The 144179-nt window shown below is 36.1% G+C and overlaps 2 protein-coding genes across 4 annotated transcripts in view; both read right to left on the minus strand.

Annotated features, from left to right (window-relative positions):
* Positions 1-5727: 5727 nt before the first annotated feature.
* LOC145693311 (clavesin-1-like) lies at positions 5728-94616 on the minus strand. Of its 2 annotated transcripts, none has more exons than XM_081769182.1 (7): positions 94314-94616; positions 64671-64762; positions 38621-38771; positions 34065-34258; positions 26586-26696; positions 13280-13421; positions 5728-6342 (listed from the first exon to the last, which is right to left on the minus strand). In XM_081769182.1, the coding sequence occupies exons 1-7, from the start codon at positions 94330-94332 to the stop codon at positions 6254-6256; spliced, it is 798 nt and encodes a 265-aa protein (XP_081625308.1). In that variant the 5' UTR covers positions 94333-94616; the 3' UTR covers positions 5728-6253. The 2 variants fall into 2 exon arrangements, with proteins under 2 accessions (XP_081625308.1, XP_081625307.1); XM_081769181.1 differs by lacking the exon at positions 94314-94616 and adding an exon at positions 93709-94222.
* A 33953-nt stretch (positions 94617-128569) lies between these two features.
* The window catches only part of LOC145693312 (clavesin-1-like), a 208184-nt gene continuing 192574 nt past the window's right edge, over positions 128570-144179 (minus strand). For both annotated transcript variants that reach the window (XM_081769186.1, XM_081769183.1), the window contains exons 7-8: positions 135761-135905; positions 128570-131202 (exon numbers count right to left, since the gene is read on the minus strand). In XM_081769186.1, coding sequence (XP_081625312.1) covers positions 131171-131202; positions 135761-135905 — 177 coding nt within the window. In that variant the 3' untranslated portion in view covers positions 128570-131170. The remainder of the gene's footprint in view (positions 131203-135760; positions 135906-144179) is intronic.

Below are 144179 nucleotides of genomic sequence, written 5' to 3' on the forward strand. Positions count from 1 at the left end.
TCTCCTGAATTGCCCTTTGCTTGTTTTGTCTAAGCCTTAATTGAAAATTTTTCCTCAGTTGAAAGCTGGTCAATACTTTGTAAGTTATTTACAGAAGTCATGGTATACAATTCATTCAGAATTTGTAGGTTATTTACAGAATTAAAGCGCACACAATAAAATTACACCTAATAATTAAAAACCAAAACAGCTGATACAAAAGAGGTACTGGTATATGAATTCCGAATGTCACATATTCATACATCAACACACACACATGTGCGTAAAAGAAAAACTACATTCCAAGTCATCCGTCTTGGTTGTTACGCAATGCACGATGAACACAATATACTTCCACATGAGGCGAAACAACGCTTACCAATGTGATATGTTCTAGAAAGGAAACCTCGCAACCCGCCAGATGAAGGATCAACATGTAGCAGAAGCCCAAAAATCAAAGGACATCAAAACAACCAGCAATACCAGTTCTACACCCAGAAATGTTAACTGGGAGGGGTCCAAAGGATTTGAGGGAGATCCAATACGTCTACATAATATGGAACCTGTCTTATACTGCACCCGAAAAGACGATAAATAATTCTTACTTAGGCCTACTGTTACTTATATTTAAAAAAAATGATAGAACGATTATTTTTAAAAGAAAAGAAGAGTTCATGATGAGGCATAAAATAAAATATTTAGCCTACATCAATCGTTTCTCTGTTAAACAAGTATAGTTCGTTAAGGAAGTCTACAAATGTTAGTCAAGTTTCGAAATTTTTGGGAGGTCTGGACTCGGTGGACCCCCCTCGTGGCTACGCCCCTGAGCATTACAAACTAGTCCCAAATTCAATGTGGCGTTCCCCATCATACAGTTTTATGTGGAAATTATCAAGAGTATAAAATATACTTATTTTATAAAAGAAATATGTTTATACTAGAATACTATCCACAGAAGGGGTGGGGAGGGAAGCGATTCTACATACTGACTTATTAATATTTGATTCACAAATTACTATAGAAGAAGCCTTCATTATCAATGTAAGCTAACAATTAACTTTTAAATGCGGGTCTACTTTCATTTGTTTTCTCCTCTATTAGATATTTTCTTTTTTATTTTGTAACTCTGCAATCACTTTTTTTAATTGTCATTATATTGATTTGCTTCAGTATGGTCCCGTAATTTAAAAATATGAATGCATAAAAACAAATTCTGTTTGTTAATTGCTAGTGAAAGAAAATTCAAAAATCTTATTTAGCGCGAAAAACCTTGTTCACTGGAAACCGTACTGTGTTGCAGAAGCACTGCAATGACCAGTCCCTTTAACTTCTGAGATAGGGGAAAGGAGACTTAACATTTGCTCCAATTGCCGCGCTGAAGGAATCTGGTCGTTGCACGCTCGCTGCAACACAATATAAATTACAGACTCTGTGACGGATTATTTTTCGCTTTTTAAAACGGATTAACGGAACGGACAGTTAGAGAAGTAAAAAATATGTTATTTAAAGTGTATATATGCGAGTATTAAAAGTATTTTTTCTGTTCTTTACTACTATTGATAATATTTTTTGCTTGAAGTACTTTGGTCGTTGCGCAACGCTGCAACACTAACATTTGCCGCCACTGGTCATATTGATGCAGTGACTGCTATTCTGTATCAAGTGTGGGAAATATACAATGCATTATATGCACTGTTATTGATCCCAAAAACAAAGCTAATAGTCTTTCCCACAATATTAAGAGTTCTAAATTCATTTGCTGTCTCGTATTTTGGCATACTGTTCTATTCAGAATAATTGTTAGCAAAATGCTTCAAAAAGAAGAAATGGACATTCCAAAGCAGGGATGAATTTAGGAGGTAGCCCGGGGGAATCTTTCCCCGAAGAAAATTCATCTCCCCCGGAGAAACTCAAAATTTCAATCACAAAATGTAGAAATTACTTATTTGCTTTTCTTTCCGTCCACGTGCGGATAAAATCCGATCTCTCAATACACTTATAAATGACGCAGACCCATTCTACATAAATATTAAGCATGAAATTTTTTTAGTTTTACGTCCCACGGTTATGCCGGTTAGGCTAAAGGAGACTGTGATGATGAGGATGAATGAAATGGTGGAATGAAGAAAGTGGGAGGAAACGGGAAAACCCCGAGAAAACCCACGCACACGGTGTTAGTCCACCACAAAGTTCACTTGGCGGGAGCAGGGTTTGAACCCGGGACCCCAAGCACCAGAGGTGAACGCTCTACCACTGAGCCACCGCGGCCCCTAAATGTTAAGCATGTAACATCTAGGATAGAATACCAAATAGTCAATAGAACCTGTTTTTCTTAACACTATGAGCGAGTTTGGCACAGCATGAAATTGCCAACTGTTGATGAAAGCTTTGTATTTTAGTATATAATATACTCTCACCCTATTTTATATATTAGTAGGTAGCACTAGCATAGATTGAGATAGGAAAGAAAAGATAGGAAAGATCCTTTGACCATCCCATATGATCTCTGATGTCTGTAGGCTTCAGTTCTTGAAACGTTTAACAGTTCTTGCATTATATGAAATAGAGCGACCTAAATTCCATTTTTCGCATATGAAGAAACAGACGTAAGTGTGTTTTGCGATTGTGAAAGTAAATACACCTTTCTTTAACTAAATTAAAGTCAAAAGGTGGGATTGAGATGGCGTTATGTAGAGGGATCAGGAAGGAACAGTTGCCCCCCTGGATTTGAGATTTATATAGATTTTATCAGTGAAAGATTGATATTGATGGTGACGAAGACCCTATTAAAGATTTCGTGAACTAAGTTATTGAGGTATATATAACGAAGAAGCCAAGTCGAATATGCTTGATTTAGAATCAGAAGTGTGAGAAAGGATGAGAACGTTTTGTTATGTAGGTTTGTGTTGGGAAAATTAAAATATTTGAGTTAAGTAGTCTTTTACTACGGTTGCCATATTTCAAGAATGAAACTCCGAGACACTGCTAAATTACGAGAATTTTTGAAATGGTTAAAATGAAAATAAGCTATGCACTAATTTACTTTCTTCCATCAGAATTGTTCAAGCCGACTTACCCTAGTTAAGCAAACGTAAGAAAATGATTTACACTCTTCCCCCTGGTAAGCAATTCTTTTTTTCTTTAATTTCTCAGGATCTGTTATGGGATTACTGCTTATTGATTAAAACATTTCAGAAGCAAGATGCAGATTGAAACCGAGTACTAAAGATAACAATACGATTGAGCAGTAAAACCTTTTGTCCGTGGCCCAATAAAACGAATGTTTCGTTCAATGTCAAACTAGTTAAATCGCAAACTTAATTAAATTCATGTTTTACGTATTCAAGTTTTTTTAAACTTTCGAATCGCCACACACTGCAATACAGGGTGGCCCAAAAGTAGATATACAGTACCGTACTACATTTTATATCATTTCTTATTGTTATCCATCAGGCATAGTTTCTTTATTATTTGTTCTTAATATACTTTTACTTAAATCTTAAGCTTGGAAGAGCCGAAACATATAAACCCATAAACTGGAATGTTATACTTAATGAATGTAAGAGTGTTTAGCTACTTTTGGGCCACCCTGTATAATTCCAAGTCTTGTATGACAAATCCACCCTGGGCAACTATTATAATAAATAACTATGAATTTGTCGTGTGTCTAAATTATAGTAGTGTGGCTTTGATGTTGAAATCTTCGAGTGATACTGATTTTGACTATATAACCAACCAAATGACGAGAATAAACATTTAGTTTAATTAAACTGGATAATAGGAATTTAAGTGGCTTTAGAGACTGATATATGTATATATTCTACTAACTATTCAGACTGAATACATGTTAGTTTGAAATACTGTAAGTAAATAAGCATCTTAATATGTGTATGTTGAAAAACTATACCGCGTGCATGGACACCTAATGAGTGAAGTATGGATAAGCTAATAAATGATGCTACATAAAACTACGAAAGAACAGATTCGTTAACTGAAATTCTTTTCTTTCTAAAATTATAAATGAGTATCGATGTCATGTCACGAATTTTTAACTGGAGCAACCTTTTAATATTTTTTCATCATCTAAATATTGATAGATATGTTTTGACATTATATGTACGCTCATGTATGTATGTATATTTGGATGTAGCTAATATCTTTTCTTGTGTTCTTATTATTAGTGAATGTAATAAATGTTACGAAGCAGTAGTTAGGCTATAATTTCCTTAATATTTAATCCATTTACCTCTATCAATACACTGTCAAATAAGATATGAATGTGTGTGAGTGAACGGTAAGTAGTTTTAAGTAGTGATTTCTAAGGTTTAATGAAAATTTAATAATCTCTGTTATATGTACGTATATACTAATGGGAAATTTATTTATATGAGAGTCATCATCTAGGTCAGAAAGGTGACTAACCTCTAATTCAAATCGGCTCTGAAAGGCAAGTCGAAGCATCGGAATGAAACTAATGATGATAACAGTTTGTCCAAACTTCAAGAGCTGCAATTTATGGAAGATGTGTTTATCTCCTAGATTTTTTCTAACTCAACATGTGAGAGTCACTACGTAAGAGTCAGTAAATGGATGAAAATTATTTAGTGATCAGAAACAACAAATAAAATAATTTAGCACTTATCTGGGCTGGGTCAGGGTAACTCCAACTTGTGCAGTTACTTGGATCCAGATCGGAATTGTATGAGGGAACATGTGTCTTACCATGAACAGTTTAAACTCTATTCTCGAGCAATAAAATTGAGATATGAAGGACCTTTAGTACTTATTTGAATCTTTTACTGTATTTCGATAAGTCGCCGATTTTTTTCTGTTGTTTCTGTTTCTTCTTCTTCCTCTTATTTTCTTCTGTTTCACCATAGATCATCCGATATACCTATCCCATAAATATCCTTTTGTCCTCCACTATCTCTGAGATAATATAGTCCTATCAGAAGATTATCTGACCCCTCTTATTTCTCTTCTCTTCACTTTCCCTTTGACTTTCTCTATATCTTTTTCTCAGTCTTCCTCTATTTAAAATTAAAACTGAATGGAAGTCATGACTGGGAGTTGTCGCTATAGGTGTGGTCAATAAGTTTAATCAGTTTCCTCTTCCGAAGTCCGATATTGAATAATCATTAAAGAAATAGATGTAGAATATTAAATTTAATAATTGGCTTAGATTGTTTATCGAACTGACATATTCGATTGTTAAATATTCCGTTTCGAGGCTGCGACAACCTAGAGCGTTTTCCCAATCATGAAGTTTTTCAAACAGAGGAAAAAAGACCTGTCGAATCCAATGTAAATTTCATGTGTTCTTTATTTTTGGATACGGGAAATGTTACATTTCATAGACTCTTGTATTGTCTTCCTTTAACTTATAAATGTTAGTTATGACCTCTGTTACTACCGTATGATATTAAAAAAAATTCTCTAGCAGGATAAACATAGTTACAGAGCTGTGGATGAAAAATTAGAAAAATGAAAATGAAATATTGCTGCTAAAATTATTATTTAAAAATATAATTCTTAGTTCAAGGCGAAGATGATAGCAGGTTAAAGAACTGTACTATACAAAAATACCTGTTAGCCAAAAAAAAAAAAAAACGAAGTTAGTTTAATCAATTATGGCGAAAGTTATTTTATATAAAAAAAAATATTATTATAATTTTATCAAATTTCAAAACAATAATACAATTTAAATCTATAGTAATGTATAATATAAGGAAAGAATAAACACGCTACAAAAATATATTCTTTCTTTATTTGTCTTAGATATTAAGTGTAAGAGTTTACATTAATTATATGAAATTTCAGCGCGATTGAACATATTCATCATGTGATTTCTTGATGCCCGTAACAAAATATACACGTAACTGGCCACAAAAAGAACATCATTGTTTTACTGGAAACATGTTTAATGGCAAATATTCCGTATTTTTATTTCATTTTAACTTGTCATAATATGAGTATTTGGAAATATTTTGTTTTACTCTTTATTCTTAAATGAAAGTATTTTATTTACTTTAAAATGCATACTTTTTCAAAATATTAGAATATAAACTGGCTACTTACAGGCAAGGTTTCACATTACTTTTATATACACTAAAAGCATGATTTACAACGGTAACATTCTGATTTACGAAAAGAACAAATCCTGCAATTCAAAACAACTATATCTTGATTCAAATTGTTCAAATAATGTTTTTATTGTTATTAATTGATTTTGATGATATTTGATACGATGCCGATACGAAGAAATTACCTAATCTCAAATTGCCAGGTATAAATCATCATCATCACTTTCACTTTCTGGAGGAGGTTTAGGCGTTGCTTCAACATATCCAAGGCTAAGTAGCTCTGCAAATAATACATACATTAATAATTTCAAATATTTTCCCTCTAACTTATAAGATTAATTCAACTAAGATCATACAAATTTAACTTTTTCTCCTGTATATGATTTTCCTATTTCTTTGGTCCCCAAAGCAATGTGACATGTCACAGTCCATTTACGAACGTTATTAAATTTAAAGAATTTTCGAATACAGTTTCGTTATATTCTATCCAGCATTGCCTTATGTTTTAGTATTCTAGTAATACATGTTGACACTGACCATAATGATACAATTTACTCAATTAGTGTGTGAAATCTTTAGTTAAACGTTAAGTATATTGTAAGGTTCCGCATGTCCCCATAACATGCGATAACCATGTGTACTAACACGTGTTAATAGTAAACAAACATCGCAGATGACGGACCCGAAGAGAAGTCGCCCACATTCGCCAGCAGTCGGCAAGACGTAGATCACCGATGGCAGCCGACACTCCATAAAAAGAGAGCACCACGCATCTACGAGCATCAATCTGCCCAGGTTGATCGAACCAGCTGAAACCCCTCTCACGACGCTTGGTCACCGAAAGGTATCTATCCTTAAGCCCACGACGCTTGGTCACTGGGTTCCTTTCTTTATCTTACCCAAATACTGGTGGAACTGCTTATTGTATAACTTCTGTATTTAAGAAGACAATTTTATAATAAAAGATGATGGGCAAGTCCAAATTCCCGTGTACAGTAATTGCTCTACCTTATAGACTGAAAGAATTTTACATGGTAGATACATCGGCGTCTATTTACAGACATTAAAAGGACTTTCCTATGGGACGTTCCTTTTATTGCCGAAGAACGGACTTAGAAACTTCTAAAGTACAGAGTTTTAGTGTTAGTGTTACTAAAGCAGGATATATGAAAATAATATCCGTATTGTTATAGCACTCTCATTATTCTTAGCGGTAAATTGATTCGTTTAGGCTGGCAGGTATTTATGCCGACAACTAGATCTGGGAAAATACGTATAAAGGTGATAATATGGCAGAATCAGGCTCCCGTATACCTGTTAATATTCCTCATCTAACTAAATATTCTGGTCACAGTACGGACGACCCGGATCGATTTTTCATGTTATTCGATCATTTGGCGTTGCTACAGACATGGACCCTCGAAAAGAAAAAATCTTCCGTTGTATTTACAGGATGTAGCTCTCGATTTTGTCTTCCAATTACAAAATCAGAATCAATTTAACACCCTAAATTATGATAAACTTAAAACCAAATTAATCTCTGTCTCGTCCAAATTTATCAGCGTATAAGGCGAAATTAAAAATTTTCCGAATACAGCAAAACGAAAATGAGTCGGTCGATTCATATTTCTTAAGGAAATTAAGGGTAATTAGACAGCTAATGCCAGAGGCTTTGGAGGAACAGAAGATCCATTTTCTTTCATTGGGATTACAAAGAAATTTACTACAGAAGATAGCGTTGGAATCCTTTCAAACAGCCCAGCAGCCGCAGGATCGACTTTATGAATTGGAAAAGGCTCAGGACCTCATGCAGAAGAGGAATTATGTGGAGTTGTCACAGGCGATTCATTCTTCAATCGGCCAACCTAACCGCCCCTCAACATTTCCTTTGTACGACTTTCATAACCAAACGAATCATAATTCATATTTGCCAACCTATGTACAACAACCAACTTCTACTGTACATCACACCCAATATGCTCCTTGTTATTCAGAATCGTTACCTTCTGCACCTCCATCGCAGAATATCTCCCCTCCACAGTCAACTTCTACTCCACCTGAAGTTTCAAATCCGCACCCAATCCAAAGTCAAAACCTGCTCTCATACCCCCCCCCACACACGGATCTCACTAAACTAGCCAATCAAATAGACTAATTATTACTAATAGTGGCACAGAACGCCACGAAAACTAATTCCAGACGTAATAACGGGGGGAGACATCGTCAGAATACCAACAAAGGGAATAACGCTGGTAAGAAAAATAAAAATTTTGTAAAAGGTGATAAAGTATGTGTGTGTGTGCAATATGCTATAAGAAGAACCACGGTGCATCTACATGTTGGAATAATCCAAAACCTTCCAACCAGGGAAACGCGTAGATGGGCACGCAGGCCAAAGTCAAGCCTCGCGGGCCATTCCTGAAAAGTCGGCGCGGGCCACCCAGAAACCACCACAATTTAAAAAATAATCACACTCAAGAAGAGCAGGCTACAGCGGGAACTTTTAAGGAGACGGACGGCAATTTTTTCGCCCAGACGACTCACAACGATCACCGAGAACATGTTAACCTGGGGACAGAAAATAATAAACTACTACTTAATATTAGAGTGAATTCTAGCAGTCTACCAGTAATAATAAATACTGAATCTAGTCTTAGTTTATGGTCTAGACGAGACGTACCTCCAAATTGCAAATTGGTACCATTCCAAACCAGTCTCAAAAGGCATCGCTAACAAAGTTCTGGCTTTCAAGGAAATAGCTCTAATCAGATTTAAAATTGGCACCACAACTTTTTCATATTATTTTCGTATTATAGATGCGGACTTCAGTTCGATTTTTGGGAACGACATTCTCACTAGACTTTTTTCTCAAACAAATTTTCCCGTGTACAGTAATTGCTCTACCTTTATAGACAAAGAATTTTACAATATTTATTAAATGCTGTTGAAGGAGTTGCTTAATATTTTACACTCAACCTAAACTAGACAAATAAATATACTAAACGTAATTTATAGTATCATGTATCCGAAACTCAAGAAAACTTCACAAGATAAATACAACATACTAATACAGAATCAGTTGTCCACAATTTGTCAAAGTGAACAAATGATACAACTAGTACTAAGTAGTGCGAGATTGCAATAGATTGTTACCATCCATGAAGCCTTGATGTGTTAATAGGTGTGGGTAGTCTTTATGAATGTTACTTAAACCCCATATACAGCATTTTCAAAGATTTCTACCTCCTCAATCGTTATCTTACTTGACCAGATGACACATTAAATTCATTTGTTAACTAGAAGTATCTTCAAATAAAATGTATTTCATCTACCGTAATTAAATAAGCAATAACTGAACCCCAATTCTTCTACTCCATAAGTTCATCTTATTTTTGATTTTACATCGGTGAGTTACACAGACTGAACTCTGAGGTCTTAATTCAATCTCATAAGATTCCTGAATGAATCATCGATATACCCAAGACCACACACACTAATATTCTCCATTTTATACATAATTACATTCATAGTTTCTTTGTCCTGCAACGCGCGGCCGATATCTAATTATCAAAATGTGTATTAAATGGATAACAAAGATCCCTCTTCTTCCGAAGTACACTGCCTACTACACTATCTTCCCCAACAATAATATATTTTATTACAATTACTTTTGCACTGCTATTTTCTATTTATGACTTAAATTTTCTTGTATAAGTCTTCAATTGTTTGCACAGTGTTTGGCCCGTATGACAGTACCAAACCTTTTATCTTTACGACTACTATAACAAGACCTATTCTTATAATTCCTTATTTTGAGGCTCTCACCTTAAAATACATAATCATTACACTTCTGTCATTACTTAAGTAAAATAACCTTATCATTTGCTTTGTAATTCCCCATTAAATTCAAATCTAACTTCATAAACCTCTTACCAATGTTAGATTATTCAGTTACATTTGGATCTAGTTTCCCCTCTATGAATAAGGCTCCGAAAGTTTCAGACTAAAAATTTGGGACACCCTATGAAAATTTACAGTATGGGTATAGTTACGTACTTGGTATTTGTTAATAATAGGTTAACACTCACTAAAAAGGAGCTACAGAGAGACTATTCATATTTGTTGAGTATTGACGACTGATTAAAGTGACATTTTTTAAAAATATCTCACGAATGACATTTGCTTAAGTTTTGGAGTAAAACTGGGATATTTGGAGTCTTAAGCAATTTTTGAAAGGACGGATGACGTAAATTTGGTACTGTTTCGGATGAAATGCGACGACTGGGAGCCCTATGTATGTAATATAAGAAAATCCTAACAAAAACAAATGCAACAATCTCATAGGCTTCTTTCACATATGATTAGATTTTCTCTTGCGGTCTCGACATCCTGCTTTGGTATCAGTCTCAGCGCATAGAACAAACTGTATAAGCGTGGTAAGCAAACCTAAATAATTTATGCTCTCTGCTGGACCATCCTTTGCATTCTTCGTAATCTCAATTTATAAATGCATGTAATTTCACAGTAAACTTTAAAATTAAAGATTGTAATTCATATTTGTAGATAAACATTTACGTCGAACATTTTGATTATCTTACAACTATCCAATGATTTTTTTTTTAATTATTTGCACTCTTCTGCAAACATTTACAGTTAGTTTTACGTCGCATATGTATTCACATAAACCTTGCTAACGATCATTTTGTTGGTCTACCCGTCAGCCGTTAGAAGCTTATTAATAACTGTTGTATTTAAATATATAAAAACAGAAGTAATGACAACGACACCCTTTCAAGGAAGCTGACAGTAAAGTAATGAAACAGTCTTCACGCAAATTTAATTAAAATTTATATGCCATAAGATCTAACAATATCCTACGTGTTTCAATCAAACGGGTTTCTTTATGTTAAAGTAGTAACCATGTCTATTACTAGTGCCGGAACCTGAATGCAACCTTGGTGATAGTTTCTGTGACTCGAATTTTAAAGTAGATCCATGTTTAACATATTCTCTATACTAAAAAGAAAATCAAAAAAAGCTCTTAACGAGCAATTAGAGCACCATCGTGGAATTGCTATAGCGTATGCACCTTTGGCGCGAAAGACCCGGTTTTGATTCATGGCGAGGGCTCGTGTGGTTCAAATCTCTCAGTAAGCTGTATGTCTACATCTGATATGGTCTCGTTCTGGAACGGGACGCTAAACTCCAGTCAAACGAACAACCAACCGAAAACGTAAAAATGCTAATGTGTGTGGTTGCATTGAGGCCAAAAAGTAATTCAGAACATACGAAAAACAAATACAATTATGGACTTATTTGCAGGATAAATGTCCACGTAGTTTTAACTTTAATGCTTCTTCCGATACCAAAAAATGGTCTACTTTGAAATCCTGAATTAGTTTTCATACCGAATACCTTCCAGGTGTAAAATATGTTGTAATATATTTGCCCCCAGATGACAATCTTCAATGAACTTTATACGGAATTAGAAACATGAGCTGTCTTCTATATGCACGTAGGAACTCAGATTTCTTTTTGTACATTACTTAATATTAGCTTTTTAAAATTGAATTTATTGTCTTCACTATCTTAATTTACGTACATCGACTATATACGTATGTACATATATCGTATTTGAAACAGTATGGTCTTATTTGGAATAATTTAAGAAACAAATAATAGAAGCTAAAATATTTTAATGTTGAGTTATTGAATGTTGTAGTGGAATTGTTATTGAAACAGGCTACATGTTTTTAAAATTATAAACTATTTGTACTTATTATTGCTATCTGTGCCATTTTCTTCGTGTAAAGTTTTTGTAGTTATTTATAAGTATTACTATTTCTTTATCTTAATCCAACAGATAAACAAGCTTCATATCTTTCATTCTAGTTGAGTTTTGACAGATAATTAAGGTGGCAAATGAAATTAAATAGCAAGTAACGCAAAATCCGCTGTAACTCGGTCGTAATGGTAAGCACTAGAGAAATTAAATTTGTTAGCAGAAGTACTGGTTCTTTGCCACCTAATCTATATTTAATTTTTATTTTCTGTTGTTGCAGTAAACCAACATGGATGTTCAACGTGACACCGTACTACGCTAAGATACAATGGTCTAATTATTCTACAAATGCGGGGATAGCGCAACAACATCGAGTCACAGTAAGTTGTTATCAGTCTATGGTGACAACACAATGAATGTAAGTGATGTGTCACTGCCTTCAGACGTCTCAACGTGTTGACCTTCAAAGAACTCATCCAAAAATATAGATACTTTACTACGAGATAGATGCACATAGAAGCATTATGACAAAGTTGCCTGTGTTAACGCTAATCTAACGATTGAGAGAGAAAAACATTTGTGCTTGCTGGGTTTCACGGCTATTGACATAGGAAATGATGAAAAAGAATGTATGTAATCATCTTCAAAGCCTATCTGGGATTATCCAGAATGATTTTACTAATTCATCACGTTCTAACGCCATAGGGCTTCTATCTTTTCGAACGACTGAAGGCTCATCTGCGGGGAAAGCAGTTCGAAAGTGACAACGAGCTCGCTGTAGATGTAAAATATGGTATAATGAACAACCTCAAGAGTTTTACGTTCGTGCATTCGTTTCATGGTAATAAAGATTGCTACAGTGCAGTAAAGTAAGTGGATCATATATTGAGTAACTTCCCCAAAGTACCAATGCTTCTACCAACAAAATTTCATTTTTCTCGTACTTACTACTATCTCTCTCGAGCTACATCGGATTTGGGTTATTCTTTTTTCCGACCTTTGTATTTTGCTTTTTTCATAGACTAGCTAGAACTGTGCTACAATTATTCATTATTCATGTTGGTTGAAAAAGAATTCAGCGAATAATAATATTTTAATTTGTCGTCACAAACTTCAAAGTCTGTTGTAAGGTGTAATAGGGTGTGTCGTAAATATACCCTAATAATTATAACAGTCACTAGATGAGTACTAAATGTGCTTAAAATGCTGTTAAATCGTAGTTTGCTTTGCTACTTTGATTTAAAGAATAAAGATAATTAATGCTGATATACCTTCGGGGGCTTGTCACTGGGAAAGAATATTATTGTGATGCCTATAAATGCTTAGTTTGACTTTCATAACTTGTATTATTTGCTATATTTTAATATTAAGAAACGAAGCTTATAACGTAGTTATTTAACACAAGTAAGTATTGACGTCTATTGATTATACTCACCAGTTCTTACAATTTCTAAATCCATTATATCAATCCAAAGGGAATTGTTTTGTTCTGTAAATGTACCTCCATATTCTGGAGGAAGATATTCAGGCGGTATGTGTCCATGTAATGATTCCCAATCAGTTCCATGGAAAAATATCTGAAAACAGTGTAAACATTGTATGTGTCAGTTAAAATAAACTTATTTTTTAAAGCTGAGCCAAACTGTTCTTTTGTTAAAAGTTCAATAACTTATACTAAACATTATATTATATTATATGCTTCCATTTGTAAAGACAGTTGTTTGTTGTCCGCTTGCATAAAATATATGCATTCAATTTTAATAGGTTTAAACTTACTTCTAGTGTAAAATGTAATTTACTGTTATTTCCATTAACGCTATCTTCTAAAAAATATTTGGACTAACTTATTGTTGTTGCTAAGTAACTAAAATTAATTTTACATTTTCTGAACATCAATCCTATGCTGGTTTACCAAATAGTAACAAAGCAACAACAATGAAGTTTATGCCAGTAATAATATTTAGTTTCATTAAAGTAAAATTTAGGTACAAATTTAGTTAATCTCATGGAAAAGAACTTCATATTTGCATTAAAAATAACAATACTTCTACATTGCTGCAAAATGTTTTACAGAATATATTAATATTACATAATGACTAAATAGAGCATATTTTAAAATTATCCTACTCAGTTAATTCAGAGAATGAGCAATATTATGCCCAAGCATAGATTCCGAACATAGCTATGAGTCATCTCTCACCAAGCATAGATTCCGAACATAGCTATGAGTCATCTCTCACAATGATTTATATCATTCTTTAGTCACACATTTTCCTTATATTGCATTTCCTTATATTTTCGTTATATTTAGTCACACATTTTCCTTATCACAATAATTTTGTCAACATTTTAAGTATCACTTTCCGAAACTTTTAAAATAACTTGAACTTTGTATCCGATGGGGTGACATATAGGGGAAGTTCCTCAAGCAACGGACAGTGTGTACAAGCGAACAGCATCTATAACCTTACTTAATTTTCGAGGATTTTTCTTCCATTTAAGTCATTTGTACAAGAGTGATTTGCGTACCATCAAGTAATTGTATAGTGACCAAATAAGTTAGAAGAACGCAATTTCTGTTTGTGTGTATAAACATAATTTTGGTTTCAACATTTGCAACTATTGTTCTTGCTGCATTTAAGTGAGTAGAAATATCTCCAACATGATTTAGGTGCATCAAGGCACAAGGATTTAGGTGACAAGGGATGTAATCTTCACTATCCAGTTTTGAAGCCACAATCCCTTTGGTTCACATTCATTGTATGTTTGTTCAGCAAATGATCTAATAAAACTGCAATATTATTTGCTTTTATAAACATACCGTGTACCATGTTGTTAACGTTACTTTATAAAACAAATATTCCAATTCTAATGAGACAGAGGAAGCAGGTTATGATTTCTGTATACTGTACCTATTTTTATAGTTTATTTTGTAACAAATAAATTATTCAAGGAAAACAATCTATCATTAGATTAGAATACTGTCCCTAGGCATGAAAATATCTCCTGTAGTACATACACAGTATGTACCAAGAAACGAAGTGACCTAATCGGTAAAAACTATTCTGGTATTCTTCGAATTGCTACGATATTCTTCTAACTCTTACAAGTTGAAATATCTAGTAATCAGAAATTACTTTTCCGTTAGTCTTGCGCAAATACACGCATTTAAATAAAACAAAAAGTGTTCCTTGGCATATAATATATATAAAAAAAATCTCTTCTTCTCCACTCTCGTGAACATTAAAGTTTAAGAACATATAATGTAAACATGCAAAACTTTATATTACAATTAACACAAAGGAGAATATAAATCGTAGTCTGACTTTTATTAACTGACTTGTTGGATCAAAGATCCAAATTAAGCTATAAATAAACTTTTTATTAATTGTGTTTGTGCTATAGAAACTTAGTTCCTGTAAACACTATGAGGCTAATCATAGGTGTCTGTGTTTTCAAAAATAATTTAATATAAACTCTCCTACATATCAATGCTTAAGGACACTTCCATTCAGAAATTATTAATTCAGCATTTACCGAAAGTAATAGGTTTCCCTAGTTCAAACAAATTTAGGAGCAATTTCATCATCTGTTGAATTATGTTTATCACCTGACATCTTTCGTTACAACAGCACACAACATAAATGAAAATGTATCCTCCTCGGCTATTCGCTACTGCAAGAATGACAATATAATCGAGAACCTCTAAGTCCCTCATATAAATTAATTTGATCAAGTCCATAAGCACAAATTGCGAAGCTCATAGTATACCTTCATCACTATTATAACGTACCAACAACTTTTCCATGAGACGTTAACTGCTATACATAATTATTAAAACATATATAGGTATGGCTGCTATTTCAGATTAGACATAAAATATTTTACAATAAAAATAGCTCCATCGTTTATAATACGCATCTATAGAAATGCTTTCTAACTGTACCAAATGCGATATAGGAATATGAAGGGAATGGCATATTTTCAAATTGCCTTGCGAATTTAACCAACAAATAGGGTAAACATTCGTATGTTACGAGCGTAGATTCCAAATAGATATATAAAAGTATAGTCTACATAGGATCTATCCAATTATTTAGCCATATACATATTTTCTCATTTTATGTCAACAGGCTACATAACTCACACAGCAAATATATACATTTGTTGTTTATCAATCGGTTGTACTAAGTTTAAGAGTGTCATATCATTATTCTAGAATAGAAGTAAATGTACTAAAGTAAAAACTTATCAACTCAACAACATAAATTGTATCAACAAAATTGAATTTGTTCTCACTTCAAATTCTCAGTTAACTCAACCGTATCTAACTATAAACAAACTCCGGTTGGAAGCAGAAAACCACTTCATATAAACATTTAAAGCTACTTTCAGATAGTCTAAGAAGTAGTCATTTGGTTTGGGAGAGTCGTTTATCAATGGGATGTTTGTGTGTTCATTCCCTGAAAGAAGTGCTGTTTCAGTTTTAAATTAATATTTTCGCGGAAAAACTAGATTTGTAATCACAAACATTACGAATGTTTTACACGAACGTTAAATTCCGTACAAACACAAAATTACTTTTGAGTAGGAACTGTGGTTTCGTTAAGAAAGATAACTAACTATGGCCTAGAAACCCGGAGGTTCAATGCTGTGTTCACATTAACAAACTTGGTAATAATAATAATAATAATAATAATAATAATAATAATAATAATAATAATAATAATAATAATAATAATAATTACAACAATGCTATGCAGAAGTTTTGCTGAAATGTCAATTTGTATTATTATTATTATTATTATTGAAGATTTAATACTTCATTACTGCAAATGAAATTCAGAAAAGACCTGGCGAACGAGTGGCAAAGAGGGGACATGAAGTTTAAAGAGTTTACGAAAAAGGATCATAAGTAAGCAAGGTACCAAATTTCACAATAGTAAATCCCCACGTTAAGCGGGGTTTCATATCCAGGCTCCTAACTATGAAAACATTTACGCTCACTCCAACCTCAATCATTTCACGAATTCAATCTGTTTCACGTATGTTATTAGGACATAATATCGATTGTGATTTACTCTAAAAACACTTTTATACATTGCAAAAGCTGTAACGTCCAAATATTTACTGAGAACTCATAGTCGTATCGGAATAAACAAAAGCGAGTATGGAACAATAAACTGCTTTCACAAAAGTCAAAGGATGTGCAAAGGCATACAAAATGGTCGAGTGGTTTGGGTCGATACACTATCAATCACATGTTTGTGTGTTCAAACCCGGTAGCAAGTTGTTTCTTTTTTAAGTGCCTTCCTATTTTCATCCGGACGCTGAAAATATTTCTTTGAGTAACTCATTGAAAAATTCTTTTGTTTCAAATTCGATTAGAACGGAACATTATATGAATTGCAAATCTAAAATCCATAGCTGAAAAAAATGAAGTATACCCACTACTCCATTATTATCCTCTGATTTGTAACGAAGAAGTATTTATAAACAATGATGATTTCAGAAAATTATCCTCGGGGGGAATTTCAATATGCGGGTGGAGGGCAAACATTGGTAGTCACATTGAGCACGATCAAATATATGGTCCTGAAGGCAGAGATTTCTTAGCTCGAGACAGGTCTCAAATTCTCCCTCAGATCACGTCCTGAAAGCATCATTGCTTAAAAGCTTTTCGTAACAAATATAATATTACACTTGTTTCTCGTTCTACATTTTGAATTGGTAAAATCATAACTTATAGAGGATTATAATAAAAGCATAAAAATTACAATACTAATCGTGTATAAATTATTCTGTAAGTTACCAACTTTGGGTCAAATTAAAAATCAAATATTTTGGGTCAGATTAAAAATCAAATATTTGTTTTCGAATTGCACTTAGAAGTCCTCTCCATATAATCCTGATTGGAAAGCCATGTTTAACTAATTAATCAATATTTATACGAATATTTTTTATTTTACTATTTTTACTATTTAATATTATATACACTTCATTTCCAAAACCAAAATCTCGAAAATTTATATTGTACGAGTGCAGACTCGCAAATAAATGATTATTTATCATATATATTGGTCTCTATTCGAAATTCTATTTAATCGAATCCGACAAACACAAACATACATCGAGAACAGGTGAAAAAAAAGAGAAAAACGCTTGTACCCGGCGGGCACTCGAACTAAGTTCGAATGGTGCTTTATAAGCCGAACGCCTTAGACCACTCGGCTATGGTAACAACTAAGGATTGTAGCAAAGGCTTCGAGTAGCAGTTCTTATTACAGAATAAAATTTTTTATTGCCTAAAATTTAAACCTAATTTACTTTGATATAGTATATCTATTTGTTTCATGAACACGTTTTCGTTACTTTGATGAATGATGTATGTTGTTGATATAGATTCTATTACACGTTCTTTCATAAATATTATAGAAAGTATCAGGGTTATTTATGATCTTTCATGGAAATTGACTACCGCATGCGCAGTACACAGACAGTTCAATTGGAAGGCGAGGAAGGAAACTCTAACATACTGTTAGAATGTTTCCCTCGCAAGCAGTAGTTCCCAACCGAGGGACGGCGGGGCGCACTTCCTCCTCCTCCTGGAGTGGCGTGAAGGGCTTACGAAGTCCCTTCGTTTTGTTATATTTCTTAAATGATTATGCACAATATCCAGTCACATTTTCTACACGTTTGGAAGTGATAAATCATAGTATAAATTAACCGTCCTCCGCACACAGTGATTGTTGCTTTTTCAAGATTATAAACAAACACTTTTTATTTCAATAGAATATAAAAGTTTCAATGGGAGGGGTTACAACCCCTTCAACCTCCTGAGTCTTCGATATGTCACCGCCTAAACTGTAACTTTCAAGTTAGAATCGAAAAATGAACACGTGTGACCTACTAAATATATTTTTAGTTCATTATACATTTTCATAAATAAAATATCCACAATTACAATGACAGTAAATGCTAAGTAGTTTATTGTAAATCTTTGTACTTTCATTTCCCTCTTTCTTCTCAACTGAGATTGAAAAATGTAAAAATGGGAGGTTAAGAATTTCAAATATTAAGTATATTTTAGCGTATTACGAAATTATATTTAATAGAATCCGGGAGGATCACAAACAAACGTCAAGAAGAGGTAAAACCAAATTGTACTGTGGTGGGATTCGAACTACTCTTGAATGGTGTCTCAGAATCTCTAGCCAAATGCCTTAGTCCACTCGGCTAATGTGACAAGTTGAAAATATAGTAAGCGTGTTTCATGTTAAACCTTTCGTTACAGCATGAAATTTATTTTGTATTCTCTGAAGTTTAAGCCTATTTTGGCCTGATGTAATAGTCTGTTGAAATTGTTTTATGTTTACGGTATTCTTTACTTTGACGAATGATGTTAATATAGGTTCTATTACGTATTCGTTCATAAGTATTACAGCAATTGTTAGGATTATTTATGATCTTTCATGAAAGTTGACTGGTGCATGCGCAGTAGAAACAAAGATGCAATTTACCGACATTTGTCATACACGCCTGAACGCAAATTTCTAACAGGTTCTCAAAATGCCTCGCTCTAAAGGTTGTGGAGAACTGTCTGTTGCTCTGAGAGGAGAAATCATAGGCCGAGCAAAAATGGGACAAACTGTGCCTCAAATTGCTAGAGATTTGGGATGTGACAAGAAAACTGTCAAGAAATAGGTTCAGCGACATGAAGAAGGTGGTGAATGGTTCAGGTCTCGGTCAAGAAGTGGAAGGCCAAAAGTGACAACTGCAGCTCAAGATCAAGCTTTACTTACAGAAGTAATCATAGACCTCTACGCCACACGTCGATCCTCTTGAACAAAGCCAGAGAATATAATTGTTCTCACGAAACAATAATAAGAAGATTATTGGGGGCTGGTCTACACTGTTCAAGAACCACTAGAAAAACTCTCCTGACAAACTCACAAGGCCAGACGAATGGAATGGGCACAGAATAACATAACCCAACCTCAGTCACATTGGGACTTAGTCATCTGGACCGACAAGAAGGTTTTCAAGTCTAACCAACAAGGCAGAGTTATATTGTATAGACCGCGGGGAACCAGGTATGCTGAACAAAATACTATCAGAACTTCTGATATTCGTCCTGAACAAGAACACTTTTGGGGATACATGACGGCTGCTGGTCCTGGAGATTTGTTTGCGCTCCCTGAGAGAATGAACAGCAGTGTTTACATTAATATCCTCGAAAATACTTTGTTACCGTCCTTAGAAAGAAACTTCCCCGAACAGGAAGAATATATATTTATGCATGACAACAGTGCTGTTCACACTTCCCGGCAAACACGAAAGTGGCTAAGTGAACATCCAGAGTTAATTTGTATTGAGTCCCCCCCCCAGATTTGAACCCAATTGAACATCTGTGGGCCTACATGGTGCAAGAATGGGAAGAGACGTGAAGACAGAGACCAAACGTTTCTTCAAAATCATGTTATGGAACTGTGACAACATTTTCATGACACACCGTCGTATTGCTCGAGACTTGTATCTAGTATTCCCTCCAGACTTCAAGAAGTTATTGACTCTGGAGGTGACTACACGAAGTACTAGTGTTATTTTTTGTGTAAACATTTAAGTTTCATTTATTTATTATACTTTTTCAAAAGCAATACTTTCGTTCTTCATTCTTTTCCTCTGCTTGTTTACTTATTAGTTCGTTAAAACGTAAAGAAAGAGTAGTATATCTTCAAAAAGTATTTGTGAATTTACTTTGAACGTTTCTAAGAATACATTTACTTTTTTTTTCTTACTCTATATCATGCCCAATATTACTTTCATTTCAGTTAATTAATAACTTTATTTCACATCTCGGATAAAAGTATTATTGTCTTTTTAACGATGTTTTCCCTTTTGATTGTGTAATTTCTAGTTTCATTGAATTATCTCAATTCGAATGAATAAATCACACCCTTCCTTAGCTAAGTTCGAATTCGAGAACAATGTGGTGTAATTTACGTTCTTTATTCTTCCTATTGTGCACTAATGACAATATAATTTATTTTTCATAAGTCCAGTTGATTAGTGAGAACTTGAACAAACATTAACTTGGTGATTCTTTACGCAATGACAAGCGTAAAATACATTTTAGCTTTTCTTTATACTTCACAGCGATGAAACATTCTAACAGAGTGTCAGCGTTTCCTTACACACATTCCAATTGAACTGTCTGTACTGCGCATGCGGCAGTCAATTTCCATGAAAGATCATAAATAACCCTGATACTTTCTATAATATTTATGAAAGAACGTGTAATAGAATCTATATCAACAACATACATCATTCATCAAAGTAACGAAAACGTGTTCATGAAATAAATTAATAGATATACTATATCAAAGTAAATTAGGTTTAAATTTTATGCAATAAAAATGTTATTCTGTAATAAGAACTACTACTCGAAGCCTTTGCTACAATCACTAGTTGTTACCATAGCCGAGTGGTCTAAGGCATTCGGCTTATAAAGCACCATTCGAACTTAGTTCGAGTCCCCGCCGCACAGTGGGAGATTTCATCGATCTAGGGGAACTTGATTCAGTGTGTGATGCACATTTGAATGGTGCAGGTTTTGACGTTCTATTCGATTGAAATATGCGATTTCTTTAATAAAGAATGTTGTTTGTGTATTATTGAGTCGAGTTGATTTTGAGTTTAACGTCCCGTTCAACAGCGAGGCTATATGAGACGAGGACCTACTGATTAACGTGGAATCCGAACCACATATGCTCCTGCCGTTGTGTATTATTTACCAAAGAAGTAACACATGTGTGAGGAAGGTAAACACGGTTACACACAATTAGTGAAAGGACAATAATAGGATTAATGTGATCAGCTTATATCTAAATACCGGTACACGTTTAGTGATAATGAGTACATTACAGTAGGTAGTCAGGTCAATAAACAAGTCAGCGAGTACGCAAAACTGACGGCAAAAATAAGTTCATTAGTCTTAGTTACTGCTTTGTTCAGAATGATCAGAGGAATCATTCACATAAGGCGCTTTTAGCAATCGTAGTAGCTCGGACATTATGTCTGAACGTTTGGTTTTGGCAGGAGCACGTTTAACTAGCAATATGTGGATCAGAGGTGATCAGCAATTTATGAATTAAATCCGTGTTGGTATTCACTCTGGATAATTTTCTTGTGAAGAGTTCCCAATCTTTATTATTGTTATTTCGAGCCTCCTATGCTTCTTCGGAAACTTGGCCTATCAGTAAAATACTCGCGGCAATAATATTTCTCCCGTGAAATAGGACTTTTAGTACGCTTATAGACATATGATACAAAGAATACTCTTGTAAATACAGTTCTAAAGTGCAACGAGTGTACTCACTAAATTTGTTTGTATTAGTCGGAAAAACAATTTAAGTATTCTAAAATAAGACGAAATCGCTTAAGTCGACATTTGTCCCAGTTCTTTCGGACGGTTTTTCAGCATTCCGAAAAAACTTGCAATCGCCATTATTGGTATTTCGGTATATCTACCAATTCGAAATTTTGCTTGGACACGTTTTTGTTTATGTATGCATTTATTTATTCCATTTTCATCCGATTTTCTTTGCCTCGTGCATGCCATCTTTTAATATCTAGGCAGTAGGCAATATGGGGAATACATTCCATAAGACTTATCCAAGAATAAACCGGAGAGAGTGCAAAAGTCAAAAAGTTGTGATCTACAGTTTTATGAGAAAGAATACCAAAATTATTAACTTCTCTCGGTTTTCTCCACATAAATAACATGTCTGCGTAGACGCATGAAGATACAGAATTACACACATTTTCATCAATCATACAAAAAATCATCTTAGGCCAAACGATAAATTCCTTGTCACCTATAGTTATTATGATCGGAGTGAGTTTCTTGATTTGGTCTTCTACTTTCTGGACTTCGTTTTGTACAACCTGAACCGTTTCTTTTACAAAAACAAAACTTATGGGATGACAAGATCTGGTAGAGGATGGAGCGGGATTTGCCAAATGACACAGTTACGATTGTTAGTGACACTGTACAGTTGAATAGGGCCCATAGATACACCAAACAAATTCTCGTCAGTTGAACGGTCATCTAAAGATTGGCGATACATACTTTGTTGCGCACCAGCACAGTCTCCCTTAAAAACAATGTTAATGTTGCGAACATCGGACAAATTTCGAAACACACCTGCCTGTGTTTTACTGAATCTTCATGTGGTATCATCAGAAGGGATTGCACCAGTATGTCAACAGATGTTTCTGTGGTATTTATTTCATCTGGATAACAACTTTGCTTAGCATCTCTAACCTTATCGTAAGATGGATACATTTTACAGCTTACTTACTTTACCTCATTACGCACGACATTTTACTGGTTTTTCGAAAGATTCACATCAACTAGTAACGCCAAAGCTTCATCTTCTGATAATTTCGCCCGAACTGGAAGCGCAGCGCTTCGAGATTTCTTGATTTTCGTACCCTGGAGGGGAAGAACAGCAACACTCCTTGATGATCGGTGCCGAATCGCGTTTTCCTGCCCTCTTTAGTTTTAATTCAGTAGCCTTCAACAGTTCCTCGTTGCTGGTTGATTCTGTAAGTTTCGTGCTTTTTTGACCATGTTTCATTCATTTTAGGACAATTTGCTTTTGGAATTTAGAATCTCCATGTATATTCTACATTTGAGCTGAATTTCAGCCATCTCCCCAAATGTCTGTTCACATAATTGTATCACGATAGGCTCTTTGCTGTTATTCTCTTAAATGAGCAGTTCCTATAATATTTTGTTCGGCATACCTACTTCCACGTGGCCTATACAGTATAACTCTTGTTTATTAGGTATGAAAACCTTCTCGTCGGTCCAGATGACTAAGATTGGGTTACATTCTTCTGTGTGTATTCCACTCATCTGACCTTGTGATTTTCAATTAGAAAAGTCTTAGTAGCAAGTCTTGAACAATGTAGGCCAGCCACTAATAATATTTTCCTATTGTTTCATTAGAACAACCACATTGCTTGATTCGTCCAATAGGATAGATGTCGTGTAAAGGTTAATCCTTATTTCTTCAACTAGTGCTTGATCTTGAGCGGCAATTATTACTCCAGGTCTCACTCCGCGATCGAGATGTGAAGCATTAGCCACCTTCACATAATTTAATCCATGTCTTGAGATTTTGTCGCATCCCAGATCCTTATAGATCTGAGGAACGGTTTGTATCATTTTTATTCGACTTATGATTTCACTTCGAAGCAACTATTAGTTCTCCGCAACCTTGAGAACAGTGGGTCCGACCTCCTTTAACTGGTGCCCCTTTCGTAAATTCTGCATACTTCACGACCGCCCTTCGCGCTCATTGGTCTGCCATTTCTGCAATTTCAGTTGTAGCATTAAAATATTAAGTTTCAATAATATTAATAATACTAATCTCATCAATTTATATTTATTTCCAGCAAATCTGCATACCATATTAATGCAGAATTATTTTTTTAAAATCTGATTGCTCTTAATGAAACAAAGTTTCTACCCAATGGTTATTTTATGTTTGTACAACATTTAATTTGACTTTTTTAGCGTTTCTTGTACACCATTCGTAATATTTGTAATTATACGAATGTACTTTACTTCTGTCTCTAGCTTGCACCAACCTTGCTGGTTCATCACTCTTTAGGCTGCGTGCAACTAAGGAAGAGATGCTCGGTTAAGAGCGAGGCATTTTTACAGTCTGTTAGAACTTTGCGAGTATCAAAAACGTCAGTTAAATGGGCTCTTCCGTGCTTTCACTGTGCATAACCAGTGAATCTCAATAAGGACATCCTTAATAATCTTAATTTATATAGTACTGATGACCGAATACGCAATATAACAAGTGTAAATAACAAATATTAGTCCAAGCAACAAATACCATGAACATTAAAAATTATAGTATACTTATTATGCCAGGGCTAATTAGGTTTAAATCTGAGACAATACAGAAAGATACTTCATCTTGTAGCAAGAGTTGTTAATTCAACAAGTTTGGTGCAGCTGCTAGTCAGTGATTCTAGCTGAATGGTCTGACACACTTGGCAGTTAATCAAGATACACTTTTAGTCATTGATTCGATACCCACTTTAAAATATACAAGTTTTTAATTTTTTTTTTTTGTTTTTGTTTTTGAAGTTTGAGTTCCTGTCGGATTCGATTAACTAGAATTTGAAATTAATATAAATTAAGAATCAAAACGAAGCCCGAGTCCCGTTTGGTAGAACTTCTGAAATTAGAAAAGGTATTGTCATTTAAATTTGTTTTGTTCGACTATGAAGAAATCGTAATTGAATTGATGCAGCATTTATTTATATAGGCAAAATAATAATATATGTGCAAATTTGCACTCTTCGTATTGGCGAGATTTTAACTTTAGAAACGAAGTTTACATCGAATAGTAAAAATATTATAAATACTAGCTTAGGTATATTTACTGTAGTAGTTATATTTTGTTATATTTTTTCTATATTTCTATGAAAATGTAGTTATATTTTTTCTTCTTTACGACACACTGTATCATATTTGTAACAATGTTACGTTCATTGAACGACTAATTAGATTTTAACATTCCTTTCCAGAATCAATCTATAATAAAGTACTTACTTTACTTTAAAAATGTACATCAAAATGAAATATTCCATTTGTTAAGGAAAACTTGCTGAATAATTTTTGTTTCGAATCAAATAATAGTAAACTGAACACTTAATATTATGGTATTTTACATGTGCAATTCGAATTATATCCTCTCATATAGAATTTGGAAGAGAAGAGGTAGCAAAAGAATTATTTTTAATTCTTCCATCTCCGGATTAAGTTAAAAGCATACGAAAAAATAAATGAGAAAAAACTTGACTTCATGCAAGTTTGAACAGAAACATCGCATCGACAAACTACTCAGTCAAACCCTATTAAATAGCTATTTCTTATCCTATTTGAAATTTCTTTCAAACATGTTTATAAAATAATTTCCTACTTCCAACTAGCTTCTATTTACAGTAAAATACGGCAAATACAACAAATAATTGGCAGTAATTGCTCTTGCAATGTATGAATGTATTTTCCGTACATTTAACTTTACGTCATAGTAGCTTACATAAAATAGCTTAAATCCGTGAAACGATTCGTGAAATGATCGTAAATGTTTTCATGGTTAGGAGACTAGATATGCAAACTCGCTTAACGTATGAATTTGATTAAAATTGTGTACATAGAGTTAAAATGAAATAAAAATAACACATTTTTGAAAAAAATCAAAAATCAGTGTTTTAGAGAAACTTCAAGACATTTTCGGTAAATCAAGGAATTTTTATTTAAAAAAATCTTAGTTTTTTGTGTGAATTTAGTGTCACGATGGCACCCTTTCCGCACTATCAATCATCGAAAAAAGTTTCGTGATACACTCTAAATACAAAGACTAATTTAAACCCTCTAAAACGGGATTAATAATATGGACATAGTTTTTCCAATTGCATCTGACAATGAGTGTTAAGTTTGTGAAATAGATGTATTATTGTGGTTTCAAGTAGAATATTCTCTATTCCTTGTATTCAATGATAATAGATTAATAATATTCTGCAGCTACACACTGAAATGTTTATTCCAAAAATATTTTATATTCTTATATGCTTTACCTTTTATCACAACAATACTAGTTTTACATATAATTATTACAAAGGCACAAATATAATGAAATGTTACTTACTCTTTCTGTCATTTTATCGCTAAGGAATGTTTTAAAGATAGTATATGCCATAGCGCATATTAATGGTTCATTAACTATATGAATGGCATGAATTCTAACTGGAAAACTTTCCTGAAAAATAAATACAATTTTGGTATTATATGTCTGATGATATTCATCTAACAAAGTAGAATTAATAATGATTTAATGTAAACACTACTGAGTAATCGAATGGTTAGCGTATGTACTTCTAGTGTGTGTACTCTTACATTCCTGGTTGCTCACGCATCACGAAATAATTGAAACAACAAATAGCAAAGTTCCATTTTCGAGCATCAAAAAATATAATGTTGAGATCAGATGCATCAAGTATTGCACTTCGTACTTTATTTTACAACAAACGGAAAGTATAGAAACATTTAACAATGGTCGCTTGTAAGGCAAAACATAGTGCCGGAGATAAGTTAAAACATTCTCCATTCTAATTTGCAGATGTCGTCTTGAAAAGAGACTATTGGACGATAACAATAAAATTATAAATGTTAGCTCAAATTATGGTATGAAATTTAGAATAGGAACATGGAATATATATAGAATTTATACCATTTTATAGAGATAATTATTAGATTTGAAACAAGAATGTAATAGAACATCGAGATTGGAATATTGGAATATGTTAAGTTAGATAAGAATGTAGTTATTGGGCAAGAGGAAAATTTTTATTCCGGTAATGGTGAAAGCGTACATACCTAGGTAATTATGCGGGAGGAGAGATTCTAGGCATATTAAGGAATAAGGAAAGTATTTTTCCGGATTCTAGGCTTGTTCCGAAACAAAAACCTAAAACTCGATTTACGGACCGTGTTCAAAGATTTTGTGGGAACTGATCCACAAAGCTCAATATATTTCATACAATCAAGCATTTTCTTGTACGCCCCATATTTTGAGAACTACATATAGTGTAGCCAAACCAAAACTAACAATTTACTCACAAGGAAGGGTCACGCAGTGGCTCCGCTGAGATCCGAACGAGACAATTGTGTTTGCATTTGAAATGCTATAACTAGATGAATCTCAAAGTTATACGTGCCACCGGGTGGAATATCGTGAGTTACAACATATTTTGTAATGTAAGAACTACAAAAAAATTACCTGGCAGAATAGTTTGAACTGAGTCATTTGTTCGGAAACGGTTGGGTACGTGGAAAACTCGACCAACACGTATCCCATCATTTTCAACGACAAACTTTTTGGGGTAAAAAACTTTGTCCCAGGGTTCCACGCAGGGTCCCAGACGGGGTCCAACTCAAAATTTTCAAATGGCAAGGAGAATTAAGTGGCACATCATTTGAAAGCTGTTGTAAAATTAAAGAAAATGCAGCAAGTCTCGACTCTACAACAACCCTGTGCAAAATGACGGAGGGTCAAAATGTAAACAAAAACTTAATTGAAAAGTCCATGGTCACCCCCATAAATCGGAAATGGTGAGACAAATATGAAAATAGGAAGGGAGTCTGGCATTATTTTCAAAATGCAACAATTTAAGTGAAAACGTCTTGTCCCAGGGTGCCCACAGGGTCCCAGGTGGGGTCCAACTAAAAAGTTTCAAATGACAAGAGAGGTTAAGAAGCTCATCGTTTGCAAGATCTTGTTAAATGAAAGTAGATGGAGCAAGTCTTGACTTTCTACGACAACCCTGTCCAAAATTGTGGTGGGTCAAAATCTAAATACAAGCTTAATTGAAAAACTATGGCCACCTTGAATCCAAGATGGCCGCTTAAAACCTACGTCATTCATAACAATACAAATCTAAATCTCTATTTTTCTCTATTATGTATTTAGAAATAATAGGAAGACTAAAGAACAATTGAATGTCGATTCACTTCAACTATTATTTCATTCGGTAACAACACATATATGGTTTCTTCTTAATGCACGTTCGTCACTGTTCTCTCGACATTATTTACTTGAATATAACGAATATTTGCGACGAACACACAACTTTGTCTTCCTACTCATAGTGCAAAAAAAAAAAAAAAAAAAGTTGAATACCTTCGGGTATTTTTCTAATTTTGTCATACGTACTTCATATGACTTGCTGCACCAGTAAGTTGGGGGCTCTATTGTAACGTATTCGTGATGGTTACATTTGTATGTCTTTCGTTGGTTTGATCTCAATACTTCAAGCAATACCAAATATACAAAAAAAGAAAGAAAGAAAGAAAGAAAGAAAAAATCATTTGCAAGATTGGCAAGTAGTACCAAACATATGTAAGTCATTTCAGTATATCGAACTGCGTCAAACTTTGTTGGTTTGGTCACAGTATTCCAAGAAATACAAACTCATTTTTCACGCTGGCAGCCATATTGGATTAGATTATACTCTGATATTTTGTGGACTACTAACCATAAACGTTCGCTTCTCCAACACCAGTGGTGTGAGCTGGATATGCGTTCGATACATAGTGAGGCATTTTGAACTCAAGATGTCGCATTTTTGAACATTTTGCATATTTTAGTCACTTACTGATCAACATTAATACCAAATTTGTTTTCCTAGCTTCAGCAGTTTGGTATGCTTATCCTTTCGATATAGGTTTTAAGCGGCCATCTTGGATTGTTTTCCAATTTGTTTACATTTTGACCCACCGCAATTTTGGACAGGGTTGTCGTAGAAAGTCGAGACGTGCTCCATCTTCTTACACTTAACAAGAGCTTTCAAACGATGTCCTACCTCCCTTGCCATTTGAAATTTTTTAGTTGGACCCCACCTGGGACCATGTGGGGACCCTGGGACAAGACTTTTTCACTTAAATCGTTGTACTTTGAAAATAATACCACACATCCTTTCCTGTTTCCACATTTGTCTCACCATTTCCGATTTATGGGGGTGACCATGGACTTTTCAATTAAGTTTTTGTTTACATTTTGACCCTCCGTCATTTTGCACAGGGTTATTGTAGAGAGTCGAGACTTGCTGCATTTTCTTTCATTTTACAGCTTTCAAATGATGTGCCACTTAACCCCCCTTGCCATTTGAAAATTTTGAGTTGGACCCCGTCTGGGACCCTGCGGGGGACCCTGGGGCAAAGTTTTTTTTACCCCAAAAAGTTTGTCGTTGAAAATGATGGGATACGTGTTGGTCGAGCTTTCCACTTACCCAACCGTTTCCGAACAAATGACTCGGTTCAAACTATTCTGCCAGGTAATTTTTTTTGTAGTTCTTACATTACAAAATATGTTGTAACTCACGATATTCCGCCCGGTAGCACGTATAACTGAGATTCATCTAGTTATAGCATTTCAAATGCAAACACAATTGTCTCGTTCGGATCTCAGTGGAGCCACTGCATGACCCTTCCTTGTCAGTATGATATGTTTATTCCGTAGAAAATACGAGATCTCGATTTAGGGGCTTTCAAAAATTTTGTGGCTTCTGATCCAAAAGATCCAATGTTTCATTAAACATTTTCTTGTACGCCTTATATCCGGAGAACTACATATATTGTAGCCAAACCCAAACTATCTCTTAACTCATATGATGTGCTTATTCCGTAAAAACGAAAACTCGATTCCGAGTTCGTTCCAAACTTTGGTGGCCCCTGATCCAAAAACTAATTATTGGCCACGATCGCAATCTTTTGATGCATTTTTGGATCATTCCTAAAATTCTTGTTTATGGCGTCGTTGAGTTTATTCAAATAATGACTATGACTTGAGGAGGATAATTCTACATTCTAATAAGAGTTTGGTAGGAAGTATGGGAAGGAAGGAAAAGCCTACAACTAGTGGACTATATCAAGACAATTCTTACTGCGAAACAGATTAGCAGAATGTAGTACGTGAAAGCTGCTAACTTGTGGCAGTGGCTTGTCAGTAATAGAAGGATACCGGTACTAATGATGATAATTATAATAATATAATGAATTTATCATTACTGACTCGTCAATTACACTGTGCAACAATTTTAACACGAAACTGACAATAAAAATGTGCTCCGGGTTACTTTTAATTACATAATTTACATGTTACATATAACGCTATAATAATGAAATTGTAAAGGTAAAAGGCACCAAACTTTTAAATGATTACGTAATCAGAAATATCCGTCCCTTATAATTTTTTGGGCTCTGAACACGAAAAACACATATACGTGTTCCGAATTCAGATTTAGTACTAATTACACAATTCACATTTTGCATATAACATTATGATAATGAAACTGTAAAGGTAAAACTAACAAACATTAACATAATCACAGAAATAAAAATAGCTGTCTCTTATAAATGTTTGGACACTGCATATGGGTCCAAAAATATAACGTCCTCCTGGCACGGTGTAATAGCACTCTCAACAATTTGCATATAGCGCTACAGGACGAATTGTATTAGTAAAAGTTACCTAAAGTATCTGTTTTAAACACGCCGTCTCTTTGCTTGTTTCTTGTAAGGAACATCTGGAGCATCTCTTGGAACATCCAGCAGAAATCCGCAAACATGAAACTGACTACTTTCCTTTGTAATGTTGTTCCATCGCAAAAATGTCCTAGTGAAATCGCTCTCCTTGCTCGTCACTGACAGATCCATAATTCATTGCAAAGACATCAAGATGGGAATGAAGGAAGTACATTTTGAGTGACATTGCATCCAAGTTTCTCGCAGGCAGATAGCAATTCTTCTACTAATTCTTTGTAATTTTCGGTTCTGTGTTTGCCCAAGAATCTGGTACAAACATTGCGGAAATAATGCCACGCATGGAGCTCATCAGCACTGAGAATAGATTCAAACACCTCGTCTTGCAATAGCTTGCGTATTTGCGGGCCAATAAAGACTCCCTGCTTAATCTTTTCTGTACTTAGACGTGAAAACTTTTGACACAAGTATGCCAATGCAAGTTCATCCCTGTTCATGGCCTTCACAAATGCCTTCATGAGTCCAAGTTTGATGTGCAATGGTGGTAGCACAATGCTTGGTGGGTTCACAAGAGGTACACTTGAAATGTTTTTTCACCTGGCAACAAAGCTGTTCGTCGGGGCCATTCCTTTTGAGTGTAATGGACATTTTTTGCACGACTATTCCACTCACATATGTAACAACTATACTTTGTATAAACACCCTGTAGACCAAGCAAAATTGCGATCACCTTAAAATCATCACAAACTAACCATTTGTGTTCACGATATTTTATAAGATCCAGAACACGTTCCAACATGGGATAACTTTCTTTACCTAGGGGTGCATAAGCAACAGGGATTGATGCTGATATCTCCTTACTGTTGTGCTGGAGCACAGCCTTAAGGCTTGTTTCGGAGGCGCCTATAAACTGTCTCTAATCTTCTACTTTGTATGAATCTTCAGTTTCTGCATCAAACCTAGAACATCATTGCAAAACACTAACTCATGGGTCCAGCAGAAATATTTTGCAAGATCTTTTTGACGATCGCGTAGAGTTGATACCCTAACTGTATCCTCCAGAAGGTTCCACTGCTGTAACTTAGATGCTAAGAGCGCAACTTTATTCTTTGGCAGTTCCAAACCTCTAATCAGGTCATGAAACTCCACTTGGGTGAGTCTGTGATTCAGGATAGTTGGTTTTCGGCTCAAATGAAGGATCTGTGCCACTGGTATGTGCAGCAGGTTCACCTTCACTTCCATTCTGTATCACTTTGCGCCGGAATGATAGCCGGGGGGGGGGGGCAGGCAATCCTTCTCCATGAGCCAATGGACGAATGACAGATGGTATCACTAGGTATTCGATCTCCCTCTTCTTCGTATTTATACCTTTCTTCAAGCAGGGTAGCATGCAAAAGTAGCAGTCTGTAGTATGGTTTGTTAGTTCATGCCAAATGGCGTGCACAGCAAAGAGTATGGAAACGTTCTTCCCATGCATCCAGGCATTGAGAGTAGATGAACAACTCTTACAACCAAACGGGAGGAGCCAATGATTTATTCTGGTCTCCAACACGATACCCAAAGTATAGTAAATATGTTCTTCGCACTTAAGCAGTCAATGGCCGCTTCCTGGAATCACAAATCACGTCCGCACACACTGTGCATAGAATTTTTACAAACACGGGGTATTGCTGCACTTTCCTTGAATCACTGACACTTCGCAATAAAAACAATATGTGCAACAGCCATAATGCCCTTATTCACTACTTTCAAACTGCTGGTTCACAAGTAACACAGTCTGCCAAACTACTGCTTGAAGTACGCCACGAATACAATTAGAGATGTTAACTGGAGCTAGTTGCAACTTGCAATTATTGCCTCCCGTGACTCATGAGACACTGTCGCCAAGTCGAATATGCAGCAAATACTTAAGAACGACACTTTGTACCGTGTAAAACAATAATTTCAAATCATGTACTTATAATGTCCCACAGCGTTATATGCAAAATATAAAACGCCAAATTACTCAGAAACCTGAACCAGGAGAAAATTGTAAGTGCGATTTTCGCCTTCTGTGGCCAACAATCAATAAAAGACTGCTACGTTAGTTTCTGTAAAAAATAAAGTGAAAAGTGTTGAACAGTGTTATACTGTGTATTTTACTTGATAGACTACTATTTTTGCAGGATTGACATACCAAATAAATACGAATGATAGGGGCATTTCTGTCAGATTAAGAAAGCGCTATTTGGATCATACTAAAGAGAGCACCTGCACATTATTTAAAAAGTTATCATGTCCGCGTAAAATAGGAATATAGAACGAAAAAAGTGTTGGAAATAATGGGAGACAAAAAGGTATACTGAAGATTATTCCGAGAAGAGAAAGGACACACTACGAGACATGGAGAAATCTGGCTATTAGCCATGGAGGAAATCATCGAAGAAAAATTATTTAGAACAAGATCACGATTGAAACATGGTACATGAAAATAAAAATCTGGCTCAGGATATGGAAAAATGGAAAACTGCTGATCGGGAAGAAGAAAAGTTCCTCCAATATAGCCATATTGTTTTTAAAACAAATAATATTAAATAGTCAGAAAATACAGCTATTTAATGTTGCCCACCAACCCTTATGTTGAGAAGAGTAGAAGAACAAGAACACTTTTCTACGACAGCAAAATCACAATGTTTTGAGGAGTTGATGCGTCATTCATACAACTTTTCTTTTTATTATTTCTACCGAGAAAATATATTATACCTCAGTGATGAAACTAGGCATTCTTCGTCCTTGCCGCAGTTCTAAGCATTAAATCTCCAATTTCCTTTCTTACAACATCACCTCAATTATACTTCCGAATATGCGCCTCAAGATCTTATTGTCACTCAGTAATAACACGATGTATGGTCCATGCTCCTACCATTGAGTGATATCTTCCAAAATACTTTCTATTTCACTTCAAACTTCTATTGGAACGCAATTACTCTTTATAAAACAGTTGATTGAATCTTGAATGAAATTTAATTCAATTTAAAGGTTGTGTGTACTGATTCATCGAATAAGCATTATATAAAACTAATATATTAAAAAAATATTAAACACTCACTGCAAGAAGTTGAATCATACGTTTTGCAAATGCCGGAGTTACATTTCTAACATGTGAAAAACCAAATCCTTCCATATCAAATATGGCGACACCACCTGCAACTTGAGTTTTTGGTTCCATCAGACCGATCTCTATGCTCAACATTCCTGCATGTAGCATTTCGTCTGCAGTGATTTCTTCAGGATCCCACAAACCTTCACAAAAAGAAATTATATTAAGTAGCATGGAAGTAAATAGAAATTGACTTAGCAGTTTTGGTCAGTTACTTTTGATATTTTTTCTTTGTAAACCTGGCTCAGATCCCTAGAGGGGGGCTTATTGTAATATTAGTAGGTATAGAAATGGCATTTTCTTTTTCTGGTAACTTCTAATAGACATAGGCGTGCGCAACGTGGGTGCCATGGGTGCCTTGGCACCCCCATTAGACAAACTTTTTTTATGTAGAATTATTACAACTGAGAAGAGATTACGTGTAAATTATTTCCCGTCTGCATGTGTACCGTGCGTCGCCGACGCAGCGTCGGGTGCACTGACGCTATCTTTTCTTAGGGGAAAGGAAGGAGGACGACATTCCATATGGTGGTACTTTCGATCTGGCACCCACATTCCCAATGTCCTGCGCACGCTAGTGCTAATAGAAGTTTATATACTTTTGGTAACTTTTTATCAAAATATTGTTCGTTGTTGTTATGCAACAAGTATTTCCATTCCGATTCTTTCTTTGAAGATATTTTGATCCATAAAAATAATTACAGAATCTAGGTAATCAAAGTGTATAAAAAAATCTATGCTTAAACTTACAGCTTAATATTACTTCATATTAACACCCCACATATAAATAAGCTGTTGTATCAACTTAATATTATAGATGAATCGAAGGAAAAGTGAACAAAATTCACGTGTTTTAAAGGAATTGAAAAACAATTAGAGCGAAAAATTAGGTCTAAACACAAACTGTAAATAAATAAAATTAACAAAATTATTCACGAAAGCGAAGAGATCGGAAGAGTATATATATATATATATATATATATATATATATATATATATATATATATATATATATATATATATATATAAAATCAGAGAAACTCCAATAAAATATTCAAGAAGTTGAACAAACATGATGTAAGAGTATGTTAATATCTACAAAGCTGTATACCTGCCATAAATTTAAGTAATATATCTATGGACTAGAGAAAAAGAAGAAAGTACATATTCTATTACAACCCTAATATATTCTATAAATACACATGGAATGGTTCGGAATTGAGGTGATTCTTTCTCGGGCAATTTTCTGGAAACTAACTCAAACGATTGTGTTCATATTTCATAAATTTTATTAGCAGCCCTACAATATTGCATAGGGTATTTCTTATGAAAGTATTTAAAAGGATTAGATTTGCTCATGGGGATGAGTTTTCTTGGGACGAAATTTTCTGAATAACGTATATTATAATTTTTGTAAATATTTCAAATACAAATGATTCGGAATCATTGCAATACGATATGTCCTAGTTTAAGAAATAGGAGTAATAATTTCAGTGCGGTAGTCCGTACTTTATTATTAAATGTATTTTAAAATGTTTGTTTTAACTTAAATCAGGAATTGGTGTTTCGTTGGATTTTCTTTGCTTTTTCGTGAGTTTGTTGAAGATCCCATTCTTCTCTCTGGATGACCTTTTACCTTATTAGCATTGCGTTCTGAATGAAAAAGCTCAGATCTTATAAATAACGACATAAAGGAAAAATGTAGTCTGAAATTATTTTACACATACTGTATTGTCAATTTGACAATATTTTAAAGTAATTATGTATTTAATTTTGTAATTTGCGTGTGCATGTACTTCATTGCATTTTAATTAGAGCAGGGATGTAAATAAGCAACAAAATTTTACTAGCCCCAGAAAAAAGCTACTAGCCCACATCCCAAAATAGAAACTATTTACTTACTTTCAGTATTTTAATAGTAATATTAAAAACTCGCCCTCATCGATGAACCACTCGCACCGGGCGAGGGGTTATTTGCATCCATGAATTAGAGCCTTTCTATTTTAACTGTGCCCTTGCTGGCGCTGCTGTCGATTTGTGATTTCCCGTACCTCTCTTGAAAGAGAAGGGACAAGTTGCTGCGGCTGAGATCTTTCAATTGTTGGATGCGGAAGCGTTACCACAAGGAATTACTTCACGGACTTTACTCTGCTTTGTCATGTTAGCCATTCTAAGTAGACTACGATTTTTACTCGTCAAGAGCAAACGACTGAATGACAAATTGGCAACACATCTGAGGTCATTCACTTCTTTTCCCTAAGGAAAAGTGTTTTAATCCCCCAGAAGGTGGCAAGTGTGGGGCCAAATTATAGTTCGCATATTTTCCTTGGGCACAGGTGGAATAGACAGGCTCTAGTACAGTTAGTTAGTTACAATAGTGTTGTGTTGTATTTAGTATCTTAAATTTGATCGCAATCATATAGGATTTACAAAACTACAAACTATGTATTAGCAATTAATATATATATATATATATATATTGCTAATGGTTGCTATTATACCATATTTTATACTATATTTCAAACCATAATAGCTATAGGACAAATAAGCTATACATAAGTTTGTCTCTTATCTGCAGGTGCAATTGCGGTTAGAAATGACGTGGACATGCAGCCCTCGAGAGGTGTTTTGGAACGTGCTATTAAAGTAGATGCGATATTTTATGTCCTTGCAGACCTGTAGGTACAGTATTTCAATATTCTTTAGTATTTAACTTCATAGAATAATAATTTAAATATATATATAGACATATGTAGATTCTTAAAAGTATATTGCACTTCGTTAATAAACTGTTACCCAATTTTATACATAATTTAAACAAATAAAAATTATATTGGTTGAGCTTAAACGATAATATTGAATTTATGTTTACAATTAACTTACAACTTTTGTTTAGAATTTTCCTCGTGTTTAATTATACCACAGTTAGCAATTGTTCTCAATGGTTGTTTCTCTATTCTCTCTACTTTTAATTAGCTTCCTCAAAGAAGATAAACATACTAAACTTTCAGTATGTAAGTTATTGATAGCAAAATGTTACATGCTGTTTTAATAGATTTTTAATATGCAGTGTTTAATACATTTTCCTGTTTTTGAACCGAATCATGTTAAAAAGCAACGAACATAACTGTTGTGTAAAGATGGATAACATAATACAAAAGTTGTGTAGATATGAATAGCGAAAATTCTTTTATGAAACTTAACTTGAACGTAGGTCCTTATGCAAGAAACAGTATAGTTGATGTAAAATAATAAAAACATTACACTACAATGTACATCACTTGCCCTTTCTGGCAGCTTGTTGTGAACACGTGGTGCTCAGTGCTGTGTTGCCAGCTTTTGCATTGGATATTGAAACACGGAATTACTCACTGCAAGTAAATGTTAGTTTTATAAAATTAAATTACACAAAAGAGAACTGAAAAGAATGCTCTCAGTAACTAGCAGGTCACTATTCAAGTTGACATTCGACTAAAACAATGTCTATTTATTTATATTGAAATTGGCAACGTGTGGAAAGGGTGCCATGTTTACCATTGCAGAGCGGGAGAAATGAGCCACTATAATTGGCTGAACGTGCTGTTGCCATAGAAACTGTTCACTTGCCTGATAGTTAGGATCAGATGTAGGAAGGAAAAACCGGGGAAAGCAACTTCGGAAAGGGCAAGTTGTATCAAAACTTAAGTTCTGTATAATTTCCATGACTAAGGTAAAATAGAATATTTATAGAACATGAAGGATGCATATGCATACTCCTGATAATCCCTAGAATACAACTAGCAATCTTGTCTTTTTAGTAAACATGGAAAATCCAAAGTATAATTGATTTAATCTTTTAGTCTCTATATAAGGTAAGAACCGTTTTATAAACAAAATATAATTTCATCTCTTGCTTTTGCCTGCAAGAGCTTGAAATATACAAATATTGGTATTTTCACTCATATGTTGAATTTGTATACATTTGATAAAGGTTTTTAACCGTTTTCTTAATTTTCGTTTTCTTTCTCGTAATGTTTTTTATTATTATTTTCGATCAAGTTATATTAATACATATCTAGTGAATTTTTAATATGTTAATGTATTCTCGAAGATGCTAGCGAAAGAGTAGACGGGAACAATTGAAAACTCGCTGTAGAAAACAATGCAAGTGCCAAATACAAACTCAATAGTTACTGTAGAGACAAAAGATAGTAAATTGTGCCTAAGAGTTAAAAAAATAGAAAATACTATTGCTTGGAAATACAACCTAGCATATAACCAAGTATGAAAATCTAACTAAGGCATAAACGTATTTAAAATAAGTGAAACAATTTTAAGTTGGTACTTATATTGTTTTCTACAGCGACTCGTCAATTATAGATAAGAGTAAACACTAGATTCATTTAATGAAATATAAATTTCTTTACAAGAACTAAAACACTATAATAATTACATGGTCTTAAATATATGAGCAATGTTCGATTAATTTAATGTAAGAATAAGTAGAGATGCCCATTAATACGTACCTATCCTTTGTACTATAATACGCCTGCCCATATGGTCCCTATTCGTTACAACTTGAACTACTTCGCTCCGTACTATTTTCTTAATTTTTTCTGCATCTACTTCCTTGTAATATTCCGCATTCTTAATCTTGAATTCATGGTAGTTTTTAACCTGCCAAAAATATTAGATAATATAATTTTACAAAAAGAAAGAACAATACAGTGTTTAACAAAATTCATATGCTGTAAGCTTTTTTAAGGTTACTACGTATAATAATTAATAAACCTTTTATAAACTATCAATGCTGATCTTTTGATGTCAATAATATACATTAATGATTAATGAGAAAGTATTATGAGTAAATAAAGATTACAATAGAGGTCAAGATTGCTATTTTTGGAGTCAGTTGTTCTGATTCGTTAGATAATTCCATTTTGTATTCTTTCTAGGAACGTCTCCCTTAAAATACAAATTAGATGTCATATTAAAAAAAATACTAATAGAAATCAAAGACTCATGAGAAAATCATTTTGCAATACACCTTTGTAAATATGTCCCTAACTATTGTTATCTATTTCGTTTTTCCACAATATTCTTCAAGTACTTCGGATCGGTCTGCGCAAATCGGTTATATATATATATATATATATATATATATATATATATATATATATATATATATATATATATATATATATATATATATATATATATATATATATATATATATATATATTATTTATTTATTTATTTATTTATTTATTTCATTTGGGCTGAATTGGACGTTAAAATTTCTTATGTATTGCATGGATAGATAAGAATGCAAAATAGGAAACTCAAAACTATAGTAATGTAGCAATTTCTTTTTATGCATCCTAGGTATTCTTTCATTATTGGCAGGTCACTTGCTGCAACTGAAGTTTCCATACTTCACGGTCCTCAGCTAACATCTTCCTCTTCACGTATAATTTTTCTGTTTTGATGCCATCCATCAACTGTGGCCTTTTCCGCTCCCTCCTCTTTCCTGCCACCTTTAGCATGTCTTTCATGATACAGTTCCTTCAAAGCCAATTTCCCAACCAGTTTCTCTTCCTCTTTTCAATTAATCTAGAATTACTCTTTTCTCCACTACCATTTTTAACAACCTATCATTCGTTTTCTATGCGGCTAAGCTAATTTTCTCTTCTTCTGCACACCCATTATTTCCGAAGCTTCCAGACTGTTTAATCATTTTTGCTTAATGTCCGTGTTTTTTATACAAGACCTTTTTAATTGCACACTATAACATTATCAAAAATTAAAGTTTCTAGATTTAAAGAAAAAAAAATTCTGTATCCAAATATCTTGAACGAATTCTTATCTCATTTAAAATAATTGAGTTCTTTAAGCAGGATGGAAGCTTCATTAATTTTCTTTTTTAGCATGTCCCCTTAGTTAATCAAGTGATAAATTCATAATTTTAAAATATTAATTTCTGCTTTCATCATCAGCTTTTGTTCTAATGTAAAATTTCTTATTAAACAAGGGAAACATTTAATTTTGCTGAACAATGCTGGAACAGGGATACATAAACGGTAAGACTTCTTGTTCAGTAATAGGAAGGTCTCGGACATGCTTCGCCGATCTCTGAGGGTTTTTCAAGGTTTTTCTCCTTCCACTGCAATGCCGAAATTGTACCTTAGATATAATGGCGCTGCCAGTTTACCTTCATAAAGCTTCCTTTCATTATCAATATTTTATACTCCGATTGTACGAAGGTTTACGGCTTTATCTGAAGCATTGCAAATGATGATGATGTAGTAGTAATAGTAGTAGTAGTAGTAGTAGAGAAAGAACTAATAATATCTTCATCATCAAAGGTATTCTTTCATTATTGGCAGGTCACTGCTGCAATGAGAAGCTTCCATCGTACAATTTTTCTATTTTGATACTGCCCACTAACTATAGCCTCCTCGCTCCCTCCGTCTCTTTCTTGCCAGCAGACTAACACGTCCCTCATGATACAGTTTCATAGTATTATTTTAGTATTTTGAGCCTTAAGCTTAATTCATTACTAATTACTGAAAGCTATGATTAAATATTCAACAGATTGTGAAATAGAATTGTTACAATTTATCTGTGTGTAAAAGCTCGATATGATAATAGTGGGGTAGGGTAACCGAAGAATCTTGCAAATCGTGATACAAACATGCCATTATCGTGATACATGGTGACGTGGTAGACTAATACCTAAGGATAAAATTTAAATGTAGACCCCAAACATCAAACCCTTTATTTAGCCCTGTGACATCACACAACATGGCCACCTGGACATTACAGAAACACCGTTTCTCACAATAAAGGCTCATGAAACGGTGATTACAAACGATTCACATCAAATTTTGAATTCGTATTACTCATATTTGCTAATAAAAGTACATTTTTTGTCACTGAATCCTGTAATTAGTATTATACAGGATGAAACAAAGTCCGTTTTGAAATCGGCCAACTCTGTTATTATTGCAGAAATAAAGAAATGTAAAGAGAGCTAAATTGTTGGAAATATGTAATCTTCAATTTAATATGTTGCAACGTTTAAAACTGGGCAGACTTTGTGCTTTACAGTCACCCACATAAGTACCTGGACCTCAAGTAATGGAACTATAATAGTCAAAACTCCAGGTACATATCTGGGCGACCGTACAATGTTATGAACCCCAATGTTAAACGTAATTGAGATTACCTATTGCAACGGACATTTGCAGAATTTAATGTAAGCAAGCCAAAGTGGTTGTAACAATAACTGTTGACTGTAGATAATAATGATCCTCGAAATACGAGGTGTGTCCAAAAAGTATCGAACTTTTGGTTGGCAAAAATACATTTATTGATTTGGAAGTCCAAAACACTAATCCTCTTCAAGATAGTCTCCTTGGTAATGCACACATCCCCTCCAGCGCTCCTGCCATTGTTGAAAACTCTTCTGGAGCGCAGTTTTGGAATGACGAGCAACCGTACCGTCGCATTCCGCATGATGTCTTCTCTTGACTCAAACGGATCCTTTTCAGTGGCATTTTAAGCTTGGAAAATAACCAGAAGTTACACGGAGCCACGTCGGGTAAGTAGGAAGATTAACAACATACAGAAATGTGTTTGCCAATGAAAGCCTGCATCAAATTTCACAGATCCTTTCCTCATGTTCAAAGTCTCGTTCAAAATTAAATGTACTGATCAAATTGGATGGTTTCCGCTTGGATATTGCCAAGTTTTTGGCAAAATTTATGCAATATCGCTGCTCAAGTTTGTCTTATTTTACACAAAAACTGAAATCCGACGACCACTCACTACACGTCTTCATTCGTTAGCCGACTGCCAGCAACTGACGCTTTCTGCGGGCTGGAAAAAATTCACAACTGCGTATGTGTGTCCTCTCTACATTTGCACTGAAGAAAGTTTCCGCGTTTCATTGGTTTACGCGGGAAGGCAAAGTTCGATACTTTTGAACACGCCTCGTATTCGAGATAATAATGAACAAATCTCACTGAATAAGAAAGTATAACAAAGTAAGAAAAGTTAAAAACACAAAAATAACCTAAACATACAACACATTTGCAGTAGGAGGGAGAAAATTTATTGCATTGAAAATGTGATAGAAAGGACAAATATACGATAACGTCACATATATTTGTAGTTTTATTTAAGAAAATTCTGATCATACATCTAACAGATCCCTGTACTTTTTGTCATAAATAGAATAAAATTAACAAATAAAAGTACGGTATAAATCTTTTTAGGATATTAAGATTTCACCAGATACTAAGACCAAAGCCAAATACTAAGATATTATTACTTACACATATTAAGAATAAGACTTTTAAGAAGTGGAAGGATATATTTTTATCATGATTTTACATATCATGAATGTTAAGAGAGTAGTTACTGTTCTTTCAGTAACAATAATAGTTACTAAATTCGTTTATGACTGCTGGTCGTTTTGTTATGTAATATATTCCATGGCCGTGCCCTTGGTAAAAAGAAATTTCCCTCTACTTGTCTGAGTTTTCTTAGCATACTTTATTTATTATCATTGTTATTAGTATTATATAAGTAGAAACGTGGGAATTTTCGTAAGTATTAGAGAAAATTATTTTTTCAGGATCTCTTAATGAGACAATAAAACCCACCACATACATTCATTTCAATATCTTATGAATATTATCGTTTAATGACTATAATATAGTGTGTGCTCTCCTTTTCAGACTGAACATACGAGATGGATGGAACGTAGGATTTTTTTTTTTCGTATTTTTGAATTCATGAATGTAAGCGAATGTTTCATACACTATCACAATATATAACACGAAATGAGAATAACACTCGTAACGTAAAACTTTAGAGATCTTTCACTCTGTAAAGCGGGTCTAGTTACTGGAGTAAATAGAAAGGCTTATTGTAACAAATATAGAAATGTTTTTAAACATTTAAATCACTTTAAATTCTCACATAAGAACGGTTGGTACATAATTTTCATCTTTAGATTTAGTCCAGGAAATCTAGAGCAATTTTACCCTCAACCTGGGCAAAATTGCAACACAAGCTTTTTAAACAGTTTTCGATTCAGGAATTACTACTGAATAACATATTCAAAATCCGACAAAATCGGACCACGGGAACACCCCTAAAAACGGTTTCAAAATGGCGGATCATGATTTTTTGAAAAAATCGTAGACCTTTACGTCGGCGGCTCCAGTAACCCTCTTAATTGACACAGAGACATAAATATTACCTCGTTGGAACGCTCATAGACCACAAATTCCAACGAAGTGACTTGTACCCATCATGCCCAACCCGTAGAAGGAGAAGAAGAAAGTGGATTTTTGTTTTTTTAATTTATATTTCTTGGACCGTGGCAACACTGTGCGTCCTCATACGCCGGCAGAATAATTCCTACGCGTAAACCAGACATTGGTAACAATAATATTAAAAAATGAAGGACGTAGGTTCAACAGTAAGGGAGATAAAGATTCGGAACCGCGGACCAACGAGGGTCACTCTGTATAATTTTTACTGTGGTCTAACTTCTGTTTCTTAGATCTAGCATCCTCCCTAATTGTCACAGAGACATGAAGCATACCGCGTTGGAAAGCTTATGGAACCACCTTGGAAACGACGTATCGTTTGTGCCCTCTGTGCCCAACCTGTAGAAAAAGAAGAAGAAACCTTTAAAAAATTGGGAAAATCTACACTTTTAACTTTCTTGGGCTCTGGCAACTTATAGTCGTTGGGTATAGGGGGCACAAACGATACGTCGTTGGAAATGGGGTTCCATAAGCTTTTCTACATATCATAGTCTTGCATGAACCTAGGCACTGAAGAACCATGGCTGATTCCCTTACACGTTTGTGTATCATCTGCAGAAGCCTAGATCCTGACGATAACATCACACTTCAAGAAAAGGGAGGTGAAGGAGTGAACAATGCCAGTAAAGCTCGCGGTAGTAACATTCTCGCCGCTACAAGTATGGTGGTTCATGTCTCTTGTCGCAAACGTTATATTGATAAAAAAAAGATATTGCGATTGCCCTAAAAAGAAAAACGTCATCGCCGATTTAAAAACGAGTTACTTGCTCGTCGGATGGGTCCTTCAACAGCAACAGTGACTGCCTGTTTTGCGGAACGCCTGTCTTATTTGATGACCGTCACGTGTTGAAATCAGAAAATGTGCGAGTGAAAACACAAGCATTGCCACACAGCATTTTAAAGTGTTGCAATAAACGAAACGATACCGGGTCACAAACTGTCCGAGGTCGAATTGAGTACTTCTCATCTGATCTTCATGCAGGAGATTGAGGTCTATCACAGATCATGTAGTATCAACTTTCGAACAGGTAAAGCAATTCCTCAACAATACTGCACCGATAATCAGTCAGCGTCGAAAAAATTTCGGGCTCGACTGATCAAAAGCGACATAAAATCCAAACTACAAACTGGAAGTGATACATATCCTTCACCCAGCGACTTGACCATTCAGGAATTCCTTCAGTACCTAGACTTAAACTATTCTATGCCACGCTTTTTGCCGGAAAGGACAATGAAACCAAAATAACATCGATTGGCCAGTGTTTGATGCAAGCACCCAGACCAAGAGATATGTTAGCTCCTCTGCAGTTAGGTGTTGCTGTGCAGCTGCACCACCACTATCGATCGAAACACCTGATTGACACGCTGCATCACCTGAGATTTTGCTCTTCATACGCGGAAGTGCAGCGGTTTGAACGCTGTGCTGCAAGTACATTTGGTAATCGTGTGATCGAAATGCCAGCAGACCAGACTCTCCTATTTGCAGCGGATAATGTAGACCATAATCTCCAAACTCTGAGTGGTTTAGGCACATTCCATGGTATGGAAATGTTGTCGACCATTACTCCATCCACTACTACCAGTCTAACCATTCTTCGGAAGCCCGTCTCTGATGCTAATGTGAAGTCCCTTGCCAGTGTTCCCATTCACGCATACACTGAAGCCAGGGCTGTTCTTGAAAAAGTCAACTGTGAACTGGTAACAGCACCATCACCGAACGAAAGCTCCCCGGATATTTTGTGGAAACTTTCCTGGCACTTTCCGTCACGCACACCAAACTGGTCAGGAATGATGCAGGCCATTCACGCAGATCCATCTCTTCATCATTCAGGGAAATCCACTGTTCTTTGCTTACCGATTATTGACCTCCATCCATGATCTGAAATGTCATGCATCTATTCCACTTTAGTGTACCTGAATAATCTTGCGAGAAAATATAAAGTCACACTAATCATTACATTAGACAACCACTGTTTTGGAAAGCTTCACGTGTCCTGGATGACAAAGCACATAACACCAGTATTAAGGACACGGTTCTCCTGTTGGGCTCATTTCATACTCTGATGAACCTTCTACTAGGAGCAATTGGTTCCCTGATGGATGATTCAGGCTTACGTGAAATCTTGCATGAGGTTTATGGAGAAAATTAGGTTGTACATATGTTAAGTGGCAAGTCCGTAGCAAGAGCCTTCCGTGCGCACATGATGGTTGACCTCGCATTAAGTGCATTGCTTGTGGAGAGTGTTTTTCTGGAGACCGACAACGGAACACAGAACTATCAACGCTGCTTACTCTCTCTACCAGAGTCTGATGTCGGGTAAGATTACTGTAACTGGAGCTAGTTCTTCACCTCTTCTTCAAGAAGCCCGAAAAAAAAAAATAGAAGCCCGAAAGTCAGAACTTATTAACACATCAAAAACAAGTCAGTTGTGGCTTGCATACCAGCGCATGTTGACTACAGCAAGGACATTTGTGGCAGCAGACCGAACAGGAAGCTGGGAGGATCACCTTGATGCTATAGCAGAGTGCATTCCCATATTCGCTGCAGCAGGACACTTCAATTATTTGAAGTCGACGTGCTTGTACCTGCAAACAATGTTAACGCTGCCATCGGTTAATCCAACAGTTCACGAAAGCTTTCAAAATGGGTTCGGAGTTATTAGAAGAAGCAACCGTTATTGGGCTGGGTTGTCCTCTGATCTAGTCATGGAGCAGGTTCTGATGAGATCGCTAAAATCCACTGGAGGTCTAACCCTTTGGAGTGGAATGTCGGAGATGCAACGATCTTTGTGGGTGCTCTCAATGCCAGAATGCTCCGAGTACAATCTGGCGATGCAAACTCTTACTCATACAGCATACCTGTATGTCCCTAGCGAACAACAAAAGTCGAAACGTCAAGAATGACACGTGATATCAGTGACACACGTCGCATTCTTGCAGGACTGCAGCCCATTTCACCACTTGACGGAGACAAATCGTTGAGAAACATTGCCACTGGCGTCACAGCGGATTCCTCAGTCAACGTCCATAATTTATTTTCAGTTGGAGAAGAGCTTGCGAAGAAACTATCTGGCAAAGACCTGTTCACTGTGAAGTGGAAACGTGCAGATAAAGTCAAAACTCTAGCATCCCCGAGTAGTGTTAAAATCAGCAGCGATATCTCCGTCGATTCGAATCTTTTGTTTCAAAGACTGTTAGTTGTCGCTAATACAGGCAGCACATCTTTAGAGGAGACCTTAGCGCATGAATTGTGCCTACCCACCAGCTTTATTTGAGTCACCCAGCATGATGCGTAAGGCAGACAAAACCCCACTGGCCCATGCGATACTAGAGTTCAGCAAGCAGCAGACCGCACAGTTTGAGGAAACGGAGCCAGACAATATTCTGTATGTCTTAGACGGAGGATCTCAGTTACTTAGACTACCATGGTGTAAAGGCAGTTCGTACGACAATATCGCTGCATCATTTGCTGAGTATACGGTTCGTAAATACACATGAACCATCGTGTTTGATGGGTATGGAATTTGCTCACCATGGTTCATTGCAACTGCGTTACCGGGTGTGCAAGAACGTATTGTACTTGAAGAAAGCATGCCCTTCCATATACTATTGCTTGTGATGTGTGCCAAGAAACTTAATGTTTTAACTGTTTAAATGAATATGGTGAGGACAGTGTTAGCGTAGGCGATGACGATGTAGATGTGTAATTTGCCTCCCAAAGTCTTTCGTCTTCCCATTCTTTTGCTTTAGAATATTTTTGCTTTATATATAGGTGTTATGTTTCTATAAAACGCATTGTCTTGTACACTGTATTATGGTATGACCTTCTACTTGCTATTGCTGGTGGTGTATGTCAAGAAATTGAATGTTTTAACTGTTTAAACGAATATGGTGAGGACAGTGTTAGCGTAGGCAATGACGATGTAGATGTGTAATTTGCCTCCCAAAGTCTTTCGTTATTCCCATTCTTTTGCTTAAGAATATTTTTGTTTTATGTATAGTACTTATATTAAAGCGACCTTTGATTTAAAGAAAGAAACAAGATTTTTTCATGCGTAGAACGATTATCAGGGTTGCCAGAGTCCAAGAAAGGTAAAAGTGTAGATTTTCCCAATTTTTTAAAGGTTTCTTCTTTTTCTACAGGTTGGGCACAGGGGGCACAAACGATACGTCGTTTCCAAGGTGGTTCCATAAGCTTTCCAACGCGGTATGCTTCATGTCTCTGTGACAATTAGGGAGGATGCTAGATCTAAGAAACATAAGTTAGACCTCAGTAAAAAATATACAGTGACCCTCCTTGGTTCCGCGGTTCCGAATCTTTATCTCCCTTACTATTGAACCTACGTCCTTCATTTTTTAATATTATTGTTACCAATGTCTGGTTTACGCGTAGGAATTTTTCTGCCGGCGTAGGAGGACGTACAATATTGCCAGGGTTCAAGAAATATCAATTAAAAAAAACAAAAAATCGACTTTCTTCTTCTTCTACGGGTTGAGCATGATGGGTACAAAAGTCACTTCGTTGGAATTTGTGGTCTATGAGCGTTTCAACGAGGTATCATTTATGTCTCTGTGTCAATTAAGAGGGCTACTAGAGCCGCCAACGTAACGGTCTAGGATTTTTTCGAAAAACCATGGTCCGCCATTTTGAAAACCGTTTTTGAGGGTGTTCCCGTGGTCTGATTTTGTCGGATTCTGGATATTTTCATCAGGTGAGGTACCTAAACAAAATACAGGTGTAAAACTAAAGGTTGCAATTTTGCCCAGGTCAAACCGTATTTTCACTCTACTAATTTGTTACTTTGTTTTTACTAGAGATGCAAAAAGCAACTGGCTTTTTTAAGGATGGAAGGTTTTTCCCCCCATAAAAAAGCAACTTTTGAAGGGAAACCAGAGATTTTGGATCTTTTGGCTTTTTATGAGTTTCTTGTTCAAGTCTATTTCCTATAGTGAATTGTACAATTATAAAAATGCCTTTACTATATCCACTACTCGTAAATTCCATGTTCCGTCAGAGGCTGGCTGCCATGATTGGTTCTCAAACTGGCATTTTTTCGGGTCCAAGAAAGTGTAAGTTAAGCAATCCATGGTGTCAGTTTGGTTGACTAAGCATCTAGTCCAGTGTAAGTTATACATCTCGCCATATCTGATTTACAGGTTACCTAAATTCATACGGTATGCGTATCAGAAACCAAGAATCAGATACAATACCAGTTTCGTTTCGCTTTAAAATTTAGCTTGCATTTCGTTCTCCGTTGCGAACACTATTGTGAGCTTTAGATATTCCAATAGAGCCTAAAATAATATGAGTTCGGTTTACTAAATTAAAGATATTAACAGAAGTTTTGATTATGATCTTAGATTAACGGTGGTAAAACTTCATTATTCAGAGAACTAATACTTTCTTTATTGCTATATCTTGTCAACATGATTGAAATAAGAAACTTCAGTATTGCCTTTTTCATAGCTATTTCCCCTCTCGGATTTTGACAAGTACTATGAATATAGATAGATATATTTGTTCTGCATAATCTCCTATATAAAGTGTGTCTTTAGCTTCTGAAAAGTTACTATTTGAAGCTTTAGTTTTGCATAATTTGTAAACGTTAATGCTGTTCCACGAAATCTAACTACTACATTTTCAAAACTTACTTATTGCTAACATATTTGCGAAAACACTTGTGATTAAAAAGTATGTTTTAAAGCTCTACAAGCAATTTGATCCAACTAGAAAACTCACTGCTTCCACTGATTTGCCTTTTTCCTTTCCTATTGAGTAACCGAATTCTTATACTCTTATTTTCCTCTGCAAAATAAATTAATTTACTTCCTGTTCTAATAAAAATAAAATGTATTGTTATTTCTTCATTAAAATCGAATTTTTAAAAAGGCCAAAACTTTCCAGGCAGAAAAGCCGTGGAAAAAACTTAGGATCTTTTTCAACAAAAGCTTGCTTTGTTCGAGCCCGTGCAAGTTTTCACTTCACTTGGTGAATTTTCCAAGATATGATGTGATGTGATCATTTGAAAAAGTTAAGGAGATTCCGCTGGGATACAGGTGCTAGGTTCCTTTAAAGAAGTTGTTTCCTTATGGTTGTGTAATGAGGTAATAAAGATGGGTGTGTCACCATACCAGTGTACAAAGAAGCGTTTAATAGTAGTAATGAAGTAGTTTATGCACCGACTAACGTGCGAATTTCCAAAAGCATTGAGAAAGTTTATTCTATAGGATCTGTGAATGAAACAGTAAATTTTATGTTGCTATGTCCAACATTGACTCGCAGGACAGCAGCGATGCGGTTTGAGATTGATCAATGAGGACTTGATAGGTAGCTGGAAACATGGTGCACCTCATCTGAACATAAAAGTCAATTTCTGTAAATCTCAAGAAGGGGACTGATGAGCTCGTATCTGACGTTCAACAACATCCCAAAGATGTTCAACTGGGTTAAGATATGATCAATTTGGGCACTATTACAACAAGTAAAATTAACTACTGTGCTCCTCGAACCAATACGGCACAATGTTGGCCTTGTGACAGAGTGTTGTCCTGCTGAAAAATGTCAATCCAAGCTGGCACTATGACCTACATTAATAGGTGTACATGATCAGGAACGAGCTGTTAATGGCTAGGAGCCGCATACATCCGCTACAGAACCATGGATAAGCACGTGAAAGTTCCCCTAAATCTCATGTAACCACTATTGGCCTGTCGTCGTTCTACTATACATTTATTGAGCAGCTGTTCCCCTGAAAGATAAAGGATTCTGACCCAGTCATCCACGTAATGAAGGCAGTATCGTGATTCATCGAACCATGCAACGTTGTGTCTCTGCTCGGAGGTGCAATGATGATAAGCACGTGCTTATTTCAGTCGTAACTGATGATGTCTTGCGATTAACATTGGTACACGTGTAGGACGTCGGCTATGAAGGAACATATCTAACAGTGTACGTTAAACTATATGCTTGTTAAAGTCTGTAAAAGTCCGCTGTTAACTATACCATAATTTAAGACCTATCTTGTAGCAACTTTGACGTCTGACATTGAGGTGTGGTCGTCCCATATCTTATGGTTTGGAATTGGTTCATTATCCTTTCCCCATCTTTGGAAGACACTAACAAAGGCAGCTCACGAATACCGGTCAAGTCAGGCTGTTTCCGATGTGTCCGTTCCAGGCCGTCTGACCATCACAACCTGACCGTTTTGTATAAACTTTGAATGTGCAACACCATTGTTGGCAACCCTAAGCATGTGTCGCTTCATTTTAGGAATTCAATATATCTCTATGGAGAGCTCAGAGGGAGGCAGCAAAAATGTCAGAGCACTATTATATAGCGATATTTGCTAGTACATAAGACATAATATACAGGGTGGCGCAAAAGTAGGTATACAGTACCGTATTGCATTTCATATCATTTCTTATTATCCATCAGCTAAATTTAGTCTCTATTACTTGTTCTTAATGTGTTTTACTTAAATCTTAAACTCGGAAGAGCCGAAGCAAATAAACCCATAAACTAGAATGTTACACTTGATCAATCCAGGGGTGTATACCTACTTTTAGGCCACCCTATAAATAATATAATTTCGCCAGTTGCATGAATGCAAACGTTTTGCAGTCGCTCGTAGAGAGAACAAAGGCAGAAGTGATTTAGAAATAAAGTTTCGAGGAAAATACCGAAGAGAGAAGGAAACACGAACAAATAAGTGAATACAGGAAAGTTAAGTAAGATTCAACAACACATTAAATAGAAGTTCCCAAATATGATGTGACTATTAAGATTGAGACGTTTAAAATGGGCAAACTGTATTACAAAGTGAAAAACACCCATAACAAAACACGATCTTTCCTGAAGTTACGACCAAATGTGAAAGAGCAGAGGAACAATAGCGCATCCGCAGAGTATCGAAGAATAGAAATAAGTAGTAGACCGGCGTACTCAGCCTGCGGGATTTTCTTCAAGACAGCGAGAAGAGTAAAACGTACAGCTCGGATCACGTCATTCACCAACCAGAAAACCAGTTTCTTTCAACAAAAGTTGGAGCTGCAAGCTCCTGCTAACAAGAAGCAAGAAGACAGAAGCGAAACAGTATATGGTTAAGCAAGTTTGCTTTCACCAACAAGAATGAAGGCTGTTCTTGTCGTTGCAGAGCATTAAGTCCCACGATCATACGCAGAAGACGACACAGCGTATCGAGTGCAAGCAGTTCTACGTACAACCGTGCCTCTAATAACTTCAGCTACCCGCTAGTAACAGAAAAACTTGTGCTTACCACAACACTCCCACGCTGGTCAATTCTGGTGAAAGAAAAAGATTGCCTTTGCAGTGATGATCCCTTGGATAGTCTAAATTCGCTGTGGAATCCTTGTTGGATAGTCTTTAATGATAGTTGGTAATTCAGGACGTTTGTTTTCTCTCACTAAGATTTCCAGCTCTCCCTCAAACAAACGCATCAAGAACGGCCCTTGTCAGGACCATCTCCCACACAGACAATCACACAAATATACATACATAAAAGAATACCATGGGCAGAAGAAAATAAAAAGCAAGAAACCTTTACCTCTAAAACTCAAACTCACTCCGTACAAGAAGACAATACCACTGAATCAGAAGATGCAGCAGACTCCTAGGCTGAATTAGTACTACCCACCACATTACACATCAATAACAAAACGAAGGAAGAATTCTTCTATCAGGATCTCAAGGGTGTAGGGAACGGCGTACAAGATGATCAAGCAAGCTAGGACAAAAGAAGCCAAATCCCCACATCCAGTATCAAAGAAGACACATGTTGCCTAAACATTGTGTTTGGGACAAGTAATCATGTCAGTCTCTTCCTAGAAACACACACAGAACAAAATTCTGTCCTAAGGTAGTTCTTAGCAGTGTTGAAAACTACCTAACAGAATAACAAGAAATAAGGAAAAACAGTGCATAAGAACAAGTCATACTAACAGAGAAGAAAATTTGCACATACATCATCTGAAACACACAAAGAACACAGCCGCCCAGCATTTGGAACCACAACAACCTGGCATGTATGTATGTATGCATGTATGTATGTATGTATGTGTGTTAGTGTTGTCAAAGGAAAGGACCTCGACATCAACTTTTAAGATATCGAAGAAGACACGAACCGAAACGATTTGACTTCTCGAAAGCCACAAGGATACACTCACAGCAAGGCCCACTTTCACTCATCAAAATCTTCTCCATTAACCCAAAACAGATTCACGCTGTCATCTCTGTAAGCATCGAAACAAGTACAAAAGTCTAAGCTTCACTCACGGGGCCAGATTTCAGCCGTACTGGAATTGCTACCAGTAAGGTCACCCCACCCACTTGTGTTCAACCAAAACTATGTTTCAGATGCGGAGAATCGCATAAAGACACATTCAATACCAGAAAACCCAAAAGTCTGCGCCACCTGACAACTTGGTGATTCACAGGGGAAAGGAACTGGCCGCTTCATTCCGATTTAATCCTTTGGTGTTCTCAGTAATTACGATGACTTTGTGAACTTGAACCTCTTGTCGACTAGAACATTAGATATTCTCCTATAAAGTGGCGCTAGCATTGATGTTCCAAATGATACAATAAACGTTAGATGAAAGGGGAGAGCATATGCAAAGAAACAAAATCTAAAAGAATCACTAAAAGCAATGAACTAACCGAAAACAATAGCTATATATTGTTTTTAACAAAGATGACTATTATAATTCTCGTAGTCTCGCGAATTATAATGAACTGCACTTATAAGTTAGCTTAGATGGCAAGTAGAAGTTGTTCTGCCAAGCAGGTGCATTTCGCCAGCCCCCCCACCTTGGAGTTTCGAAACGAAACCTATGGCAATCGTTTGTGCTACGTTTGTGCCGGAATGTACCGCAAAAATTTTCGTTTGTACCACTTCCGGTACAAAGTTATAAGGGTTTTAAAGTGGGGGGGCTGGGGAAACGGCAGCCCCCCACCTAGGAATTTCAAAACAAAACCTATGCCAATCGTTTGTGCTACGTTTGTGCCGGAATGTACCGCAAAAATTTTCGTTTGTACCACTTCCGGTACGACGTTATAAGGGTTTTAAATTGGGGGGGCTGGAGAAACGGCAGCCTCCGAACTTGGAATTTCGAAACAAAACCTATAGCAATCGTTTGTGCTACGTTTGTGCCGGAATGTACCGCAAAAATTTTCGTTTGTACCACTTCCGGTACAAAGTTATAAGGGTTTTAAAGTGGGGGGGCTGGGGAAACGGCAGCCCCCCCCACCTAGGAATTTCAAAACAAAACCTATGCCAATCGTTTGTGCTACGTTTGTGCCGGAATGTACCGCAAAAATTTTCGTTTGTACCACTTCCGGTACGACGTTATAAGGGTTTTAAATTGGGGGGCTAGAGAAACGGCAGCCTCCGAACTTGGAATTTCGAAACAAAACCTATAGCAATCGTTTGTGCTACGTTTGTGCCGGAATGTACCGCAAAAATTTTCGTTTGTACCACTTCCGGTACAAAGTTATAAGGGTTTTAAAGTGGGGGGCTGGGGAAACGGCAGCCCCCCACCTAGGAATTTCAAAACAAAACCTATGCCAATCGTTTGTGCTACGTTTGTGCCGGAATGTACCGCAAAAATTTTCGTTTGTACCACTTCCGGTACGACGTTATAAGGGTTTTAAATTGGGGGGGCTGGAGAAACGGCAGCCTCCGAACTTGGAATTTCGAAACAAAACCTATAGCAATCGTTTGTGCTACGTTTGTGCCGGAATGTACCGCAAAAATTTTCGTTTGTACCACTTCCGGTACGAAGTTATAAGGGTTTCAAAGTGGGGGGGCTGCAGAAACGGAAGCCTCCCACCTTGGAATTTCGAAACAAAAAGTATGCCAATCGTTTGTGCTACGTTTGTGCCGGAATGTACCGCAAAAATTTTCGTTTGTACCACTTCCGGTACGAAGTTAAAAGGGTTTTAAAGTGGGGTGCTGGAGAAACAGCAGCCTCCAAACTTGGAATTCCGAAACAAAACCTATGGCAATCGTTTGTGCTACGTTTGTGCCGGAATGTACGGTAAACATTTTCGTTTGTACCACTTCCGGTACGAAGTTATAATGGTTTTAAAGTGGGGGGGCTGGAGAAACGGAAGCCTGCAACCTTAGAATTTCGAAACAAAAACTATGCTAATCGTTTGTGCTACGTTTGTGCCGGAATGTACCGCAAAAATTTTCGGTTGTACCACTTCCGGTACGAAATTGTAAGGGTTTTGAAGTGGCGGGCTGGGGAAACGGCAGCCCCCCCACCTTGGAATTTCAAAGCAAAATTTATGTCAGTCGTTTGTGCTAGGTTTGTGCCTGAATGTACCGCAAAAATTTTCGTTTGTACCACTTCCGGTATGAAGTTATAAGGTTTTAAAGTGGGGGGGCTGGAAAAACGGCAGCCTCCAAACTTGGAATTTCGAAACAAAAACTGCCAATCGTTTGTGCTACGTTTGTGCCGGACAAAAATTTTCGTTTGTACCACTTCCGTTACGAAGTTATATGGGTTTCAAAGTGGGGGGGCTGGAGAAACGGCAGCCTCCAACCTTGGAATTTTGAAACAAAACCTATGCCAATAGTGTGTGCTACGTTTGTGCCGGAATGTGCCGCAAAAATTTTCGTTTGTACCACTTCCGGTACGAAGTTATAATAGTTTTAAAGTGGGGGCTGGAGAAACGGCAGCCCCCCACCTTGGAATTTCGAAACGAAACCTATGCCAATCGTTTGTGCTACGTTTGTGCCGGAATGTACCGCAAAAATTTTCGTTTGTACCACTTCCGGTACGAAGTTATAAGGGTCTTAAAGTGGGGGGCTGGGGAAACGGCAGCCTTCAAACTTGGAATTCCGAAACAAAACCTATGGCAATCGTTTGTGCTACGTTTGTGCCGGAATGTACGGTAAACATTTTCGTTTGTACCACTTCCGGTACGAAGTTATAATGGTTTTAAAGTGGGGGGGCTGGAGAAACGGAAGCCTGCAACCTTAGAATTTCGAAACAAAAACTATGCTAATCGTTTGTGCTACGTTTGTGCCGGAATGTACCGCAAAAATTTTCGGTTGTACCACTTCCGGTACGAAATTGTAAGGGTTTTGAAGTGGCGGGCTGGGGAAACGGCAGCCCCCCCACCTTGGAATTTCAAAGCAAAATTTATGTCAGTCGTTTGTGCTAGGTTTGTGCCTGAATGTACCGCAAAAATTTTCGTTTGTACCACTTCCGGTATGATGTTATAAGGTTTTAAAGTGGGGGGGCTTGAAAAACGGCAGCCTCCAAACTTGGAATTTCGAAACAAAAACTGCCAATCGTTTGTGCTACGTTTGTGCCGGACAAAAATTTTCGTTTGTACCACTTCCGTTACGAAGTTATATGGGTTTCAAAGTGGGGGGGCTGGAGAAACGGCAGCCTCCAACCTTGGAATTTTGAAACAAAACCTATGCCAATAGTGTGTGCTACGTTTGTGCCGGAATGTGCCGCAAAAATTTTCGTTTGTACCACTTCCGGTACGAAGTTATAATAGTTTTAAAGTGGGGGCTGGAGAAACGGCAGCCCCCCACCTTGGAATTTCGAAACGAAACCTATGCCAATCGTTTGTGCTACGTTTGTGCCGGAATGTACCGCAAAAATTTTCGTTTGTACCACTTCCGGTACGAAGTTATAAGGGTCTTAAAGTGGGGGGCTGGGGAAACGGCAGCCTTCAAACTTGGAATTTCGAAACAAAACCTATGGCAATCGTTTGTGCTACGTTTGTGCCGGAATGTATCGCAAAAATTTTCATTTGTACCACTTCTGGTACGAAGTTATAAGGGTTTTAAAGTGGGGGGGCTGGAGAAGCGGCAGCCTCCAAACTTGGAATTTCGAAAGAAAACCTATGGCAATCGTTTGTGCTACGTTTGTGCCGGAATGTACCGCAAAAATTTTTGTTTGTACCACTTCCGGTACGAAGTTATAAGGGTTTTGAAGTGGAGGGGCTGCAGAAACAGAAGCCTGCAACCTTTGAATTTCGAAACAAAAACTATGCTAATTGTTTGTGCTACGTTTGTGCCGGAATGTACCGCAAAAATTTTCGGTTGTACCACTTCCGGTACGAAGTTATAAGGGTCTTAAAGTGGGGGGCTGGGGAAACGGCAGCCTTCAAACTTGGAATTTCGAAACAAAACCTATGGCAATCGTTTGTGCTACGTTTGTGCCGGAATGTACCGCAAAATATTTCGTTTGTACCACTTCCGGTACGAAGTTATAAGGGTTTCAAAGTGGGGGGGCTGGAGAAACGGAAGCTTCAAAACTTGGAATTTCGAAAAAAAAACCTATGGCAATCGTTTGTGCTACGTTTGTGCCGGAATGTACCGCAAAAATTTTCATTTGTGCCACTTCCGGTACGAAGTTATAAGGGTTTTAAAGTGGGGGGCTGGAGAAGCGGCAGCCTCCAAACTTGGAATTTCGAAACAAAACCTATGGCAATCGTTTGTGCTACGTTTGTGTTGGAATGTACCGGAAAAATTTTTGTTTGTACCACTTCCGGTACGAAGTTATAAGGGTTTTGAAGTGGAGGGGCTGCAGAAACAGAAGCCTGCAACCTTGGAATTTCGAAACAAAAACTATGCTAATTGTTTGTGCTACGTTTGTGCCGGAATGTACCGCAAAAATTTTCGTTTGTGCCACTTCCCGTATGAAGTTATAAGGTTTTAAAATGGGGGAGCTGGGGAAACGGCAGCCTCCAAACTTGGAATTTCGAAACAAAAACTATGCCAATCGTTTGTGCTACGTTTGTGCCGGAATGTACCGCAAAAATTTTCGGTTGTACCACTTCCGGTACGAAGTTATAAGGGTTTCAAAGTGGGGGGGCTGGAGAAACGGCAGCCTCCAACCTTGGAATTTCGAAACAAAACCTATGCCAATCGTGTGTGCTACGTTTGTGCCAGAATGTACCACAAACATTTTCGTTTGTACCACTTCCGGTACGTAGTTATATAAGGGTTTTAATGTGGGGGGGGGGGCTGGAGAAACGGCAGCCTCCAACCTTGGAATTTCGAAACAAAACCTATGCCAATCGTGTGTGCTACGTTTGTGCCGGAATGTACCGCAAAAAGTTTCGTTTGTTCCACTTCCGGTACGAAGTTATATTAGTTTTCAAGAGGGGCTGTGGTAACGGCAGCCCCGCACCCAGTAATTTCGAAATGAAACTTATGCCCACTCTTTGCACTACTTTTGAACAGGAACGTTTCGCTAAACTCTTTTCTGTACCACTTCCGGTATAAAGATACGAGAGTTTCAAGCTACGGGGCTGCCGTTTTGATGCCCCCTCGGAATTTCGAAACGAGACCTATGCAAATCGTTTAACAACATTTGTGTCGGGATATATCGCAAACATTTTTGTATGTATCACTTCCAGTACAAAAGTATGACAGTTTTAACTAGGGGGCTGCCGTTTCCAGAACCCCCCATCTTGGAATTTCGAGATAAGACTATGTCAATCGTTTGTGGTACGTTTTTACCGGAATGTACCGCAAAAAAAAAATTACGTGCCTGAAGTTGGCCCCCCACCTCTCCCAAATCACACCAAACGTTGCTTATCGTTAATGCATCGTTAGTGCACGTTAGTGCATTTAGAACTAACGTTAGTGCTATCAGCGTTTACGAGATATTGAAGATTTTGGTTTGGGACCTACTTCATATGAAGTTAGCCCCCCCCCATCTTTATGCAGACAGATTTTCACTAAACTTAGCGCATCGTTAGTGCATCGTTAGTGCACTTAAACACACTAAGCACTACCGTAAGTGCTACCATATTTTGGGATTATTCAAGATTTTCGGTGGGGGGGCCAACTTCAGAAATATCAAATTCTATACAAATAGAGGTAGAAACATGGGGTTGACGGTAATCGTTAGTGCATTATTAGTGCACTTAAACGCAATAAGCACTAACATTAGTGCTGCCATATTTTGGGATTTATTCAAGATCTTTGGTGGGGGGCCAACTTCAAAAATATCAAATTTTATACAAATAGAGGTAGAAGCATGGAGTTAACGGCAATCGTTAGAGCGTGATTAGTGCACTTAAATGCACTAAGCACTAACGTTAGTGTTACCACATTTTGAAATTTATTCAAAATTTTTGGTGGGGGGCAACTTCAGAAATGTCAAATTCCATACAGTGTCAGTATTTTCAGGAATCAGTAACGAATGCACTAATTACTTTGTTAGTGCTTGAAGAGGGCGCAAATTCACGCTGACCACCAAAGATATTTTACTTGTAGCACCTACGCTAATTAAGCACTAACGTTAGGGGTTGGTGCACGAAGAAGAACTAACGATGCACTAAGGATTGTACTGGAAATGATCATTAGTGCTTTTTAATTTGGCAGAAATTTGACACAGTGAAAAACTCCCCTTAAATTTCTTATGTGAGTTTCCTGAGATGTAACTGGCCATAACTACACTAATAGTGAAGCACTAACAAAAACCTCTAATTTTTTCGTTATTGGTTGAAGTGGGGCGCCAAGTTCATGAAAGCTTCCAAAGGTTCTTTTACTTGTAGGACCTACATTAATGAAGAACTAACGTTAGGTGTTAATGCACTAAGAAACACTAACGATTTCAGTAGAAGAGGTCATTAGTGCTTTTGATTTTGGCGGAAATTTGACGCAATGAAAAATTCCACATGAATCTCTTATGGGATTTTTGTGGCATATAATTGGCCATATCTACATCAATAGTTAAGCATTAACGGAACTATGAGTGTTTTGCAGAAGCGCTAACGATACATTAACGAATGGACTTATTCTTCGTTACTGCTTGAAGTGGGAACCAAGTTCACGCTGGCCCGCAAAGGTTTCTTACTTGTAGCACCTACACTAATGAAGCACGAAACTTAGGTGTTGGTGCACTAGGAAGCACTAATATTACAAGGAAAGAAAACTCGAATTTATCGTGAACTTAGCCCCCACTACAAGCACTAACGAAAAAATTAGTTTTATACGTTAGTGCATTGTTAGTACTTCTAGAAGATACAAGTAGTTTCGATAGTGTTTCACCATTAGTGTAGAAATGGCCAATTATAAGTCTCAAAACTCCCATAAGAAACACATGGGGAATTATTCATTGTATCAAATTCCCATCTCATTCAAAAGCACTAATTACCTCTGTTAGTGCAATTGTTAGTGCATCGTAATTGCTTCTTAGAGCACAAACACCTAACGTTAATGCTTCATTAGTGTAGGTGTTACAAGTAAAAAAAACTATGGAGAAGTCAGCTTGAATTTCGCACCGACACTTTAAGCACTAACGGAAAAAATAGTCCAATTCGTTAGTGCTTTATAGAAGCACTAACAATTTCGTTAGTGCTTCACTATTAGTGTAGTTATGGCCAATTACATATCACGAGACTCACAAGAAATTTAGGCAAATTTTTCATTGAATCAAATTTCCGCCAAATTCAAAATCACTAATAATCTCTTCTAGAGCGATCGTTAGTGCATTGTTAGTGCTTCTTAGCGCATCTACACCTAAGGTTAGTGCTTCATTAGTAAATGTGCTACAATTAAAATACCTTTTGAGGCCAGAGTGAACTTAGCGCCCCCACTTTAAGCACTAACTAAAACTTAGTGCCATTCGTTAGTGCATTGGTAGTGCTTCTGGAAAACACTAACAATTTAGTTAGAACTTCAATATTAGTTTACTTATGGCCAATTACATGTAACGAAACACATAATAAATTTCTGGGAAATTTTTCATTGCGTCAAATTCAAGAGTACTAATGATCTATTCTAGTGCAATCGTTAGTGCATCGTTAGTGCTTCTAGAAAACACTAACAGTTTCGTTTGTCCTTCAGTATTAGTGTAGTTATGGACAATTACATGTCACTAAACTCCTATAAGACATTTATTGGGAATTTTTAATTGCATCAAATTTCCGCCATATTCAAAAGCACTAATGATATCTTCTAGTGCAATTGTTAGTGGTTCTTAGTGCACCAACCCCTAACGTTAGTACTTCATTAGTGTAGGTGCTACAGGTACAATATCTTTGGAGGGCACGGTGAACTTGCGTCAACTTCAAGCACTAACAAAAAATTAATGCCATTCATTAGTGTATCGTTAGTGCTTCTAGAAAGCACTAAATGTTTGTATGAAATTTGATATTTCTTAAGTTGGTCCCACCAGAAATCTTGAATAAATCCCAAAATATGGTAATACTAACCTTAATGCTTAGTGCATTTAAGTGCACTAACGATGCACTAACGTTTGCCATTAACCCCATGTTTCTATCCCTATTTGTATAGAATTTGATATTTCTGAAGTTGACCACCCCATCAATTTTTTTGAATAAATCTCAAAATATAGTAGCGCTAACGTTAGTGCTTAGTGCGTTTAAGTGCACTAATGATGCACTGATGATTGCTGTTAACACTATGTTTCTACCTTTATTTGTATACAATTTCATATTTCTGAAGTTGGCCCCCCCACCAAAAATCTTGAATAAATCCCAAAATATGATAGCACTAACGTTAGTGCTTAGTGCTTATAAGTGCACTAACGATTCCCGTTAACTCAATGTTTCTATCTCTATTTGTATTGAATTTGATGTTTCTGCAGTTTGCCCCCCACTTTAAAACTATTATAACTTCGTACCGGAAGTGGTACAAACGAAAATTTTTGCGGTACATTCCGGCACAAACGTAGCACAAACGATTGGCATACCTTTTGTTTCGAAATTCCAAGTTTTGAGGCTTCCGTTTCTCTAGCCCCCCCACTTTGAAACCCTTATAACTTCGTACCGGAAGTGGTACAAACGAAAATTTTTGCGGTACATTCCGGCACAAACGTAGCACAAACGATTGCAATAGGTTTTGTTTCGAAATTCCAAGTTTGGAGGCTGCCGCTTCTCCAGCCTCCCACTTTAAAACCCTTATAACTTCGTACCGGAAGTGGTACAAACGAAAATTTTTGCGGTACATTCCGGCACAAACGTAGCACAAACGAATGCCATAGTTTTTGTTTCGAAATTCCAAGGTGAGAGGCTTCCGTTTCTCCAGCCCCCCCACTTTAAAACCCTTATAACTTCGTAACGGAAGTGGTACAAACGAAAATTTTTGTGGTACATTCAGGCACAAACCTAGCACAAACGATTGACATAAATTTTGCTTAGAAATTCCTAGGTGGGGGGGCTGCCGTTTCCCCAGCCCGCCACTTCAAAACCCTTACAATTTCGTACCGGAAGTGGTACAACCGAAAATTTTTGCGGTACATTCCGGCACAAACGTAGCACAAACGATTAGCATAGTTTTTGTTTCGAAATTCCAAGGTTGCAGGCTTCCGTTTCTGCAGCCTCTCCACTTCAAATCCCTTATAACTTCGTAGCGGAAGTGGTACAAACGAAAATGTTTACCGTACATTCCGGCACAAACGTAGCACAAACGATTGCCATAGGATTTGTTTCGAAATTCCAAGTTTTGAGGCTTCCGTTTCTCCAGCCCCCCCACTTTAAAACCCTTTTAACTTCGTACCGGAAGTAGTACAAACGAAAATTTTTGCGGTACATTCCGGCACAAACGTAGCACAAACGATTGGCATACCTTTTGTTTCGAAATTCCAAGTTTTGAGGCTTCCGTTTCTCCAGCCCCCCCACTTTGAAACCCTTATAACTTCGTACCGGAAGTGGTACAAACGAAAATTTTTGCGGTACATTCCGGCACAAACGTAGCACAAACGATTGCTATAGGTTTTGTTTCGAAATTCCAAGTTTGGAGGCTGCCGTTTCTCCTGCCCCCCCACTTTAAAACCCTTATAACTTCGTACCGGAAGTGTTACAAACGAAAATTTTTGCGGTACATTCCGGCACAAACGTAGCACAAACGATTGGCATAGGTTTTGTTTTGAAATTCCTTGGTGGGGGGGCTGCCGTTTCCCCAGCCCCCCACTTTAAAACCCTTATAACTTCGTACCGGAAGTGGTACAAACGAAAATTTTTGCGGTACATTCCGGCACAAACGTAGCACAAACGATTGCCATAGGTTTCGTTTCGAAATTCCAAGGTGGGGGGCTGCCGTTTCCCCAGCCCCCACTTTAAAACTATTATAACTTCGTACCGGAAGTGGTACAAACGAAAATTTTTGCGGTACATTCCGGCACAAACGTAGCACAAACGATTGCCATAGGTTTCGTTTCGAAATTCCAAGGTGGGGGGCTGCCGTTTCCCCAGCCCCCCCACTTTAAAACTATTATAACTTCGTACCGGAAGTGGTACAAACGAAAATTTTTGCGGTACATTCCGGCACAAACGTAGCACAAACGATTGGCATAGGTTTTGTTTCGAAACTCCAAGGTGGGGGGGCTGGCGAAATGCACCTCTGCCAAGCCATTGGTCATTGTGCACTGTAAGTTAAAATCGCGCTTAATTATAACTAATTTATATTTAAAATTTTAATGGTTTGTCTACCAACAACCCCAAACTTCATACCATATTTATGTAATCATTCAAGTGTTTAGTTATACTCAATATTATGTTGATAGCGTAAATAGTGTCATCTATTAGTGTGACGGTTTGTTATTACAATTATCGTGATGTCCAGATTGAAACGCTTATTATTGCGATGATGAGAAAATTAATTTCTTAAATACACCTTAAGATTATCACGGAATTTTAAATGATTTAATTGCTAGTGTTTCGTATAAGATTAGTAATTATAAATAAAATTATAATTAAAGAAATCGATAAGACACCGTTATTTCCATGGACAATGTTACAAACATATATTGTACAGGATGACAATTAATGAACTATATGAAATAAAGCGGAAATTAGTGACAAACTACGTAGTATATGAACTTATTACACATGTAAACGACACTATAGATATTCGGACTTAGGTTATGACGTGTTCGATATGTGTCATCTCTGGCGATGATGGGGCAGACGAACAGCAAAATTCTGCATGACCCACTGAAGTGTTGGAACATCAATGCTGTCGATGACCTCCTGAATGGCAGTTTTCAGATCAGCAATGGTTTTGCGGTTATTGCTGTAAACCTTGTCCTTAACATAGCCCCACAGAAATGAGTCACATGGGTTCAGATCTGGGGAATATGGCGGCTAAGCGAGTCCCTTTCCAGTGGCCTCTAGGTACCCCAGAGCCAGAATGCGGTCCCCAAAATACTCCTCCAGAACGTCAAACACTCATGGTTAGATGGGGTCGAACTCAGTCTTGCATGAACCACATCTTCTCGAAATCAGGGCCAGTTTGGATAATGAGTATGAAATCATTTTCCAAAACCGTCATGTATCGTGCAATAGTCACCGTATCGTCAAGGAATATCGCACCGATTATTCCATGGCTGGACATTGCACGCAATACAGTCACCCGTTCAGGGTGGAGAGACGTCTCCATTGCGACAAGCGGATTTTCAGTCCCCCAAATGCTCCAATTTTGCTTACTGACGAACCCATCCAAATGAAAGTGGGCTTCGTTGTTAAAGTGCGCTTCGTCGCATGCGCATACAAATTCCCATCATGCCCTGTGGTTAGTCACGCAGTTTGGACGTCATCACATGAACCGTTCAGATATGACAGTTTTATTTCATATAGTTCATTGTCACCCTGTATACACCAATAATTAAACTATTTAGCAAACTATTTTGTTTGTTTCTGCTGTAGCAGAAGTGTAGGTTGTGCTTTTGAATGTTTCTTTGTAGAATTGCAGATGGGGAAGGGTATATATCTAGGTAATATTTTTCTATTTGTGAGTGAACTACATTAAATATTAAATTATATTCTGTATAAATGAAAAGTGATTTAGGACGAAGTATTTGTCCACATTTTTCTTCAGATTCAAGTGAGAATCGTGAAGAAGTTCCTACCATTGGTCGAATACCTCTTGATGGTTGGTTAAGATACAGTATGTTTAAAAGTATTTTTTATATATAAAAGCCACGGAACTTCATTTCCTCGAGAAAAAGAGCACTTAATTCCGGTACAAAAATAATAAAACCGAATGTAAGGGACAATTAAAATGAAAAGTTCAGGTCACTCTTCATTAGTGATAACACACACTATCAATTAGTGATGTCTATTATCATGTGTACACGATGACTTCTCTTAATCAGATCTTAGAATAGTTAACGATATGTCAGCTTTACCAATCAGTTGTGAAGCAAATACGAATCACAAATATCAAAGATTAATATAATTTGTATATGAATACTTGTTTTACCTACTTACGAGCTTGAATGCAGCTTCCACATTGTGTCGTCTTGCTCTTAAGAATCGGATTAGGAATTTGTCATCCGTTCGAACATTCAGACTTTCATCAGCTATACAAGAGAAAGAGAAATGAAATAAGATTGCTCCTTAAATTTACAATTAGTTGTTTATTTTATGCATATTTATTATTTTTAGCATTGATAAAAAGTAAGAAAAATCTGTGCTATAGTTTTATTCGTGTTCTTTTTATTGTGGCCCGAGACATAACATACGGCTTTAAACAAATACCCCACATACGTATGATGCATGACAAAGCTGACTTTTTTTCGATCACCAACTTTAATGTGAATTTTCAGTGTAGGTTCAGATGAGTCCTTGAAACTTTTATATTGGTAAAATATTAAAATATCATTGTTGTTGCTTCAGAGGCTTGTCTTTTTGTAAATATTTGGAGCTCGAATTTTACGAGAATGCCAAGACAAGTTCTCCTAACTACAAGACTTCTTCAAAATGTTCCATTACAATTACAAATATTAGATCAACTATTTTGTCGTCCTTGTGGTTACAAAACAATGAAGTTGGATATTTTTAAATAGCAGTTTACTGCAGATGTCATATGAGTCTTCGTTGCGTACGCGTTGCGTTTAATTGCCAGTGGACGACCATGTGGTTCAGATCTCGTGTTAAGATGTATGTTCATGTTTCAATAGCTTCTGTGCTGGAAAGGGACATTAAACTCTACACCAACCAATCAGACCAATAACTGAGCATGAACCTTCAACTGTGCTTTTTTGGCATCGGGACTACTGACCTTAGTCATTTACATTAAACCAAAATATCATCAGAAAATTTTACTTTCACTACCTTCTCTTTCTGGCTTTTACTCAATTACTCCCATTCCATTACAAGCGCCCTTCTCACTACTTGATAAACATTTTACGATATAACCTACCCAGGCTTTTCATTTCCCATTTAAATTCACAAACTTCAAAATACAAAGTGCAGTTTCGGTTATCGTTATTATACATGTATGTGTGCACGGGAGTCTTACATATAATACGAGACAATAAGCTGAAGAAACGTTAGTGAAACTTTCAGAATGGAGTTTATATTGATGAAAACAGAAAAAGGTGAACCTTGTGTAGTAATAGGAGGCTTTCGCCACGAAAAAAGGCTCAAATTGGAGGTAATTTAATTTACTACATAATTTTTCTGAGTATGTAGGCCTATACCTTGTTAAGTTATGCAAAGCCTAGATAAGTATTTTCAGTAACCAGCCTGACTAATATTAAGCGTATACTAGTATTTATGCTAGTCAGCAGGATCTATCTGCTGTTTAAAGATGTAAGGCTTCATTAATATTTATGCCATTCAGTCAATCAGTTGGGCTATACTTTGTTAAAACATGTGTCTAGGCCCTATTTTAACATTTATGGTAAGTATATGTCACAAAGGAATGGTGTTTATATATTTTATTTCGATGCAAATTTCAATTTCCTGAATCCTGTTGTTGGCATTGTCCCGGTGGAAATTTGCGCGATTTCAGCACTTTCTGCTCCTCGTTAATAAGCCATAGAAAACAAAAATAATCAACGATCTAATCCTTAGAAAAACTTGTGCAATGTCGTTGCACCGTCCCGGTCATATTCCGGTAGGAGAAAGTATGAAGAAGGAACAGATGTATAAGGTTTGTAGGTGATATGATGCGAAATCTTAACAGAAAATTAATAAGATAGTAGAAGCTTTAAGGAAAGGTGCGAAGAAGTGATGAAAGCAGACGTTAGATAAATAAAAGGACTGAACTTCGAAACTAAGGCTTCTGTATCAAATATGTAGAAATAGGGGGAAAAAACAGAACAAATGACAAGCTTTCATTGCCTAGGTAGTATTATTAGTAAAGACAACGTACGAACGTGAAATAAAAGCAATACAAGGATATGGAGATTCTGTAGGTCTTTGAACAGATCTACTAAAAAGATTCATTAAATATTTCATCTGTTGTACTGCACTGTACGTGCAGAAACATGAACCTGCACAAAAGAGAGAAAAGAATGGATGTGAAGAAGAATGGAAAATGATAACGAAGTGGAATAAAAAATAATGATAAAGAACTGAGAATAGAAGAAGAATTTTAGATATAACTGAAAATAGGAATATAAATCATTAGGGTTATTAGCTTTGAAGGAATTGTGTCCTGGACAAATATAAGCTTCAGTGTTGATTGTAAGTTTAATGAGGAGGCTTCCAAACACTCATGCATAAGTGTGAGAAGTCGTACAGTACAGTGGCTATGTCCGTTCGTCTATCTGCTGACAGCTATCAGAGCAAAAACAGTAAGAGGTTGGGAACTTTTTTTTACGTGGACTTCAAAAATAGGGTCCACCTCCTCATTTTTTCCATCAGAAAGTGATACAAATCTTCTATTTCATATTTCAGTTTTGCTGTTTACGTCAATATGATTAACCTGTGAGAATCTTGAATATGCACTATTTTGGGGAAGCAGCGGAGGGAAAGGAGTGGATGTAAGGAATGAAAAAAAAAATAGCAGTAACAAATTATTTTCTGACTGCAGCTCTTCACCTTACTAATACACACATACATAGTCCAAGATTCATTATAATTTGAAACTACTGGTCTATATTGAGGTAAGTAGACCACAATTGATTTCTAAAATGAAAACTAGTTCTCAAACCTAAACAAGGTTGGCCATCCCTATTCTATTTTAATCAGAAGTAGCAGAAATGTATCATTTTCCGCTTCATTATTGATCTCTGTACAGGAAGAACGATAAGAGACTGAGAGAAACATTTTCTATATGGATTCAGAATTTCAAGGACACACATTATATCGGTCATTAGACCTATACTGAAACCGGCAATGGTAGAAATTAATAACTTCCACTACTTTAAATATTGCTCTTCATAGAACAAGAACGATAAAGAAATTTTCACAGTACCTATTATAAGAATTTAGTGTTCCAAGATTAAATACAATCTCTGTTCTATTTCCTTTATTGAAGTCAAAGATAGTAGAAACATACTATGATTTTCGGTTTCAGTATTGATTCCCATAGAGAGGAAACAATAATAGATACCGAGAAAACTTTTCTTGTATATAAATTTACTGTCGCAACAATGGGTTTAATCTCACCTTCAATCCCTCCATTGAAATTGGAAGTTATAAAGATATGTTGCTTCCAGTTTTAATATTGCATTTTAACGAAGAAGGAAACAGAGATAGCGAGGATATTTAACATGCTTAGAGTAGGTTTCATCTTCCGTATCCTATTGAAGCCAGAACTGATCAATATATCACTTCTTAAAATACTGGACCTCTATGGTAGAAGTCCACCAAAGTTTCATAATGTAATACGATAAGCACTTATTATTATTATTATTATTATTATTATTATTATTATTATTATTATTATTATTATTAGTTTAGATGAAAGTTGAGATATACATTATCAAGTTCAGTCTCTCCGTTAAGAACAAAGTACAGTTTTATAGCATCAATATCACGCGCTATTCCCATTTAAATGGGTCAACGCTCCCAAAAACAATATGATATGTGCTTATCAATCTGCTCTCTATTTAATAAGAATGTGGAACTTAAAGTGATAAAGGAGAAGAGTTTTTACATAGTTCTGATCCAACAAATGTAAAGATGACTTAAATCTTGTTCCACGCTATTAATAATATGTCGAATCATTGTTTTACTTCGTAACATTAGCTTCCATTCGTACGTTAAGTAAAGCAATCAAAGTGTATGCTACATTGAATTAGCGCATTTGAATGAAGAAAATCTGAGTTTTACGTTCCACATTTATGCCGTGTGGACTAAAGGACACAGATTATAAGAAATGAATGAATTGGTGGAAAGAAGAAAGTGGGAAGAAACGGGAGAACCCCGAGAAAACCCACGAGCACGGTGTTTGTCCACCACAAAGTCCACACGGCGCGAGCTGGGATCGAACCAGGGACACCAAGCACCGGAGGTGAACACTACCACTGAGCCACCGCGTCCCCCTATGAAAAATAGTGTTAATTTTTCTACGTACTTGAGGGTACTGCAAAAACTCCCCCCCCCTTTTCTCACAACTTTGGTAATTGGGCTCTGAACATCCCATTCGTAATGTACACTCATGTCCAAAATTATTGTCGCATGTCTATAAATATGTTGTTGTAGGAATATAAATGGATAACGAATTCGGCAGGTATTTCTTATGTTAGTATATGTATAATCGGCAAACACATGTACTACCATGAGCAAAATAAATATGAGCAAAATAAATGACGCGTCTCTTTATTCTGAAGTTTTTTGAAAATATCTCCATTTTCTTTATATGTTCGAAATTTTGGAAGGTTTCCCCAGCAGGACAGGTTAATAACAAACCCGTTTTTAATATTTGTGTTAGATATTAGCTTAAAATAAATAAATTAGAAGCAAAAAACATTAAATCGACAGAAATCTCGAGAATTACCAACTCTGCTAAAGTGGGAAATTTTCAAGAACGCGAGGGAATTCTGCAGTTCAACACGAAGCAGCGACATCTATGTCATTGAGAGAGACGTGGATTAGATCTACAAACGAAACTTTTAACGAAACATTTCTAATGTGTCTTATTACATGCATTATCAGCGAACTCCAAATATATGAATATATGCTAAGTATTAACGTATAGATAGAGCAAATAGTGGAAATTACCTATGAAAAAGGACGAATTGGTAGCGCAACCGTAATGAAAAATAGTCTTTACCGTAGAACAGGTTCAGTTCACGTAAGAAAACAAATAGCTCAGTTAAAGCAACTAGTCTGTATGCCGAAGGTATTGGGTTCGAACCCCATGGAAGTGCCGTTGTAATTTTTATTACTGTGGTTATTTTATTTACTTTTTATGTGGGGAAAAAATCAAATTGTAACATATGTGTAAAACTCATGACGATACCAGAAAAAGAGAAAATGCCGTTCTCGCACTTGCATTAGTGTCTCTAATTTTTGTTTGCAAACAGTTTCGTAATAATTTCCCCTGTGCTCACTACTCACTACATGCTTACTGGTGCATAACGAATGTTTTCCAGCAAATGTTAATTCTAATTTGGAGAATTTTATAAAGTTTCACAATGTTTTTCGCTTGATAGTCTTCTATCTACTTTTTTTGGACACTTTGATAAGAGATTTCACTATTAAATGTTTAATTTCCCGTATATATATTTAATTACAGAAGAGTTTTACATGTATTTGTCTTAAATTGAAATTGTTTTGAATTTACCACATGAGGTAAGTAGCCCGAAGGAGGAGAACTGAAGTAACTGATATTCTACGTAAAAGCAACCTATTGTAGAATGATTATGCTTCTTAACTTCAGCACATAATCTTTACGTTGATCAGAGAAAAACCCTGTTTTTTCCTCTCCTATGACCACTCATCTTAAAGCTCTACATGTAATGATTCGTGTCACATAATTTCGGCTCTCCAAAGACATTTATTATTATTATTATTATTATTATTATTATTATTCCTGAATATGCCACCCTTACATAATGTAACTTTAGATATCTTGGTTTAAAGTACTTTCTTTAGTAATAATTTGAGCAACCATGTAACAAAATTTAAAATGTATGAGGGGGCACGAAGTTTTATTTCCCCCCCTCTCTTTTCAGCACCGTCCCAACAGAAAGTATATAATTTCTGACAAGCAGAGTAGACAAAATGAATAAGAAATATATTTAAAGTAACCTTTCCTCCTTCGTGAATGGAATATCACGTAACATTTTTTATTCTACTGAAGACGACCCTAGGCCGTTATGGTTAGGTAACAAAAGAAATACCTAATATATTTATTGCGCCCCTTGACTGTAATATTACCTCTTCTTTATTTGTTCGAGGCCACCCTACATAACCAAGGGTAACAAAAAGAATAGGAAAAGTGGCTGAAGATTACAAAGCACTTTATATTTTGTCAGAAACAAGGCAGTGTATACACGGCATTGCTTTCGTTAACAAGTGTTTCACCGTTGAGCCGCTTATAAAATTAGGCAGAATAAAGTTTTCTAGAGGGATTTGTCCAGGATAGTTTGGTGTCGGGCTAATAACGATGAGTATTTATTTACATCACCGTTAAAGAAATAGCAAACTTTCTGAAAGGAACTTACTTAGGAAACATCAGATCCTCCTCCTACTTAATTGCATCTGGCGTTCTGAATGAAACTTCTATGGGACTATTAGAAAAATATATATTCCCGTTTCCATGCTGATGGTAGAATTTCTTAAGCAGTTATTGAATTACGTTCGAAGCATACGGGTAAATAGCGCCCCCGCAACCCTGTGGCGTGGGGACCGCACAAGCTGCAAGGCCAAAAATATACAGAAAGTACGCAGGGGCGGACCAGGCCAAATTTTCACCCGGGCAAAGTGACGTTTTGGCGCCCTCCCCCTAGTACTAGCCTATATTTTACATTTTATCATAGTGTTTTTAATATTTTAAACCCATTTTTCAAAAAGACATTCATTACCTAGGAAAACTTCACAAAGAATATGGCCCGCTATAAACAATACGAACTCCCCGCCCCCCGCTTGGTCTTGTGGCTAGCACGCCTGCCTTCTGTGGTACCGGATCCAATTCCCGGTGGATTACTGTTGAACGATAAAAGTGGTTCAGATTCCACTATAATTAGTATCCACATCTCCTTTGGCCATTAAGGCATAAGCGTGGAACGCTAAACTCAAGCAAACAAACAAACAATACTTACACCCCTGCCACTCTTTATTCTACATGCCATCTCTCCATTTTTCGATACAGCCCCCTTATTACTATGAAACTCTCTTCTTCCATGGTTATGTAATTGCCACTACTTTACAAGAATATAAACCAAAAAAGTCAGTAGAAAACACGTTCTAAAATTTACTTTTGGAGGCTCGTTTTGGCGCCCCTCTTTCTCTGGCGCCCCGGGCAGTCGCCCGGCCCTTGGCACGCACCTGAAAGTACGGACGCATAACTAAGGACTGCGGAGGAGAGGTTAACCTTCATATTATGCCACTGGTTTGACGTGTTTGAAATGTTCAGTGACTGATCGGTTAGTGAAATAATTTCGACGGTTACTGATGTTTAAAGTTTAGCTGAGACAAAGTTACCTAACTAAATACATTTGATATCGCGATGTCACAATTTGATTTTTCCTCACCTAAAAAAGATAAAAACAATCAATAGTAATAAAAACCCTTACTCGTACTGGGCTCTAACAACAACCTAATTCGTACAGACTAGTTGCTCTGACCAACTGAGTTTCGATTTCTTACGCGAAAGAAGTCTGTTATATTACGAGGCATGCTTTTCATTAGCAAAACTGTTCGAAGTAATACGAACATGGCTCAAGAACAGAGACTGAACTGAATTACCAGTCGATTGACCTTGAGGCGAAATCACCAAAGGGTAGCTATAAACGTAAGTTCAGCATGCATTTCTGTGGAGTTCTGTTCAGTATTCCTATCTGCCAATCACGCTTGTTTGTAAGAGTAATATTTTACAAACCTAACCTTTCGATAGAGCACAATAGCAAAAGAATAAAAGGGAAGGAATTCTTGCCCTTGTGAACGTTTGATACCACCATGTGCAATAAAACTGTCGCGTCTCCTTCAATTGATATTTTATCGAAAATTACTCTTTTCCTTTTATATATCCGAAGTTTTTGAGGGTTTCAAAATGAGGAAACGTTACTGACAAACAAGGACGCATTTAGGGGTGGGTACAAGGGGTCCGGACCCCCTCTGAAATCCCAACTTTTCTGTAAATTTAGCCTAATTTTTGGGATTATCTTTTAAAAATTTTATTATAATTTATCCTAATATTGAAGTCGGGCCCCTTCCGAAATAAATTACTGTATACGTGCCTGCTGACAATTTTCAATATATTCGTTAAATAATAAAGTAAAATAATTAAATTAGGAGAAAAAGCTTCAACACGGGCTAACTTTTGTCCACTGCCAATATTGTTAGAAGGGATATTAATAGCAAAAACTGCTAGTCAATGCTGAACCTTGAAACTTCACCCCGAACAGCAAGCCTATTATTGAGAACTACATATGAAACATTTTATCGAAACTTATCTAGCTTTTATCTGGCATGAAATTATTATATACACTAAAATGCACTATTCTAAAATGTGTATCTAAACATTGCTCTACGTATCTACGAAGCAATGAAAATTTTTTATCGAAATATTTGGGCAGGAAACTCTAACAGCCAGCCATTTTGTTTAAATCGTAATAAACCCTGTAATCGTGCGTTAACGTGAAGACAAAGCTTGGTCCATTGGTTAAGTGTTGGAAGAATGAAAAGTAAATGTTCGTAGGTTCGAATCTATCCACTCACCACAACATTTTATTCTTATGTGTAACGATGAAATAAGAAAGAAAAAAATGTATAACCGTTAAGACAAAACTTCAACCAAGTCTGAAAAGAACAATACTAAAATAGTAACACAATGACGTCAACCAAGAATTATTTCATGTAGCGTTTGGACGAAATTACAACTGTCAACAATTGCAGAAGTAAAAACAGGCTGATAGGCGTAATGTAGTCTAGACTTCTGAATGCATTTACTTCCTCAAAACTTCCGTCTCGTCATTGGTATGCCATTAGTCATGGTAAAACCTTTCAATTGGAAGTGAAATGACACAAACTAAAACAGTTTTAAATCAATAAATGTCTATGTGTAAAAGTAGGTCTCTCTTATCTGTAGTTCTGAGTTCCTTTTACTTTGAAGTGACAAATGAGAGAAGAAAGTATGGTGATCGAAAAAAAATCAAATTTGAGATTTCAACGAATTTACACGTATTATAGCCCCTAATACCGAAAAAGTTATTTTTTGATACATGTCCATCTGTTCGTCCGTCCGTTCGCTACACTTTTCTGTGCACTCGCCTAGAGGCCAACCGTTCAACTTATCTGCACCAAATTTTAGTTTAAGATTTTCATAGTATTTCCTATAGTTTTTTTTTAATTTCCCTCCTACTCCCAAAACAAGGGTAGTTTCCTGTACGATGAAAATAGAGAAAAGATATTTTCTCATAACTAACTCTAACGATCTTGTTTTCTTTCTTTTTTTATAAATCAATATTTAATTAGCAACCCTATTTTGTGGTATAAGGCATTTATCTGAGAAAAATCTACAAGGGGTAGTTTATACTTAAGGGTGAGTTTTTTCTCAGTGATTTCTCAAAATGGACTCAAGTGTTTTCGTTCATATTTCATAAATAAATATTTCATTAATAACTTAACAATATGGCATAAATAACTCGTTTGTCCTAAAAAAAATGCGAGGGGTAGTTTATTCTTGGTGGAGTGTTGTCTGGGAGATTTTCTCAAAAATGACTCAAAAGAGTTTATTCGTATTTCAAAAATACATATTTCGTTAATAACCGAACAATATGGCAAAACTGGTTTGTCCTAAAAAAAAAAAATATACGAGGGGTAGTTTACTCTTGGGGGTGTTTTTCCTCCACGGTTTTCTCTAAAATGAATCAAGCAATTTTGTTCGTACTCAGAAATAAATATTTCATTAAAAACCTAATAATATGGAATAACTCGCTTGCCCTGAAAGAATCCTCAAGAGATAGTTTATTCGGGGAGTTATTTTTCCCTCACGATTTTCTCAAAACTTACGTGGACAATTTTATTGATAATTCATAAATATTTAATTAATAACCCTATATTTTAGTATAAGTCATTTCTATGAAAAACAATTACGACGGATAGATTATTTTGGGGGTCAAGGTTTTTCCCAACAATTTTCTCGAACGACAGGCGATTTTGTTCAAATTTCGCAAATAAATATTTCATTAATAAGCAAAAGTATATCTTAACTCATTGTTCGAAACAATTCACAAGAGGTAGGTTACTTCTGACGTTTTCTTTTTGAACGACTTTCTCGAAAATGACTCATTTGATTTTTTCATATTTCATAAACAATTATTGCATTAATTGCTCTATTATATGTCTAATGAAAATGTGCTCAAAGTGTGAGTTAGTTTTGTAGTATGGATTTTCTTCAATCGAAGGTTTTTATTCGATAATCTGACATTCGATGTATTTGAATAATACGATATATATTTTTTTCGTATTATCCAAATACACACTTCAGTAACAACTGCGGCCTAACACAGTTAAGAAATTGAATTGAAAAAGTTTAGTGCGGTGGTCCTGTAATTGAATATTTTTTGGTAAACACCCTAGCTTTCTGTGGTAAACTCAGGCTTTTCTTTTTCGAGCGACAAAAGAAAGAAGAAAATATGGTGATTGTGAAAATAGTATATCAAATTCAGATTTCAACGGATTTACATACTTCATGGCGTTTACATACCGAAAATGTGATTTTTCGATACCCGTTTTTCCGGTCCGTCCGTTCGGTAAACTTTTCTGTGCACTCGCCTAGAGGCCATACCGTTCAACGTCTCTACAACAAATTTTAAACTTAGGGTTTACATAGTATTCCTACAGGAGATTTTCCCATTTTCTCCTACCGCCTAAAATAAGTGTGGTTTACTAACAGCCGAAAATCGAAAAAAGCTATTTTCTCCAAAATGGTTTTAACAATTTTGTTTATTTTTCATTAATCAATATTTAATTAACAACCCTATATTGCAGTATCAGATGGGAACCGGTCAAAGCCCCCACAGCCAAAACCCCCACACTCAAGAAATGTCAAAACGCCCACACAAACGGTCATAACCCCCACACAAATGGAAAAATCTCCCAAACGCACGAACGGTCAAAACCCCCCACAGCCAAAACCCCCACACTCAAGAAATGTCAAAACGCCCACACGATCGGTCATAACCCCCACACAAATGGACAAATCCCCCAAATACACGAACGGTCATAACCCCCACAGCCAAAACCCCCACACTGGTAGTCGGTCATAACCTCCAACGGTCATAACTCCCACACAAATGGACAAAACAGCCACACATAGCAACGGTCACAATCCCCACATAAATGGACAAAACCCCCACACAAATGGACAAAACTCCCACATGCAGAAATAGTCACTACTGCCACACCAATTGACAAAACCCCCCATACTCATGTATTGCCCTTGTACTTTATAATACCATTTTTTATTCCACTTAAACATGTGTTGCAACTATTCTTCTTGGGCGTCATAAAGAGCCGCAACAAAGACGTGAAATGACGATCATTTCAGAGTGTGGGGGACTTGTCCGATTTTGTGGGAGTTTTGTCCATTTATGTGGGGATTATGACCGTTGCTATGTGTGGCTGTTTTGTCCATTTGTGTGGGGGTTATGACCGATTGTGTGGGCGTTTTGACATTTCTTGAGTGTGGGGGTTTTGGCTGTGGGGGTTTTGACCGTTCGTGCGTTTGGGAGATTTGTCCATTTGTGTGGGGGTTATGACCGATCGTGTGGGCGTTTTGACATTTCTTGAGTGTGGGGGTTTTGGCTGTGGGGGTTTTGACCGTTCGTGCGTTTGGGAGATTTGTCCATTTGTGTGGGGGTTATGACCGTTTGTGTGGGTGTTTTGACATTTGAGTGTGGGGGTTTTGACCTAGACCCTATCAGATATTTCTCTTAGAAAAATTTACGTGGGGTAGTTTATTCTTGGAGGTGTCTTTTTCTCGACGATGTTCTCAGAAAAGACACTGGCAAATTTTGTACACACTTCATAAACAAATATTTAACCTTGCAACATGGTATAAGTCAATTGACCTGTAGTAGTTTATTCTTGGAGTTGAATTTATTTCCAGTGAGTTTCTCAAACTCGACCAGTTGGCAACCCTGTATCTCGACAACGAAGCTGAACTCGATAACTGCAAGGGGGCCATTTGTCTCCTTTTGATGTCACGAATCATCTCCCGAAGTTTGTGGACATCTTTCAGGTTCACCCTTAATGAAGCTTCTTTTCGAAAAGTTAACTATTAACTTTAGACATTGTTTATTTTTAAAAAAAATCACAAATGCCGTTATTAATTTTAAGGCAGAGAGCTACTTTTGAGAGAATATCTTTATCTCGTGCGCATTCGTTAACACTTGGGACGGATTATCTTTCTACTCAAAGCATTGTTTTTATAATGGTTGCATATTTATGATAATTGCCGTCAACATAAATTACAGTCCTTTCAGTTGAATCAATTGTTTATTATTATTATTGAAATTAAAATTAAATGGAATATCTAGTTTAACGTTGCACGATTATGCACCTACGCTAAGGGAGAATGATGATGAATGAAATGATGAAATGAAGAAAGTGGGAGGAAAATGGATTCCAAGAAAACCCATACCCATGCACACGGTATTTGTCTACCTCAAATTTCACTTGGCGCGAAGTGGAGTCGAGCCACGGACCCCATGAATGCTCTATTATTATTATTATTATTATTATTATTATTATTATTATTATTAATAATAATAATAATTGAAGTGAGCTTAACGAGTTTCAACCGTTCGACTCAACCAATGTTTGGGTGCCTGTTCGTTCGTCTACTCCATGACAACTTTTCATAAAAGACATTTCCTTTTAATGAAACTAGTAAGTGCCTTTTAGCTTTGAGAAGTAACTATTGCTTGGAATTTGAAATCTGCAAAATATAAGAGGTAAAATTAACCAAATGGTGCAAGTTTACACTAATGTATACAAAACAATTTTGCAATATCAATTACGTGAATCTTGTCCCATAAAGAAGCCGAAACTTCTACACCGAAGAGCCCTCCGAGATTTCATAATTGTCCACACGGACTGAAATTGTCATTAGAAGCCAAGACTTTAATAAGAAGCCTATAATTTCTTTAAAATAGACGAAAAATTCGAAAGTTATAAGCATTTTCATATTTTTGCCTTTTCCCATAATGGAGCCGTAGCACACCATACTGATGAGCCACCCCGACTCCAGGATTTGATCATTCTCCATCGGACTGAAATTGCTATTCGGAACCAACACTTTAATACGAAGTCCAACATTTCTTTAAAATAGACGAAAAATTCGAACGTTATAAACATTTTAATATTTTTGCCTTTTCTCATAAGGGGCCCGTATTAGCCTACACTGAAGAGCCCCACGAGATTTGATCCTTGACCACTGGGACTGAAATTCTCATTTGAAACCAAAACTTTAATATGAAGCCAAAAATTAAACTTTTACATCAATTTAAACTGACTGAGTTCCAGTTCACCCCACTATTATGTTTAGTTTAGTTAAGTGGTAATTTGTGATAGCTTCACATCAAAAGAATCTTTCACTCCCCCCCCCCAGAAGTTTGTGCTGGATCCGCCACTGGATTCAATAGACATTTTTCCTATTCTTTTTATCACCTTGTTGGGGCTCCCTCGTACAAATAAAGAAGCGGTAATATTACAATCAAGGAGCGCTGTATATTAGGTATTTCTTTAGTTACCTACCCCTAACCGCACAGGGCCATCTTTGGTAGAATAAAAAAATGCTACGTGATATTCCAATCATGAAAGGGGAGAGGATGCTGTAAATATATTTCTTATTCATTTTGTCTACCCTGCTTATCAGAAATTACTTTCTGTTGGAAGGGTACTGAAATGAGAGGGGCAAAATAAAACGTCGTACCCCCTCCTACATGGTTGTTCTAATAATTACTAAAGAAAGCATTTTAAACTAAGATATCTAAGATTTAAACTAAGATATCCTTACATTATGTAAGGATGGCATATTCAGGATTCTTCTTCTTCTTATTCTTCTTCTTCTTCTTCTTATTATTATTATTATATGAATGTTTTTGGAGCACCGAAATTTTGTGAGACGAACAATGGAATGTAGAGGTTTAAGATGGGTGGTCATAGGGAGGAAAAACCAGATTTTTTTTCTGTCTGACTCTCTAACGTGAAGATTATGTGCTGATGGCAAGAAGTATCATCATTCTACAATAGGTTGCTTTTACGTAGAATATCAATTACTTGAGTTTTCCTCCTTCGAGCTACTTATCTCATGTGGTAAATTCAAAACAATTTCAATTTAATTCAAATACATTGTAAAACTTTTCCGTAATTAAACATCTAGGGAAAATTAAACATTTAATAGGGAAATCTGTTATCAAAATATCCAAACAAGTAGATAGAAGACTATCTAGTGAGAAATATTGTGAAACTTTATAAAATTCTCCAAATTGGGATTAACATTTACTGGGAAACAACGCGCCAGCGAGCATTACGTATAGTGAGCAGTGAGCACAGGGGAAATAATTACTAAACTTTTTGCAAACAAAATTAGGGATGCTAATGCAAGTGCGACAACGATATATTTTCTTTTTTTGGTATCGTCATGAATTTTACACATGTTACAATTTGATTTTTTCCCCACATAAAAAATAAATAAAATAACCATAATAATAAAAATGACAACGTCACTTCCATCTGGATTCGAACCCGCTACCTTCGGCATACAGACTACTTGCTTTAACTAACTGAGCTATTTGTTTTCTTACGTGAACTGAACCTGTTCTACGGTAAAGACTATTTTTCATTACGGTCGCGCTACCAATTCGTCCTTTTCCATAGACAATTTCCACTTTTTGCTCTATCTTTACGTTAATACTTAGCATATATTCATATATTTGGAGTTTGCAGATAATGCACGAAATAAGACATATTAGAAATATTTCGTTAAAAGTTTCGTTTGTAGATTCTATCCACATTTCTCTCAATGACATAGATGTCGCTGCTTCGTGTTGAACTGCAGAATTCCCTCGCGTTCTTGAAAATTTCCCACTTTAGCAGAGTTGGTAATTCTCGAGATTTCTGTCGATTTAATGTTTTTTTGCTTCTAATTTATTTATTTTAAGCTAATATCTAACACAAATATTAAAAACGGGTTTGTTATTAACCTGTCCTGCTGGGGAAACCTTCCGAAATTTCGAACATATAAAGAAAACAGAGATATTTTCAAAAAATTTCAAAATAAAGAGACGCGTCATTTATTTTGCTCATGGTAGTACGTATCAAATTTCATGTCAATAGAGCAGTAAATAAGAACAATAAAACGAAAATAAAACTTTTTTGTCCATTTAGCAACATTTTGTTTTACTCATTCTAATTTTCGTATTTCTAATTCTTTTCCTATGAAATTTACCACAAATATACATTTCCCGATTACACACATTGTGTCAGTATTAAAAGTACCCTGCAAAATCATTATCAAATTATATTCTTACAAGAAGACAGTTATAGATATGCGACAATCATTTTGGACATGAGTGTACATGCGAACAAACTTCCTTATATATATTTATTTTCATGTAAACCTGTTGAAAAGAAATGTGTATTTTTAAGTTCCTTGTCCATTCAAAATTCATACAAGTGAAAGAGGGACTGTTATTCTGTGTACTTAGGAATCACACGCATCAAATTTCACTGCTTTACATCCAGTGGGTGGTGATAAAAATTTCCCTATCCTGACTTTCTATTAACTTATATCTTTAACATTGGAGTAAGAAATCGAACCTAAAGAGATGTGAGGATTATAAAATTATTAGTCTCATATCTCATGCAGCTAAAATTTTGCTCCCAATGTTGAACAGAAGGTTATACGGAAGAACAAATGAAGTTGAGGAGGAGCAGTTCGGGTTCAGAAGAGGTAAGGGCACAAGAGATGCTATTAAATTGTTAAGGGCAGTCAGTGAAAGATTTATAGAAAAAGGAAAAGGTGTATGTTGTATTTATTGATCTACAAAAGGCTTTTGACCGCGTGAATTGGGAATTGTTGTTGGGAGTTCTAAAGAAGATAGGGTTGGAATGGAAAGATTGAAGACTCATAAGAAACTTATACATGAACTAACAAGTAAGTGTTAAGATAGGGAAAGAACTGACGGAAGAGAGACCAATTGGAAGGGGACATGCTGCCTCTCGCCAACACTATTTAATGTCTATCTAGAAGAGATAGTGAAAAAGAGTTTACATGATGATGATAGCATTTCGGTAGAAGGTAGAATGATTAGATGCATAAGATTTGCAGACGATATGGCGCTTGTTGCAGAATCTAAAAAGAAAATCAATAAAATGTTAGAAAAACCCAAGGATGGGCTTTGAAGAATATGGGATGAAAATAAAGATGTTAGAAAGACAAAAGCAATGGTGATTGGAACGAAGAGGTCTGTGTCAAATATAAAAGTGGGAGGGGAGAGAATAGAACAAGTGAATAGTTTTCGATATCTAGGTAGTATTCGTGGGAATGACACGAAGTGCGAAGCGTTCAAATGCCAAATTTTGCAACACTGCGGACTGCGATTGAAAAATCAACATGTAATAACAAAGGTAACCAAGAAGGTTCTGTTGCTTTTTATGGAGGTTTGTGGTCAATTGGCTTTCATACTGTGGGTTGAATGCGAATGGAGATAAGGCGAAGGTCAGTTGTTGGTGTGGGTATATCCAACATATTACCTGGTTTAAGGCACCCGAAGAAAATTTTCCAGAGGGGGGGGGCAATCTCCATGGTTCCTATATTACATCTGGTAGTTCTGGTATTTAATATACGTGATTTGCTATTTCACATACACATTTTCGTGAGCCAGAGGGGGGGGGACGGGCCTACCCTATCCTCTCCTTCGGGTACCCATACCTGGTTGTGGCAATTCAGTTACACCGTGAACTTGCATAAGGACAGAGTAAACATAGGACCTCCACAGAGCGTCATAAGGGTGTGTATGCTGTACGAGTTCAAACTGGGGTCAACGTTGCCGCAGCGAGGCGGAAGACATGCCAGACGTTTCGTGAGTGTGTCGTGACTACGCGCATAGCGTAGCTGTGGTTTAACAAGTTTAAGGACGGTGACGAGACATTCGAAGACGCACCAAGTGTTGGAATAGCAACACAATGAAGATCTTCAGGCAGCAATTGAGGCGAACAGTGGCCAGACATACGAGGAACTGAGACTACAATTCAGTGTGAGTAGAGAAACCTTCGCAAGCATTTTGATCAATTTGGGAAGCACTACAAGTTGGGTCGATAGGTTCCACATGATTTGACTCCGGGCTAGAAGACAACGAAAGCAGACACCTGTGTTTCTTTGCTTATCGTGTGAAGAAGCAACCAGCCATTTCTGGAGGGTGTTGATCTGGACAGGGATGAGAAGTGGGTCATGTACGAAACTCCATGGCGCTATCGTCATTGATTAGTATCCCATAAACCGGTTCCAAAACAGTGGAAACCAGCAATGCACCAGAAGATTATCCTCCTGTGTGTTTGGAGGACTGTTCGCGAAATCGTGCATCGGGAACTGCTACCAGCTGGTCAGAGCATCAATGCAATTACAGTATGTACTGCCAGCAGTTGAACCATGTTCAAGAAAAACTCTAAACTTTGGAGCCAACACCTCTGAATCGCAAAGGGGTCATCCTGTTATAGGACAACACTAAGCCCCACGTGGCTAGGATGACCTGGGACTGCATTCTATGCTTTAGATGGGAAATATTGCATCCGCCATACTCCCCGGACATTGCATCGTCTGGTTATCACCTGTTCCATTCCTTGGACAATAACATTAGAGGACACCAGTTCAAATCCCGAGTTGAGGTGAAAAGTGCATTTGATTTCTTCTTCGCTTTTGGGCCCACTAAGTTCTACCGTGATGGAACCATGGCCTTCCAGATCGTTAGCAGAAGGTCGTCGATGCTGATGGGAACTATTTTTGATCTTCCAGGTACATTTTAGGTGAAATATCGATATTTGAAGGTGGTGGGTGAAAAGCGACAAAACTTTCTTGGTTACGTTTATAATTTCCCTTGTAATAATCAGTTTTCGCATACTTGCTATTTATCGGCCATTTTCATGGAATCAAAACGTTGGGGAGAGGTGGGCAATGGCGATCACCTAAGAAAAATGGGTTATTACGTAGTTTCATTTGCAAAATATATTGAAACAAATTTGTAAATACGTACTCCAGGATAAGTGTGTAAAATAAAAAGAGGATCATTCTTTCAGTTCGGGAACACGATGGAAAAAACTCAAATTGCTACTTTGGTCGCCATTCCCATCACATGTTGGTAATGGCGATCACAGTACAAGCTTAATAAACACACATAGTTTCATAAACAGTTCAAGTTTTTTTTTTCTACACTGCCTTCGAAAGACAGAAACGTCAACTGAATGTTTTATTGACGTTTTTTCCAAGACACGTCACAGATATATACATGTGGTGAGTCCACAACAGTACAACCAGCATGCACCCACGATCCACAAAGGTTACACCGATACCCAAGTTTCAGCGTTTGACTCAAGTAGGCGTATTACCTATCTTAGGTCTAGCCTCTTATAATTTTTGGCTGGAGAAGTATTCCAAATGTTTGTTAGCAATGGCGATCACCATGATGGTAAACCGATCACGTTGATCGGCATTCCCAACATTGCATCATTTTGAAAATTGAGCTGGTTATACTGTAAAACGTAGTTTATTTGAAATATAATTATATGTCGTGCATTAGACGTAAATGTAACTTTTTATGAATCTTAGTAACTTCTAGATCTTACAACTTAAAATTGTACGTATCGTGAGTTGAAATATGCAGATCCTTATAAGAAAATCAACAAAAACAAGTTTCAGCACGTTGTCGACTTCAGTCTTCTCTGACAACTTCCTCGACAATACACAAGAAACCTTGCTACAAGAGGCAGATGTCAGCACTAGTTTGACTTCTCCTCGGGTCACGCAAATGGGCAAAGTGGGCTGATCGCCATTCCCTTCCTCTCCCCTAACACTATATTAGATAGCTTATCAGAGAGAATGCACTTCCAGGAGGCGAAAGAAATTCCTTAACGTAAGTTCCAAGCTAATCGTATGTCGTATGGATTATTTCCAGTCAAGACAATTTCAAAATGACAGATGTAAATCGAGCAATGGGTGAATCTAGGACGTCAGAGATATATTAGATTTGAAGTTAGATGGAATTAGGACCAAAGGTTCTGAAGAGTTATGTATTGAATTTCTGCAAATGGCCCTCACGAAAGTGGTAAATTTTGACAGCCAGATTCCGTTCTGGAGAAGAGGCTTAAAAGCTGTAGCCTCGTTGACCAAGCCATACCACAGTCCTAGACAAAATTTAAAAGTTGATAGTCATCGTATAGAAAGAAATGAGGATGGAAATATTGCATGTTTAAAAGATGGCACCCTAGATTAATAATTATGAGAAAAATCACGTGTTTGATACAGTGTCCAAATGGTAACTAATTTACTTTCAAGAGCATATTGGAAAAACTGCGAATTAAAAAGTTCAAACGGAGAGTTTTACAACCAATTATATATATACTATTTTTACATAAAATAGCCTAATTGGAGCGAAGCTGCTTTTAACTCGACTTAGGCATTCGCTTGTCCGGATATTGTCCTAGATGCCAACACCGTTTGTAACCAAATTTGATATGGTGATTTGAGAGCGCACGCTGGGTGTCAATAAGGGTCACATGTCTCGATTGGACATACCATTTAGGAATAATCACCGAAAAGACAGGATGCCTAAAACTTGACATTAGAAAATCATTTGGTTCGAGAGTTCTCATTGTAAACAATGGAAAATAGAATTTTCAGCATTAGAAATAGGCTGAACCCCTTTTCGCTTTGTTCTGCAAACATAATTGGGAGCTTCAACCCCCTTTAACGAAATTCTGTCTACGCCACTGCATATGCATACTAAATTGATCAAGATCTACATCCTGCCATGATCGGATGAGTTTTGCAGTAGGTAAGAAGTTGAATGCAAAGTAAAATATGTTATTCATTACTCCGTCTCAAAATAAATTTACAATTGAATAAAGTGCATGTCTTCTTACGTTAGTTCTTACTACGAATAACGAAAGAAAGATGAAAATAAAACTTCTTCATTGTCAACTAATGTACAGTACCTATAAAGCAAAAGCCGATATAAATATGGTCATACAGTGAAGATTTAATTTTAGATTTTACTTAAGAAACACCTCTTTAATTCATTTCTAAATAAATGATTATTTTAAAAAAGAATTTAATTTAACGTGCGTAATTAAAAATGATCATTTTCAACCAAAATTAGAAAGTGACCATTGGATAATTTAAAATTATTTAGCATAAAGACTCTTCTGTGGTTACTTTGCACTCGATTATCACTTTAATAATAATAATAATAATAATAATAATAATAATAATAATAATAATAATAATAATAATAATAATAATAATAATAAATGAAGTGGGTTCTCGTAGTTTCGAGCTATCCCCCTCCAGCTATTCGTGTACTGTTTCAAACAGATGCTTGATTCAGAGTAAAAATGAAATCTGAGTTTTACGTCCCATGCTTATGCCAGCTAGGTTAAAGGAGACGCAAGAAATGAATTCCATGGGGGGAATGAATAAAATGGGAGGAAACGGGCTAACTCAAGTACACAGTGCTTGTCCACCACAAAGTCCACTTGGCGCGAGCTGGGATCGACCCAGAGACCTCACGCACCAGAGGTGAACGTTCTGAGTTGATTCAGAGGGATGCTACATTTATTAACGAGATTTTTTTTTAATGTTAAAGACGGGTGAACACATCGGTTCTCACAAATAATTGAAACTCATTGAGTTGATTTTGAGTTTCACGTCCGGTTCAACAGCGAGGCTATATGAGACGTGGAATCCGAACCACATGAGCTCCTGCCGGGAATTGAACCCGGGTCTCCCGCGCCAAAGGTGCGTACGCTAACCGCTTAGCCACGATTAAAACTCATTAATGTAATATTATATTTCAAGGTACTCTTATCTCCTTTTTGTTTGTTTTCGGAACGGAATAAAGTAAACGCTCATAATTACTGGGCTAGTAATTGTACCTTAGCGTATTGTGTAATGTATGGCTAATTGAGAGCCAAAAAATATTATGAAATACTTGTTTCACAATATTAATACATTTTAGTTTGGTTGCTAGCAAGAGAGACTGTTCGTTTTCCTACCGTTCCACGATAAAGTTTCCATAACAACACCGTGCATGGAATTAAATTCTACATTAATGATGCACATGAAAACTTCCAAAAATTACAGACTAATAGTACATAGTACGTCACATTGATGCATTAGAGGGAAAAAATAACTTGTAATGTCGAGGCTTTTTAAGATTTGATTACCAAAAGTAATTAGATACTTTGTGGGTGTTTGCATCCAGGAAACACAATCTCAAGAACTGCTTAATGATCATCAAGTTTGGCCAGTATGTAGAGAGTTAAAAATCTAGTTCGTTGATGGGCGCGTTCCTATCAATTGATCCCAAGATACGATCAATCTAAAACGGTTCTCCATGCGTTTCTGTGGTATTAATTATGGATATCATCCATGGTTAATAGACTACTCGCAGTACTCTTGAGATTAACGGGTTAGTATAATGGTCAGGATGCAAAATACTAATTTGTACGTACTCTATCTCTAAAATAAAACTAAGTGATGACTTTGTACCGACAAATCTAAACATTTAAATGTTTGCTATTTTCAAATATTCGTTCATCTTACTAAAGTGTATGAGTGGAAGGTGGAGGGCGAGAGGAATAAATTTCACGTTGTGTACACTGTGATAAATCAAACATCTTCACGTGGTGTGTGCACTATGATACTGCTAACTTGTTCACATCTAAAAACATAAAAATCTTATAATAATTATAACAGAATGTATAGTATAATAGTTGTTTTAAACAGTACAAATCTTCTAATGTCTCGCGTTATGCTCTTTCAGCTAAAGAATGATTAACAAAAGTGAAATGATTATTGAAGAACTGGTGAAATCAGAATGTGAGAGAAAATGGAAGAATCAAGAGCAGTCTCAGGAACACTATCATGCGAACCTATATGTTTGATTCCAAGGATGAAGAAATGATTTTGCTGGTATCCTATTTTATAGAACATGTCGTTTCCAACAGACATATGTTTCTATAAAATGGGAATTGTTTAAAGTATTCTTTGATTTCTTTTGCTCAAATATGCAACATTAGAGTGGTATTATTTGCTGGTTGTAATTACAAGCTCTTTAGGGATGGTACCGAGACGGACTTTTATATACCGAGACGAGACCGAGATCGAGACGGGCTTTAAAATACCGAGACGAGACCGAGACAGACCTCTATAAATCGAGACGAGACAGAGACGAGACTTAGATCAGTCTCGAAAGTCTCGGTCTCGTCTCGAATATTGATATTGATAAATACTAAAATTGCCTTCACTCAAAATTTGTTTCGTTGCTATGTTAGATAATATGACAACGGTTGACTGATGTACAGTGGCGTATTTAGGGGGTGGTTATCGGGCTCAAACCCCTCCCGAAATAGATAATTTTTTGCATTGCACGTACAACGCAAATGTTTCTTACTCGTTCCTCAAGCCTCTCCCGAAACAAAATCCACTGCTGGTGCAAATAGAATTCTCTCTCTCTCTCTCTCTCTCTCTCTCTCTCTCTCTCTCTATATATATATATATATATATATATATATATATATATGGTCGCGGTGCCACCCAGATCCGCCCTGCATGGGTTCCCGGGGCCCAACTTTAATTTTAAATGGAAGCAAGGGGTAAGTGGTACCTCGTTCGATAGACCTTGAAAAACTAAAAGGCGTTGTGGCAAAAGATCTTTCATATCGGGCACTGTATTCAAAATGACCGACAAGACATGTTGCCTCTATCAGATACAGTAAAATGTGCAGTACCACTAATATGAAAACGGTCAAACATAAATGAATCGAACAACAACTCAAATAGAAAATGTCATGTGGCACATCGATTGATATTGTCGCGGAGACTCCCAGGGCCACCCTTCATGGGGGCCCAGGGCACAACTTCAAAATTGTAAATGGAAACATGGGGTGAATGATACCTCGTTCGACATATCTTTAAAAACTAAAGAGTGTTGTTGCTAAAGATTGTTCATATGGGTCACCGTTTTCAAAATGAGCACCAAGACATGATTTCTGCATCAGGTACAACGTCCAGTATCACTAATATGGGAACACCAGAACAAATATTCGAATAGGAAACCACAGAGGGTATTTATCATTCTATAACTTGGGAATGTTGCAACAGTCGAAAAGATTATTAGAGTGAAAGTGCCATAATGGAAAGAAAGAAATTTAACTCCTAGAAAATTATCGCCCCAACCTCACTCCGTAGGTGAGTGAAGCACGAAGGATCGGTGAAATTGCAACTGAGAGCCTTAGTTTTTGCAAATTGTTTCTACGAAACAAAGTTATTTGAAATATGTTTTTATAAGAGATAAATGTCTTTGTAATGGGACAAAGTATGTAAAATCCTTGTGAAAAGGTATCTTCCATTTTGATTGCAGGCAATGGTTTGATGCAAAAATGAATCAACTGAAATGCGAAACCAATTTGTCGAACAATGCAGTTTTAGAACAATGTTTACAAACGTTGGTTTTGTTCAACTGTCGTCTACATGATATTGGTTCGCTTCTTTTCCTTCTATGTCTTCTTGCATGTGATAGAATATGTGTTTCACTGAGATGTCCACAGTTACATTCCGAATAACTTTCAACGGTAATTTCAGTTGTGATCCTTAGTAACGAAACGGTACATACTGATGCAGATATGTCCCAAAAATCTTGCACGCAATGCGTTAGATTATCATAGGCGAAGGGGCGGGTAAAATGTTGTTAAACTTGAATTTCACCTTATTTCACTTTATTTTTATTAATTATAGTACCAGTCATTTGTACACACAATTGTTTCAGACAAACCATATCTATTGCAAATAAAAAGTGAGGTTCTCATTTGAGATTTTAACATTCATTTCCGCTTCACCTACTTACGGACAGAGATCGGAAAGATCATTTTCTATCATTTCCTCTTTTGCATCATGTCAATTATACTTTAATAATCTTTTTTTCCGTTGCATTTTATTCGAGCCGTGGAATGATAAATATCCTATGTGCTTTCCTATACGAGTTTTATTCTGTTCATTTATCTCCAACTATTTTCATATTAGGGATCTAGTGGTACTGGACGTTTTATCTGATACAGGCACCATGTCTTGGCGACCATTTTGAAAACGGTGACCCATGTGAAAAATCTTTTGCCACAACACTTTTTACTTTTTAAAGATCTATGGAACGAGGTATTACTCACTCCATGTTTCCATTTAAAATTTTAAAGTTTGGCCCTGGTACCCATGAAAGGCGGCCCCGGGAGGCGCCGCGACAACACCATTCGGTGTGCCCCATGGCATTTCCTATTTTTGTGTTTGTTCGGTTCATTATGTTCAACCGTTTTCGAGATATCTCCGTGGAAATATATCCTCCCCTAAAAGTCCCTATAGCCCTCCCCTACGATCTGCGATATATATATATTCAGCCCAATTCAGCCCAAATGAAATATATATATATATATATATATATATATATATATATATATATATATATATTAAAAATGCTGAAATTTTGTACCAAGTTGGGAAATTCTTCTTGATACTCTGCAATATCACCAGATAAACAAGCAATCTTGCTAAAGCAAAATGAAGTTTTATTTTCTCAAATTGCGCTACGTAAAGTATTACATATTTCTAATTTAGTTATTTAACAAAACCACAATAGCCCATACGTTATTTATGTAGCTTGGAAATCTCTAATAACTCAAATGGCATGGACGGTGCAATACGCATCAACTGTACCTTAGCGTCAAATACTGTGATCATGGTATAATATATTTCGAATGAATGAAGGAACAAAGTTACAAGAAACGGAAAATTTAAACGTTTCTAAAGACTTTACTTCGAAAACGCGCTGACATATCACGTCTTATCATGCAGATGCTTCCAAAAGACTTAAATGCTTATAACGCCATCAGAGATACCAAATACATTGGTAGTGATTGTTGTACTGCTTAAAATTACGCATTAACAGTTTTTGGTGGTTTTAATTACAAGTCGCAGTTACATTATTTTAAGCAGTGTTGCCCACTTAAATAGATAGCTAAATATTATTCTAAATATGTGCAAATAACGTAGATAAACTGCAAAATATTTTAAAATTACTCGTAATTTGTTTTATGGTGCAAGAATGCTTTCAAGAGACGATGTTTTTCATAGTCTTTGGGCTACTTATAATGTTAATGTTTAAATCTTCGTTCCAGCAATACATGTAAATGCAAATTGTAACTGAAATTAAATGTAACTGATACATTTTCAGTAACACTAGTTGTTCCCCCCTAAGCCTTAGGCCTGGTGTACACTTTAGATTAAGTCCGTGCTTAATTAAAAGTTCTAATTGCACCCTAATTACATTTCACTTGCTTTAGTTTGACCACCGACCACCTCAAACTCGATCCATACCATGTAGCTATATGCAATTATTCAAGAACTTACAGTTAGTAATACACAGTGTTCACTTTTGTTTTGTTTTGTTTTAGTTTAACGTCCCACAGTTATGCTAGGGCGGCTAAAGGAGACGTGCAGCTAATGATTATAGTGGAATCCGAACCACTTCGGCCGTTCAACTTTATCCCTACCGGAAACCGAACTCGGGACCACGCGAACCGAAATCAAGAGTTCTAGCCGCTAGACCAAATGGGGGTCCTCACATTGTGTTGATTTAAATCATTCAGTCAGTGTTGTCAGATCCGATGATTAAAAAGTAGCGTGTCTGTACTCCTAAAGTAGCGAATTCGAACTATTTGTAGCCCAGATATATAGAAATGAATACTGATGGTGCTAATGAAATAATTTAATATGAGCTGGAAAGTGTGCTGGACGTATTGCAAGAAGAAATTATGATCGACGGACGAAAACAATTCTAGACTGGATACCACGAGACAAAAACAGCTTAGGAAACCTCCGCATACAAGAAGGTGTGACGAAATCAAGAGCCATTGAGGAGTAACCTGGAAAAGAATTGCCCAAGTTAGATAGTTGTGGAGAAGAATTGGAAAGACCTTCATACAGCAATGGATTGATAATGATTGATTATGATGACTGTGATGATTTTATTATATCTGGACCTCGGAGGTAAACTAAACCAAGTCATAATTTCGTAATTTTACAGAAGCGAAAAACCGGTTCCTCAACTAAGACTAAATATATAACTTTTACTAGGTAAGGTAGGGTAAAAATGGATCCAAAATTTAATGAAAATCATAGAGCGAAAAAAGTATTTTTTGACTATTCAACCCATCATGTTGCAGCAAAACTACGAAGAGTAATACAAAAGAAATCTAGAAAGTTAAGAATCACTTGTTTTGGCGAGTGAAAAAATAGATACAGATAACTCGAATTACCTATATACATATATAATATGTATGTCCATGTTTCGCAACTAATTTTCAGTCAATATAAAATTTCAACGTAATAAACGCAAGATTAGTTTTCTCGAATAAAGTTTGCATGCACCGTTGAGAGCTCAAGAATAAGATTAATCTATGTTACGGCACTGGATATGTGCTTAAGTAATGCATTACGATCTTATTAACTTGTATAAGAACAGAATGCACTTAAAATGAGACGCGAACTATGCGAACCATCGGACTTTGAATCTAACTTGTTTTGTGATCCAACTCGAGACCTCACATAGCAAAGATGAGTGTAGTAGCTCCCACCACAAGGTTCAGGACGTTCGTGTTATAAAGTGTCAATTAAACACGGAGATGTGAAACGCTAATAAAGCATTTCATCAATTTCAAACAAAATACGTATATTGTAGTAATAATTTATCCTATTTGTTAAGATAATGAACGTTATATTCTGTTTTTAAAATTACAGTCAAAGCAGAATGTATTGAATAATGAGAAATTGTAAAGTTTCAATTTCGGTACGATTAAATACATTCGTGCTGCTATGTGTTGCGTTATCCATTAGGCGGTATTGAACAATTTTGATTCAAAGGAAGGAAATAAACTACTGTATAGTACTGGAGTTAATTTAATAGAGTTTAATTGTATAGGCAGTTCTGAGGCTATATGAGACAAAGTCTATTGCTAAAAGTGAAATATGGGTTCTATTAGGGTTTTAGAGTGATATACCCACTGATCATTGAACCTGGAATACGCGCATGGAAAGCATTAGCACTAGCAAATTAGCTATGAAGAGGTACACCATACCATAATTCTAAGTCAAAATGAAAGGAAAAAATAACCGGAAACGACAGACTGTACGAGAATAATACTTTCACTATTTTAATTTCACACTATTTATTTCGAGACTTTCGAGACGAGACTGACATTTGGTACTCGAGACCGAGATCAAGACAAGCATCTGTTGACCGAGACGAGACCGAGACGGTGATTTTTTACTCGAGACGAGACCGAGACCGTTATTTATCAACCGAGACGAGAGCGAGACTGTACAAAGTCTCGTCTCGTCTCGATACCATCCCTAAAGCTCTTATAGTTTTTACATAGCAATTGAAAGTTTTTTTTTTAATTAGTCTCAATGTTGACGTCCCTATTAAACCTCAATGAATCAATCAACATAGTTTTAAGCAGTGTTGCCAATTTTACCAATGTTTATCATATTTCCGGAATTGTTTGAGACATCAAATTGCCTAACGTTTCGTCTTTTGAAAACTATATAGCTCCTTAGATATGACACTTATCTCAGCACTTTTTAAAGAAAGAAAAAAAAGTAAAATTTTTAATTCTTGTAACTTTGTTCCTATTTATTCGGAATGCATCATAACATGGTCATAGTATTCAACACTAAGTTTCTTTGTATATGTGTCCCCTCATTTATCTCACAAATTATTACTGTGAAAAATGTGGATGTTTGTGCTACTGTATCGACCTTAGTTGGCAACATTGAACAAAACGGATGGAATCTTAATTTTCGTTTTACAAGTCTATTTAAAATATGTATAGAGTTCCGTTTGAAAGAATACATCTTTGAGTTGGCAGCACTGTTAATCCGGTAGTATTTCAGAGCACGTCAAACTACTTTCCCTTCTTGATATTTGCTTGCTACAAAATTTCACCTCTTTTTGTCAGTTTAGAAGTTACAAAGAGGGGGCATTTTAGTGGTTCACCCTGTATATATAATTCTATTGATCTATTGAGTTCAGTTGTACCCTTCTTTAATCACTTGAATATGGAATCATTGCAACCAAACAATTGCAAACTACTATGGAATTTAAGTACAACAAAACTTATCGTTAAACGAACAAATATAAAATTATACACGAAATGCAGGGTGGCCCAAAAGTAGGTAGGCCTATACGCCCCTGCATTGATCAAGTATAACATTCTAGTTTATAGGTTTATTTGTTTCGGCTGTTCCGAGCCTAAGGTATAAGTTAATAAATAATAAAGAACCTAAGCCTGTCTGATGGATAACAAGAAGGGTAATAGTTAAGAACAACTACTTATCTCCCGTGCACGAGGATACATCTTACTGTTGCACTACCTAAACACCCAAAGTACAAGGGCAAGAACTCAGTTTATTACCTACTTTTTAACATCCTAGATAGTCATTGAATAATTCCTGAAAGTATGACGTTTCTCGTCCTTCCCTAAATGGGAAGTACGGCTCCTTAACTATAACCACAAGAAGAAATGATATAAAGAGCAATGAGTTGGTCACTACGGAACTGTACACCTACTTTTGAGCCACTCTGTATAAATAATTAAAATGGAATTAACTTCACAATGCCCGCTCCAGCTGGATATTCGCTCAGAAACGGGAAATTACACTATTAATTTTATGAAAATGGGTCAAAAATTTCCTGACCTTATGTTAACCCGTTCCCACCCCTACTCTACTTTTTTCTTATTTTACTCTACTGTGCCCTACTTAACCGCACTATACCCTTTTAAAGCGGCCCTACTTATCGATGCACAGATGGATCGTGTATTGTAAAGTTTACTCTAAATATTATTTTTTTTTTCTAAATAAAGTGTTTTGGAGTGCTAGCTACTGTATCCCCTTCTCTTGCCCTCTATATAGACACCCATGGACATGTTGTTGTCCACCACAAACTTACATATGGCCTGGAATCGAACCAGTCTCTCACACCAGAGATAAGCGCTTTATGAATGAGCCACTGTCACCCCACTCGTACTGTGTAGTTGCATATTACTAGAAAAGATTTAATAAATAAGAGCTCACCTGTGACTAGAGTTCGAAGTTGATCCAAATTATTTTGAACGAATTCGGGAGTTTCTCTGTATTTGACTTTGGCCAGTTCGTAGAATTCCGAAGGCGGATCTTTCAAATCAAGAAGTGTTTGACGCTCCACTGGCATGGTGAAAAGAAGCTTTACAAATGACGCACGTATTCACAGCCGTGTGACTCAAAAGGAAAGAAAAAGAAGTTCGTAATAAAACAGAAATAACAGGGGAAAAAGCAATGGTGAAGCTTGAGACTAGAGCAACAAACACAGTTCTGTGTGTTGTGATTCTTAATGCTGACAAAACTGTATGTTCAAGTTGGAATGTGCTGAACAGATCGTCTCGTAACAAAAATGACGTCACAAATCCCGTGATATGTTTTCTTCTTTTGTTTTTTGAAATGGGAAAAGAAACAGTCCAATGAAGAAATATGTTTTAAAAATATATGTAAATAAATCTAATAAAAAGGAACGCTGTTAACGATAATCGTGTCCTTGTATACAGTGATATTACTTCACACGGCATTGGCTATCTAAAATAAACAACTGCTTATCAATTTATTCTCATTCTGTAATTCACATGACCTAAAAGTAGCATACATACGTATGTTTCTTGTGATCATTCACGTTTTCACTTTATAAATATTTTTAAATATTCGGCTTCTGAGCAGAAATTGGCTGGTGATCGTGGTTCCTGGTTATCTTCGTTGGAGTCACATGTTTAGATCCGAAATTCCGACCACATGGTAGAGCCAACAAAGCTATAGGCCTACGTACATTTTACGGAGACTGAGGCTACGAATGGTTTCGGTCCTTTCGACTTGGATTCTATTCTATTTACGGCGCCGCTTTCTCTTCTCAAATTTTTTCTCTTTTACCTCTCTAAAAATCGCATGTTTTCCTGTGGTCCATAGTGCTCTCTCTTGACAACCGCTTATCTCTTAAATTTCAACGAGTTTATTCTCTACCCTCTTTGACCTCTCTTACTTTTTTGTTGTTACTTCTGTAAATTGCCGATAGGTCTTCTTCAAGACGGAGGTAACCTCTCTGCGTCATATTTGGCGCACCAGGAACAGGAACAGGCTACGAAACCGGGATACAGTTCGCATCAGTAATGGTAACCTGAGCGAAAAATCCAATCTAAAAACGACACTAAAAATTAGTAAATAAATAACTTTTCGTGAAAAAGATAGAAGGTATTATTTTTGTCAAAATTTGCATCATGTATAAGAACCCACGCCAACAAAAGTTTTTAAAGGTTGTAAGTAGACGTAATGAGTCGCCAATAAGCGTGAAATCAGTGTTAATTTTCAAATTTTGGCTTAAAGTATTTACGGTACTTTGTTATCGTCTACACTAGTGCGGAAATAATCTGTTGAGTGACTTAATTTTCTAAATTAAGCGCCAAAGAACAGATCACCAAAAAAAGGCGTAATGGAGACACTGCATTTCTGACAACAAAATACACTTGTTCTCGATTAAGGAAAACTTATTTATAAGCTACTTGATCAACATGGAAGATCGAAATTTACGAATAATTCATTCAGATACTGAAAAGAAAAGAAATAAGTAACATACAGTAGTTCCATTTTATATAATTAGTGCAACGTGGAAAATTCAAAAGCAGAAACGCACGGTGGCTCAGTGGTAGAGAGATTACCTCTGGTGTGTGGGGTCCCTGGTTCGATCTCTGGCCAAGTAAGTTTGTAGTGGACAACATCATGTCTGTGGGTTTTCTCGGTATACTCCCGTTGCCTCCCACATTCTCATTCCGCCAATTCTTCCATCATCATTTATCGCTTTAATCATCATCCCTCTTAGTCTAAAAGGCATAACGTGGGACGTTAAATTCAAAAATTTCATTTTTTCTTCAAAAGCAAAAAACTTCTTTTCATAGCTAATGCTTACTTTCAATGTCCTAACTTATCCTGGCAGATCAGTAGTTTCGTAATGGCACACCATTTTAAAATGACTGGATTACAGTAAAAATTGATACAACCATGTTTCTTAAAAATCAATTTTGCTATGACGAGTTATAAATAACTTTTTTTTATTATTATTATTATTATTATTATTATTATTATTATTATTATTATTGGTAGTAGTAGTAGTAGTAGTAGTTTATAGTAGTAGTACCAGCAGTTTTCTTTAAGAATTAGTTGTAGTTGAAGTTTGAAAATAGAATTCAAACATGATCTATAAAATTTGAAAATCGTAACCAGAAATATTTTTGAGGAGTGGACGGTGGCTTAGCGCAGAGCGCTCATGTCTGGTGTAAGGTGTTCCTGGTTCGATCTCAAGCCACAGGAGTTATTGGTGAGCGAAATTGAGTTTGTGGTTTTTTGAGGGAGTCTCCAGCTTCCTTCCACATTCTCACTTTACTTATTATTTCATAATTTACTTTCATTAAAAATAATTCGTCTGGTTTAGCTTGAAGTGTGTAATTTTTGGACGTAGATACAACTCAAATGACTTTGTATGTGAAGTGCATACTATGCTAGTATAGCCTTGTTTGTATAACTGTCACTAAAATTCATAGTGTCCTTTAAGATGTCATGTATAAATTCCTGTCAAGTACGATATTAATTGATTAACTAATAAATTTATGATTCTTCTTATATTCAGATTGGTGAAAATTAACAATACTTGACACTTGAGGAGCAGAGAGGAAAAACGGCAAATTCTATTCTAACTCACCATGAAAAACTTTCCATGTTCTGAGAACAATGCAAAGTTTCATGAACTCACGTTTACATATCACATATGGCATAAAATTAAAATGAATAATAACTTCTTTTTCATTCCATAACTTGGAAAATATGGTATTATGACACCCTTCCCTATACGTAGTAGATTATTGTAGTCGTGGGAACAGATGTTAAATCTTTAGAAAGATATTCAATAGTGTCGAAAATCCTGGGGATCCCAAAACTGACGTCACCTCTAACCAGGCATGTGATCGCCATCTGGAGAGGATCTCCAAAAACATTCGCACAAAGGATAGCGCTTTCCAAATTATCTGCAAACATAATTGCCATTAAGAATCTGAAAATGGTATTTCACGAATGTAATAATAATGAAAAACATTTAGATGAAAATGACAAGTACTAATTCATGACGTGAAATGAATCGAAAACATATTGTTTCATTACCACGAAATCAATAATATTGCGGTTATTCAGGTAAATAAAAATTTGCTTACAACACTCTCATCTTAAGAATTTCTAAATTTGAACAAAGTAATCCAAATTTCATTTTCTTTTAAACTTTTATAGATGCAGGTCTTCTTGGTTTCTTAGGTGAGTATTTGAGATAGATATCCTCATACAGTCATAATAATTAATTAACTATCCCCCTAAAACCTCCAAACATGTCTTTCCAATACATAATTTTACAATGTAATTTCTTGTACATGTTCTCAAAACATGTACAAGAACGTAGCATATATAAACGTAATTGGCCTTATGCAGAGTCACTCTGACGCGTGATCAGGCCCGTCGAGAGCCAACTCGGACCCCGGGGTTGAGCTATCATCGGGCCTGGTTATATTATACTAACTACTTGCTTTCCTGCTAGCAAATGTATCTACAATATCACTAAAGCTTAGCTGAAAGGCTAAAGTAGACTCTATAAGAGTTCCGAAGTCGGATAATCTTTATTGAGTTATCGATGACTGACGGACATTCTTTACTCTTACAAGTGCACTAAACGATCTTTTAGCATCCGCCACAGACACTGGTAGAGTACAAAAAATACGGAAAAATGTTGACTAGTTTTTGGTCAAAAATTGTGTTGAGCAACTGAAATGGTGTCAGAGCAGCACTGAAGTTTGCAGATTGAATCGCTTGTAGATTAACCATTTCATTAATGCTATCATCTGATACATCAACGCTATATAGTTCTATCCACGTTCTTACTTTTCCCTCAAGTTCATCATTATTCAGCGTTGGCTACTTCCACAAGAAATCGAATTTCGTGTTTAGATCATGTATGACATTTAAGGTTGACTGTAACACAATCCAAATTTTAAAAAAAGGAAAGAAAAGAAAACCCTGACTGAAAATTTATTCGAGGTTCGTTCTTTCTTGTTCTTCAACAGTTTCGTCAGCTAAATGTTTCTTGATTATAAGCTTTTCTGGAAAATCTGAAGTCACTTTTAGATTTCTTGCAAAATGTTTTCCGATTTACTGCGTAGTAGTATCAGATTTTCTATCAAAACTTGTGATATTGACAGCTTCGACATCCCAGGTAATTTCTCTTGCTTGGATACAACGTTCCTCTGGTATCTGCATAAGGCCCTGAATGTTTATCACAGCGTCAGTTACGTTAGATTAGATCTAGATTTCAACAGAATCTATTGTTCTGATAGCTTGATATTCATGATCTAATATACATGACAAATCGTAGGTACAAAAGACATGACTAGTACCTAAACATTTTTAAATATCCATTTCGAAGTATAACTTTATTTGTGCATTGTAAATACACAGGGTACTTCAAAAGAACACCGACAACGTTTGGGAGGCGATTCCTGACACCAGTATAAAACAAAGCCAATAGCCATAACTCGAGAAATAATATCGGATCAATGTCAGGTAAAACGGAATTTCATTACTTTTAGTCGTAGATTCATAATTTGACATGGCGTAGGGGCGGCGCAAAGGTGATTCCAAAAGAAACTAGGGAATTTCTGAGGTATTTTATCGAAAGTCGAATAATGAAAATAAACAACAATCAAGTGCAATATTTCAACAAACAAAAATCATAGTAGATCGTTCAAGTTAGAGGAATACATAGAATTCGAAAGAAGCAGAGGTAGATATGTTCGATTGATCTACTCTACTTTAGTACAGAATTAAATCACGAAGAACTGTCCCTCTGTGGATACATCCTTCGAATGTATGATTTAACATTTACGGAAAGTATTAAATAGTGTAATGAGTAGTTACTGGTAACTTTTGTAAGAATAATTATTAAAATTATCACAATCAACCATTTTAGTTACTCTCTTCTCATTTTCCCCCTAAAATGGTAAAATCTGTTTTTGATGTGTTTACATTTCTGAACTGAATCACTATGCAATTTTGCCTTAATTGGAAAGGATATTATTTTATTCTAATCCTATTATTTTTGCCTTTACTATTGCCTGGCTATCTTTATCCCTCTTACTTTTGTGGTTCCCTTAGTTGAAATTTCATAATTATATATCTTCCAGGATGTCCTTCTACTTTTTATGCCCTAATATGTTTACGATGCATTAAGTTACGGAAAAGTTAAGATTTAATGACAAAACGCCAGATGTGGGCAAAAGTGCAAGCGTCCTCTCCCGGTGATGTTGTCTAGCCCCCACCCTTCAGACATGTATTGTAATGTAGGTGAAGCAATATAAAATATCCTTACCGGCATACAGAAATTTACTCCTATCTGTCTCTCTAAACTGTTCTGCCTCTCACCTTGCAACTACATTGAAATTAAAGCTAGGATCGTCATTCTGAAGAATCCTATCAATTTCTTCCGAATTTAATATAATTTTCGCAGAACGTTCTACAGGTTAAGAAATAGTTATTGAGACTCAGCTAGGACATGTGACATTGGTCTGAAAACACCTACTAAATGCTGTCAGAGGTAACTGGGAGTACAAGGGCCCACCCAGAGAATGATGCTTAAGGGCCTTGATGAATACTGAGTTGGTCTACAGTATGGACTGCCCTTTTAGGAATGAATTCTTAGGTGGAGACTTGGATGGCTAAACCCAAGACCCCACGAAATGTAAAGTTTTGTATGCGTATCTGTAACCAAGTATTATTTCGCTTTCTTTATTCTCTAGTCTGAAAATCTTTGAAATGAATCGTACACGTGTCTTCAAAGCAGCTACTGTTTATATTGAAAGGGATCTTAATACAATACGATTTCATCTTCAAAATTATGAGGAATTTAATTTCCATGAATGGTACATGCAAATGAGTGAATAAATTGTAATAAACTTAAATTTATTGCGTAAAATAATAATCTATCTTTGTAGATTTGTTTACATGATATATAATGAAGAACATTGAGTAACAATTATGGAGGTGAGAAACAAGAAAGTAACATTTTGAAAAAACAGAAAGTTTAGAGAAACGGTTTTAAAACATTTCTGATAAAACACACTGTGTCTGATAAGAAACAATTTCTTATTGATTTCTTAAACACTAATTAAATTGAAACATTACTGCAATATATTAGCATTACAGCCTAAAAATATTTTTTCTACTAACGGCAGTTAGGAATCACCCTCTCAAAATCAAGAAAGAGAAACGGAACGAACAGCCGAATTTTTTATGTAAAAATTCGCATAACTTACTTATTGACTACACAGAGGTGACAACGCATTAGTCAATCATATTTTGCATACGTTTTGCAATTCTTATAAAATACATGAGTAATGAAGTTCATTTATCAAACCAACTTTTACAGCAGCATTTATCTAAAGACAGATTTCCCAATTTCATCGATAATTTCATCATTAGAGTTTTTTTTTTTTCAGAACATGCTTTTCAATGGCCATAAGCATAAATGATTTCAGAATATGTTTTGACAAAGACAAACGCGTACGAGTTTTAATTAATTTAAGATAACTGAATGCTCGCTCACACGATACTTGAGTAACTGAAAGAGATATCAAACATTTGCATACAGTAAACAGTGTTTGGAAAGTGGAAACATGCATTTATATCTTAGTAGCAACCTACAGCAACATAAGTAACACTGATTTTCACACGGATGATTTTCATTGCACATCTTATAAACCTGGCCTTCTGAAAAAGAGGCAGTGCATTCATTAGGTTCACTTTCGCTCTTCGAGATACTGCACTAAGTAGAACTGTCACATTCTGTAACATCTACGTCGGGTTGTATGTCAGGACAGTCTTTATTATTTGCTATATCACAGTAGTCTGGCAGTTTTCTGGAGCTTTTTTTTTAGTAGCTTGGAGGCCTCCACGCGGATTAATCCGGAACTGGCCGTGAGTAACGTTTTCCCCTTTGTTTTTCTTTTGAGGTAAATTGACTTGTCGCTGACATTCTACAAATTCAAATAAATGAATAAAAGATATTTTAAAAAAATAAAAAAGCTTACCTTTACGGCCTGAGAAGTTGATAGAAAACGCAGTTTACGCTGCTTTGAATCACTTCCAGTTGCGACAAGTTCTCTGCTTCTTTACGTTTCTGATATCCAGATTTTCCTTTCTTTCGATTTTGTGTTAATCCTGTACCTCTTCTCGATTCCATCACTTTCAGATTTTAAAGAAAACCGAATTTGCAAACTGAAACAGTTCTACGCTTAGAGCATGGCATATAGAACATAATCCTTACTACATTTTGGCGTCACAAATATGCAGCTATTTGCGTACTGTACGTTTTAACCGTTAGCAATGGTTCTCAAATCTAGCGGAAAGGCTATAGAAACTAAACTAGAATACTCTGAAAAGTGCTTACTTAGCTATAATGCAGTTTATTTATCAGCACTTTTCTATTCTACCTTTTTCAAAAAGAACAAGTTCGGGTTACAACAACGAGCATTCTTTTTATCTTTTCGAAGTGTTAGATGACAGTGAAAAAAAAAAAATCGGTGTTGCACCTTAATAATAAAGTGTGTGATTTTATGATTGTAAAATTTATTTTCTAGGAATTGGGAAGGGTGAGATTATGCTTTTTGCTAATCGCTGTGAAATGAGGTGGTAAGAAAATACCAGACAGCTCATCATTAATCGGGTTACAAGTTACGACAATGATTAATTGCAATATCTTTCCGTAATCTGATTGCTTCAGGGGCCCTTCGTATTAAAGAAGTATATGACCTGCGTAATTCATACATCTCACTACGATGAATTATTCCACATAACACACGCTTAAATATAATTCAAATTATATTATTTTTAATGTTACTATTAGTAGCGTAACTAAGATCGCGTGACCCAAACCCCCCGCAATATTCGCAAATCGAACCCCCCCCCCACTTAATATTCATGCGACAAAACTGACTAATAATTATCGAGGCATTTCTCTTCTGTCAACATCCTATAAAATCATTTCAAATATTCTATTAGCAAGATTGACGCCATACGCAGATGAAATTATTGGAGATTATCAGTGTGGATTTAGACGAAATCGATCAACTATCGACCAAATATTTACCATTCGCCAAATACTCGAAAAAAGTGGGAATACAATACCCCGGTACATCAACTATTTATTGATTTTAGAAAGGCTTGCGACTCGGTTAGGAGAGAAACATCATACAACGTTCTTACAGAACTTGGAATACCGAGAAAACTAATTAGATTAATTAAGATATGTTCAAATGAATCCCAAAATGAAGTCCGGGTAGGAATTTGTTTTTTCCACGAGCTTTCACGTCTGAAACAAGGAGATGCGTTGTCGCCATTATTATTTAACTTTGTTCTAGAATACGCTATAAGGAAAATCAAAGATAGCAAGTAGGACCTAGAGTTGAACGGTATTCGCCAGGTTATGGCATATGTTGATGATGTAAATTTAATACGGGATGACAGGAAAACAATAGAAAGAAATAATAAACACTTCTGACCAGAGTATATACATTTGTTAATTAAAAACTAAATTACAGTGTAACGGTTTTGACAATTTAACGTTGTCTTCATCAGACACTAACTGAAAGAGATATCTTAGAGCGTAGATATTTATACTAAAAGTCTTGCCCACCATAGCCCTGCATGGAATGATAAATGCTAAGGCGTGTGAGGCCATTTTGGGGGACTAAGTTCTACCCATGGCCCAAATATTATCCCTTGATGGTGATGTCATCTACCAAGATGATTTGGCACCCTGTCACACTGCAAAAACGATGAAATCATGGTTCAAGGAGCATGACCAGGAGTTACCAAAACTCCTCTGGGTTTCACAATCACCAGATCTGAGCATCATTGAGCCGTTGTGGTCTGAGTTAGAAAGGCGTGTTCGATCTCATTACCCTCCACTAGCATCCCTTAAGGAACTGGAACATGTTTTGGAGGAACAATGGTACGAAATTTCACACACCACGATTCAGGAGTTGTATACGTTCATTTCACGTCGGATCCAAGCTATTTTGGATGCAAAAGGAGGCCCCACACCATACTAGGTATGATTTTCACACTTTTGCAAACGTTTTAGATTTTTTGTCCAACCCTGTATATTCGAAAGTGAATAACTGTGTTATGTGATTCATGATAATCTCGTGAACTGTATAAATATTTAATATATACATTTGGAATCAGGGAATGTAAAGTAGGAGAAGAAATAATGTTACATATTTATATGGTGCCGAAACCCGGGACTTTGAGATTAGTCAGACGTATTAGTAAACTATCTCACTCAGCATCACGGATTATCTATTACAACGTAATAAAAGAAAAATATACCGAAGACCTAAAATGAATACCAATACAGGGCTCGAAGATGTCGATATTCCAGAAATTGAGACTTCAACGGATGTAATTAATCTTTCACGACAACTAGGACAACAGATGAATTCCATGACACAACAGATGGATTCCAAATTGGATTCTAGGTGGAAACAAGTAACACAAAACTTGGATTTCAGATTGGAACAAGTAACACAACAAATAGGACAGCAGGTGGATTTCAGATTGGAACAAGTAACGCAGCAGATAAATACCAAATTGGAAATAACCGGCAATGGAATAGAGCAAATCATTCATAGCTTTGCAGTGGTGAGAAGACTATTGATGTATTCGAAACGCAAGTCAATGAACATACAAACCAAATTTGAAGACTGCAAGAAGAGATTCGTACCATCAAAGAGAAAATCAGTATGGCCAAGTGTAATCCTGAACCTGCCCTCAACGTTGTGTATGAAGAACATAGGAGAAATGAGTCAAGACCCTGTGAAAAAATAACAACTCATCAGAAATCTATTCTGAAAGGGAGGACACCATCTCAAATATTGAGGACGAAGAAAGAAGACCACGTCACAGGAACCATACACACGTAAAACCTTGACATCTAAGGTATTTTAGTACTAATAATAGTCGCGTGAAATACAGTGAAATAAGATCATTAACTAAATTCAGCGGTACATCTGAGGACATCCCAGCGAGTACTTTTTCAGAGAAATTTGAGGAAGAGTGTGAACTAATTGGAAGCGATAAGGCTAACTTCCTCAAACTCTTATCGCATATTTTGTTACCACCTCGTTCGGTATGGTACAAAGCAATCAGAGGTAGTCTGTGTAATTATTCCGATTTTAAAAACGCGCTGTTAGCGAATTTCGATGATGATTTTATGTTAGCAGACCGGGATGCCCAAATTAGAAACCGACATTTTGATCCTAAAGTGGACAAAAGCCTTACAGATTTTATACTCTCAGTGTATAATGACTTGACACAGATCAATCCATATCAGCAGGAATCACGTATTATCGAATCAATAAGAATATTATTGCCATTTAGACTACAGCAAGTCAGACTAGACTGCAAGGTAATAATCACGGAAATCAAGCTAACTATATTCCTGTTCGAAATATCAATGTTAGAAAAGATTGTAATCATAATACGAGAGTAATGTTAGATTTTCTCGTAATGACAATACGACCGAACCTAATTTCAGAAGAAACAGAAATAATAATTATACTGCTTTTAGGAATAATGTAAATAATCGAGCTAATTTTTTGCGAAGTCCCATATTTCGTAGTAACTACATAGGTTGTAGAAATTTTCAAAATAGAAACCAAAGAATCGGTGAAGTAAATAACATACAGAACTGTACTCAATATTGTGCCATTCAATGCAACCTAATCGAATCTTTTGGTAATGTAACCTGAACTAAATTTATGGCGTCCGTCAAAGCACACCAAAAGTAAATGGATGCAATTAGTTGAAAAGTTAGTTCCTACAGAAGTTTTATCTAAAATTAATATAGATAATATCTAAGTTTCAGATTAATCCTTACTGTAATCAATTCTTTATTGTGTGATTATTTTTTGTGATACTAATTGGTTTTTGTTTTGTTTCACTTTGAATATTGTCATGATTTCATTGTAATTTTTACTTCGTTCACATTTTATGCTATTGCATCTATGCAGCAATACAAATATTGTCTGTCAAATTTATGTTAAATATGACCGAATAAATTAAACATGTTACGTTGTATTTTAACTCACACTAACTTTATTGTTAACGAGTATAAATGGCATTGAATTAAAATAATTTATTTAGGACCTAAAAATAACCAACAAACTTACCACATTTTGAATATGTCCTTCTCATCGATATACAGAATTGAAATAAAAAATTGATTATTGAATAAATATAAGTATGATATTGAGATAAAATGAAAATAATATATTATTCTATAAATTATTTTTATATATATGAAGCCTATTCAGAAAGTAATGTAACTGTTGTATATGGAATGTCTAACGGTCCAGGATACTTTCTTTAATTGTGATCAATTTAAAGGAGTCCCATAGTTCGGGAGCCATACATACAACGATAATGTATATTTTGTAAGTACTTCTAAGTATTGTTAATATTTACGAGCAAGTGCTATTTTAAGGCACAAACAATTAAGAAGAAGAAATAAAGAAATAGTTTAAATGTTTGTATCACATTGAGGTATTTCTTAATTTCATTTCTAAGACCACTTGTTTATCTGTTTGATATCGTTGTTACGGTAACTAAGAAAGATAGATAGAACGAAGAGCAATCTTGTAAAGACTGAATGTATAATATTTTAATGTGACAAACACGATATATGTTCAAAGTAAATATATATATATTCAAAAGTAAATAACTGTTATGTGATTCATGATAATCTCGTGAACTGTATAAATGTTTAATATATACATTTGGAATCAGGGAATGTAACGTGACACAAGACGATATATATATATATATATATATATATATATATATATATATATATATATATATATATATATATATATATATATAATTAACGTTACATACACCGTACTTAGGTCTAATTTCAAGTAATTTCAGAGCAAAATTTTATTAAGTTTTCCAGTAGTTCATCTCCACCATCACGTATGTATGTAGTACCTAAATAGTGCCACAGTTCACGTCCTCAAGACATGCTTGGCCATATATTAAACAAACAATGTAAGAGGATACATAAGACGACTTTTTTTTTTTTTAAAAAAAAAAAAAGAGCCTTTGTCTTCTAGATCACAACTCATTCTTTAGTATCAGCTGATCAGTTGGTTTGCCTTCTATACACGATTCGACTCTGTACATGCAATATGTCATATATCTTATATTGTCAATGTAAGTACTAGCAATATTAAATACTACAAGTCGTCAATGGAACCAATACAATTTAAAACCAGTTGAAAATGCTTTAAGAGCATTGTCAGAACGTCAGAATGGAGAGATGAAGCTGGAAGGATAACTGTCATTGTTCCTAGATGTAGAAGTATTTTTTTTTATCCACACCTTCTCTTTCTCGCAAAAATTAACAAAATATCATCTCTCTATGACTTATAGTTCTCGAGATATTATTGCTTAAATATCTAGAAGTTCGAAAAGTTTGGCCAATATCTGGGAACGGTGACCAGTTGGCCAATAGACAGTTAATCAGTGGCCACGAGTTACTATTTGGTACCAAAATGTTCACCATTCTCTTAGAAATTGATCAACTCCGATATGATCTTTGTGCGACTTACAGTTCCCGAGATTTGGCTCCTTAAATCTCCTGAAATCGGAATTATCATCTGGCCAATAATAGAGAGATGAATCACGGGACGGTAAGTCATAGAGATATGATATTGGTGTTAATCAATCCCTAATAGAATGTTAAACATTTTCGTACCGATATTAACTGATGGCCATTATCCAACTAGCCACTGGCCAAACCAATGGCCAGTAAGACAATGGCCACCAGTTAATATTTGGAACCAAAATATTTACCATCCTCTTTGGTATTGATCAACATCAATACCATCTCTCTAAAACTTATGATTCCCGCGCTACGGCTCCCTAAATATCTAGAAATTGGCCTTTTTTGGCCAATATTACGGGAACGGTAAGTCATAGAGAGATGATATTGGTGTTAATCAATCCCTAAGAATATGGTAAACATTTTGGTAACGATAATGATTGGTGGCCACCAGCCAACTGGGCATTGGCCAAACCAGTGGCCAGTTAGGCAATGGCCACCAGTTAATATTTGGAACCAAAATATTTACCATCCTCTTTGGAATTGATCAATATCAGTATCATCTCTCTACAACTTATGGTTCCCGCGCTATGGCTCCCTAAATATCTAGAAATTGGTCATTTTTGGCCAATATCACGGGAACGGTAAGCCATAGAGAGATGATATTGGTGTTAATCAATCCCTAAGAGTATGGTAAACATTTTGTACCGATACTAATTGGTGGCCATTGGCCAAACCAGTGGCCAGTTGGACAGTGGTCACCAATTAATATTTGGTACCAAACTATTTACCATTCCTTCAGATATTGATCAACGGTTCCCGAGATATGGCTCCTTAAATCTCTGGAAGTCGGCCATTTTTTGACCAATATCTCGGGAACGGTAAGAATGACGCGAAAAATTTAATCACTTTCTCTGATAGTTTTTGATGCTCTATCGAATGCAGGGTCCAAAATTGAAAAAAAAAGCAAATAACAGGCAGACAGACAGACGGACGGACAGACACACAGACATAAAGAATTCAGCAACGAACTTTTTAAGTTCGTTGACCAGTTGAGAATGCTCCAAGAGCATTGCCAGAACGAACTTTTAAAAAATGGAGATATGGAGCGGGAAGGATAACTGTGATTGTTTCTAGATGTAAAATTAAATCTTTTTATCTGCACCTTCTCTTTCTCGCAAAAATTTGCAAAATATCATTTCTCTATGACTTACAGTTCTCGAGATATGGCTGCTTATATATCTAGAAATTCGATTTCTTTTTTTTGCCAATATCTCGGGAGCGGTAGCCAGTTAGCTAGTAATCAGTTAATTAATGGCCACCGAATATTATTTGCTACCAAAATGTTCACCATCCTCTTAGGTATTGATCAACACCAATATCATCTCTGTGTGACTTACAGTTCGCGAGATTTGACTCCTTAAATCTCCCGAAATCGAAACTATCTTTTGGCCAATATCACGGAAACGGTAAGTCATAGAGAGATGATATTGGTGTTGATCAATACCTAAGAGGATTGTAAACATTTGCCAAACAGTGGCCACCGGTTGCTGTTTGGTATCAAAATATTTATCATCCTTTTAGGTATTGATCAACATTAATGCCATCACTTTACAACTTATGGTTCCCGAGCTATGGCTCTTTAAATATCTAGAAATTGGTCATTTTTTGGCCAATATCACGGGAACGGTAAGTCATAGAGAGATGATGTTGGTGTTGATCAATACCTAAGAGGATTGTAAACATTTTAGTACCGATAATAATTGCTGGCCACTGGCCAATTGGCCAATGGCCAAACCAGTGGTCAGTTAGACAGTGGCCACCGGTTACTATTTGGTACCAAAATAGTTACCATCCTTTTAGATATTGATCAACACCAATATGATTTCTCTATGACTTACGGTTCTCGAGATATGGCTCCTTAATATCTGGAAGTTGGCCATTTTTTGGCCAGTATCTCGGGAACGGTAAGAGTGATGCGAAAAATTTAATCAGTTTCTCTGATAGCTTTGATGCTCTATCGAATGCAGGGTTCAAGAATGAAAAAATCGCAAATAACAGACAGACGAACAGACAGACACACAGACATAGAGAACTCAGCTACCAACTTTTTAAGTTCGTTGACAAGATATCGTCATTACTGCTGTAAATGTAAGCAGTATGCAACCGCATCTACAAAGCCACCAAGTCTATTACCAGTGATTCCTGCCTTCTCAATGATTTGATTTTCTGTCCAACTTTCTTATACTGTATTTAAGCTTTAGTTCCTTCGGCTTCTTTCCTACCTCCAACATAAACATAGAAGCTTCATTTTCGCTTAGTTCTTGTAAAAGTTGCACAAATGTAAAAATATTAGGGTGTTCTGTCAGTTTTCTGATTAATTGAGAGTGTCATCCCTCGACAATATTAGTTGTTCTTTCCTCAACATTGTCATAATGGCTCCATATATCTCTGAGAAAGAGAGAAACATTAATTACATAAAACAAATGAAAGCTTGACGAAAGGCATTCAGCAGCGATTGCACGTTTCACTAAGCATAGTGTCAATGGATGGTTGTTATAGTAATGTTAAATTCATAAGTATTAAATTTTGTAATCATTACTCACTAGTATGGGATTAATTTCAGATCTCTGGTATGAGCAGGTTAAAATTTCGTATTGACATGTTGATCTCTAAAAAGAACTATTATGGAATAAGAATAATAATTTCGCTTACCGCACTCCATTAAATGATCTATCTACCATTTCCTATCCAGAAACTTATTTTGATTTTCTCACAATTGTACAACACATTAGTACAATAACGCCAAACGAAACTAAAGATAAAACGTATCTAATACTAAATAAAGGACTAAAAGGACTGAATGAGTACAGAATGAAATGCCTATCACTGCTAACGTAGATTTCGTTTGTTTCGTGTTCATTTCAGTTACAGCGTCAAACAGCTTTCTTACAACTGAGTCAATTTTCCATTTCCCTCCAAACATTATTATTATTTTAAATTCACGTTCGTCTTTACTAAAGCAGATATGAATAACACTGCTAATAACAGAACTGTATTCCAGTTATTTTATTTTATTTATTTTTTTTTTTTTTCGAGAAGGACAAGTAGAATAGCATCTAAACTTTATGATGAAACTTGAAAATATAGTTATTCTTCTTAAAGAATCTGATGGAATTACTAAACAGATTCTTACGAATGCAGGACAAAATCCAAGAGCACAAAACCCACGAAAAATTCTGACAAAATGGACAAAATTAGAAGGACAGAATCATAGCTGCAGCCATAGGTGGAGCTATGAGGGGGAATAGGGGGGAATTGCCCCCCAACTTTTTGACAAAAAATAAAAATTACACCTATAAGTTCCTTCCATTGTCATTTGTATTTACCGTGCCCCGCCAGCAGACAAAAGGTCTGTCCCCCCAGGAGACAATTCCTAACTCCGCCCATGGCTGCAGCCTAATAAAAAGATGATTACTTTTAGTAAATCTGCTCTTTTATAACCTCTTTACGTTTGATTGGGTTTTCAATATTTTTTAAAGTTATTTTAGTAAGTTGAAAAAAATACAGGTAACATTTTAAAATATATGTCGTATGACAATTGAAGGGAAAAACTGATCATATTAGGGTGTACACTGGTATTCCTATGATTCTGTTCCTTGGATTTTGTCCGTTTCATCAGAGTTTTCCTTGAATATTGTCCCCTCGTTATTACAGCCATTATATACATGAGTTCAATCTGCATAAAAACACGCTAGGAGTCAAGTATTTCGGTGGTGAATTTCTCTAAAAAAAATCCTCCCTGCATAAAATTCCCTGACTCCAAAGATTAGACAGAACGGGAATTCCCGTTCTGCCTAAAGATAAAATCATTTAAAATATTTTCTACAAAGTGCTGGTGGACCTTTAGGCAGAACAGGAATGAATCGCTGCTTGGTAGTTTATTTCCTGTTGATTGATTTGTATGACGTCCTTACCAGTTTTGCTATTTTTTTGAAAGATTAATGTTTTTCTAAAGTATTTTTTAATTTCCAAGTTTTTTTTTAAATATCTGATATTAAAGAAAAGGTCAATTTGTAAAAGGAAGTATAGTTTGTATGAAGCATGAGTGAATATATCGTTTGATTTTTACCTTTCTGTTTGTATTTCGTTTTTCCATGGATGCAGTAGTTCTTTTCCATTAAAATTACTCAGAGTATGAGTATTTTTTCTATGAGTTGGCTTTCATTGCTGATATTTAGTCTGTAAACTCTGAAAAAGTTCCAGTACACGTGATAGGTGAACAATACAGAAGCACCTAACAAACATATTTTACAATAATATTTTACATAACAATCTAGTTCTACACTTACGATTTTTTTTAAATGTGCGTATTAATATACCTATTTCTAAAACAATTAGTTACCTCTTTGAATTCTTCAAAAAATTGGTGTCTGCTAATGGACATTTCCACTGATTTTTTTATTGCTCTAAAAAAACTTCAGAGCTAGCTGATTACGGAGAACACTTCCTCTCGCTTATGCGACGATTCTAACTAGTCAAAATTTGTGATAGAATTCGGGTCAGCTACTCGTGCGCTTAAAACAACGACCACTATGTTTTTACGTCACAGGTCGGTACAAGGGAAAAAGTCTGTGCTGCTCACTTGAGAAACAATTTAGCGAAAGGTACGATGCATGTTTTTCAAATGTGTACGACGTTGCTAACAACACAAAGAATAAGAAGAGTAACAGAATTTATGATTCATTTAAAAAGCAAGCTATTTATTTATTTATTACCAATTATTTGAATATACTTGAATATCTTAGGACAAAGTTGAAGTGTACTAATTTGCTGTATTATTGACATTGTTTGCAGCCCGAGGTAAGAAAGTAGGTTTGGGTACAAAACCTCGCGGACCAAAACCTCGCCTGGCCAAAACCTCGCCTCCCAAAACCTCGCGGCCCAAAATCTCGCCGGGCCGAAACCTCGCCTGGCCAAAACCTTGCCGCCCAAAACCTCGCGGGACAAAATCTCGCCTGGCCAAAACCCCGCCTGGCCAAAACGTCGCGGGCCAAAATATCGCGGGGCCAAAACCTCGCCTGGCCAAAACCTCGCGGACCAAAATCTCGCCGGGCCGAAACCTCGCCTTGTCAAAACCTCGCGCCCCAAAATATCGCCATACCCAAAATCTCGCCTGACCGAAATGTAAATATTCCAACAGATGATAAGGATGACGGTATAAAAGACGCTGTTTCAGAAATATCACGGGTATTTGACCAAGTCCCGCGATACCATATGAAAATTCTCTTTCTGTATTAGAGGATTTCAATGTGAAGGTAGCGACAGGATGTTTTTTAAACTGGGAAAGAAAGTATAACTTATAGGGAAAGAAAGTCTGTATAAGAAAAGTAATGACAACTAACGGGGTTAGTTTCGTGAACTTTGGAACATCCGAAAACTTAAAATTTTAACAAAAATCTAATAATATTTATGAAAGTATGAAATAATATATGAGTTTTTACGACGTCCCTTGATTATGTCCTGTAGGTTAAAGGAGACGTAGATGACCAGGATGAAAGAAATGATCGAATTAAGAAAGTGGGAGGAAACGGGAATAACCCGAGAAAGCCCACGCACAGTATGTTTTGTATCTTCTTCTTCTTCTTCTTCTTGTTATTATTATTATTATTATTATTATTATTATTATTATTATTATTATTAGTAATGTGGAATTGCATATTAAGAAATTCATTGGCTACATCTTAAAGAAAAGTTTCATTCGCGGCGAGGTTTTGGCCACGCGATGTTTTGGGTGGCAAGGTTTTGGCCCGGCGAGATTTTGGCCCGGCGAGGTTTTGGGCGGCGAGGTTTTGGCCCGGCGAGATTTTGTCCCGCGAGGTTTTGACCGGCGAGATTTTGGGCGGCGAGGTTTCGGCCGCGAGATTTTGTCCGTATCCCAAGAAAGTAATTAATATTCTCATGTTTCAGTCACCTACCAATTTTACGAAGCGAATTTTATTCATTCTTAAGAAAACCAACAATATATATGCATAGTTACCAGGTATTTGATAGTAGAGTGCTAATTTCTTATATGTAAGTTCATCGTGGATTCGATAGTTATGCGCTCAGGTTGAAGCCCAAGGAAATTAATTCATGAAAAAACATTTCTCCAAGTGTAAAATAATATAAATTCATTATTGAGTTCAACACAAAGACGCACAAACTTACTATGATAATTATGTTCATGAGCATTCTGATAATTTACCAGTGCTATTATCGAACTACTTGACACATTAGCAATATTATTTCATAATAACATCTTCTTGCTTACTGTCGTTTTCTTTAGCAAATGGAACATACCCTCTAAATTGTTTATATTAGTCCATGTGAACATTTACAATTTGGCTTAAGTGTTTTGAGCACATGAGTTAACATTTAAACTAACAAATAAACACATGTGATCTCACAGTAATGATAACAAACTAGTTACAGTGGCTTATTACTGAATAAAATAAAATGAAATTTTTACTTTTATGTTCCATGAATATGTCCTTCAGATAAAGGGAGAGGGATAATTAATGAGAGTGAATGATTATAAAAGAATCGGTGGAATGTTCATGTGGGAGGAAACGTCTGAATTACGAGAAAACCTACGGACGCGATGTTGTCCACCACAAATTCATATGGCTTGAATTCGAACCAGATCCCCTCCACAGTAGAGGTGAGCGCTCCACTATTGATTCACTATGCCCTTTGATAATGAATGTTTGTGATGTCATGACGAATAATGAACACAATATTCTGTTCCAGTGACTGAAACAATATAAGAGAAATCAGTCTACTGGACGAAATTTATCAAAGGCTGAACTCCTCAAACGTTTGCTTTAGTAACTTTTTAGACCTCAGAACACAAAACGCAATACTTTCACGATATAATCTGTTGCAAATGTACCACCATATACCAAATATCTCACAGCTGAGGACAGGCTTGTAGCCACCCCAAAAATGTAGGGGGGTCCGGTAGAGGTTAGAGGGGCTATTCCAACCATATTGAAGTTCATCACCATATTATAGTTTATTAGCAAGCCTACCTTGAAAATTTTAGGGAAACAGTAAAAATTTAGGAGTGTTGTCTCTCGTGGATACGATCCTGGTTGAAGGGGAGTAAGAGTATAAATAAACTTATGTTTGTATACTTAGAACACTATTTCGTGTGAGGTTATTTAAAAGAAAAAGCTGAAGTGTCAAAGTAACAACATAAGTAACATATAATGAATTCTGTCAATATTCCTCTTGTACAGGCTCGAAAAATCCTGGACGCCAGGTAGTCAAGGTGATTGGAAATAAGAGTCTGGCTTCTAAATAAGTTAAATCAAAAATAGAATTATGAAGGCTCATGTGTGAAATTGTATTATTATGGTATCTAGGTTTGAGAACGGGCGCCTAGGTCACAAGAAAAATTCTCGAGCACTTATCTTGTTTATGATGGTCTTTCAGCAGCCTAACCATCTGTCTGACTCTATTCGCTACAGCTTTCTTCAGCTTCAAACCACAATGTGACCACAAAAGCATTTCCCTTGTAGAAATATAGTAAGAAAGTAAAGCGCTATATAATACGATATGAATATTTTTAAAGGGATTGAGAGCTTTTGGTGCAGAAAGTGCTTATTTGTAGCCGTAGAATGGAGGTTCAGGACAAATCTTCAAAATAAACAAAGGCTATAATATGGTGGAATTGATATTCTCAATCTGCGCATGACTTAATTTGATCTGATATAGTACTTAGACTCTAATGTTTTTGGGGTAATACAAAATACAGTAATCCTGCTTAAGTGTGCAAGTATCTAAAATATTTATAATGATAGAACATTACAAATGACCATTAATGTATTTCAAGCTAGGAAAATAGGTCTTATTAACACGTTACGTTTATATACAGTAAGTGTATTACTTATTTTGCCATTTTTTCTTTCACTATTCTACTAAATTTATTTGTAGTTTGCAGTAAGAAATTGTAATATGGAAAGATTCCATGAAGCTTCCAATGCGACTCACAGAGCGATACGGACCAGTGCTCATTTTTCCATTGTTTGAAGCGTTGTATCTCCGTAACGAAGAAATATTTTTCTGAATTTTTTGGTATGTGGTAGCCTATATTGAAGACTATAGTTCTACACGATGGTGTCTAAATTATAACCTCTGGTCATAAAGGAAATGTCCATTATCCAAAAGAGGTAGGGTAATTACATCAATCGATAGAACTTGTTATACAAAATTTTTAAGATACTAAAATATATCATTCGTGGCCACCAATAACATACTCAATAACACGGCACTTATATTAGAGTGAAACGGATTCTAAAACACATCGCTCAAGTTTTTCGTTACCTCTTCAACTTTAAGGAGATTAAATAGGAAATTTGCCAAAATTCAGAATTGTATTTCTAATAATGTGTCCCCTTGAATTGGGATCGTATAAGCCTTACCTCCCCGGGCAAGTGCTGATAACAACTATGACAAGCATGTGAAAGTGGTCGCTTCAAGTACGATGAACTCACCAGAGGGTGATGTGGTCATTCACGCGGAACGATCTCCAAGAAAGAAGCAAATCTTCTTATAAAAATCACAATAAGAGATATGTACCCTTGACATGCGGTTTACCTTACTTCATAAAAAGATTTATGTAACCTTCTATAGATCTCTTGATGGCATAGCGAGAAAATTATAATTTACACAACATAACTTTTGCAATACCGATTACAGAAATATTAAAGCATTGTTTGAGGTCAGTCTCTATTGTATAATTTTCAATTAAAATTTCCATTGATATTTTTTCACGTTTCATTTAAGCATTTGATATTTTAATTTTGTGTGTATATATAAAAGAAGCCCTGAGTGAGTGAGTGACAAATTGACTGATTGATTTATCAATTCGTAGGCCAAGCAGCTTAGGCTAGAAAGTTCAAATTTGCACAGGAAATAGGGTTTGTGACGTAAGGTACCACAACGGAAGGATTTCTACGAATTCGACAAGAAGTTAAAGGAAACAGGGGAAAATTCTTTCAATATTATCTCCATATCTCAATATCTCTCAAGGTTAGAGAAATGAAGTTTGGTATATGGATTTCTTTCTTAAGATAATTATACATATATTTCAGTGTTTTTTAGATATTAGACCTATAAGCGAAAAAAGGTGAGAAGGAAAAAGGCATGGAATTACAACTATTATAATAAGATGCCCATATCTCGGAATCTCTTAACATCAGAGACACGAAATTCGATATTTGGACTTGCTATTTAGAGATGATATCTAGACGAGACTTAATACAATCTCGGTATCTTCTGCATTGACATAGTGTCAGTCTCAGTATTGTCTTGAGTCGAAAAGCTTCATATTGGTCTCAGTCTTGAGAACCAAGACTCAATCTCGTCTTTATAGACTCAAAATAAATTATATAAAACTAAAAATGTATAGGTATTTATCATATTACAACATAATATTTTCACTGTTGATTTTGTTTTAGTTCATTCTCGACTATAGACTTATTGTAGATCGAATACTTCTTGGTAACTAAATCACTAATGGGACTTTCTTTTCATGTTTTCTGCGGTTCAATCCACATTGATTGTATCAAGCCTGGAATGAAACGTGAATAATTATTCAGATTCTACTTTCAGCAATAGATTTTACATAATTTATCCTTGGTATCAGGAAGAGAAATAAAACTGTAATCAATCAACTTCAATCCATTTTTTTATGGTCTACTGACTAGCGCACGCACCTTTGGTGCACTGGATTCCATATTTTATTCTCGGTGAGAGAGTATTGAAAAATTTCAACGCATTAAGGTAGTTTGGAGTTTATCTTAAACTGTAGGTCCACGTCCCTTATAGTCTCGGTGCTGAAAGGGGCGCTAAATTCCATCCAACCAAAGAATACATTTACATTGCGTACTTCACATCTAGATAGACTAGTTCTAACTTGTAAGCAATTCTCTGGCTTACTTTAATGTTCTTCCTCTAATGTTCTTCCAAGCACACAGTGTTTGTCTACCCCAAAGTTTACTTAGCGCGATCTCACATCTAAGCAAGGATTCCGTGCACCAGAGGTGAACGCTCAACCACTGAGCCACCGCGGAAGGAAAATAAAGTACATTGAAACCCAACTAAAACTTAGTACTGTTTAAAATATTTTCGATATACCTCGGTACCAAATGATCAATGGTGCAATTCCACCCTCCACCCCCCAGCTATCCCGTTTATACGTCTATGACTGTGACTATCTAAGGGCAATCGTTCCACTATCTTTCATGTAACATAACTTTCAAAAGAATCTTAAGTAAAAATTAATTTCAGTAACTTACTCGTATGTTAATATTCGAAATACAGTGTCTGGCTCTATCTCAACTTCCCTAAGTCTCCATATATTGAGTTTCAGTCTCGTGTCAATATGGGGGCGCGGTGGCTCAGTGGTAGAGCGTTCACCTCCGGTGCTTGGGGTCTCTGGTTCGATCCCAGATCGCGCCGTGTGGACTTTGTGGTGGACAAACACCGTGCTCGTGGGTTTTCTCGGAGTTCTCCCGTTTCCTCCCATTTTCTTCATTCCACCATTTCATTCATTTCTCATAATCATTTAGCCTAACCGGCATAATCGTGGGACGTAAGACTCAAAGATTTCATTTCATATTTTCGTGTCAATTTATAAACGGGAGGGGACGGTGAGTCAGTGATAGAGCGCTTATCTCTGATGCGCAGATTCCGTGCAGTTTCACACGGTGTTCATTATCGAACAATTTCGCACTGTCTTCCTTATCGGATAAATCATTCTGCAGGTGTGGTGCATTTTCACACGATCCACCTGTTAATCATGTGATTCGTCCTGAAACTGCTTTCACTATGCGGAGTGAGAGAACAGAACAAATGTCAACTAAGTAAGAACCGGAAACAGAGCAAACACAAGTTAAAATAAATAATTAATACCAGCTTCAAGTATTTTTCCCAATTGTACACCATATATGTAGATATAGGAACCACACATGATAAGATACCAGTCACATATACCAGCCAGTTATACCAGTCACATATGTATTGATGAAAGATTAAATAGAACGAACATACAAAGAACTGTTTACATTTCTTAAAATGTGGTCTGTCCAGAACGAATATCGAGTGCTGAAAGTGAATGTTGAGCTTGCTGCAATCAATGCATTGTGTGCAGTGTTTCCTATATCACAGGTTTCTGGCTGCTATCACCATTTTAACCACAGCATCTGGTGGAAGCTTTTCAGGTCTCGTCGAAGGATACCTCCACAGTGAAGATGTACGTCATTATGTTCGTATGTGTAGTGTCTTAGCATTAATATCATCAGACAGGATCGATGAAGTTGGCTCATCGTCATGGAGGACTGTCTGTCTGGCTAGAAAATCGAAGAGTTAAACGAATATTTCATTGAACAACGAATGTATATACATTCCAAACATTCAGAGAAATATAGAACTGAATGGTCAAAGACGCAGAACGATCAATCTAGTGGAAGGTTGGCGCAATAAGTTAAACCGCAGCATATCTAAGAGTACACCACGTATCTTGAAGCTTGGGAGTGTACTAAAAACAGATGCGACGTCTAGTTTTCATGCTTTTGCGAGACAGGGCTTAAAAATTGCAATCCGGAGAAGCGTAGAAAATCAACTTAATCCATCTTGACCACAGATTGCAATTAATTCTTGAGAAACTAGAAAGTGGCCTGACTTTAAACAAATATTTGAGACGCTTAAGCTTAAGGATGCGCACGAGTCGAGCTAAAACTCGACTCGAATTCAAGTCGAAGCAAAGGTTATTTTCTCGGTCCCTCAACTTGTTTTAACTCGTTTTGAAATCATGATCTGATTAGACTGGGAAGTGAAACCATGAGATTTGAAGCAGTAATGTCGAATACCTTCAGTGTTACTCACGAGAGGAGACTGCTTGCATCTCGTCTCGTCAAGATAACGAGACGACAATAATTTTTATAATGAGACAGCCTCAGATGTCGTGAGCGCCAATATAAGTATATATGTAGTTCTTACCATCAAAACTGAGATCTACATGGTCAAATTGTTGAGCCCAAGTAGGAACCCAACCCGAGTAGTGATGTCAACCGGTTCTGCTCGACTCGGTTCGGATGAACCATCGGCTCGGCTGAATAGAGCCGATGGCTTGAGCAGGCTGGGTTGAAATGAGTCCATCGACATGGTTTGACTCGGTTCAACTGAGACCATGGCTCAAGCCAGCTCGGTTGGGGTGCCATCAGCTCCGTTCGATTCTTCTCAGGTGAGCCATCGGCTGGGTTCGGCTCAACTGAACCGAGGGCTCGAGCCAGCTCGAATGGATGAGTTGTAAGCTCGGCTAATTTCTCGGTTCGGTTCGATAGTGAACGAGCTACGACTCGAGCCGTTCGAGCCGTTGACAACCCTAAACCCGGGCCGAGCAGTTGTGAACATGTTTGGCCGACGCCCTATAACTTTTAACAAATTTTGACTCGAGTAAGAATACTTGCTCCTCCGAAACAAACCGAGAACCTCGTGAACGATGTCCTTGCCTTCTAGACTTCACGCCTATCGAGGTCGGCAGTGAACTAGTTTTTGGTATTCAGATATAAACCCCCTGTCTTTCCTGTTTATACGCTGTGTTGTTATAATAATAATAATAATAATAATAATAATAATAATAATAATAATAATAATAATAATAATAATAATAATAATAGAGTTGTAGGTGTAATAATATCATTGATAATAATTATATTGTCTATACAGGATACTTGAAGAGAGTACTTGAAACTACACACAGGATTTGGCTCGATTTGCCTCAACTCGACTAGAAATTTGACCCGACTTCGGGTCGAGTTGGAGGAAATTTTTCCAGCCGAGTTCTCGAGTCGAGTTCAAAGATGTCTGTTTCAAGTTGAGTCGAGTTTCAAAAAAAATCGCTCAATTTTGCCCCTGCCCATCTCCAAAAGCTGGAATAATTAACTATGAATTGTACAAAATGCATTGACGATATACAGAAGTATGAAATTTCCACCTTAACGACGTGTTGTTCGCTCGGAAAATAACAAGATGACAAAGTTCTTCTTTAAACTGTTTTGAAGTATGGAGCTAATGTTTTATGTTTCACAAATCACAAGGTTTTTCTATGCTCGGGACGGGCAGTTTTTTTTTTCGGTTTTTGAACTTCCTGACTGAATTCTCTGATGTGCTGCTTATTTTATTATTTATTTTAATTGGTGATTTTCTATCTCCTATTCCTAATGATTACAATTTTTGATTGTTCCTTTTCTGTTGTTATTTATTTTCATTTGTTATTCTTTTTTATCTATTTCAATTTGAGATAGCTCTTGTTATTATTTTCTTATTTATTCAATTTCATATTGTTTATGATATTATTTTCTCTCCTTCTTTACTATAACTTTTGTTTGTTTATCTTCTGTTCTGTCTTGTTCTTAGTTATTTTAATTTCCGGCTATTTTGATTATTCTTTTTGTGAAAGTGAAACGTTTCCTAAGCTCTCCTCCTCTAGTATTAATTGCAATTGTTCGTATTTATTTTAACTTTTATTTGCTATTTTTCTGTTCTTACTTAATTGACATTTGTTCTGTGTCCTCCCTCCCCCCATAGTGAAAGCATTTTCAGGATAAATCAAATGATTTGACAGGTGGACCGTGTGAAAGTGCACGACACGTGCAGAATGATTAATCCGATAAACAGGACCGTGTGAAATTGCTCGATAATGAGCACCGCGTGAAGTTGCACCGTGAGAAACTGCACGTCACCGATGCGTATGGTCACTGGTTCGATCTCCGGCCAAGTAAGTTTTTGGTGGACAACATTGTCTCTGTGCGTTTTCTCGGAGCACTCCCGTTTCCCCCTACATTCTCATTCCATCAATTCGTCCATCATCATTCACTTGCCTTAATTACCCGTCTCCGTTGGTCTAAAGGGCATAATCGTGGGACGTTAAACAGAAAGATTTCATTTTATTGTTTTAAAATAAACGTCCGTCTCGATGTGATTCTCGCTACCATACCTATTTTCATTTAAAAGAATTAAATATGTGTTTCATGTTTCAACTTTTAAATATTTGTTCTGGAACAGAAAGAAAAAGAGATAAGAACAAAAACAAGAATTTTAGAGAACCAAAATTAAATCAAAAGATTGTTATCTTGTCCAATAATTAGTTTTTGGATCAGGGGCCACAATATTTTTGAACTGCCCCTAAATCGAGTTTTCGTATTTTCTGCGGAATAAGTACATAATATGGAGTTAAGTGATAGTTTTGGTTTGGCTACACTATATGTAATTTTCCAGGTATAAGGCGTACATAAAAATTTTTCATTGAAATATATTGGGTCTTTTGATCCAGAAAATGTCGGGGTTGTCATTATTATAATAAGGTGTTCATATTTTGTAATCTCATAAGACATGAAATTTGGCGTTTGTATCCTTCAACTATAATAATTAAACACATGGTTAAACGTTTCTAGATGTTTGACGTAGAATACAAGAAAAGGGGTTGGGTGTTCCCTAAAACCCCCTACCAGACGTTCGAATTTCGTGCGAGACGTCCAACGCAAATATTGTCTATAGTAACACGTGGAGGTATTTGTAGTAATAAAGTAAAAACTATACGAACCTTGAAGTAGAAGCAATTGTTTGTAGACCCCGTGTGTTCCTATTTCTCTAAAATCCCAATCAGACCATTTTCAGTGCCCGAAAAATAGGACATGTTTTGGTAAAAGAGTTCGGCTGCTAATCCTGCATGCACTGATATCAACATTTTTTAGAAAAATTATATACTGTTTTTATTTTTCTTTCCTGTACCTCAATTCATTCCACTGCTTATAAACTTCATACTCTTTTCTTTAACATGCTGAGAAAAATATAGGTATGTCCAAACACTTTAGTAAATAAATTTCTCAGCCTTTAAGTTCAGAAATAAAACTTTAAAATGTTAGCCTCTATTCTGCTTTCTCTGAAAAGTAAACTAAAATAATTTTAAAAAATACAGTGCGTATGGTACATTTCTTCACTTCCTAATAGTATTCCGCACTAGAAGTCAAGGACGGCAATTAAGCATGAGAACGTGAATATAATTCACACGACATTGCACTGTTGTTTTTAAAACCAATGTTAGTTTCCCACGTATAGACACTTAGAAAATGGTATGTGTAATAAAAATTATGACTAATTATAAAAAATAAAAATTGCCCTTTAACTTCACTGTACTTATTTACTTATTTTTTAAAGTTCACGTGTAAGAAATATATTTGACAATCTGGATAAAGTTAGCGAATGGTGCAACACAAATATTGCATATGACCGTAGACAATGTTTTAAAATACCCATGTGAACAGAAAAGGTTTAAATTAACACTTCCAGTGTATTCCTTTTATTTAGTAGAAGTGCTTCAGTTGATTGATGCAGTTCTACAAATTTCCGTTCGCACTCCTGTATGATTGAAATTAACAAAGGCAAGAGAAAAAATGTTTCACGGTTTCACGGTTCAAGAGAAAAAATGTATCATACCATCTTCGATATAATTTCTGACATAATAGGAAACACAAGCCCAGATACCCTTTACCATTTATATGATCCAGTTTTAAGATTTAAGAAAATAATTAACATGCAAAACACTCCGTTCTTTCGAATGTATTATCTGCAGCCATAAAGAAAGTATTTGTAACAGGAAGTACTTCTTTATGGGTTCGTGGGTACGTGTAACGTGGGTTCCTGTCACCACGGCATGGCGCATCCTCAGGTTGCGGATCGAGGAGAAGGCCTCTAGATATAAAGGTTAGCTGCGAATATACTGAATAAGCAGTTGCGGACAGCCGACTAGGAGTGGTCCTAGAGCTTGGAGGTTTGGGTAAGACTAACAACCTCATCCTGTAAAAAAAAACAGCACTTGTTCAGAAATATTCATAAAAGTCTCGGACAAGGACTCATAACTTGGCACGACCTCAGCAAAAGAAAATGAACATGAGATTTAGAACATGGAATGTTAGAAGTCTTTATAGGGCAGGCGCGTTAAAATCCGTAACTAATGAGTTGGGGAAATACAGGATGGACCTAGTGTGAGTTCAGGAAGTTAGGTAGGAAGGAAATGGATCTGTGAATTCCGGAAATTTTACGTTATTTTACGGGGAAGGAAATAAAAATCATCAGTTAGGAACAGGGTTTTCGTTCACAAACGAATATTACCAGCAATTAAACGGGTTGAATTTGTTACTGACAGACTTTCTTTTATTATTCTTAAGAAACGGTGGTGTGATACTATTGTTTTAAATGTACATGCTCCAACGGAAGATAAGGATGACGATATAAAAGACAGTTTTTACGAAGAAGTGGAACGGATATTTGACCAACTCCCGCGATACCATATGAAAATTCTATTAGGGGATTTCAATGCGAAGATAGGACGAGAGGATATTTTCAAACCTATTATAGGGAATGAAAGTTGCATAAGGAAAGTAATGACAACGGTGTTAGACTCGTGAACTTTGCAACATTCAAAAACCTAATCGTGAAGAGTACAAAATTCCCACATCGCGACGTTCATAAATGCACTTGGACATCACCAGACGGAAAAACACATAATCAAATTGATCACGTTTTAGTAGATAGAGGAAGGCAATCTAGCATAATTGATATCCGGTCGTTTAGAGGGGCTGATTGTGACACTGGTCACTACCTGGTAGCAGCGATAATACGAGAGAGATTATCGTTGAATAAAGGTATTATTCATTGTCCGAAAACGAAGAGATTCAATTTAAAGAAATCAGAAGAGAGCCAGGTAAGAGAGGAATACCAGATTGAAGTTTCGAATAGATTCTCGGCTTTAGAAGATTCGGAACACTAGTGTTGAGGATACCTGGATTGAAATTAGAGATAGCATTAAAAGTTCGGCAAAAGAAAAATTGGGACACGCGGAAATACGTAGGAACAAACCATGGTTCGACCAGGAATGCATAAAGCTAGCAGAGAAGAGAAAACAGGCAAAATTACGCTCGCTACAAAATCCGAATGAAATAACTACACAAAATTTCGCAGATATCAGGCGGAAAACTTCCAAAACTTTTAGAACAAAGAAAAGCGATTTTCTGAAAGCTAAAATTAAGGAACTTGAAGATAATTGTAAAAATAAAAACATTCGAGACATGGATAAGGGGATCAACGAATTTAAGAAAGGATATCAACCTCGTGCTTATATATTAAATAAATCTGACGGTACAGTTCTCACGGACACGGATAGCATCTTAAATAGATGGAAAGATTTCTTTGACGATTTGCTTAACACGAAACCAAAAACTAGTGTGCGTGGAGAAAAGGAGATACACACCGCAGAACCGTATATTCCAGAACCCAACCGAATAGAAGTAGAAACCGCTATAAAGAAATTATAAACACAAATCTCCGGGTGTAGATAAAATTCCGGCTGAGTTAATTTTAGTTGGAGGCGAAAAATTGTGGAACAAGGTACACAAACTCATTCTCCTTATTTGGAACAAGGAAGAATTGCCACAAGAGTGGAAAGAATCAATCATTGTTCCAATTCACAGGAAAGGCGACAAAACTGACTGTAATAATTATCGAGACATCTCTCTTCTGTCAACATCCTATGAAATCGTTTCAAATATTCTATTAGCAAGATTGATCCCATACGCAGATGAAATTATTGGAGATTATCAGTGCGGATTTAGACGAAATCGATCAACAATCGAAAAAATATTTACCATTCGCCAAATACTCGAAAAAACGTGGGAATACAATACCCCGGTAAATCAACTATTTATTGATTTTAGAAAGGCGTACGACTCGGTTAGGAGAGAAACATTATACAACGTTCTTACAGAATACCGAGAAAGCTAATTAGATTAATTAAGATATGTTTAAATGAATCCCAAAATAAAGTCCGGGTAGGAAAATTTTTGTCCACGAGCTTTCACGTCGAAAATGGCCTGAAACAAGGAGATGCGTTGTCGCCATTATTATTTAACTTTGTTCTGCAATACGCTATAAGGAAAATCAAAGATAGCAACCAGGGCCTAGAGTTGAACGGTATTCAACAGGTTATGGCATATGCTGATGACGTAAGTTTAATCGGAGATGATAGGAGAACAATAGAAAGAAATGTAGAGATCTTATTAAACGCTTGCAGGGAGATGGTTTTAGAAGTAAATTCAGAGGAAACTAAATACATGGAAGTGCGTCGGGACCGTAATACAGCAAATTATGTATGCATTAAAATATTAAATAATACTTTTGATAAAGTGGATACTTTCAAATATCTAGGATCAATATTAACAGAGGAAAATCATATTCACGAAGAAATTAAATATCGACTAAAAGCAGGGAATTCGTGTTATTCGGTTCAAAATCTCTTGGCGTTGCGAATTCTATCGAGGAATTTGAAGCTTAAAATATACAAAACGATAATCATGCCTGTTGTTCTGTGTGGTTGCGAAACATGGTCACTTACTCTGAGGGAAGAACATAGACTGAAAGTATTTGAGAACAAGATCCTGAGACGAATATTCGGACCCAAGAGAAACGGGAATGGGTCATTGCGGAAACTTCATAACGAGGAACTACATAATATATACGGTTTACCCAACATTGTTAGGGTCATAAAGTCTAGGAGGCTTAGGTGAGCGGACCATGTAGCTAGAATGTAAGAAAGTAGAAACGCTTTCAAAGTCTTGACTGGAAGACCAAACGGAAAAGTACCATTAGGAAGACCTAGGCGCAGATGGGAGGACAATATTAAGATGGATCTTGCAGAGATTGGAATACAAAGTAGAAACTGGATGCAGTTAGCTAAGGATAGAAGTCAGTGGAGAGCTTTTGTGAACGCGGCATTGAACCTAGTGATGTGAGGTGGAAAATTTTCCGTTCTAAAAAATGTCAGTAATCAAGTAACAATTCCTCAGCAATCATAAATTTGTTTGAATTCATGTACAGAAATATAAAAAAGTGAAAGATCGTTTAAAGAATCTGAAAATTTTTATGGCTCAGACAATTTTCAGTAGTATGTGAAACAAGTTAAACAATTTTTCATGAATCGAAATATTTTGTGTCTTATATGGAAAAATTGAGGAACTTTTTATGAGTCGGAAAATTTTTCATCATTTAGAAGCAAAAAGTGAAACAACTTTTTGTGAATCAGAAAGGTTTATTGCTCTGTAGAAGCAAGTGAAAGGAATTTTCATAGATCGGAAAATTTTCATCACTATGTGGAAAAGTGATGAAGTGTGAAGTGGAAAAAGCTTTTCATAAACTGGACAATTTTGGATATTATGTATAATGATGTTAAGTGGAAAGTTTTCCACTATATTTAACTGCACATTCAGCTACAAAATTGAATTTCTGTAGAGGAGAGTTAGCAACAAATTATAATTTTCCAATTAGCTTTCGGGAACCGGAAAATTTTCTAATATTTCAAGTTGGGAAGTAAACTTTTACACAGTTTTTCTCTCTCTCTCTTCATCTGCGTGCTCCTTCGTTGCTAAACAGTTAGCATACGCGCCTTTGGCATGGAAGACCTGGCTTCGATTCCCAGCGGGAGCTCATGTAGTTCGGATTCCACGTTAATCAGTTGGTACCATTTTATATAGTCTCGCTGCTGAAAGGAACGTTAAACTCAAAATCAACTCAATTCAACTCCTCTCTCTCTCTCTCTCTCTCTCTCTCTCTCTGTGTGTGTGTGTGTGTGTGTGTGTATGCAAAGTGCAGAGGAGTTCGTAGAGTACAAATATCCAATTCTGTTATTTAAAATTTCAATTATTAAAAGTCATGAATGTTTTCGATTCATAAAAACATACTCCACTTATTCCTACATCGTTGTTTAGCCGTAGAATTTATTGGTAATAAGTATGGTCTTACAAAGTTTCATGAAGTCAAAATCTAACCATTCATTTCAAGAATGTTTCAAAAACTTCAATGCGTTCTTCCCTCAGAATCCACCTTTGATCTTACAATATTAGATTTCGTCAGTTTAATACGCATAAGACGGTTTTCTCATAGCTTTACTACTTTTATAGATTTATATTCTGCAACATTTATAAATAAGTAGATATAATAGAGAGAGAGAGCGAGAGAGAGAGGGACTATGTAAATTTTTACTTCACAACTTGAAATATTAGAAAATTTTCTGGTTCCCGAAATCTAATTGGAAAATTATAATTTGTTGCTGTCTAATTTTCCTCTACAGGAATTGTATATCTTAATGCGCAGTTAAATATAGTGGAAAATTTTCCACCTAACCTCACCATACATAATACCCAAAACTGTCCGGATTATGAAAAGTGTTTTCACTTGTTTCTACAACGTGATGAAAATTTTCCGATTCATGAAAATTCCTTACATTTGTTTCTACAGAGCAATAAAACTTTCCGATTCACAAAAAGTTGTTTTATTTTTTGCTTCAAAATGATGAAAATTTTCCGACTCATAAAAAGTTCCTCAATTTTTCCATATAAGACACAAAATATTTCGATTTATGAAACATTGTTTCACTTGTTTCTACATAGTACTGAAAATTGTCTGAGCCATGAAAATTTTCAGATTCTTTAAACGATCTTTCACTTTTTAACATTTCTATACATGAATTCAATCAATTTTGTAAATACTTAGGAACTGTTACTTGATCACTGATATTTGTTAACGGAAAATTTTCCGGAAAAATATAGAAGAAAATTTTCCACCTCACATCGCGGCTGAACAACGATGTAGGAATATGTGGAGTATGTTTTTATGAATCGGAAAATTTTCCGTTTCAAAATTTTCCGGAAAATTTTCATCACTGATTGAACCCCCGGGTTCCATAAGCCATAGAGTGAGTGAGTGAGTTAGTTAGTCAGAACTTCTTTATGTCTACGCCTTCAATGATTACATTTCTATTCTGCTAATTTGTTATCCTTATATTATTATTTAACCGAATAATTTGTTATACGCATGTTTTTCATCAATTATTCGTTTTCAACGAACTTAAAATGTTTGTTACTGAATTCTCAATCTCTCTTCCTCTTTCTCTGTGTGTGGGGGGAGAGGGGGTGCGTGTGTGTATGTGTGTGTTTCTTATTTGTGACTTTTTTCAATTTTGAGCCCTTCATTCGATAGAAAATGAAATGAAATGAAATCTTTGAGTTTTACGTCCCACGGTTATGCCGATTAGGCTAAAAGAGGCGGTGATGATGAGTAATGAATGAAATGGTGGAATGAAGAAAGTGGGAGGAAACGGGAGAACCCCAAGAGAACCCACGCACACGGTGTTTGTCCACCACAAAGTTCACTTGGCGGGGGCTGGGATCCTCCATTCAATAGAGTATCAAAAACTATCTAAAGGAATTGATGGGTGTTTTCACGTCACTCTTACCGTTCCCGAGATATTGACCAAAAAAAGTTCCGATTTCGGGAGATTTAAGGAGCCATATCTCGGGAGCCATATCTATAAGTCATACAGAGAACATATTGGTGTTAATCAATAGCTAAGAGGATGGTGAACATTTTGGTACCAAACAGTAACCGGCGGTCACTGGCAAACTGGACACCGATCCCCCCACCCAAAAAAAAAATCGAATTTTGGGAGATTTAAGGTTACATATCTCGGGTACCGTAAGTCATAGAGATATGCCACCTTATGCAGAGTCGTTTCGACGTATGATTAGCGTCATACTAAAAACCTGATTACTGCATTAAACTTACGTTTGTCGCGAGCCGTTCTGACGCGTGATTAGCGCCATAGACATGTTTTCTACTGTGATCAGGTCTTCAGTATGACGCTAATCTTACGTCAAAATGACTCTGCATAAGGCCAAATATATTTTACAAGTTTAACCGAACACATTTGATCTGGATTGTTTTACATAGTGGTAGTTCTTAACCTGCTACAAGCTTGTAAAACACTGCGTTGCGCAGACCTCTGGTTCCTAAGTTTCCCGTAAAATAAAAACCAAATAAAGGAGATTTCTTTTTACGGCAATGCGGAAGTTACTGGTTATTAGAAATACATTTAACTAGAATATTGAAACTAAATCTGCAATGCAAGCTGTCGAATACCAGTAGCAGTTTCAATACTTTTATCTGTTATCTCTTACTTCTCTTTGATTTACATTAGTTTCGTGAGGGGGAAAGAAACTACAGAAAAACAATATATATTTTATTAGAAAATTTATTTATAATACAATTTATTGTTATTTACCCTGAAAAAATATGGAAAAATGGAAGTGTTCATTTTCTTTCTTCTTCTATTTATTTCCCTTTCTTTCTTTTTTTTTCTTTTACTGGATGGAAAATAATACACGTCTGGTAGACAAGACTTTTTAAGTGACATTGCTGCCAATATTAAGGAATATTAAAAGCATAATACAGATTTATTGTAGTTTGTTTCAACGTACGGTATTTGGTCCCAAACAAGAACAAACCTTAACATTAACAAAGCAAAATATTATATAATATACACAAAAACAATCAATATTTACAATAACTGATCCAATTACATTGGAAAATACAGTTAAATTTATTTATAAAAATTAATATCTACTTTCACATTGATGCATCATAAAATAATACAACGTTACTCATGTATGTGAAATTGCCTATAGTGCCAATAAAAAACATTTATAACAAATCTGACTTCTTCAAGAACTTGAAGTGAAGGATTTTTGGTCTAAGAGCATAATATGTAACTTTTATAACATATAATGGGTTTACTTTTCCTCAGACTCGGGCAACAAGAATATAAAATAAAAATAAATATGATTTACGCTTAATCAAATTATTTACAACTACTCAACTTATAGCATAAAGAGTGCATAACATATACTTTACATACTTGTATTATACTGTATCATGTTACAGTTCTAAACTTACATACATAAAAAGCAGTGCAATACAATATCAGGTCACTATGATCAATATAGTAATACTTGCATAAAGACGTGAATACAAAATTGACTACAGTAATTGTTAATATTATCATGGCGACAGTTTAGCACATAATACGCCACTTTTTCATCTATCAATTCGTTAGTATTAATCAGAAAAAAATATATTTTCCCAAGTATTTCATTTAAAAAAGGATTTCAGAAGCTTCTATTCATTATCATCTTTAGTCAATATTTTAAATAGAAAATTACAAACAGTGTAAGAACAGTAGAGAAAAGTTGTTTAAGTACTGAAATTAAGTAATATTTGATTTTTAAGCTTACTTGACACATTTTCTCTGTTTATAAGATGAGAACTATTGAAACGTATTGTCAAATGGTATAGAGCGATTTAATGTCGTATGCAGGTGAAAATACATTGTATGGAATGAAGACATCCTGATCACTTATTATAATAATAATTCTTACTTTCCAGATTTGTTTCAACATTTTAAATGTTCATTTGCATATAAATCTTCGACTGAATATGTCTTTAAAGTATTATTATTAATATAATTTATCAAATAATACTTGAAGCATGAATGAAAAACATGTAGCATACATACTAAGCGTGGCTGCATTAAAAAAAATATCATATCAAACAAAATTGTTTGTTGAGTACTGCTAATCAACAAACTATAAAAGTATTATGAACTTCGAACTAAGTAACGTTTTATTTTGCAAGGTGCAATATTCTCTATTTTATGTGAAGAATGAAATATATTATGACAATAAAATATATATTTCAGGTTCTCAATATTTAGGAATACCAGATGTCCAGGAGGAAAAAAGAAACAATTTATCCAGATAATTAAAGTGATCATTATTGGTATTGATAAGAAAAAACAAATTCATGACATGAGATTTGTTGCATTTTACAATTACTTATTTAAATATCAGCGATGTGCCTGACAACATTAACTGAAACTCGTATTTTCCTTTACAAAATTTCCGCGATAATCAGAACTACGAATTTCTGAATACGTCTCTTTTTACGAAAAACAAAATTATTACAAATTGATCAGGGACATGCGTAGAGCCAACTGCTTGTCACTGAACGAACTATTCGAGACGTTCTCTACGTTTTGAAAAATGAAAAATTGCATTTGCATATTTCATCAAAAGCTGATCCAGATAATTTTCTAAGAAAAAAAAATTGGACACAAACTACAATAGAAATGGACGTCTGGTAATCCAAACAATACTTGTTTACAAAGTAACTCACGACTTATTGTTTATATACTTAATGCACATATTCTACAGGGAAAATATTTGAGATACTTTCAGAAGATGAAAAACTATAAAATTACAAAAATTTCTGTAGCAGAGAATATATAAACCAAGCAAAAATAAGTATTATACGTACTATTTTCTGGCTAAAATGGTACTACGAAATTATAAACACAGACGTAGGTATTTTTTTATTGCATTGAACTTGCATATTTTAAGAAAGAAAACCTTACGTTAACTTTCATTAAATATTATAATGACATAAACAAATTGATAATAACATTATTCCTATTTTACACATTGTTGAAATCTTAAACATACACTTAAGTATTTATTTTTCTTTTCTTTTTTTCAGAAAAAGGCACTTAGTAATCGTTGTGTTGAAACGATATACTTGGTTTATGAAAATAATGCACAGAAAATCTCAAAAATATATGGCGTAGTTTTATTGTGGATTGTGAGGTAATAAATACAAACTGTGCAACTTTCTTTTCAATTAATTCCTTCTTCATACCAGTTACTGGGAAGTGATGAAGATCTACATCCGAGATTTATCTCATATATTGGGCGTTCTGATACATATACATATATTTCATTTGTCTGAATATCCCAAGCGCAGAAGCTCTGAAACAAATAAAAGATATTTCATTAACAAAATTGTAAATTTTTACATACATGAATCAATTGTGAGGTAGGTATCTAATCGTTTAAAATATTGATATAATACACCGCTGCTCTCAATACTAAAAGAAAGAAAAACTACGCAAAATCTTGAGAACATATGCAGTTAGTCAAAATTGTAGTATAATCTTGTCAGCTACACGCTATGAAAAGACATAATAGCATCATAATGAATGAATATTTCATGGATTACATTGACTGGTCTCGAATGGAAAGAATATCTTATTTGATCATTAGCAGTACAACATTCACAAATTCCAACCTAAGATTGTACTAGTTAACGTGTTCAGCGATATATTGTTATCTATTTATGTATTACAGGAACCAATCACATGATCTTGAATTGAAGATTGATTTACAACAAACAAGAGGAAGTTCGATTATTCCACGAAGAGAATTCATTAAAGTGATGAATATTGGTGGTGGTGAAATTATAAGAGGAATTAGGGAGTTTTGTAGGTGTTCAAGTATCCAAGAAATGATGGTAATGTAAAGGAAATTCAAATGGAACAGCAAGTGGATACTGAATGTGGATATTGGCTGAATCCAGTTGATATGAGATTGGCGGAAAGTATTTCAGTTATAGAACTAACTGTTAATTGCTAAGTATTCATTTATTTATGGTACAATGTAGGATATTTATTAATTCATTTAGGATGTGGGCTCTGTGTTATTTTGAACTTAAAAATATTAATATTTCATGTTTAGAGACGTAGTTCCGTGTAATAGAATTATTATGATAAAATGAGTTTCATACAAAACGCGTTGTCTGAACAAGGACAATTTGGCGAGTTATGTTAGTGACAGTTTGTTTACCTAAAAATTGTTCTCACATTATATTTTAGATATCTTTGTTTGAATAGTGTCTATTACACAGTTTAACCTATATTGAACCCTTCTCCATTAGACCCTGGTTTCGACCCTTTACTGTTAAAGCTCTATCACTTTTAAGATCTGATAAGTTTAGCAGCTGAACTGTTGCGAGTGAGGATGATGTATCTACGTCAATTTGTCAATTATTTTGAAAATGAAATTTTTGAGTTTTACGTCCCACAGTTATGCCGGTTAGGCTAAAAGAGACGGTGATGATGAGTAATGAATGAAATGGTGGAATGAAGGAAGTGGGAGAACCCCGAGAAAACCCACGCAGACGGTGTTTGTCCACCACAATTATTTTGAAATGAATAGAACTCTTGAGTTCTGTTTTCGATACCTTCGAGAGCTACGTTCTACGAGTACAATCGACGTTATTGACAAAAAATACGCATGGAGTTGCAATATTCTTACGCTAGCAGCAATATTATTTTTGGCGCTACTTCTCTACTAACTTTCAGAGGAAAATAAACTCTGCTAAAGGCAGTAAAGAGGATCAAACGAAACTTACATTTAGGAATTAAGTATCTATGCTGGTAGTTCAATATTCCATGAAAGGAATATGGGATATGAATAACCGCCGTTAACCGTGAAGATGTTAACGGATTGATTCCATTAACAAATTCAACTGAATCTTCCGTTAAAGTCACCACTAGTAAAAATGCTAATGGATTGATTCTATTAACGAACTCAACTGAATCTTCGGGACGACTTGGGCAATGGGGACCAGTTGTCGACAGAGACGAGATGGGTATCATTCGATTCGTATTAACGATTAGATCAATAATTGATATGCCATTTTCCCGAAAATCCAATTTTAACCCGGGAAATTAATAAAAATTCGGGATTTTGAGCAATGGGAACCAGTTATCGACAGGGACGAAATGGGTATCATTCGATTCGTATTAACGAGTATATCAATAATTGATATGCCATTTTCCAGAAAATCAAATTTTAACCCGGGAAATTAATAAAAATTTGGGATTTTGAGCAATGGGGACCAGTTGTCGACAAAGACGAGATGGGTATCATTCGATTCGTATTAACGAATAGATCAATAATTGATATGCCATTTTCCGGAAAATCCAATTTTAACCCGGGAAATTAATAAAAATTCGGGATTTTGAGTAATGGGGACCAGTTGTCGAGAGACGAGATGGGTATCATTCGATTCGTATTAACGAATAGATCAATAATTGATATGCCATTTTCCCGAAAATCCAATTTTAACCCGGGAAATTAATAAAAATTCGGGATTTTGAGCAATGGGAACCAGTTATCGACAGGGACGAAATGGGTATCATTCGATTCGTATTAACGAGTATATCAATAATTGATATGCCATTTTCCGGAAAATCAAATTTTAACCCGGGAAATTAATAAAAATTTGGGATTTTGAGCAATGGGGACCAGTTGTCGACAAAGACGAGATGGGTATCATTCGATTCGTATTAACGAATAGATCAATAATTGATATGCCATTTTCCGGAAAATCCAATTTTAACCCGGGAAATTAATAAAAATTCGGGATTTTGAGTAATGGGGACCAGTTGTCGAGAGACGAGATGGGTATCATTCGATTCGTATTAACGAGTAGATCAATAATTGATATGCCACTTTCCCGAAAATCCAATTTTAACCCGGGAAATTAATCAAAATTCGCGATTTTGGGCAATGGGGACCAGTTGTCGACAGGGACGAGATCTTCGGGAGTGGATTTTCGGGAAAATGGCATATCAATTATTGATCTACTCGTTAATACGAATCGAATTATACTCATCTCGTCCTTGTCGACAACTAGTCCCCATTGCTCAAAAACACGAATTTTTAATTTCCCGGGTTAAAATTGGATTTTCGAGAAAATGGCATATCAATTATTGATCTACTCGTTAATACGAATCGAATGATACCCATCTCGTCCCTGTCGACAACTGGTCCCCATTGCTCAAAATCCCGAATTTTTATTAATTTCCCGGGTTAAGATTGGATTTTCGGGAAAATGGTATATCAATTATTGATCTACTCGTTAATACGAATCGAATGATACCCATCTCGTCCCTGTCGACAACTGGTCCCCATTGCCCAAATCGTCCCGAATCCTCTGTTAAATTCACCGTTACTTCTGAAAATATTAACAGATTGATTCCATTAACGAACTCGGACGAGATCATAGTTATAGCTGTCTACTGAAAAAAAAATCCCTTTCGTTCAAGATTAACGCGCCTTTGGCGTGGGAGGCTCGGGTTCGATTCCCGGCGGGAGCTCATGTGGTTCGGATTCCACGTTAATCAGTAGGTCCACGTCTCATATAGCCTCGCTGCTGAACGGGACGGTAAACTCAAAATCAACTCATGTGAAGTAACGGATGCACTTACATTACAATCTTACAAGGCCCATTAGCGTGATCCTAATAATCATTACAAATTATATAGCTGGCGGCAAAAATATATTTGGCACTACTTTTCTACTATCATAATATTTTAAAAGAACAGTAATTATTATCATATTCACAAAATCCAATCGAATGAAACTCCAACAAAGGTTTCAAAAATATAAAAGCTATATGATTCAAATAAAGCTGAATATGACTCGTGAATGATCTTGCAAGATATCGTACACTAGTAGTGGAATACTGAATGGCTGTAAGTTAATTTTGCAAGTTGACAGTACTGAACAACAAATAGGCTTACGTCTTATTTTGTATCAAATGGAAATACAATTGTTATATTGGTATCATGCAATTAACTATTAATCCAGGGATGCAAATAAGCAACAAAATTTTACCAGGCCCCCTCCCACCCCCAAAAAAGAAGCTACTAGTCCACATCCCACATCCCAATCGTGATTTTTATAGTTTCCACTGTTTAAAAACTCGCCCTCATTGATGAACCACTCGCACCGGGCGAGTGGTTATTTGCATCCCTGTATTAATCCTATGTTTTGAGACGAATTTTGGCTGACTTATTATTTGATACGAAAGCGAATGAACAATTATATAACAGGAAATTAATGTTCGATATTAAATAATCTGGGCAGTTTTTCCAATTCACCATACAGTGTTTTTCTAATATTATTCGACGCTTACTCGTGTCTGAAAGTTTTAGAATTACAACACTTAAAACGGAAGCGAAACGAGATTACTTGTAGACTACGGACCGCACGCAAGAAATGTCAGTCTGAAACGTTCTATAAGGCCCGCGATATGATAACTAATCTGACAATTCACGATATTAGAAGAGTAAAACTGACAACAGAGCTTCTTCCTTGTACTCCCTCTGCGTTATATCAATTGCAAATCTACTGTAAAGCGCATAACCTGAATTGACGTTTGGGTCAACTAATCAACCATTGTAGGTTTTAATAAATTACTTTTGCTTTTTTTTTTTTTTTTTTTGCCTCCTAAAAATGTACTGACTTAGATGAATAACCTTTGAAGTCAATTGCTTGTGTCTTAAAAACACAAAAGTGAACTTCTGTTGCTTATGTTGTTTTCATCCAACAGTTTTGTTCAAGATTCCTGTTCAGGTTTTCTTTGATAATGTATAAATGATATTAGATTTACAGCTTCATCTGGATTATAATCCGCTGAAATTCACAGTTATATACAGTTTATATGAATTTTACCTACCTTTCGTAACGTACTCATTATTCTCTAGAATACCTAACCATTCCTTGTAACTGTATTCTGGCTTAGTGCCACCGTAAACTTCAGGAAGATATTTTGGTTGGACATGATTGTGTAATGATTCCATATCATAACCATGGAAAAAAATCTGTAAAGAATAAAAAATTTTCTTAAATTATAGGCTATATATGATAACAATATACTCAACAATGATTCAAATTTCTAATAACGCATATCCGCTTTTCGTTGAATAAATGTTTTGTAAAACAGTTGATAATAACTGTATAATGACGAAAAGAATATAGAAATGGTTGTAGCTCGTATAAAGAATAAATAAACGAATAGAACAATATTCTTAAAAAATGTATCCATATTTTGTCCAATTTTCTCCCAGAAAATCTTATATATAAAAGAGAACGCACAAATCCTTTGTTCCCTCATCACGCTAATACGGCTGAACCAATTTCTTTCATTTTTGGGGGGTTATTAGGATTTGGACCCTAGATGGTTTTTATCATATCACTTTAATTTTTAATTACCAGTGTCTTGAGATAATTGACCATTCAAGTGTCCATAACGTACAAATCCTTTGTTAGTTCATCATAGGTAAAAATAAACGTATTTATATGCAACCCGCATGACCGTGTCACTCGGCGGGTTAACATAAATGACAGGCGATATAATGTTAACATTTACTGCAATCTACTATGGTTTTTATCATATCACTTGAAAGCGAAAAAGTAAAAATTATCTAAGTAACAAAGTTTATTGCGTTCGGGGGTGACCGCAGCGAAGCGGGGCGGGTTAACATAAATGACAGGCGATATAATGTTAACATTTACTGCAATCTTCTATGGTTTTTATCATATCACTTGAAAGCGAAAAAGTAAAAATTATCTAAGTAACAAAGTTTATTGCGTTCCGGGGTGACCGCAGCGAAGCGGGGTGAACGCTGCTAGTTATTTTATATAAATACTTACAGTAATTGAAATCGAATTAAAAGAATCATCTTTGAGATTATTTGTCTCTATCAATTTGTAAATGGACTCCTATAAACAGAAGTGTAAATTCCGGTTTTGCCTGGGGTGGAAAGATTCCCCGATAGAAGCAGCACTTGAGTTCTTTTATTGGTATATTATTATTTAACATGTATATGCTGTATATTTCAAACTGTACGAGGGGAGGAAACAACCCTGTCCTGCAGACGCAATTGATGCCCCAGACAACAAACAATGACACATCAACGGAACAAGCATTGTATTATTATCAAATAACGGGAAAACGGCTGAATGTTTGAAATCAATTTTTGCATATAATTATCAACCACCCCGAACAGTTTTTTTTTATCAGGTTGTCTAAAAAGTTTAAGCTTTTGGAGGCCAAATATGAGAATTCATTAATTCTGGTTTGAAAAAATAATATCATGAAACCACTTATTCACTATTTTGCTCGATAACCTGCCATTTTGCAGCAACACCATAATCCCGTCGCTATAGAACTTATGTGGTCTCTAGTTAAATATATACATACATATTTTATATTATATATATATATACGTGGTTGCACAGGCTTCATTTTGAAAATAACACAATTCATGTAGTTCTGCTGAGACAGAAACAAGGATTTAGGATTTAGATTTCTCTCCATTTAGCCCGTCACGTTTTGAGGGATGACGTCCCTCGGCGAGCACACTATCTGGGGAAAGGGAAGGAAGAAAGGATAGAGGAAGGAAGGAAGCGGCCTGGGACCTATAAGTTAGGTACCACCCCGGCATTTGCCTGGTGTAAATGAGGAAAACCTCATTCAAGGTAGCTGGCCTGAAAAAGCGTTTTACACTTTTTCGGCCGAGTACCTCCACCGGAAATCGAACCCGGGACCGCTCGCACCGAAGGCGAGAGCGTTAGCGACTATGCTATGCGGGGCCATGAGACAGAAACAAATGATTTTCCTAATATGCAAGGTCCACGCTATACGGTGGATGCATTAAAACCTCCCAGCCATTCTCTCAATTAGCCATGGGTCGTTAAAGATATATCCAGTCTGCCGTTGTCAGCGTGGTATACGACATCCTTTCTGCTGACCAGTTCAGGCAGTTTCTTTTGAATTGCTGGGAGAATTCGCGCTAACAGTCGACACCATTGGCCCGAGTCCATCATTCTGCCTAGCAGCAGCAGCACTTCCATCCCATTAAATGCACATCGTAACTTCCTGGGCGTCTATATGGATTTGCCAGACTGTAGAGCTTCTTCTAGCTTTGATTGAAATCTTTGTCGTATGTTGCCCACTCTTCGTTACTCGTAATCAACCGTCTCAGAAATGCCTTGAGTTCCTTACACTTCATTAGAAACTCGCACATAGAAATTCGATCGGATAAATGCTTTCTGAATCAGATCATGCGGCATCAGAATGTTGCGATTCTTTTCGCAGCTAGCTTCTTCCAAATGGTTTAATACGGTTTGGCGTTGGACGTTTAGATCATTGGCGATGCCAAGATTGCTTGCATGCTGAACTTGCTCGACTTTCGACATAATTCATCCACTTTTGCTGTGATTGGTTGCCCACTGCGAGGAGCATCTTGTGGATATCGAAATTTCCAGAACGAAAGCTACTGAGCCATCTTTTCACTGTTGCACTTGATAACGTATCTTGACCCTGCATAGCATTTGTGCTCTCAGCAAAAAGAAATTGTAAAATGTAGCACAGTTTTGTAGAAAGTCCACTCTTCTTCAAGGCGCAATATCTTACGTCCGATTCTAAGAATTTCAATACTCTTTGCACATCTAATAGCGTGAACCGTCAGCTGTCAAACAACCTTAGACCTGATTCGCTACGACTCATACATCCTAAGCAGCATCTTAAGGTTTGGGACACTAACGCCATCTCGTGCGCAAAAAGCTCAATACTTTTTAGACTACCTGACATCATAACTTGAATGAAAACGCATATCTGAAGGGGAAAGTGGGGATCATAATTTATGCGAAAAATCTAGTGTTTAACGAGTCTGTCAAGTTAGGAAGATGAAATTAGGTATATAAACTCATTAGAAATAAGGTAAAAAATTTTCCAACGTTTTTGAAAATTTCAAATTCAGGAAGAAGGGGAATTTTCATTTCTATAAAAATAACAAGTTAGTTTTGTTTCACAATGTGAAACAATAGCAGATTTTCAAACTTTACGAATTCAATACTCAAACTTGAATTAATACTGTGAAATAAGATCAAAGATAGAACCAGTTCTTCGAACGTTGAATCCCTATCTAAAAGCCATTACTCTTTCTCATACCATTTTTGTTATAAATTTAAGTATTGAAATCGGAAGTATTAGTAAATTTCATCCACTTCCGGTTTTGGTAATTTTCTTGGTAATGGTGGTATGTTCTCTTGAGACGCTAAATCAACTCTAAAAATGCAATTTCTCTATATTCTATTAATATTCTTATTCCATGATAACCAACATCGAAACCGGAAACGGCTGATATCTACCACTTCCGGTTTGAAAATGAAATGAAATCTTTAAGTTTTACATCCGACGATTATGCCGGTTAGGCTAAAGGAGACTGTGATTATGAGAAATGAATGAAATGGTGGAATGAGGAAAGTGGGAGGAAACGGGAGAACCCCGAGAAAACCCACGAGCACGGTGTTTGTTCACCACACGGCGCAAGCTGGGATCGAACCACAGAGCCCAAGCATCAGGGGTGAACGCTCTAACACTTCCGGTTTGAATAAAATGCTAACGGAGGAAAGGGAATCTATTGTTGGGATACTGAATAGATAGTAAAATACCGATTTTGCTCAATTGAAATCAGTATTGAAACTGAAAGCAATAGTAAATTTGAACCACTTCTATTTTCTGCAGTGTGTTACAGGTAGTCATGATATGTTGTGTTGAGACGCTGAATCGATTGCAAGGATACGCTTCTCTCTCTGTGTGTTAGTTTTCCTTCTACGGCAATAAACGTAGAAAGCGGAAATGGTTTATTTCTACCACTTCCGGGCTGAATAGAGGATTAATAAAGATGACGGAACCTAATTCCCGTCGGAAGCTCATTGTTCGGAGCCCACGTTAAAGTGGAAGATCCACGTCTCAAATAAGCTCGCTGTTGAACGTAGCGTTAAATCCAAATCCAATCCAATTGATATCTTTTACTGTTCTTGTTCTATGGAAATCAGAATTGAGATCATAACATTAAATTTGAGCCACTTCCGGTTTCGATAGTGTGTTGTGGGCAGTCCCGATATATTTAGATACGCTGAATCATTTTTAAAAGAACGCTTCTTTACCTCTTATTTTTCTGTTATACGGCAAAAAGCATTGAAACAGGAAATTGTTGCTTTCTATCACTTCCGGTCAGAATAGAGGGTTAACGGAAGAGATGGAGTTTACTCTTGGGATACTGAATCGATTGCAAAAAACCGCCTCTGGATATCTTCTACCGTTCTTGCTGTATGTAAATCAGAATTGAAATAGGAAGTAACAGTAAATTTGAACCACTTCCGGTTTCGGTAGAGTTTAAAGGTTAAACCAAAGGCGACCGCGCTATCATTAGTCCAGTTGAAAGGGCTAGTATTACTCATATTGCAATTTACCCATCTTCTTCATTGTTCTGATTGAACGTCAAAGAAATCTTATATATAAAAGAGAACGCACAAATCCTTTGTTCCCTCATCACGCTAATACGGCTGAACCAATTTCTTTCATTTTTGGGGGGTTATTAGGATTTGGACCCTAGATGGTTTTTATCATATCACTTTAATTTTTAATTACCAGTGTCTTGAGATAATTGACCATTCAAGTGTCCATAACGTACAAATCCTTTGTTAGTTCATCATAGGTAAAAATAAACGTATTTATATGCAACCCGCATGACCGTGTCACTCGGCGGGTTAACATAAATGACAGGCGATATAATGTTAACATTTACTGCAATCTACTATGGTTTTTATCATATCACTTGAAAGCGAAAAAGTAAAAATTATCTAAGTAACAACGTTTATTGCGTTCCGGGGTGACCGCAGCGAAGCGGGGCGGGTTAACATAAATGACAGGCGATATAATGTTAACATTTACTGCAATCTTCTATGGTTTTTATCATATCACTTGAAAGCGAAAAAGTAAAAATTATCTAAGTAACAAAGTTTATTGCGTTCCGGGGTGACCGCAGCGAAGCGGGGTGAACGCTGCTAGTCCTCTATATGATTTTCCATAAAAATGATTGGTCAATAGTATAGCAAACTTCAGTTGCATAAGTAATATTATCTTGTGTGAGTGGCTGAATGCATTGTTATAAAAGCGTCAGTCACCGACTGACGCTATTTTATCAGAATGTCAATCCTAACGTGCCCTTTATTCCTATTTAGGGATAAGGAAAACACATTGTTTTTACACTAAATGATAGCCCTATACATACAGTGTCCAAAAGCGCAAGAAATGAAAATCGACCAAATAGTTGCTGACGTAGTTTTAACAAAAACTGGTTCAGATGAATAATAATTGTATTTTAAGAGTTGAAATCAAGGTTGACCCTGGCAAAAAAAAGTACCGGTCGCCGATACCGGTAAAATATCGGTCGGTTGGCAACTTTACCCCCAGGGCAGTATTATAGCATCGTGATAGGTTCACGAAAATTCAGCTGGATAGATTATAAGTTTATAATTTTGTACATAAGGGTATCGTTTATCTCTCAACGTAAAACGCATTAAAAACGAATGCTCAGTATGAGTAGACCTACTTGTGATCTGTGGAAATATCGTACTAATGCTCACTCAGTTATTCTTTGCTCAATTAATGTCATTTCAGCAATGGAAATACAATGATCACAGAAGGAAAAAATCTGCATTCTTTAGCAAGAAAACAATGTCACTGTAATAATAATGGCATCATATGAAATTCCATACGTTGCACTTAATTGCGAACTGTGGCATTGGCTATTGTCTGTTGTTGATGAAGTCTACGTACTGTAAACATAGAACATATGGATGTAAACGAGTAATCAAATTGTTTATGCATGTGTATGTGATTATTGAAAAAAATAATAAAAACAAGCATTAAAAGAAAGAAAGAGAGAGACAAGCAGACAGAGAATATTCTACATTGCGAAAGATTGACTCATAAGAGAAGAATTGTCAAGACTACATACTTCAAATTTTTAGTTCAGTTGCAAAATATTTTGTATATACTCCCACGTATTTCATGAGACAAAATAGAGCATCATTTGTCAAATGATTTATCAGGTGGATTAAAGTTTTGACTGCACGGAGTATCATCACTCATCGCAGCACAATATAGCAAACAGATGCGTATATCTTATACACGAAACCATACCAACGCACGCAGAATTTCACCAAGGGAAGGAAGGGATCAAGCTCCCAAGTTCATCTATTGTTTCAAGATTTTGTATGCCTATCTTAATGTGGTAAAATTTTATTTTTATATCTGTTCAAGAGCGGGAGGGGTTAAAATCCAAAATCTCCTTTGGTTACGCTACTGTACAAGACATATTTAGTACTTACTAATATATCTATTATGAATGAGTACCATAAGTAAAACAATCTGGTCTCCCTTTTTGGAACACGCTATGAAGGCTCAAGGGTTGTATGTAGAGGTTAAGGTTTCACAATTTAAATTCGATCCTCATAAAGGTGATGCGATCAAGAGCAAGCTCTGGCTTCCTTTACTTCCCCAGGGTATCCCAGGTACCAATTTTGAATATCCTAGATTAACCCCAGAACGCATACAAACAAGGGTAGAACTAGAAAAAATATCCCACTGGAAATCGAACCTGGTCAGTCGGTGCTATTATCACGAAGTGAGTTATCAACTCTACAGCAGATACTCGAAGTGTCCCTTGTTTTGATTAAAACACAAGTTCACACGTTTCACCACGTTGGCAGAAATTTTACGAAGGGTAGAAATGTTAATGTTCTCAATGCCACTGCGAATGTTCGTTTCCAGGTCTTGTACAGTTCGAGGATTGTTCTTGTATATCTCTTGCTCCCACAGAAATGAATAGTAGTGTGACTGGGTGCGTGTAAATAAAAGTTTTATCATGATAATTTGAAAGTTTTTTCGTTGTTTTTAGGAATTGCATAATGTAGATAGACTCATAACACACCTTTTGATGCACTGAAACATCAGCAGTGTTGCCAATTCAGAACGCTAATTTATTAAAACTACGATTTCCCTAGTTCTTCTTTACAGAGGCCTCATCCGATTGGTTATCGGTGGAAATGAAAACTTCTTTTTTCTGCTCCATAGTTCCCAAGCTACTCCAACTAAACAAACTGAAAATTAACGACAGAACATCCACACATATGAGTTATCAGTCAATTTACGTGTTTTGTACCAAAAAGAAAAAAAAAAGATTTTCACCTTCGGTTACATCTTGCAACACTGTGTGGCTCCTAGTGTACTTCAACTGTTGCTTCCTAATTTAAAAATATATGCATGAACAAAGCTTCATTTCGGTATAACCATTATTTGTCATTATTTGTGTATCGCTTCAGATTCAAAAGCTCTACTATCTTACAGTAGCGGATCTAGGCTGGGGCTGGGTGAGCTTAGGGTCCCCAGTTTTTAGGGTAGCAAAAATAGCTTAGTTTATTATTTCTATATTTTTGGAAGTTTATAGTAAATTCATCATATACCTATGATAGTCTAGATTCTTGTTGCTTCCCCCTAGTTTTTATCTTCTAGATCCGCCTCTGCTATCTCAAACTCTGGGCACCCTGTAGTTGCAATAAAGAAATAAGATCAAAGGTAAATTCTGATTTTCGAACATATCAAAATGCCATTACTCGCTATCTCTTACTGTTCTTGCTCTATTGGATTAACCTCTTGGGTACCAGTGACATCCATAGGGATGTCATGAAAACGTATCCTTTATTAAGGGTCATATTAATTAGAGATGGCCAGAACCGGTTCCTGCTGGAACCCGTTTTCGGGTCTGAACGGATCAGGTTCTAGAAGATCCGGTTCCGGAACCGGTTTTTCGGATCCAGGTCTGGAACCGGTTCTCAAGATCCGGTTCTGGAACCGGGTTTTCGGATCCAGGTCTGGAACCGGTTCCAGAAGATCTCCAAGAACCAGTTCCTCGAGGAACCGGTTCCGCTGGAACTGAAACTTTGTGACAATCCCTACGCTAAACCCGAGCTGCTGGCAGGCTGTGAACAGTGTGCTAGATGAAATGGTGGAAGCGACAGGCAGACACCCAGGCGGCGGCCGCTTCTCTCATTTGGCTAAATGGACTGGGGACTGGCTAACTCATTGGCTAAACAGGCAAACTGGCCAACTCATTTGGCTAAACACCCACTGGTGGACCAATTTTTTTTTCTGGGAGCGCAAGCGGGTCTGGGCGGGGAGGGTGCAACCGCATGGTCCTCTTTGCAGGTGAACTTTGTGCCTCCTTTACGTCTTTGGGGGC

This window comes from Thermobia domestica, chromosome 8 (genome assembly GCF_964235325.1).
Source record: "Thermobia domestica chromosome 8, izTheDome1.hap1.1, whole genome shotgun sequence".
Lineage (NCBI taxonomy): Eukaryota > Metazoa > Arthropoda > Insecta > Zygentoma > Lepismatidae > Thermobia > Thermobia domestica.

Excerpts from the sequence above, each read along its gene's own strand:
- LOC145693311 (XM_081769181.1), bottom strand. The coding sequence starts at position 93,844 with ATGCCAGTGGAGCGTCAAACACTTCTTGATTTGAAAGATCCGCCTTCG. Across the intron at positions 64,763-93,708 it reads ACTTCGAACTCTAGTCACAG|CTGATGAAAGTCTGAATGTT; the intron begins GTGAGCTCTTAT and ends TCTCTTGTATAG. Across the intron at positions 26,697-34,064 it reads GTATGATTCAACTTCTTGCA|GAAAGTTTTCCAGTTAGAAT; the intron begins GTGAGTGTTTAA and ends TTTATTTTTCAG.